At 43.2% G+C, this 121,896-nt stretch overlaps 1 protein-coding gene across 1 annotated transcript; it reads right to left on the bottom strand.

The window, feature by feature from the left end:
• Nucleotides 1–600: 600 nt before the first annotated feature.
• On the bottom strand, nucleotides 601–89,152 carry LOC126291809 (UDP-glucosyltransferase 2-like). The gene is made up of 5 exons (XM_049985505.1): nucleotides 89,085–89,152; nucleotides 79,431–80,265; nucleotides 51,051–51,273; nucleotides 39,372–39,591; nucleotides 601–1,219 (listed from the first exon to the last, which is right to left on the bottom strand). Exons 2-5 carry the CDS (start codon nucleotides 80,262–80,264, stop codon nucleotides 940–942), a joined length of 1,557 nt encoding a protein of 518 aa, XP_049841462.1. The 5' UTR covers nucleotide 80,265; nucleotides 89,085–89,152; the 3' UTR covers nucleotides 601–939.
• Nucleotides 89,153–121,896: the final 32,744 nt, after the last annotated feature.

Below are 121,896 nucleotides of genomic sequence, written 5' to 3'. Positions count from 1 at the left end.
TGTGAAAAATTTATCGAACCATTTCTCTTACTTACGAAGAAAGGTGTACCTATAGCAACAAATGCAGCCATTAGTAAGAAAAAAAATAATGAAATTTCACACGAAAAAAAGTTCTTTTGTCATGTTTTCGAACTTCCTCTGCTATCAGTGTGAATCCCGAATTTTTCCTGGTGTTACTGACAAAGTTTTATGACTTTATTTGTAAAAGTGTAGACACTGGAAATTAAAATGTCCTGTGATGCCTCTCCTGCTCCAAGTCGGCCCGTGTGACGTCCTACCCCCGTTAAGATCCACAAAAGATAAAGGACATCCTCTAGCTACACCAGGTGTGTATAAAATTCCGTGCAGTTGTGGAAAGGATTATATGGGCATAACAAAAAGAAACGTCAATACCCGTTCGGGTGAACATAAAAGGAACTGCTGCCTCGGACATATTGATAAATCGGCTGTAGCGGAACATGTGTTTCAGGAAGGTGATCATGAAATAAAGTTTAGTGACGACCGTCATAGCGAAGACGTCGCATTATTATGCGTGAATGTACAGAGAGGCCATTGAGATTGCCAAACACAGCAATAATTTCAACAGGAAAGATGAAGGCATTAAGCTGGATCAGATATTGATGTGAGCATTGCAGCAACAGCGTGACAATCGATTAATTTCAATTGAGAAAGTTGGCAATATCAGAGGTCATAGCACAGCCGACGTCACGTGATTGACAGCGGCGCCCTCTGGATGGCTTATATATACGGCGCTCACTCGAGCTCTCATTGCAGTTCTCCCATTGTCCTCGGAGGATGTGTTGCACCGTAGAAGGCGAAATGTCAGGGGAGAGTTTTATGTATAGACCACGGCATCTCAGCCCGGAAGTGTTGAGTGATGACTGGGAAGGTTTGTGCTGTCCTGTCAGGGTCGCCAGCTGCCATAGCTGGACTGCTGTTTCACGACTTCTTGAGCTTGCCGCCCTCCTGGAACAGCGCCGAGAGGACCTTCCTGGTGAGGAGGTACAGAGCTGAGGACGCGGCAGCGGCGGCCAGCAGGAGGAAGGCGATGACGTCGAGCAGCCAGCGCTGGAACCAGTGGAGGTCTAGCGAGGCGCAGCGCAGGTGGGGCGCCCCCTGGTGCCTCAGGGCGTACTCCGTCCACCAGACGGCCGTCTCCAGGGCTGTCTGCGGCCTGTCGCGGTAGATGGCCGACAGCCGCTTCATGCGCTGCTCGTAGCTGGGGGCAAAAACAGGTTTGGTTCACAACCGTGCTATCGGCAGTAGTTATTCATAGACATAGACACTATGCAAAGAAGAAAAGTTTAATCGAATTTGCAACAAAGTACGAGGGTCACTCCAAAAGAAATGCACACTATTTTTGTAAAAATACGGTTATCATTCTGCACTTGTAAAGGTTTTACAGTGTGTAGATACATCCTTCGTGTTTGTTTTCAAACTTTGTTCAACCTCTTCCCGTGAGTGCCGCCGTCACAGCATGTCTTCGAGATGGCTGCTACACTTGACGTGCGTCAGAAGCAACGTGCTGTCATAGAATTCCTGTGCTGTGAAAACGAGACAGTGGGAAACATCCACAAGAAGGTAGTAATAATGGCGTGTGACGAGGGCCTCCCGTCGGGTAGACAGCTCGTCTGGTGCCAGTCTTTCGATTTGAAGCCCCTTTTTCGACTTGCGCGTCGATGGGGATGAAACGATGATGATTAGGACAACACCCAGTCCCTGAGCGGAGAAAATCTCTGACCCAGCCGCGAATCGAACCTGGGCCCTTAGAACTGACAGTCTGTCGCGCTGACCACTCACTACCGGGGGCGGACCACAAGTGGTTAAAAAAGATGTATGGGGATGCTGCAGTCGATCGCAGTACAGTTAGTCGGTGGGCAAACAGGTTATGTATGAAAGCAGGACAGCAATATTGAGGATTGTTCTCACATCAGCAGGCCTCATACTGCACGCACTCCAAACAATGTGCAGAGAGTTAACGAACTGGTGACTGCTGATAGACGCATCAGCATCACAGTGAACGGATTGTCACGCTACGTTGGGATAGGGGAAGGATGTGTTTGCAGAATACTGAAAGTGTTGGTGTTAAAAAAGGTTTGTGCCAGGTGGGTTCCCAGGATGTTGACAGTGGCTCACAAAGAATCAAGAAAAACGGTACGCAGCGACCTTTTGGAATAGTATGAGAATGGTGGAGATGAATTTTTTGGAAGAACTGTGACAGGTGATGAAACATGGCTCCATCATTTTTCACCAGAGACAAAGAGGCAATGAATGGAGTGGCAGCATGCAAATTCACCCGAGAAAAAGAATCCAAATCACACCTTCTGCTGGAAAAGTTATGGCTACGGTTTTTTTCGATTCCGAAGGACTCTTGCTTGTAGACATCATGCCAAGTGGAACCATCATAATTCTGATGCATATCTGACGACACTGAAGAAACTTCAAGCTCGACTGAGTCGTGTTTGACCACATCGGCAATAGCAGGATATTTAGCACGACAATGCACGGCCACATGTCAGTCGAAAAACCGTGTAAGCGATCATAAAACGCGGATGGACAACACTCAAACACCCACCTTACATTCCTGACCTGCCTCCATGTGACTACCATGTCTTTGGGAAACTGAAAGACTCTCTTCGTGGAACAAGGTTTGAAGATGATGACTCCCTTGTGCACGCTGCCAAACAATGGCTCCAACAGGTTGGTTCAGAATTTTCCCGTGCCTGTATACGGGTGCTGGTTCCAAGATGGCGTAAGGCAGTTGAGAGGGATGGAAATTATGTTGAGAAATGAACTTATTGGTCCTAAAGAATGTATCTACACACTGTAAAACTTTCAAACATGTAGATAAAAGACGGACTTTTTTAAAAAAATAGTGTGCATTTCTTTTGGAGTGACCCTCGTAATTCAGGTATTAGAAGTGAAGTCTTATTTTACTCCTGTTTTCATCTCATTTCGGAGCAATTAGCAAGTCAGACGCCTGTGGAATTACCTCCCCAACTAGCGTTGGCACCAGAGTATTCCTGCGACGGCACAGGGCTCGAGTGTCTGGTAGTCTGACGAACACAGCAACTCGCTGGGCCTAGGTGTGGCCATGTGCCACTTCAGTGAGCGAGGCACAGCTGAGTGGAGGAAGCGGCATCATATTGGAGCCAGTACTGGAGGCTGCCAGCAGCCACTGACCAGGCTCCTCATATGGCGCCAGACCGTGCTGAACTGGCTGGTTGGATCCATTTGTGTACGAGGATGGCTGGCCAAGGGAGATGACTGTTGATCATGTCCATGTGTAGCTGGAGATCGGAGGGTCGATATTGTCATCAGAGGGACCCAAAGTTGAGACTTTGGGTATTTAGACGGCCGCCAGAAGGCTAGCAGCTTTCTCAGAGGACAACAAGCGGCACGAGGTTGTTTCTGAAGAAAAGCAGCGAGGCAGTTTGGGGGAATCTGCTGTAAGGGCTTGCTGTGGCTCATTATCCACATGGGACATAAATCCCAGTCTGCAGATGCAGGACACTGCTCGACTTAGTGCATCCAGGGGCTGCAACACTGCCGCAAATGAGATGATGTTAGCTCTGGTGTAGGAATTCGGCTACTGTAGTTAACTGTGGTTGTGCCAGTTGTGTTCAGGGGAAGTCTTTGATAGGGAGGTTGAACTATGCAAGAGATCACATTGCAGCTCCACTGAGGCATGTCACCTAGTGTATTAAAGCTTGAGAATGTGTAGATTATTGTTTGCTCCATTCAATAAATTTTCATTTCTCATTTATTGTATTTATGATTATCAGCAGGTAATCTAGGTTCTCTTGATATTTGTTTTTATACTTTTAGGAGTGGGCCAGCCTTTGTTGGCGCATATTTTATGGTAATATATTATGGGCAAGATTTGACTACTGCGTGCCTTTTTCGTCATCGTCTTGATTCAAGTGGCTCAGAGCACTATGGGACTTAACTTCTGAGGTCATCAGTCCCCTGGAACTTAGAACTAAGTAAACCTAACTAACCTAATGACATCACACACATCCTTGAAGGATTCGAACCTGCGACCGTAGCGGTCGCGCGGTTCCAGGCTGTAGCGCCTAGAACCGCTCGGCCACCTCGGCTGGCCGTCATCGTTTTACTTACGTTTTACTTGTTACTTATGGTGGATTGCTTATCTCCTGTTACTCTGTGCTTGAAGAAATTCAAAGAACCGGAACACTTTACCACGTGTCTTACTAATTTCAGCACTGAATACTTTACTTATCTTACCTTGTGCATGTGCTCCGACTTATTGAGTTTACTTAAGCAATATGTTACAAAACCTGTTAATGACTTTGGGCCATACAGCCAGAGACACTTTCTGCTTCTACCGTTACCTGCGCTATGATGATGATGATGAAGTCCCATACTCCGTGACGGAGCGTATGGGAATGATGCGGTAGACCCGCACCGTCATACTAGGCAAGGTACTAGTGGAGGTGGTTTACCATTGCCTTCCTCCGACCGTAATGGGGATGAATGATGATGATGATGATGATACAACAACACCCAGTCATCTTGAGGTAGGAAAAATCCTTGACCCTACCTGCGCTATATTATACACAAAAAAAGGGAAATAATTCTCCAAAGCAAAGATGATACACAAGTTTCCTGGCAAGCCAGTTACTTAAAAACTTGACACAGGGAATCATGCACATTACGCAATTAAAATAATGATATACACTGATCAGGCAGAACATTATGACAACCGACATGTTATTGACATAAACCCGTCCAGGAGATAGCAACGTAACCTGGCGAGCGATGACTGATAGTCAGACACACGCATGGTGCATCTAGCATTAGTGAGCGTGCTGTCCGTTGTAAGGTGTCAGGCAAATCCAACACCGTCCACGAAAACCCTGACATGATAGCAAATCTGGCAGTATGTCACATAGCTCCGAATAAATCCTGACATTAAATTCACCAAAGTAATAGGATCAACGAGTGAGCAAATGGAATACCACAGACTAACACAAAAACGCCTGAATGCATGCTATACCTTCCCACCGTGAAACAGACGCAGTTTCGAGGGGAGAAACGAGAACAGAAGCCGAGAGCAGAGCCGTCTAAGCTAGAAGGCCTTACAATAAGGGACGAACAACCACATCTCCCGCCAACCGCCAAGAAAACCCCTCAGCTCATGTTAAAAGATAGAGCCCTCCAGAAGAACAGTATACATCGTACGAGAACACTAAAAGGGCCACACCCGCTGCAGGTTTTAGCGTGAGCCTGTACGCTTCTCTGTTATGTAGCAAACATTACAAAACATTGCCCCACCATGAAAAGTATAACGTATCTCATTGGATACACAGAATTTTTGTAGGCGGAGCTTAAGGTTAACATTGAGACCCTGATTGGTTAGTTGAAAACACAGCCAGATAACTTTCTTTTTAAACCAACTTCGGTACATTGTAGTAAAGAGAAGTTAGAGAGAGTTGCTGCCGAGACGGCGAGATGTGTGGAGCTGCGCCGCCCGCCGCTCCCTGACGCTGCCTAACCACCAACAAGGTAATGAGCGCACGCGATGCCGCATAAGAGCGCATAAAGCTTCACTCAGAACTGCAGAAGTCTCATTTGTACATCCCCTTTTTGCGTAATACCAGTGTCGATCGTCAATTAAAGCTCATGGTATTCACATTTGGTACTGGAAGTAAAAATCTGAAACGCGATGATTTTTCTGTTATACAGTTATTGAGAACTCATATCAGCCACTATAATTTATGACAAGTAGAATAAGTAATTAAAGATAATTGAAGGTTACTGTAGACCATTTTGGTAGTTTTCTCCTTCATGAAAGTTAATTTAAACTTAGATTATAGATGTGATATGGCATAGGTCATCCTTCGATCCATTGTAGAGCTTGTTGAACGCAGTTGGTTTTTACCATCCTGTATTAAAATATTTCCTTTTATCAATAGTGCAATTTATAAACAATGTTTTGTGAGTAGAATAAAAATTCCAGTGGTAAAGTTAACTGCTTTTTCGACGTTATTCTACCAGCTAACTAAAAATAGGAAAGCCTTGAACCCCTGCCACTAAATTTAGTTAGTATTAAGATTGTTTTAAAGGGGGGTGCAGTGGAGCTGACGCTGAAATCATTAAGTATTTGATTATATCATCGCTAGTCTCACTGAACTCTTCTGAACTCTACATGTCATGTGTGGTCTGGCGTCTCCTTACCAGCAACAGGTCCCAGGTTCAAACTAGTCAATTCCCTAAAAAACACGCTCAGAGGGTCGTTGCGCGAAAGTGGTAGGGAGACACGACTTAGAACAAACAGACACCATGAAGAATGTTAGAGAATGGCGACCCTGCCATGACGGTAAAATACCATGTTTGAAGGTCGTCCACATGCCTAACTAGGTCAGAAAAATATCCTGTTGAAAAATTTGCGTAACGAAAATTTTCTTCTAAAAGGCATAAATAGTCGAAAACAGTAGCTGCAGCGATAGATAGGAAGTATTAATTAGAAAGTGAGACATTCTAGCAGAGACAATAGCATAATTAAATTAGGAATTTTAATATTGTTAGAATTAAGTTTTCTCTCCAATGCAAGCGCACAAGTGGCGGATACATTGTTGACAAGTTGGTTTTGATCCAACAAGTAAGTGAACGAATTGTCAGTCTTAGGTATAATAAGTGTGAAGTCGTGTGAACAAAAAGGCGTGAGATCGTATGAGCGCATGTTAACGCGAAGTAGGGCGTTTGAATTGCTTTTAAAATAGGAAATAAGGGAATCGGAAAGATTAGCAATGGCAGATGGAGACCTTGATCGAATTGAGGTAGACACCCAGCATGAAGACGGACAGAGAGAGGACAGTACAACTGACGATGCAGTACCGCGAGAAATAGGACAGATAACGTACCATAACGAGGATAATGTACACCAAGGCAAGAAAACGTAGGTCGGCATACGACGGATGAGCAGGGAAGTAGAGAGACAGTCGATGAGGTTTCTAACTTGCGTTTTGAATACGTAGAACCCATAGTACAAGTAATCAGAGCTCCCTCACAACAGAGTACAAGGAATTCGAGCAGAAACGTGTCACCGCACAGTTCAATGCAATCGGTTGCAAACCAACATTTGGGCGAAAACACAGAGCGTAGGACGTCGGAAGGAAACGCAACAGGACCAACCAATCTGGCAGAATTATTACAACAAATGACAGAAACCATGAAAAGGCAAAACAAAGAAATTGCGAACCAAATTCAAATTGAGAATGCAGAAACCACGAAACAAATGCGTGAGATTAAAGAACAAAACAAAAAAAAAAAATTCAAGACGAGGCAAAAGAATCCCCAGAAGTGATTGGAAATTTAATAACAGGTCACAATCAATTAAGAACAGACATTGACAAGGTACATGTGGACCTACAAACATTGCTTAATGACACTCAGGACGAGATCAAAACATTACGTGAGAAGTCAAGAAACTAGAGAAACAGATAAACGTAATTACTAGACAATCAGCAGGTACAGCGCGTGAAATTGTTGAAAACAGTGTGTTACCCAAACGTATCACAAAAGCAGTGCAGAAAAGATATGATAATCGCATAGTCAAAATAGAAGCGCAAACGAAGCAACAATTTCAGAAATTGCGAACAGAGTTGTTGCAAACCATTGAAGAGCGTAGTGAACTGGATCGAACAAGCACAGAGTCTGCAACCACATCCGTATTTGTAACAGCACCGGAAAAACAAGCAATTAACGGAGATATCATGCATTTTCGATTCCAATGACAGGCGGAAAGTAACATAAGTGAAATCAGACAGCCTGCACAGCAACAAACACGTTTCGAAATTCTTGATGAACAAACGGCACTACAAACACATGCGGAACCACAAATGTATGTTTCAAGACAGTTTGGATCGTGCAATGAAGCGGCAAGGTTAGCCAGACAAGATACCGAACCAATACGTGACAATGGAAAGCCAGGTCGCGAAGAGTACAGTGCAATGCATTCAGCTACACGTTCACAACTGATGGAAGAAAATTATTGCGTATCACTTCAACGATATAACGCAAGGGCAGGCGAAAGTTACAGTGGAGAATATCCAATGGATCCACCACAATCTGAAAGAACAATGGGAGAAATGATCAGAAACAAAAGTGGCGAAGAATCGCGAATTTCATATGAAACCATGAAGAAGTACGACGACGATCATTTCCTCACAGTCAGAAAATTTCAACACTTGCGAGAAGGAAACTCATTACATCCACAAACTTTTATTGATCAATTCCGAGTAGGATTACCAGAACACTGGACGCTAGCACACAAATTAGACTTGATATGTGCACACATGTCAGGAACAATCGCAGAAACCATGCAGAATGTTGCAGCGACATGCCGATGGTATGAAGATTTCAGAGAGAAGTTTCTCTCACGATATTGGTCCATCGAAGCACAGAACAGAGTGAAGTACGAATTATTACAGAACCCATATTTTGAAAAATCAGGAGAGAAGAGTCCCGTGAAATTTTTCGAAGTAATGGCAAAGAAAAATCAATGCTTAGATGTACCATACAGTGACGGAGAGTTGATTAAATTGTGCGCGATGAAGTTACCTTGAAATACCAGCGATCATTAGCAGGACGCGGAGACAATGACGTCGAAGCATTTAAAGGTATTCTAAGGGAACTACAGTTTATATTTTCGGAAGATAACGCGAGAAAAAGACGAAGCACACGTCAAAACGAAAGCAAAAAGCAGTGGAATCCACAAGACACAGTACGAAGAAATAATAATTACGAACCACGTGATAATTTCGCACCAAGAAACAACAGATTTCAACATAGGAACGGTTATAGATTTAGAAGAGATTATGGTAGTAACTACACTCCTGGAAATTGAAATAAGAACACCGTGAATTCATTGTCCCAGGAAGGGGAAACATTATTGACACATTCCTGGGGTCAGATACATCACATGATCACACTGACAGAACCACAGGCACATAGACACAGGCAACAGAGCATGCACAATGTCGGCACTAGTACAGTGTATATCCACCTTTCGCAGCAATGCAGGCTGCTATTCTCCCATGGAGACGATCGTGGAGATGCTGGATGTAGTCCTGTGGAACGGCTTGCCATGCCATTTCCACCTGGCGCCTCAGTTGGACCAGTGTTCGTGCTGGACGTGCAGACCGCGTGAGACGACGCTTCATCCAGTCCCAAATATGCTCAATGGGGGACAGATCAGGAGATCTTGCTGGCCAGGGTAGTTGACTTACACCTTCTAGAGCACGTTGGGTGGCACGGGATACATGCAGACGTGCATTGTCGTGTTGGAACAGCAAGTTCCCTTGCCGGTCTAGGAATGGTAGAACGATGGGTTCGATGACGGTTTGGATGTACCGTGCACTATTCAGTGTCCCCTCGACGATCACCAGAGGTGTACGGCCAGTGTAGGAGATCGCTCCCCACACCATGATGCCGGGTGTGGGCCATGTGTGCCTCGGTCGTACGCAGTCCTGATTGTGGCGCTCACCTGCACGGCGCCAAACACGCATACGACCATAATTGGCACCAAGGCAGAAGCGACTCTCATCGCTGAAGACGACACGTCTCCATTCGTCCCTCCATTCACGCCTGTCACGACACCACTGGAGGCGGGCTGCACGATGTTGGGGCGTGAGCGGAAGATGGCCTAACGGTGTGTGGGACCGTAGCCCAGCTTCATGGAGACGGTTGCGAATTGTCCTCGCCGATACCCCAGGAGCAACAGTGTCCCTAATTTGCTGGGAAGTGGCGGTGCGGTCCCCTACGGCACTGCGTAGTATCCTACGGTCTTGGCGTGCATCCGTGCGTCGCTGCGGTCCGGTCCCAGGTCGACGGGCACGTGCACCTTCCGCCGACCACTGGCGACAACATCGATGTACTGTGGAGACCTCGCGCCCCACGTGTTGAGCAATTCGGCGGTACGTCCACCCGGCCTCCCGCATGCCCACTATACGCCCTCGCTCAAAGTCCGTCAGCTGCACATACGGTTCACGTCCACGCTGTCGCGGCATGCTACCAGTGTTAAAGACTGCGATGGAGCTCCGTATGCCACGGCAAACTGGCTGACACTGACGGCGGCGGTGCACAAATGCTGCGCAGCTAGCGCCATTCGACGGCCAACACCGCGGTTCCTGGTGTGTTCGCTGTGCCGTGCGTGTGATCATTGCTTGTACAGCCCTCTCGCAGTGTCCGGAGCAAGTATGGTGGGTCTGACACACCGGTGTCAATGTGTTCTTTTTTCCAATTCCAGGAGTGTATAATTCACCCAGGAACTATTACAGAGGGAATAATGACAACCGGAACAGGTATTGGAGAACCAATAGACTGACAAATTATCAACAAAAAAACCACTATCAACAAGCTGAACAAGAAAAGAGAATACAGATAGAAGAGGTGGAGGTAAGACCACCAAACCCCGAAAAACGTTCGAATTGACAGCTAAGCGCCCAAACCAAAGAGAATGACGCACCGACCCAGGATAATTGCAGCACCTTGAACAGAATAGTAAATACCTTATAACGAGAAGAGAAGAAGGAAGAAAGAAAACCGCAGGGACGAGATGAAAACGAAAACAGGAAAATAACAATATCGTGTTGGGATGCAATTAATCTGGAGAACACTGACAAGGAAGATGAATTACCAAAGGCATGCACAACGAATGTAGGAGGAAAGGATGAAGAAATGAGTATTGCAGAGCTACTTGAGATGGAAACCAGGTTCAAATGGCTCTGAGCACTGTGGGACTTAACATCTTAGGTCATCAGTACCCTAGAACTTAGAACCTAACTAACCTAAGGACATCACACACATCCATGCCCGAGGCAGGATTCGAACCTGCGACCGTAGCAGTCGTGCGGGTACGGACTGAGCGCGTAGAACCCCGAGACCACCGTGGCCGGAAACCAGGGAAAGCGAATTCAATGAGGATATTGCACAGTCGACAGAAGTTGAAAATAAGTTACTAGTGGACACACAACCCATCGTATATAAAGAAGGAAATTATGAAGCGATAATTAGAAAATTTAGATGCGATTATGTGGAAGTAGTGACAAAGAAGGAGAAGATAGACGAGGAAGAGGAAAAAGTAGAGGATGTTGAAGAAAGCATAAATGACAGAAGAAATAGGGAAGAGGAAATAAAAGAGAGAGAAGTAGCAGTCGGAGCTTATCCTACAGAAAGCTCGAATTCACAGGGGAAAGTCCTGAAAAGATTCATGTATGATTCAGTGAAGGATTCGTTGATGCAAGAAGAAGAACAGAACCAACCATTTCAAATTCAACCAGTTCTGAAGGCCATGGTAAAACATATCCCAGTCAATATTGCAACTGATAGTGGAAGTGAACTGACCGTGATCTCTGAAAATGTATTCATGCAGTGTAATGCCAATGAGGAATTGCCAGTTCTGAAAACATGTAAGATTAAAGTAAGAGGTCCTATTAGAAACAATGCTGCAGAAGTTACGGGACAAACTAGGTTAACTCTTTCGTGCCAAGGTCAGAAGATCGAAGCCAACTTCGTGATTATACCTAAACTAACTGTAGATTTGATTATAGCTGCATATTTTTTAAATGAGAGACGAGCGATAATAGATATGGAGATAGGTAGCGTAACATTCAGGAATGTCACACTTCTCTTTGAGCAAAAGCTAAAATTAAAAGAAATACTAGTTATGAACAAACAATTAAGAATGATGCGAGATAAAAAGGATGAAGAATTAGAATGGTATGCACAAAATGGGGAATTGCCTCAACTCATGTTAGAAGTCCCTAAAGAAATTGACGAAAAATTTCAAGAAGTTCAAGTAAATAATCAGCACAATATTTAAAGTTCATGTTGCAGATAAGATCGTGAGGAGAAAGAAGAATGAAGAGAGAGGTAGGTGGGAAAATGAAAGTAGTTTTAATAAAAACAAAAACAAAAATAACACCAATAGTAGCATAGCTTATGGTGAAGGGATAAAACATAGATAGTGTAAGAGCATGAATACTAAAATGCTATACACGATGACACTACACAAAAATAAAAAACGAATTTGAGGATTCTTGTAGAAGTTAAGACTCGAATTATCTTAGAATTGTAACATGGAAAGGACGCTGAAATTTGTAAAGCTTTTTAAAAGGTGTAAAACAATGTAGGTACTAGACATATGTTACATGATTATAAGTAAAACTTTTTGTAACAACCATTGTAAAAAAACTCCATCAAAAACCCGATACAACAACCCACAAGTTGCAAGGAGAGAAGTATCAAGAAAAAAAGAACGTAATTAGCAAGACACGATTCATACAAGGCAGAAGCATCAAGAGAAGGGAAACGACAGCGAGACCAACAAAGAGCACTTGTATACAAAGTTGGCAGTAAATGTACTGGTAAAGGAATCCGCTCGTAAGCACCGGGACGCCCAGACTCAGCGGTGCGAACAAAAAAACGGCCCGATGAGTAGACCGCTTAGGCAAACCACCATTGGAAAAAAAATATGTGTAAAAGTCACACTACTGCTATTAAACAGCAGGCTGATGGACGAAATTGAAGAAAACTTCCACAAAGTAGAAATGACACATCTAAACAATTTATCAAACTGTTACTAGGAGGAGAACTTCCAAGCGACTATTTATCAATAAATATTCCCATATCCTGCCCGGAGAAGAACCAAGAATCAAGTAAGACGCAGAGAAAAAGCAGGAAGAACCGAAGTTGAAGGTTCGCATGATTGAGACCAAGAAAGAAGATGGGTGAAGAATAGATGACATACCTTCCCAAATCCCTATCCTATTGTAAACTAGTCGTCTGCGAAGTATTATAACGAACAACGATCGCTTACAGCGACACATAACGATGACTTTCATGCATACAGAGCCAGTAAATCACGAGATACCACACTCACAGCTCCATTCCATTATGGGACCTCCACAACAGCAATACAGCGTTGCAAAGGCAACAAGAAACGACGAACAAAGCTGTACATCAAATACCTGCCCACATCCATCTCGCTCAAGTCCCTCAACTTCGTGCAAAAACATTCTTCAACCTCATTCATAGACATTCACAGAATAATGAAAATATGTGAAATTATGTGATTTAGGAATTGTGCAAAAGACACGTGTGAAAAAGTAAATAAGTAAAGCACACCAGACAGCTAATAAACTACAAAATAACAGTCATTGACTATGGACTTAAGTAAAAATTAGACTATCGATAAAAATAACTCATTACTTCTGAAATGGACAGCGTATAAAGCTCAAAAGTAAGACATAATAAACACTAATACTATATGCTACTTATTTTCTCTTCATAAAAATAAAAGAATAACTATATTTTACTTATTTTCTCCTTATAAAAACATAGAATAAAAAATTATCTTATGGGATGTTTCCCTTTTTTAACATTTGTACCATTTGTTAGGATAATATCTCAATACTTATGTATGTATATTTCTTTGTCAAAGCAATTCTTGGAAATAATTCTTATTTGTTAGTGTAACAATGCTGAAATGAGTGTATAGAAACAAAAACATTTTTCTTGTACATTATATTTAGAAAATGTTTTAGGAATATTTTTTACTTAATTACTACATTTATAAAAAAATATTTCTAAGAAAATCGATGTGAAAGACTCCTCACTTTCTATAGCAAACTTCTTAAAAAAAACTTCACACTTAAATAAATAAAGAAAATAATTAAAAATTAATAATGATAATAGCATAAAAATATTCTTCTCTAGTCAATATAAACATATTTTTGTAAATAATGTGGAAGAAAATGAAAATATAAATTAGTACTGTGAACCAGCATAGAATTAGAATAACATGGCTGAACAGTAGGCAACAAAATTTTGATAAAGGAATAATTTTTGACTGAGTTAGACAAGGATTCTATCATTGCCTAACTTCAGTGCAAAAATTAAGGTCGAAGGGTGGTGATATGTAAGCTGTCAGGCAAATTCGACACCTACCATGAAAACCCTGACATGATAGCAAATCTGGCAGTATGTCACATAGCTACTAATAAATCCTGACATTAAATTAACCAAAGTGATACAATCAACGAATGAGCAAATGGACTACCACAAACTAACACAAGAACGCCTAAATACATGTCATACCTTCCCACCATGAAACAGACGCAGTTCCGCGGAGAGAAACGAGAACAGAAGCCGAGAGCAGACTCATGTAAGCTAGAAGGCCCTACGATAAGGGATGGACACCCACATCCCTCGCCGAACGCCAAGACCACCCCTCAGCCTATGTTAAAAGACGTATTGCACATGGCGGCCACTGAGTGACGCGCGTTTCTTCGGCTCGCGAGTTTTTCCGCTCACTGAAGGTGTTACAGAGAAGTGCGACAGTCCACAACGTGTGCATCTGACTAAACAAGTGTTACTTGCCGTGGTGTATTGTTCTCCGTCGATTACCACAAGTGATAAGTGATAAGTGAGTGAAAAATGGGAAGAGCACGAGTAAGCGGCAGCAGGCGAGGCTACAGGGGCGCAGGCAGCGCGGGCGCCCGGTCTCCGGCGGCAGGTGAGGCCCCGCTTCCCGACATCGGGGAGCTCGTCCGGTCCCAGGTGAGTGCGGCGCTGCACAGCAAAGACACGCTAGACGTAATCGTCCAATCCATCACCGACTCTGTGACTGCCGCGGTCATGGACAAACTGCAAGAGTCTGTCGGGCGCAACAGCACCGAAATCCAGTCTCTTAGAAAGTCCTTGGCCGCACAAGAGAAAAAAGCCGCCGAGCTAGAAGCTAAACTGTCTCTTGCCACCGATGAAATTGAGCAGTATCAGCGAAGGAACAGCTTGCGCTTGTTCGGGGTAGCTGAAAACGATCGCGAAAACACCGACGACCTGGCCATTAGCCTCGTGCGTGAGAAACTTGGCGTGCAGATCGACGTGGCCGATATTGACAGAAGCCATCGTGTTGGGCGCAGGATACCAGGCGCCACGAAACCCAGGCCTATAATAATTAAATTTGTGTCGTACCGGAAAAGAGCTGAAGTGTTTGCTCAGAAAAGAAAACTCGCCAAGAGTGGGGTTACCCTGAGGGAAGATCTGACGCGCGAAAGACTAAAAGTTTTGAACGCTGCGATCACACAGTTCGGCCTTCAAAATGTATGGACCCAGGACGGCAGGATCGTAGTCAAGACGGAAGGAGGGAGGAAAACGGTGACGAACATGTTCGAACTGAAAGACTGAGCAAAATCTCGCGAGACACAAAGTCTCATATTGTAATCTGTCTAATATAAGTTATTTTTTATTCTTTCTTTTCATGTTTTAGCTTAAATATAGCTCCGTTATTTCTATAAGTACCATAAGTACTCTATTTAAAATCAGTCAATTATTTCACATAAATATTGTTTCTTTATTTGTCTATCATAAGTGCTCATGTATACTCATATTGTCAGTTAAATGGGAATTAACATTCTCCATTAACAGGAATCTGCTTACAACCGCCTTTCTATATCTGTTATTTTCATCTTCGCCACTACCACTACTACTACTATTATCTTTTTCGTAACCACTACTGCCACTTTCCATCTTTCTTTTCGCGCCCTTCTCGGATACTTCCAGCGTGTTTTTCACCTTTAGTCCACAGACGCTTGACTCAGTCACGACCTAGGACAGACCTGTAAATATGTCTTCCCCCGCGAAATCCAGCTTTTGTCCCTCTTCCGGCCAGCAGGTAAACGGAGCGCGCTCGGTCCTACAGGCGGCCACAATGGGACGGACCGGTTCCGGCGGCGGGCTCTTTGTGGCCCATGCGAACGCGCAGTCGCTAACGGCTCACTTCGACGAGTTCTGTGACCTGTTCTGCCAATCGCTGTTCCACATTATCCTCGTCTCTGAAACTTGGTTGAAACCAAACATTTCTTCCGACGCTATCCGAATCGCTGGTTACTCTCTCCTAAGGGCAGATCGTGAAACACGACGCGGGGGTGGTGTGGGTGCCTATGTTCGCTCTGATCTGACACCTACTGTACTATGCACATCGGATGCAAAGGGCGAAGGAGAAGCAGAGTTCTTGTTTTTCGAAATAAATACATCAAATCAGAAACTGCTAATTGGAGTAATCTATAAACCTCCAAACGTCGGTGCCATGTCCTCCTTTCAGTCTGCCCTGTCCTCACTCGTGACACAGTATGAACACATAATCATTATGGGCGACACAAACATCGACTTACAGTTAAAATCTCCCTCTGCCGAAAAACTAAGGCGACTGTTCCACTCCAATGATATGAGTTTAACACCGCTGGACCCAACTCACCACACGTCACACAGCCACACACTCATAGATATAATAGCAACAAAGCGACCAGATAAAATAATCCGCGCCAATCAGACATCCGCTCCGGGACTCTCTGCTCATGACGTGATATTCTTAAATTACTCAGTGCATACTACCAAAGGAAAATCTCACCTGGTAACCTACAGAAACTTAAAAAAGGTTAACCATGACGCTCTTCAAAAGGATTGCTCAGACATCCCTTGGCATGATATAAGCAATGAACCGACTTTAGACGGAAAAATTCGGCAATTATGTAGCAAAATTATTGCACTGTATGATAAACATGCTCCTCAACGCACTGTCAAGGTAAAGAGAGCTCCTGCTCCATGGCTCACCACTGCATTACGCCAGTTAATGAATAAACGTGATGCTGCACACAGGGCCTTCAAGCGTAACCCAACTCCCGAGGCGTACGAAGCTTATAGGAAACTCCGAAACAGAACGAAGCAAAGCGTGAGAAATGCCAAAATCAGACATGCCCGCTCTGTCGTATGCGGCATATCAAAACCTGCTGCACCGTGGAAAAAGCTGCGCAGTTTCGGTATAGGGAAGCGAAGATCTGACGCTGTTTATCAAGCGTCTGCAGAAGAATTAAACGATTTCTTCTCAACAGCTGTAATCTGCCACGCAGCGACAAATTACCAGCCCCAAGATATCAATCTCTTGAGAGACAAGTTTTTCCTAAAACATGTCACTACCGGCACAGTACACAAGACAATTATGAGAATCTCTTCCGAGGCAGTAGGAAATGATGGAGTGAGCATTGGCATGATTAAAAACGTCGTAGCCACTATTATTCCAATTATCACAGACATCTTCAACCTGTCTCTTGTCAGTAGTATATATCCTACTGAGTGGAAGCAAAGTTTAATCCAGCCTATACCCAAGACTGACAACCCTAAGTCGCCAGGTGACTACAGGCCGATCAGCATACTACCTGCAATATCTAAAGCCCTAGAATACATCGTCCATGAACAGCTGACGGATTACCTCAAAACTCATAACATCCATGACGAATATCAGTCAGGCTTTCGAAAGCACCATAGTACAGCAACTGCATTAATCAAAGTAACTGATGACATTAAACATGCTATGGACAGACGTGAAGCTACTATCCTAACACTGCTTGACTTTAGCAAGGCTTTTGACACAGTTGACTTCGATATATTACTAATTAAAATGAAACAGCTGAATTTCTCAAACAGCGCAATACACTGGTTCGACAGCTACCTCAAAAACAGAAGTCAACAAGTCATTTGTGGGTCGGAAAAGTCATCATGGAAAAGCGTGCGCTCTGGAGTTCCCCAAGGCTCCGTCCTTGGTCCACTACTCTTCTCACTGTATATTAATGATATTTCTTCAGTGATTCACTCCTGCAGCTACCATCTATATGCTGACGACATCCAACTGTACATAAGTGCAAGCCCCAAAAACATTGCTGGCGCAGTAGCGAGTATGAACGCAGATCTTTGCTCTGTTTCTCGATGGGCACAGAACCTAGGTCTGAAACTAAACCCCAAGAAATCCCAGGTCACACTTCTATCTCATCCAAAGTTAATCAGCCGGTACTTTCGCGAAACGGTCCCTAAAATACTCCTCAATGGTACCCAACTACCATACCAAAAAACAGTAAAAGACCTTGGAATAATCTTGGATGAACACCTAAACTGGGAAGAACAAACAGTCACAGCTTGCCGGAAATCGCTCTCCTCCCTACATGCAATTCAAAAATTTAGAAAAATATTTCCAACCCATGTTAAACAAAAATTAGTCCAAACACTAGTCTTGCCTAATCTTTACTACTGCGATGTAGTTCAACACGGCACGAATAGTGAAAATTCTAGATGCCTCGAGCTAGTGATGAATGCTTGCGTCAGATACGTGTGCAATATTCGGTTGTATGATCATATCAGTCCTTCATACTCCCAGCTAGGTTGGATACGCCCACATAAGGCACGCGATCTCCACACGATGTGCTTACTTCATCGATTTCTTAGCCACTGGTGCCCTCAATACTTATCTTCTCACATTAAACATCTATCATCATTCCACAATCGCAATACCAGATCGGATACGTCTATCATCTTGGCTGTACCTTTACATAACACAAAATCTTTCTCCGTGTCATTCTCCATCTCAGCCATACGACTATGGAACGCACTCCCCTGTGATCTGCGTCTTATCCAGAACTACTCAACATTCAAGAGGGAACTCAAAACTTACATATTAGGGACGGTATAGCCACCATTGTTGTGCCCCTAACATCTCTTTCTTTCTTCTCTCCATCACAGCTTCGAATTTTACCATTCTTTTTCTCTTCCTCAAACCTATCTACCTCTTATATATCTCTTTTACCCCATTCTATCGTCTTATGTCTCTGCTCGATGAGAATAACTCACAAGCTGCAAGAATATAACGAGAAAATTCCCAACTAACTGACATTCACAAAAGAAATGTATGTTTACTTTCATATACTTAGTCACTATTATTATTATTATTATTATTACTATTATCATTATTATTATCATTATTATCGTTGATTGTTATAATTATTTTTATTGTTATAACTATCATTGTACTACTGTTATAATCTCAATTTTTTTTCGTTTGACATCAATACTGCATAATACGTTAAATGTTCTTAATGTTATTTAGTAACTGTAACTCGTTCAATCTGAGTATGCCTGGTTAGTTGTAAGAGAGGGCCTGAAGGCCCTAATCTTGCCAGGTAAAATAAATGCATAAATAAATAAATAAATAAAATAAAAGATAGAGCCCTCCAGAAGAACAGTATAGATCTTACGAGAACACTAAAAGCGCCTCACTAGCTGTAAGTTTTAGCATGAGACTGTACACTTCTCTGTTACATATCGAACATTAAAAAACATTGCCCCACCACGAATAGTATATATCTCAGAGGATGGACAGAATTTTTGTAGGCGGAGCTTAAGGTTAACATTGAGACCCTGACTGGTCACTTGAAAACACAGCCAGATAACTTTCTTTTTAAACCAACTTCGATAAATTGTAGTAAAGAGAAGTTAGAGAGAGTTTCTTCCGAGACAGTGAGGTGTGTGGGGTTGCGCCGCCCGCCGCTTCCTGACGCTGCCTAACCACCAACAAGGTAATGAACGCATGCGATGCTGCATAAAACCGCATAAGACTTCACTCAGAACTGCAGAAGTCTCATCTGTACATACTAGTGTCGATCGTCAATTATAGCTCATGGTATTCACATTTGGTACTGGAAGTAAAAATCTGAAACGCGATGATTTTTCTGTTATATAATTATTGAGAAGCCACATTAGCCACTGTAATTTATGACAAGTAGAATAAGTAATTAAAGATAATTGAGGGTCACTGTAAACCATTTTGATAGCATTCTCTTTCACGGAAGTTAATTTAAACCTAGATTATAGATGTGATATGGCATAGGTCATCCTTCGATCCATTGTAGAGCTTGGAAACGCATTCAGGGAATATTCGTTCGCATTTTTGTTGAACGCAGTTGGTTTTTACCATCCTGTATTAAAATATTTCCTTTTATCAATAGTGCAATTTATAAACTATGTTTTGTGAGTAGAATAAAAATTCCAGTGGTAAAGTTAACTGCTTTTTCGACGTTATTTTACCAGATAACTAAAAATAGGAAAGCCTTGAACCCCTTCCACTAAATTTAGTTAGTATTAAGATTGTTTTACAGGGAGTGCAGTGGAGCTGATGCTGAAATCATTAAGTATTTGATTATATCATCGCTTGTTTCACTGAACTCTTCTGAACTCTACATGTCAAGTGCGGTCTGGCATCTCCTTACCAGCAACAGGTCCCAGGTTCAAACTAGTAAATTCCCTAAAACACACGCTCAGAGCGTAGTTGCGCGAAAGTGGTAGGGAGACACGACTTAGAACAAACAGACACCACACAGAATGTTACACCGTATGTAGAATGGGGACTAATTAACAAGTCCGAGTTTGGCCAAGGGGAGATTGTGATGGCCCTGAGGTTCGACAGAGCGTTTTGGAAAGTGCGCGACTTGTCAGGTATTCGAGGAGTGCTACGGTGAGTGTCTTCAACACGTGGCGAAACCACGTACAGACATCGTGGGCTTGGGTGGCCACCCTTACAACAGGTATCAGACATCGCAGGCTGGACATACTGGTAAAAAAGGACTGACGGCGAACTGCGGCACAACAAATGACTTTAATGATGGGCAGAGTACAATTGTACTCGAACACAAAGTGCACCGAGGACTCCTAACGATCGGCCTGCACAGCTGAAGTCCCGTGCATGTGCCAATGCAAATAACACAACATTGACAGCTACATCTGAAATGAGACATGACCATGGGCACTGGAAGTTGCCGCAGTGGCAACGCAGTGCGCTGTCTGATGAATCCCGATACCTTCTTCATCATGCCGACGGGACGGTGCGAGTCCGTCGTCTTCCAGGGGAAAAGCTCTTTGACATCTGTACTGCTGAGACAAGCTGTGCGGCGGCTACGTGGATCATTCACGTGGGCATCCATGCGTTGAGTGGAGATCGTGCAAGGCACTATGACGGCCAAGGACTATCGTACACTGGTTGCAGACCACGAACAATCCCTTATGACGATCGTGATTCCCGACGGCAGTGGCATTTTTCAGCAAGACAGTGCGCGATGGCACAAGGCGAGAAGTGTGGGGGAGTGGATCGAGGAACCCAGTGGCGAGTTTCTATTGATGCGCTGGCCTCACAACTCGCCAGATCTCAATCTGATCGAAAACATTTGGGATGTGGTTGAATACGGCGCCAGAGGTCATGGTCCCCACCCCGGAATTAACGGGAATTAGGTGACTCGTGTGTGCAGATGTGGCGCCTCCAGCGACCCATCCAGGTCTCATTGCTTCCATGCCGCGATGCGTCGCCGCTCTCAGCCGTGCCAGAGCTGAACATACTGGCCATTACGTTGAAACGTCCCTTTAGAAAAAGTAGTGAATTACTGTACTGGTAAACCCCTTACGTTATTTGATTTTCAAACAGCTGAGCAAAACGGAACGTACTCAGACATTTCTGCAACGCATTCTGACTTTCAATAATCCCTACAAGAGAATGGCCCTGACTATACGTTTCACAAATCACTTACCTCACAAAAACCTTCGTTACTCGAACTATTGCAATACAGCGAGCGCTACTACTTCCAGCTAAATGAAAGATTCAAACTACTGAAGGCACTAACTACTGATACACATAGCTAGCAAGTGAAAGATTTCGATAGAGAACAAACTATGTATTTACCTTAATAGTGTTCCAAAGTCATAATATATATCTATCAGCCCATGATATCCAATATTACAAATTTAATCTTTTTGATGGACACACGTCCAGATCGTCCGCTCTCAAAATTGCACCATCTCTATCCCCACATCCACCACTGCTGGCGGCTCACCTCCAACTGCGCAACGCTACGCGCTGTTAACAGCCAACTGCCCAACACTACAATAGCATATACTCCAACAATGCTAACCAACCACAGCCTTCACACAGTACAGTCAGTGATTTTCATATAGAGCGCTACCTGGCGTTACCAACATAAAAACCTAAACAGCCTACTTACAACGTAGGTGGTCATAATGTTCTGGCTGATCAGTGTCAGAAGCAAACAGCACTTTGTGGTGTGCGTACTGTAAGACCTTCGGTACACACACCATCAGATTATTTCACTTGTCCCTCTAACGAAGTAGGCGAGTGTGAGCAAAATGTCTCATGGTCTTATCGTGGCGTGTTTGTCTTCTGCCGTTAGGTCAGACAATAGAAATATCACTTGCACGCTTAGAGTAGCAGATTGACGGTGACCAACTTTAAACAGAACTTGATTAATTTTCACATACATTTATTAAAATAATACAAATCATAGACATAATGTAACTGGATTCTGGACGCTGTTTACAATTCACAATCTGAAGTTCCTTTGGTCTTTGTACGTTAATCTTATTCTCACATATCTCTGATGCTTGACAAAGTGTCTATACATTTCTCTTCATGGCTATGTGCAGGAAAATGATAATCTTATTAGGCGCAGACTGAAACTTGACTATAGACTGGTGCAGACTAATGCAGACTGACTAATCGGAGGTCTGTACACTCGTTATAATACCTCACGCGTTCAGGTATCACTGCGCGAGTGTGATCCGCAAGGAGAAAAGGTTATGCGTTAGCAGCAATCTCATTGGCTGCGTTACATATTAATATGCGCATCGGCAGAAGCAGAATTTGGTCCGTCTCTAAGACAGCGCCATCTCGTAGTGCGGAGATGGACGAGTGCTGCACCTGCGCTGTTGTGCTTAGCGGAGCGCTCTCTATTGGGAAAGTTGTGTATGCGCTGACTATGCGGAACTATGCACACAACAAAAATGGTTCAAATTACTCTGAGCACTATCGGACTCAACGTCTGAGGTCATTAGTCCCCTAGAACTTAGAACTAGTTAAATCTAACTAACCTAAGGACATCACACACATCCATGCCCGAGGCAGGATTCGAACCTGCAACCGTAGCGGTATCGCGGTTCCAGACTGCAGCGCCTAGAACCGCACAGCTACTTCAGCCAGCACTTATACACATTTCAGCACTCTTATTCAACCTCGTTCATGAGGAGAAGACATCAAAGACGTTAACTAGTGTGGCTCTTTTGAAATAGAGTGTAACAGAAACGGTGATCAGCAATTATTTTCGGTGTGTTGCCAAGAGCTGAGTTGCAAGTAAATCATAAGAAACTATCGCGATATTTATCACACAGAAATCCAACTTTCCGTACTCGTCAGACGAGTGGACTAAACATAAATTCAGATGGAACATAACTTCAGATCGCAAGACATACATCTAAAGCGTTGCAGCTTACAGTTCTTAATCCACGATTTGACAAGAGGCACTAGTAGAGAAAATGAACACTAGCTCCGGACGAGCAAGGGAAGGCCAACGAAGAAGAACCTTAAGAGGTTGTCAATTAATGTGACGCTGTTAGGAGAAGCGACCTGTTATGGTAATACAGGGGCACGAAATCGAACCTAACCAGAGGCATCGAACACAAAGTGGCCGCGATGAATCGACATATCCCGAGACAGTCCAGCAATGAGTTCCGATTTAAAACTGTTTGGCATCTATCTTGAACTCTCACGTGGTATAATGTCCGCCCCCGGTAGCAGAATGGTCAGCGTGACGGATTCTCAATCCTCTGGGCCCGGGGCTCGATTCCCGCCTGGGTCGGAGAATTTTCTCCGCCCAGGGACTGGGTATTGTGCTGTCCTCATCATCATCGTACCATCCTCGCCGACTGAAGGTCGCCCAAGTGGCGTCAAATCGAAAGACCGTCACCCGGTGAACGGTCTGCATACATTTACAGTATGACTTTATGCATTTGGTCGTTTACTAGTCGATAGTTATGAATATTATATTATTTGTGATAATAAAAATTAGTAGACTGCCAAATAACATTGTAAATTTAATAAAAGTTCATCCGATTACACTTATTTTTCCCATTATAAGCCGGCTAGTGTGGCCGAGCGGTTCTAGGCGCTTCAGTCTGGAACCGCGCTGCTGCTACGGTCGCAGGTTCGAATCCTGCCTCGGGCATGGATGTGTGTGATGTCCTTAGGTTAGTTAGGTTTAAGTAGTTTCTAAGTCTAGGGGATTGATAACCTCAGATGTTAAGTCCCATAGTGCTTAGAGCCATTTGAACCATTTTTTTGAACCCATTATATCAACTATAATATAAATAGTAAAAAAAATGACTGTGTTGAAATAAAAAAAAAAACTGACGAACTCGATCCAGCGATCCAGCGGCTTGAACGCCAACCACTTAAAAAAAAAAAAGTTCTATATTGTTCGCTGAATTTGTTCAGAGCTGACGTCCCATGACACCCGTTCAATTTGTTCGTTGATCCGTTCGCTCAGTTTCTTTATTGTAAAGGAAGCTAACGCTCTGGCCGAACACGCTTTTTTGTTTGTTTTTGTAAATCTCATTTTGTTCGCTTCATCCGCTCGGGGCGGGCGTCGTGAGACATCGGTTTAAGTTCGTTATTGATCGATTAACTCAGTTTTTTTTTTTATTGCAGAGGGCAGCTAACCGTCTGACCGAACAAGCAGAGCTACCGTGCCGGCACCACCTGGCTGCAGCTGCTTCATGGTATAAATGGCCACGCACGTATATATATATTCGACGACTGAAATTATCTTGTGATTTTCTCAATAACGTTTGAGAAGTACGCGCTGCTGCTTACACATTTTGTTGTCCTCATGAAGTACTACGATTGTACGAAGTTTGCAGTAAATCCGCACACCTGTGGTTCATCACACAAGGAAAGCATCCCGAAATCAGACAACTGTTGCTATAACAAGCTCTAAGGAAGACATATCTGCAGCGTTGTACAGACAAAAGGAGTCACCATAAAGGCACATCCTCAGCCTGTGGCACATCTGTACTAAGACCGGGTCACTTTTATCCGACAAACAAATATCAGAGTACTAAAAACTTAAGTAGCAATTAACATCGAAATTGCAACCAAAACACATTCTACATCATACGAGAGGAAAGAAAATCCTGTAGAAGCATTAGACAGCACTCAGAGATCACTCAGTGGAGAGGTCCCATCTTCTAATCGACCCGACGGAGTGTACCCCACAACCACCACTCCCCATGCAGCGGCGGCTCCTTTTGGTGCGTTGGGCAGGCAAGTTCTTTGCAGCTCCGATTTCGCCAGCGTACGCTACTGTGCTCGTCTGCCTCTGGAACGTCTTTTCTGTTAGGAATCCGTGTGAAACGCGTTCTGGTGTCACTCAAAAGTGGTTCAAATGGCTCTGAGCACTATGGGACTCAACTGCTGTGGTCATCAGTCCCCTAGAACTTAGAACTACTTAAACCTAACTAACCTAAGGACATCACACAGCCATGCCCGAGGCAGGATTCGAACCTGCGACCGTAGCAGTCTCACGGTTCCGGACTGCGCGCCTAGAACCGCGAGACCACCGCGGCCGGCTGGTGTCACTCGATGCGGAGCAAGTAGAACCGCAAATCCAAGGTATTAACCGTCTGCCGCCCTGGTTACCGCTGAGACCCAGAGTGATTTTAGATTTGGCGCGGTACAGGGGGGATTACACTCCGTTTTCAGTTTTTAATCCGACATTTTCTGACGTTTTGTCTGACCGCCACAACTGTTTGTTTTGTTTACGGGTTGGTGCACAACCGGGGGCCACAGTCGGTTGCTCTGATATTTTCCGATCCTCTCCTCAAGATGCGATTGCCTCAACACTTTAATGTTATGGACACAGAATTATATGCGATCTCGCGGGCACTGGAGCAGATGAGACGTTCTTCCGGCGCTAGCTCTCCAGTCTGTTCTGATTCTCTGAATGACCTTCACTCTACAACGTTTGTACCCAACAGACAAAGTAGTCCAGAATATCGATGTGCAGAACTGTAGACCTATATCTCTAACGTCGATCAGATGTAGAATTTTGGAACACGTGTTATGTTTGAGTATAAAGACTTTTCTGGAGACTAGAAATCTACTCTGTAGGAATCAGCATGGGTTTCGAAAAAGACGGTCGTGTGAAACCCAGCTAACGCTATTTGTCCACGAGACTCAGAGGACCAAAGACACGGGTTCCCAGGTACATGCCGTGTTTCATGACTTCCGCAATTCGTTAGATACAGTTCCCCACAGTCGTTTAATGAACAAAGTAAGAGCATATGGACTATCAGACCATTTGTGTGATTGGATTGAAGAGTTCCTAGATAACAGAACGCAGCATGTCATTCTCAATGGAGAGAAGTCTTCCGATAAAATGCGCCGACAAATGAGCCTGCTAAAATCAGATGAAGGCACACAACAAGAAGCTGTCCGAGGCTGGAGGACCGCAGCATTGGCCGCGGCATCTGCAGCTTCGTTCCCAGGGATACCGACATGGCCAGGAACCCACATAAAGGTTTATCAAAACTAGACATGAGTGTCTTATTTGGGAGTTCCGCGATCGTTCGTTAAATAAAATATGGCGTTTCAGTCTTCGATTGCTATTCTTTATTTTCAATCAATTACCGGTTTCGGGCTAGCTGCCCATCTTCAGATCAGTTAGACAAAGTTAAAAATGTAATTAGTAAGAGAGATACAGTCAGTGATAGAAATATCTTAGTTTACAAAAAGAAATTTTGGAACGTATTAAATGCCAACATACCATATGTTGTCGTTACAGAGTAACCTGTCCGTGCTGAACACACGGTTAACTGTCATAAGTAAAGTAAATTTCAATCTGTTAAAACATTATATCGCAGTTTTTTTTAAGACTAACCTGATTGGTAACAGTAAAATTGTCCTCTACCTATAACAATTATGCATCTGTTATTATTTCACCGTATATATTACTGGCAAATATTCTTTTTAATAAAACAATTTTTCAGGTAATAACATGAATAATCTTTTTGAGTGGACCATGAAACATTAATTTAAATTTTCTTTATAAATAAATATATAATTAAAATGTAGATATTCTTCCGAAAACGTCCGTTTCCTCTTCTTTGTTTTGATTGGTCGTGGAGTGGATTCCCCTACGTCAGAACGTATACAACGCCACGGCGAGTCGTCTTCCGTCGCGCCCAATTCACCTCGCCGCCAGCGCGCTGACGGCCGTTCCGCTAAAAAGGTAACCGGAGAACCGACGTCCACCAGCTGCTGAAGAGAGCGTTGGATCCGGTGCACGAAAGGGTGAACCGGATACGGATCACTGAGGCTCTCGATGGCGCTCAGGGAATGATAGCAGATGACATAAGCACAATGTAAAGAACAGCCTGATAGAGGGCAAATAGCTCAGCTGTGAAGACCGAACAATGGCCATGGAGCGGGTATTTGAAACTGTGTGGTCTGACAATAAAAGAACACCCGACATCGTCATTGGTCTTAGAGCCATCTGTATAAATGAAGACCGTATTAATGAACTTCGAACGAAGTTCGACAAACCGCGAGCGGTATACCGAAGTTGTGGTGACAACCTCCTTTGGGAGCGAGCTGAGGTCAAGGTGAACACGAACCTCAGCCTGGATCCAAGGTGGCGTCTGGCTCTCGCCCACTCTAAAGGCTTCTGTGAGTGAAAAATCAAGGTGCAGAAGGAGGCGACGAAGGCGAGCTCCAGGGGGTAGCAGGGCAGATACATACGACCCGTATTGACAGTCGAGAGAGTCATCAAAAAAGGAACGGGTGGTCGGACGGTATTTCGCGCCGGCAGGTTAATGGCAATTCACCGACTTCAGCATGAAGACTCTTGACGGCACTAGTATAGAAAGGTCCGATCGCAAGACGTAACCCCCGATACAGTGTAGAAATATAGGACGACCAGAAAAGTCCGGTCATTGGTGCAGGAAAGGGCAGTTTATGCTGTACGTCAGTTAATGTAACGCACTGCGCGCAAAGAGGCGGAGAGAATCTTCACTATTTACATAAATCGCTGGAAATAGTACGAACCGTAAATTACATAGGAGAAACCATCCGTTATATCTAAAGTGGAGTGGCCACCTGAAATCATTTACAGGAAATGCTGTCACGCTGGAATTCCCTCAGAGTCTTAAATAAAATGAAATTCATCCACGAAACAAATAACTTTGAAAACTCTTGTTTAGCCGGCTGTCTAGCATTATTCATCAACGTTTGAGCCTTACCAGGTTGTCTTAACAAAGAAAAAAAAAAAAAAAAGGTTCAAATGGCTCTGAGCACTATGGGACTTAATATCTATGGCCATCAGTCCCCTAGAACTTAAAACTACTTAAACCTAACTAACCTAAGGACAACACACAACGCCCAGCCATCACGAGGCAGAGAAAATCGAACCCGGGAACCCGGGCGCGGGAAGCGAGAACGCTACCGCACGACCACGAGATGCGGGCTTGTCTTAGCAGTAGCGACAAAGAAGATACAACTAAAATCGGCGCGTTTCATGACGGGGTCGTATGGTACGAGCCATGGCGTTGTGGAGATGTTGAACAGTCTACAGTTGCAGAAGCTACAAATGGAGCGTACATTTCAAAAAGACTCGGACAGTCAGTTAGATCCTCCCATATACATCTACGGAAGTGATAACGATGAGAAAATGTAGAGAAATGTGAGTTCGAGCGGAGACTTAACGCAGTTCGTTCTAGAGACGTGACAGTCACGAAGGGGATAGGGGAGAGAGATGGGGGCGATAGTAATACCAGATGTACCCATTGCCACACATCTTACTGTGGCGCACTCTGCGAGTTACCGGCACAAGTAAATGGGAGCAAGTATTCGATACTTTTGTTTAGAACACGGAGCACTTTAATAATCGAATCATTCTTTCGATACTTACTCCGTGACGAAAGAAACGTTCTTGTATCAACATTTGTTACACTATCCAAATTAAACCAATGATTTATTGTTTTTCATCAGAACCTAATACTAACACACCAGTTTCATCAGCTATCACAGAATGCAATGAGGGTTTATTGAGAGACGAAGAAAAGGTATGGGTTAAACGGCCTGCCCTTCTGTAAAGTATCAAACTTCTTCTTCTGCCTCTTAGAGGACACTTCTGCACCAAGTTCTATAGATCTAAATGTTAACCTATTGTAATATTATTGGGATTTCCGTAGTATGAAAGCTGTGAGTACCCTTGGAAAGGCGTTCACCTATCTTTATATTAAATGATCAACTTATGAGATGAGACCTATTCTTTGAAAGACATCTGTTTTATATAATTTACGTAACTGTAAAGATGCGCATCTAGCGCGGACGCTAATACATCGACTGCGCAGTTAAATAAACATTGTAACAGAAGCTGAACTGACGTTCCCCTTCGATCTACATAAAAGATGACAGAAACAAACTTTTGTAAATCTTCAGATTTTAATGTACTTCTGCTTGTAATTTGAAAACATAAAGTAGGTCGACTTTAAGCTATAAAAGTGAGCGGTCTTGCCAGCGTGCAGACAACATTATTAATTAATAAAATTCGAGTAATTTATGTTCGATACTGTAAACTGGCGAGTTATTGTTATGATGGTGTTGAACGGTGCAAGAATTGTCTTTAACGAAGGAGAAAAGTAATGACTGTAATTTGTGACAAAAACGTGAACCAAGGAGACAGCACAGGGCAGGCTGAAATATGAGAGCACCATACAGTTAGAAAAGTACTTATGTAAGTTATATTGTTTATAAATAAGCCCTAATTTGCTAGTGAGAATTGTTTGAATATATTTAGTGTTTACCAGATTTCGTATTCTGTTCTTTTCCCTTTTTTAACCTCCACGCCATATTATTTTTATAAATGTCAAACAGCCTTTACTACAGCAGAGAATACTGTGGTATCCTGGTCGTGTACGGAAGGCCGTCCCTTGTCTTCTATACAACTCATAGCTGCCCCATTTATTAATGATTTCATTTGCAAATGCAATTTCTATTTACCGTTCATTGTTAAAGGTCCCTTAGGTAATTATAAAATTCATACTGATTATGTAAAGAAATCCGGGTTGTTCTTTTCCAAATAATAGAAGTCTTTGCGTAATCAAAAACCAGCCTACTTCTGACAACAATCAGGAGCCGACCAGAAGACGGACGTCTTCGACCGCTTTCGTGTCTCCTGTGGCAAAGCTGTGCCAAACTGGGAACACGACATTCTAGTATGAAACACAGATTTAAATTGAAAAAAAATTCAAATATATTTAACCTAATAATAATAATAATAATTTTTTTGTATTATACTAAACTATCCACCTTATTCCAATCACAAAGCTGCATTGCATTACTAATCAATAAATGGAGATTTAACACATGACTGCTAGTTACCGCCAGGCCTCGACATGTTTGATGAAACCGCTCCTGTAGCTTTGAATGAAACAGTCTTCTCACCTTCAGAAACTTTGGAACTGTCCCGGTGTCACGACAACGCAGCAGGCGTCGTACTATAAGATGTTCGCCACGGAGAGGCGTCTAATCATAACACGAAGATGACCACACGTTATGATTGAGTATGGGTTAACTGAATTAAATGACCTCGCAGCCATTGCTACTCTGTAAGATACAAGGTTTAACAACCTCCATTTTCAAGATCCAGCAACATCCAGGAGGGGGGGGGGGGGGGGGGGGGAGGCGGCGTACAGTGACTCAAATGTGTATTATGTGAGCAACAAAGTAGCCTAAATAAATGGGAGGAAGATTTATTAAATTTAATACGGCAGTTTTCAGCTCACGTTTATTATTCTTTGCAGTGAAATATTTCAGTAAATCTTTCGTTCACTGTGCTTAATTTCGTATACTGTTGCAGTGATCGGTTGAATTTTCGGTTTTAGATAAGAAATTGTGAGAAGCTTTTGCGGTATTGGTTATAGTTGTGGTTTAGTAGTACTAACAAAAGTATTTGCTTTCTCAGTAGAGAGCGCAATTCAAGATCACTATTGTTAGTTCTTCATATAGTTCTACATCTACATCTGCATCCATACTCCGTAAGCCACCTGACGGTGTGTCGCGGAGGGTACCCTGAGTACCTCTATCGGTTCTCCCTTCTATTCCAGTCTCGTATTGTTCGTGGAAAGAAGGATTGTCGGTCTGCTTTTGTGTGGGCTCTAATCTCTCTGATTTTATCCTCATGGTCTCTTCGCGAGATATACGTAGGAGCGAGGAATATACTGCTTGACTCTTCGGTGAAGGTATGTTCTCGAAGCTTTAACAAAAGCCCCTACCGAGCTACTGAGCGACTCTCCTGCAGAGTCTTCCACAGGAGTTTATCTATTATCTCCCTAACGCTTTCGCGGTTAGTGAATGATCCTGTAACGAAGCGTGCTGCTCTCCGTTGGATCTTCTCTATCTCTTCTATCAACCCTATCTGATACGGATCCCACACTGCTGAGCAGTATTCAAGTAGTGGGTGAACAAGCATACTGTAACCTACTTCCTTTGTTTTCGGATTGTATTTCCTTAGGACTCTTCCAATGAATCTCAGTCTGGCATCTGCTTTACCGACCATCAACTTTACATGATCATTCCATTTTAAATCACTCCTAATGTGTGCGACCAGATAATTTATGGAATTAGCTGCTTCCAGTTGCTGACCTGCTATTTTGTAGCTAATTGGTAAGGGATCTATCTTTCTATGTATTCGCAGCACATTACACTTGTCTAGATTGAGATTTAATTGCCATTCCCTGCACCATGTGTCAATTCGCTGCAGATCCTCCTGCAAAGTACAGCTGTGAGATCCTCTCCTGGAAATGCAATTTGTAGCAGAAATTAGATGACAGAGGAGCAGAAACGTAAGATCTGTGGCCTTCAGGTGCAGTTACAAGACGCAAAGGAGGAAGCAGATAGGTTGAGAAGGGCGAAGGGCGCTGGAGAATGGGAAAAGGCAGTTGTTAAGAAGACAGCTAGGAGGAGGAGATATTCAGACAGTAGTACTTTGCTTATAACCAATAGATTTGACCAAATGTCAGAGTTGAGTGCCGAGGAGCCTCTTGCAGCAGTAGGTGTAGGAAACGTGTAGCAGTTCTCAGCAGTTAGGGAGCCTAGGTCAGCTGCAAATTGTAACAGAATGAGTAAGGCTCTGCTGCTAGGTAGTTCTCACGGCAGAGGTGTAGGCCAGCAGTTGCAGGAAGTGTTGGTAGTGAGTACCAGGTCACCAGCATTGTGAAGCCTAGAGCAGGGTTGACTCAAGTGACTGTTAACATAGGAGAGCTATGCAGGAATTTTACGAAAGATGATCAGGTGGTGATTGTGGGTGGAGCTGGAAATACTCTTGATAGGGACGGGGAGTATGATGTAGATGGCGAACTGGTAAAGATAGCTATTCAAACTGGTGGCATTAAAGTGCATTTCTGGCAGCTGTTTCAGCGTGATGATCGACCTTATTTTAATGTTGCTTTTAAAGCGTGTTAACATGGGACTGGAGAAGGCGCTGATGGCGGAGGGCATCTCTGACATTACAGTGGTGCCAGTTAAGTCTATCAATAGATCCGGTTTCACTGGGTATGGCAGATACAAACGATCTGAAGCACTAGGAATATTCTGTTTTAACGGTGTCAGGTATTCAATGTTTTAATAATGGTTAGTCATCGTTACAGCTTGGTACAAGTTAAAGCAACGTTTAAATATCGATATTCCGAATTAACGATGCCAGTAACTAGTTTTGTTATCCAGGTTAATTATGGTTGACGTGCTTTTCAGAACTGTGAGGAGTGGGTTTTATGAATTCATTACTGAAAACAGAGTTTAATTATACACTACATTACACGTATATAGAAAAGATATGAAGAAATAGACAGAAAAAACCACTCAAATTAAAGGTAATATAGATGGAAAAATTATCAGTTCCAAAACTTCTGTTTTAAAGAAATTGAAATAATAAGTTTTTGGCATGTTCTGCTGTTAATGTACGTCTTAGAGCAGAGATCACTTCACAATATTTTTAAAACAGTCTTTCTGCAACGTGTCAGATCGTAACCGTTCAAGAAGTGGTATTCGTAAATGTCCTGAAAATTCTGGAGAAATTTGTTAAGTGTCTACAATTATTATTACTATTATTATTATTATTATAAAAGTCCAAAGTTCTAATATTTGTGCCAGTTCCGCGGTGGTCTCGCGGTTCTAGGCGCGCAGTCCGGAACCGCGCGACTGCTACGGTCGCAGGTTCGAATCCTGCCTCGGGGATGGATGTGTGTGATGTCCTTAGGTTAGTTAGGTTTAAGTAGTTCTAAGTTCTAGGGGGATGATGACCACAGATGTTAAGTCCCATAGTGCTCAGAGCCATTTGAACCATTTGTGCCAGTTGCACATTCGAGTGAGAGGATGCTACGAAAATAGACAGTTGGCAACTTTTTCTAAGAACTTCAAAGTAAATAACTGCAAATTTCGCTCTTATGGTATAAATACATTGAGACGACAAAAGTCATGTGGTACATACTAATAAAGTGACGACCCTCCTTTAGCCCGGCGTAATGCAGCAACTGACGTCGCACGTGCTCAACAAAACTGTTGGAAGTCTGCTGCAGAAATATTGAGCCATACTTCTACAGCCGTCCGTAACTGTGAAAATTTTGCTGGCGCAGGATGTCGTACGCGAACTAATCTTTCGGTTGAGTCCCATAAATATTAGATGGGATTCATGTCGGGTGATATGGATGGCCAAATCCTTCTCTCGAATTTTCCCGAATGTCCTTCAAACCAGTCACGATCACATGTTGCCTAGTGACATGGCGCTTTCTCATCCATAAGAATTCCATCGTTGTTTCGGAACATGAAGCCCGTGAATGGTTGCAAATGGTCTTAGTTGGTTCAGTTGGACCAGACGACCCTTTCCATTCCATGTAAACAGAGCCCAAACCATTATGGGGCGATCACCAGCTTGCACGGAGTCTTCTTGACGACATGGGTCTCTCGGATTTCTGGGATATGGGCTACACCCGAACCTTACCATCAGCTCTTACCAACTGAAATCGGGACTCATCTGACCAGGACAGAGTCATGGAGCAGGAAACCAGAAACCTATCCAGGCAGATGGACTGATTGTTTAAAAGATTGTGAGAGGCCAACCCCGCCCCACTGCATTCTTACAACTGTTGGGATGCAATTATTAAGGAAGCACTTCAGATTGAATTAGCAAGTGTCCTTATAAAACGAGGAAGTTTTTGCTTAAATTCTCCTTAGAGTCCTTCTCTGCCACTCGTCAAACAACTTAGGGACGGAGTTGATGCGCCGGCCCGGCTGACCCGAGCGGTTCTAGGCGCTACAGCTCGACCCGCGCGACTGCTACGGTCGCAGGTTCGAATTCTGCCTCGGGCATGGATGTGTGTGGTATCCTTAGGTTAGTTAGGTTTAAGTAGTTCTAAGTTCTAGGCGACTGATGACCTCAGAAGTTAAGTCACATAGTGCTCAGAGGCATTTGAATCAAGTTAAGTCCCATAGTGTTCAGAGCCATTTGAGCCATTTAGAGTTGATGCTACCAAACCCCGAAGGCCTTTTTGAACTTAGGAAGTCATTAACGTCAAAACAGTCCTCTTTACAAAGAGAAAACTATTTTATCTCCATGCTCTCTCTACGAGGTGCATTCAAGGTCTAAGGCCTCCGATTTTTTTTCTCCGGACTGGAAAGAGATAGAAACATGCGCATTGTTTTAAAATGAGGCCGCGTTCATTGTCAATACGTCCCAGAGATGGCAGCACCATACGGCAGATGGAATTTTACCGCCAGCGGCGAGAATGAGAACTGTTTTAAATACTTAAAATGGCGACGTTTTCCTTACTTGAACAGCGTGCAATCATTCGTTTCCTGAATTTGCGTGGTATGAAACCAATTGAAATTCGTCGACAGTTGAAGGAGACATGTGTTGATGGAGTAATGGATGTGTCGAAAGTACGTTCGTGGGTGCGACAATTTAACGAAGGCAGAACATCGTGTGACAACAAACCGAAACAACCTCAGCCTCGCACAAGCCGGTCTGACGACATGATCGAGAAAGTGGAGAGAATTGTTTTGGGGGATCGCCGAATGACTGTTGAACAGATCGCCTCCAGAGTGGGCATTTCTGTGGGTTCTGTGCACACAATCCTGCGTGACGACCTGAAAATGTGAAAAGTGTCAGCCAGGTGGGTGCCACGAATGCTGACGGACGACCACACGGCTGCCCGTGTGGCATGTTGCCAAGCAATGTTGACGCGCAACGACAGCATGAATGGGACTTTCTGACAATGGATGAGACGTGGATGTCATTTTTCAATCCAGAAACAAAGCGCCAGTCAGCTCAATGGAAGCACACAGATTCACCGCCACGAAAAAAACTTCGGGTAACCGCCAGTGCTGAAAAAATAATGGTGTCCATGTTCTGGGACAGCGCGGGCATAATCCTTACCCATTGCATCCCAAAGGGCACTACGGTAACAGATGCATCCTACGTTAATGTTTTGAAGAACGAATTCCTTCCTGCACTGCAACAAAAACGTCCGGGAAGGGCTGCGCTTGTGCTGTTTCACCAAGACAACGCACCCGCATATCGAGCTAACGTTACACAACAGTTTCTTCGTGATAACAACTTTGACCCCCCCATGAACCATGGACCTTGCCGTTGGTGGGGAGGCTTGCGTGCCTCAGTGATACAGATGGCCGTACCGTAGGTGCAACCACAACGGAGGGGTATCTGTTGAGAGGCCAGACAAACGTGTGGTTCCTGAAGAGGGGCAGCAGCCTTGTCAGTAGTTGCAGGGGCAACAGTCTGGATGATTGACTGATCTGGCCTTGCAACATTAACCAAAACGGCCTTGCTGTGCTGGTACTGCGAACGGCTGAAAGCAAGGGGAAACTATAGCCGTAATTTTTCCCGAGGATATGCAGCTTTACTGTATGATTAAATGATGATGGCATCCTCTTGGGTAAAATATTCCGGAGGTAAAATAGTCCCCCATTCGGATCTCCGGGCGGGGACTACTCAGGAGGATGTCGTTATCAGGAGGAAGAAAACTGGCGTTCTACGGATCGGAGCGTGGAATGTCAGATCCCTTAATCGGACAGGTAGGTTAGAAAATTTATTAAAAGGGAAATAGATAGGTTAAAGTTAGATATAGTGGGAATTAGTGAAGTTCGGTGGCAGGAGGAACAAGACTTATGGTCAGGTGACTACAGGGTTATAAACACAAAATCAAATAGGGGTAATGCAGGAGTAGGTTTAATAATGAATAGGACAATAGGAATGCGGGTAAGCTGCTACAAACAGCATAGTGAACGCATTATTGTGGCCAAGATAGATACGAAGCCCACAGCTACTACAGTAGTACAAGTTTATATGCCAACTAGCTCTGCAGATGAAGAAGAAATTGAAGAAATGTACGATGAAATAAAAGAAATTGTTCAGATAGTGAAGGGAGACGAAAATTTAATAGTAATGGGTGACTGGAATTCGAGTGTAGGAAAAGGGAGAGAAGGAAACATAGTAGGTGAATATGGATTGCGGCTAAGAAATGAAAGAGGAAGCCGCCTAGTAGAATTTTGCACAGAGCACAACATAATCATAGCCAACACTTGGTTTAAGAATCATGAAAGAAGGTTGTATACGTGGAAGAACCATGGAGATACTAAAAGGTATCAAATAGATTATATAATGGTAAGACAGAGATTTAGGAACCAGGTTTTAAGTTGTAAGACATTTCCAGGGGCAGATGTGGACTCTGACCACAATCTATTGGTTATGACCTGTAGATTAAAACTGAAGAAACTGCAAAAATGTGGGAAATTAAGGAGGTGGGACCTGGATAAACTGAAAGAACCAGAGGTTGTACAGAGTTTCAGGGAGACCATAAGGGGACAATTGACAGGAATAGGGGAAAGAAATACAGTAGAAGAAGAATGGGTAGCTCTGAGGGATGAAGTAGTGAAGGCAGCAGAGGATAAAGTAGGTAAAAAGACGAGGGCTGCTAGAAATCCTTGGGTAACAGAAGAAATATTGAATTTAGTTGATGAAAGGAGAGAATATAAAAATGCAGTAAATGAAGCAGGCAAAAAGGAATACAGACGTCTCAAAAATGAGATCGACAGGAAGTGCAAAATGGCTAAACAGGGATGGCTAGAGGACAAATGTAAGGATGTAGCAGCTTATCTCACTAGGGGTAAGATAGATACTGCCTACAGGAAAATTAAAGAGACCTTTGGAGAGAAGAGAACCATGTGTATGAATATCAAGAGCTCAGATGGCAACCCAGTCCTAAGCAAAGAAGGGAAGGCAGAAAGGTGGAAGCAGTATATAGAAGGTTTATACAAGGGTGATGTACTTGAGGACAATATTATGGAAATGGAAGAGGATGTAGATGAAGACGAAATGGGAGATACGATACTGCGTGAAGAGTTTGACAGAGCACTGAAAGACCTGAGTCGAAACAAGGCCCCCGGAGTAGACAACATTCCATTAGAACTACTGACAGCCTTGGGAGAGCCAGTCATGACACAACTCTACCAGCTGGTGAGCAAGATGTATGAGATAGGCGAAATACCCTCAGACTTCAAGAAGAATATTATAATTCCAATCCCAAAGAAAGCAGGTGCTGACAGATGTGAAAATTACCGAACTATCAGTTTAATAAGTCACAGCTGCAAAATACTAACCCGAATTCTTTACAGACGAATGGAAAAACTGGTAGATGCGGACCTCGGGGAGGATCAGTTTGGATTCCGTCGAAATGTTGGAACACGTGAGGCAATACTGACCTTACGACTTATCTTAGAAGAAAGATTAAGAAAAGGCAAACCTACGTTTCTAGCATTCGTAGATTTAGAGAAAGCTTTTGACAATGTTGACTGGAATACTCTTTTTCAAATTCTAAAGGTGGCAGGGGTAAAATACAGGGAGCGAAAGGCTATTTACAATTTGTACAGAAACCAGACGGCAGACATAAAGGTCGAGGGGCATGAAAGGGAAGCAGTGGTTGGGAAAGGAGTGAGACAGGGTTGTAGCCTCTCCCCGATGTTATTCAATCTGTATATTGAGCAAGCAGTAAAGGAAACAAAAGAAAAATTTGGAGTAGGTATTAAAATTCATGGAGACGAAGTAAAAACTTTGAGGTTCGCCGATGACATTGTAATTCTGTCAGAGACGGCAAAGGACTTGGAAGAGCAGTTGAACGGAATGGACAGTGTCTTGAAAGGAGGATATAAGATGAACATCAACAAAAGCAAAACGAGGATAATGGAATGTAGTCAAATTAAATCGGGTGATGCTGAGGGAATTAGATTAGGAAATGAGACACTTAAAGTAGTAAAGGAGTTTTGCTATTTAGGAAGTAAAATAACTGATGATGGTCGAAGTAGAGAGGATATAAAATGTAGACTGGCAATGGCAAGGAAAGCGTTTCTGAAGAAGAGAAATTTGTTAACATCGAATATAGATTTATGTATCAGGAAGTCGTTTCTGAAAGTATTTGTTTGGAGTGTAGCCATGTATGGAAGTGAAACATGGACGATAACTAGTTTGGACAAGAAGAGAATAGAAGCTTTCGAAATGTGGTGCTACAGAAGAATACTGAAGATAAGGTGGATAGATCACGTAACTAATGAGGAGGTATTGAATAGGATTGGGGAGAAGAGAAGTTTGTGGCACAACTTGACTAGAAGAAGGGATCGGTTGGTAGGACATGTTTTGAGGCATCAAGGGATCACAAATTTAGCGTTGGAGGGCAGCGTGGAGGGTAAAAATCGTAGAGGGAGACCGAGAGATGAGTACACTAAGCAGATTCAGAAGGATGTAGGTTGCAGTAGGTACTGGGAGATGAAGCAGCTTGCACAGGATAGAGTAGCATGGAGAGCTGCATCAAACCAGTCTCAGGACTGAAGACAACAACAACAACAACAACAACTTTGAAGTGATTCCTCATGCTCCCTACTCACCTGACCTGGCTCCTAGTGACTTTTGGCATTTCCAACAATGAAAGACACTCTCCGTGGCCGCACATTCACCAGCTGTGCTGCTATTGTCTCAGCGATTTTCTTCCAGTTGTCGAAAGATACTCCTAAAGAATCCTTCGCCGCTGCCATGGAATCATGGCGTCAGCGTTGCAAAAAAATGTGTACGTCTGCAGGGCGATTACGTCGAGTAGTAACGCCAGTGTCATTGATTTCGGGTGAGTATTTAATTAGAAAAAAAATCGGAGGCCTTGAATGCACCTCGTACTGGCATCATCCTCATATACGGCGCAAATGTTCCTGATTGCCTCCGCTGCTGTCATCTCTCTATTGAACTCAAACAAAAGAATATGTCGGAAATGTTCCGAATTTTCCACTTGGCGCTCGGTCTTCTAGCGTCCACAATTCAACTCACTATCTCCAAATGACAAAAGGACAAAACGCAAACTCAAATAGCAACAGTGAAATGACAGTCTATAAATAAACCCATAGAAACTGGAATATCAACATGCAGTGAACTTATGCACAAGCCTAATACTTGAGCATTGCGCTATACCATAGGATAGAGTTATAGATTTATATGCGATTTTTAAAGAAATTGCAGGCAGAAGTGACACCATGGCATGATCTTCGTATGAGGTGGTATATGTTTTGAGACCGATACCTGGGGTCGTTGAGAACTTTGTTGAGCGCCTCCAAGACAGACTCCTTGGTCAACTTCGGTGTGTCCAGTTCGACAGCTGTACCCCTGGCCACGTTTCTGCGCAAGTTTGGGTACTGGTCCGCCATGAATGGGACACCAACTACGGGGACGCCATGGTACACCGCCTCCATGGTACTCAGCATCCCCCCATGGCTTATGAACACCTTCACATTGGGGTGCGCTGAAAATGAGAAACAGTTTAACATTGGCTTACATCGGGACATTCCAGTGGAACGACTGAGTTGGCTGGAAAGGATGCCGGAAAAAGATTTCAAATACGCTGACAAAAAAAGTCGCAACACCAAAAAAATAGATAATTTAATGAAATTCCTGAAATACATTCGTCTAGGTAACATAGTTAAGAGACTAGCATGTTAATGTAAGCGCGAGATAAGCCATTGAGAAAGTGAAATGCTGGTACAGTAATATTCAGCGTAATGAGTACTGCCGATAAGGGATCTCAGCTCGATTCCATATTCCTAGACTTCCAGAAGGCTTTTGATACCGTTCCTCACAAGCGACTGTTAATCAAATTGCGTGCATATGGAGTATCGTCTCAGTTGTGTGACTGGATTCGTGATTCTCTCTCAGAGAGGTCACAGTTCGTAGTGATAGAGAGTAAATAATCGAGCAGAACAGAAGTGATATCTGGCGTTCCTCGTGGTAGTGTCATAGGCCCTCTGCTGTTCCTGATTTACATAAACGATCTAGGTGATAATCTGAGCAGCCCTCTTAGATTGTTTGCAGATGACGCTGTAATTTACCGTCTAGTAAAATCATCAGACGATCAGTTCCAATTACAAAATGACCTAGAGAGTATTTCTATGTGGTACGAAAAATGGCAGTTGGCACTAAACAAGGAAAAGTCGAGGTCATCCACATGGGTACCAAAGGAAATCCGATAAATTGTGGGTATACGATAAATCGCACAAATATAAGGGCTGCCAATTCGACTAAATACCTAGGAATTACAATTACGAGCAGCTTAAACTGGAAAGACCACGTACGAAACAAAGACTGCGCTTTCTCGGCAGTACACTTAGAAGATGTGACAAGCCCACTAAAGAGACAGTCTACATTATACTTGTCCGTCCTCTTCTGAAATATTGCTGCGCGGTGTGGGATCCTTACCAGGTATGGTTGACAGAGGACATCCAAAAAGTGCAAAGAAGGGCAGCTCGTTTCGTGTTAACGGGCAATAGGGGTGAGAGTGTCACTGATATGATAGGCGGGTTGGGGTAGCAGTCACTGAAACAAAGGCGGTTTTCTTTGCGGCGAGATCTGTTTACGAAATTTCAACCACCAACTTTCTATAATTGCCTAGGCTTCTGCGGCCAGAGTCAGTTGACATAAAAGTTTTCCCGGTTTAGTACCACGTCATAATGTAATGGAGAAAAACCAACTTTTCGGCCATGGTTGCAGCCGCCTTCTTCTGGGTCACCATTTGACTCAGAAGAAGGCCGCTACAACCGTGGCCAAAACGTTGGTTTTTCTCCAGCAGCAGTAGTTTTTACCTTATGACGCGGTACCAAACCCAGAAAACTTATGTCCACCAACTTTCTTTTCCGAATGCGAAAATATTTTGTTGACACCCACCTACGTAGGGAGAAATGATCATAAAAATAAAATAAGAGAAATCAGAGCTCGAACGGAAAGATTTAGGTGTTCCTTTTTACCACGCGCCATTCGAGAGTGGAATGGTAGAGAGGTAGTATGAAAACGGTTCGATGAACCCTCTGCCAGGCACGTCAGTGTGAATTGCAGAGTAAGCATGTAGATGTAGATGTAGAACTGCCAGAATGTCGAACGCAAGCATGGAAGCATGTAAACCTACATACACTGAGCTGTAGAGGTGCCAGATGTCAGTTGGTGGCATGGAGGTGCATGCTTCTTGCATTTGCGGGGTTGTCGTCCGATGATGTGCTCGATTGGAGACAGACCACGTGATGCAGCGGGCCAAGGCAACATGTCTACTCTCTGTAGAGCATGTTGGGTTTCAACTGCGGACCTAGACATCCAGCTGTAGCCCTCAGTGGTCCACAACCCCACAACAGGCCACAGCAGACCACCCACGCCAACGGTGCCCCACACTGAACCCAGGCGCAGGGTTATTGTGCGGTTCGGCCCCCAGTGGACCTCCCGTGAACGTCTCGTACCAGACGAGTCTAACCCCAAATGTTTCCGTGGTAGAGCAATTATGGTGTACGTGTGCGTGAAGACAGTGTTTGTGCAGCAATCGCCAACACAGTGTAGCTGAGGCTGAATAAGGGGAACCAGCCCGCATTCGACGAGGCAGATGGAAAACCGCCTTAAAAACCATCCACAAGCAGGCCAGCACACCAGACCTCGACTCTGATCCGCCAGGTGGATTCGTGCCGGTGATCGGCACGCCTTCCCGTTCGGGAAGCAGCGCGTTAAACCACGTGGCTTGCTGGATGGGCAAATCACGTTAAGATCATACAGACTGTCAACAGATATCCATACGATCGTGTTCTGCAGGGAAGATAACATTGAGGTCAACGGACAGTCATGCCAACGATGACGTCAGGGCACATATCAACAGCATAGTGTTTGCCAGGAAGTCCCACATCCACAGTCAGTGTGTAGACAGACGGTGCAGTATGGCACAGAGAAGATACCTACCAGACTCTCTGCAATGGAGGGCCATAGGAAGAATGGAATCAGGGCAGTTGCAAACTGATGTGGCCTGATGGCTTCATGTGAATCGTTCTGTTGTTTCTTGGATGTAGCCAAAAGTTTGTAGAGACTGAAACTGTACTGCACAGCAGCTGCCTTCTGACCTGGCAGCATCCAATGGACGTGTTGCATCGAGGCCAACGATGAATAGAAGGCTTCAGCAGAGCGACCTTTATTGTCAGGGACCTGCCGTATGTGTACATCTGACGTGTCTTCAGATAAGGGAACGTCTGGAGTGGAGCCGTCAACATGCCACCTGGACGATCGAACAGTGGGCCAATGTTCTTTTCACAGATGAGACCCGATTTGGTCTGGAGAATGATTCTCAATGGATTCGTATCTGGTTGGAATGTGGAACACGATTTCAGGACCCAAACATTGTGGAAAGAGACCGATATTGAGGAGGATCCCTAATAGTGTGGGCAGGGATTTTGTTCACCACTCGATCACCTCTTTACGAAATAGTACGGGTGAATCGGCAAGGTTTAACTGCTGTCAGGTATCGTGACGAGATTTGGGCACCTCATGGGCGGTCGTTGCGAGGTGGTGCAGGCACACACTTCGCATCGATGGACGATAATGTTCGATCTCATACAGTACAGGTGGTTGATGTTTTCTTTAAAACTGGAGATGTTGCACGCGTGGCGTAGCCTGCTAGCTCTCCCAATTTGAACCACATAGAGCATGTCTGGGATGCACTATGAGATGGGTTCCATTACGTCATCATCCGTCGACCCCTCTCCAAGACATGTGAGGAGCTCTGCAAGAAGAATGGGTGTCATTGCCTCAATATGAGATTAATGACATCATCACAGCTGCCCCATCGTTATTAGGACTGTATTGCTGCCAGAGGTGGTCACATCCAATACTGAGCACATTAAGCAGTCGTCGGAATGTGTATGCAGATCCGTTAAAGTGAAAAAAAAGAAGGAACATTTTGGTCTACAGTTACGCATGTTGCAGTTTTTTACGTTCTGTAGTATTTATATTGTTGATACCTTACTAATTGTACTGTTTCGTGGCAAAATAAATGCAACCTTACAGAATTTCAGTTTTTTGTTTAATTTTGGACGCCAGTGTATATCATGCACTGTGATCAAGATAACATAGTGCAAACATTCCAGCAATTGGTAGGAACTGTAATTCACACTCGCCTCCAAAAGTTGGAAAAGAGACAGGACTAAAATTTTATAATGTGATGACACTGCCACTTCTGATGTATGGCTCAGGGGCTCTAACCGCCAGTCGAAGAAGGAGTATTGAGGCATCAAAGGTGAGGTTCCCAATGTCTCTGGCTGGTTCCAGATTCTAACATCGAATAACAAATTGTGAAATAAGTTTTTGAGTCGTGGTAAAATTAGCTGTTTTGAAGAGTGTGCCGCAGCTAGTAGTGTAAAGCAGTCGCCCTAAGTTTCTGGCGGTGGCGCCGCTGTGCCGATCGCAGCTTTGGTGTCTCCCTCTAGTGGGAAAGGGGAAAGGTTGCCTGTTCACGTGCATTCAAGGGGCGCTATAAGCTCGCCAGTAGGTCAGTCTGTCACCTTCGAGAAAGCCCCTATTCCTTCCTGACTGTCCTCGGCCATATCTATAATGTCATCCTCTCTACTGGCTTCTACCCTGACCTGTGGAAGACCTCCCGCTTCCTCTTATTCCTCAAACCCAACAAACCCCCTTCTGCTGTCTCTTCCTATCGTCCCATCTGCCTCACCTCCGTCTTCAGTAAGGTCTTTGAATCCATCCTCTCCCACCGTATCCATCAGCACCTTGGTCAACACCACCTCCTCCCCCTTACCCAGTGTGGCTTCCGACCCTCGTTCTCTGCTGAAGACCAACTCCTCAACCTCATTCACCTTCTGTCCCTCCAGCTCAACTCCTGTCGCTCTGCCATTTTTGTCTCCCTTGACCTCCAAAATGCCTATGACCGTTTATGGCATCCCGGCCTCCTCTTTAAACTCGAAACCTACGCCCTGCCTATCAATTTCGTCCGTATGGTCGCTTCCTTCCTCTCGCACCATCCTTCCTATGTCACCCTCCACAACACCAACTCCCATATCTTTTATCCCACGGCTGGCGTCCCCCAGGGTTCTCTCTCCTCTATCTCTTGTATATGGCTGATATGCCCAAGCCACCCCCACTAGTCCACCTTCTCCAGTATGCTGATGACACCGCCTTCCTGGATCTCTATTCTACCCTTCAACGGTCCCAATGTACCCTCCAAACCCACCTTAACTAGTTCACCACTTGGTGTAACCAATGGTTCCTCTGCCTCAACCCCTCCAAAACCCAGGCAATCATCATAGGCCACACCAGTCGCTCCTTTCGCCTCCATTATTTCTACCTCACCCCTTTATGGTTGTCCCATCCAGTTCACCCCAATCCTGAAATACCTTGGCCTCACCCTCGACCGACACCTCACCTGGACCCCTCATCTCCAGCCTGTCCAGCACAAAGAGCATACCCATCTCTGCCTTCTGAAACTCCTGTCTGGCCGGACATGGGGATTGCGTCCTTCTACCATCCTCCACACCTACAAATCCCTCATCCGTCCTATCCTCTGTTATGCCAGCGTTGCCTGGATCTCTGCCCCACCCACTTTTACAAGGCCCTCCAAGTCTTTGAAAGCCAAGCAGTCCGCCTTGCCTTCCGTATCTGCTTTCCTTCCCCCACACGGCTCCTGTATGAACTGATCGCCTTCCCCCACCTCCTCCTGTTCCTCCAACATCTCCGCATCCTTTACATTGTCTGCAGGCTTGATCTCCCCACCCTCTGGTTTACTCCTTCCTCTCCACCCCCCGCCCGTTGCCGCGCCTCTATCGCTGTATCCCTCCCTCTCTCCACCTCCACACACTCCATCTCCTTCATCAGGGCAATAACACCTCCCCCTCCCGGATGACGAACTTCGCCATGACATCTACCCTTCCTTACAACTATAGCCTGGCCTTGTTCCCCCCCCCCCCTCCCCAGGGCCCCCTTTTTCCTCTCCCCTCCTTCTCCCAGATCGGATTTTCCTCCTCCCCCCCCCCCCTGAGACCCTGCACCCCATACTTGCCTCTTTCCTTCCCACATCTCTCCCTACCTGTCCCTCTTCAGCGCGCCCCCCACTCATCTCCCCCCTCTCTTCCCCTCCCTCCATCCCTTCTTCCGGTCTCCCTCATCTCCTTGCTCCTGGCAGATCCTCCATTTTGACCATCGTCCATGTGCCACATCAGTGTTGTGATTAGTGCTGTTTCTCCTGTGCATCAATAGGTGTGATTTTAATTATGTACTGCCTTGAGGTTCGTCGTCAGTGATTGTTCTGTGCTACGCCATCTGTCGATACCTTTTATGCTCCTTGTGTTCTTTTAATTATCGCAGTGTGTGGCTTTTTGTGTGTGCTACTTTTAAACAGTTTCTTATCTCCATTTTACAGTCACTCCGTTTTTTGGTCTACTGCCTTCCATGATGTTCCTCCTTTTTTCATATCTATGTTCACCATATTCTCTCCTTTGTTATTTTTAAATGTCTTTTATTGTTTGTTCTATGTCTTTCGGCTGAAGAGCAGCGCATCTGCTGCTGCCAGCCCGCCCCGATGGGGAATTGAAATACAATAAAGAAAAAAAAATCAGTCTGGGCGAGTCTGGTCGGTTGGTCAGCCAAGTTAGTCTGGGTCTGTCTCTCGTCCGCATTGGTGAGGCGGTTAGTGTCTGTCTGTCGTCCGGAGTGCTGGTATGTGTTAGGCCGCCAGTCTGCTCGGGTTTGCTCTGGCAATGGGCATTGGCGGTTGGATCGATCGGTTGGTCGGTCGCGCACTCGGACACAAGATGACTTGTCCGCCATGAGCGTCGGCGCATGTGAGGTCGCCACGTGAGTCCAGTGGGCCGCGCCCTATAGCGAGGGGCAGTGGCTTCGCGGCCGACACGAGACCAACAGGAGGCAACCTACGACATCGGTCTGCCCGGTGCGAGCTGTGACGCAGTGATCCGGGAGATCGGCGCGCCTCCCTGCGTCCATTGAAACGGCTGGCAGCGGACGGTTCGGGAGAGCGTTTTGGGGGTGCTGCGCCAGGTCGTCGCCAGACATAGCAGTTTATTAGAATTTGAGTGATTGCTGATATGTTGTTTCAGTTACTTGTTAACTTCTACGTGTTTCTCGGTCAGTCACTCGTCCCCAGCTTGTTCGTCTGTCTCTCGTCCGCATTTGTTAGGCAGTTAGTGTCTGTCTGTCTGTCGGTCTGCCGTACGTTAATAACCGCCTCTGTCATGTTTGTCGGATTCTGTGTTAACGAATTTATTACTTAAAGGCCGAATTCTTGAAATATGTTTTTATCTTGCCTATCATCTTGCGAGGTGGTATATGTTTCATGTAGAGCATGTTGTACATTTTATATAAGTCTGCATTTTATGGGTTTTATTTAAATAGTCATATTAGGTTATAAGGTAGCCACCCTTAAACCGTAAGAGTCATTTAAAAAAGAAAACAAATTGCACTTTCGGTGGCAAATAATTTGAGTGTTGTACCATTTCCATCCCTCTTACGGGGTGCATAGTTTACGTGTTTTTGTGAGTTGTTAAATTTTTTTTTTAGTTTAATGTAATCTGGTGTGTTGCAGATTTGTACCAGTGTACTTTTTAGGCGGCCGGAGTGGCTGTGCGGTTCTAGGAGCTACAGTCTAGAACCGCGTGACCGCTACGGTCGCAGGTTCGAATACTACCTCGGGCATGGATGTGTGCTATGCCATTGGGTTAGTTAGGTTTAAGTAGTTCTACATTTTAGGGGACTGATGACCACAGCAGTTATGTCCCATAGTCCTCAGAGCCATTTGAACCATTTGTACTCTTTCAGAGGGTGTTGTGAGCAGTCATGACTACGGCCATGTTGAAAGGGAGCAGGCAAGCTTCTCAGCCCGAAGTCTCATACTGTTAATATTGTTCTTTCTGCCTCTAAATAAAAATGTAACTTGATGTTTCGAGGGTGCTTTTCTGCTTATAATTTTAAATCTGTTTTGAAAAAGCTTTTAGGAAAAAAAATCACGTTTGTTAAAACTAATTTCATGGTTTCCATTAGTTACTTCCTGGCAACTACTTCCACGCTCACCTAGTGTGATTAAATGTGTTAATGTTCTTGATGAATCGCTAGTAAATAAAGTAAATTCTTTAAGAAAAAAAATTGAAAGTAAATTTTCGGTTCAGTTTTGAACTGTGTGTGAAAAGCATACTTCAGAAAACAGACGCGTAAAGAAGAAATGACGATTACCTAAATTAATATACAGGTGTATGTCTCAATGGACAAGGAGTATTGAGCGCCCTAAGAAGAGATCGGAAAACCAGCCACATGCTACTTGAAACTGGAACAGGTAAGGATCCCTCAACCAAAACCGAATATAATGATAACGACTTGTGGTTCAGTTATGTCTATCTGAGATATTATTTTGAAGTTAATTATTTCAACAAATATACCAATAGTGACTACTAACACTGCTAACAGTAGTAAGAACAATGATGATGATAGTAGTAGTTGCAGTAATTGATGATCTCGATAGAAAAGACCGAATTGACTATGAATGACAAATATGGACCGAAATTCCTGAAAGAAGAGGTAGGCTAGATTAAAAAATAGCTCTAAACATTGTGAGACTTAACATCTGAGGTCATCAGTCCCCTAGACTTAGAACTACTTAAACTTAACATAAGGACATCACACACACCCATGCCCGAGGCAGGATTCGAACCTGCGACCGTAGGGGTCACCTAGAACCGCTCGGTCATATCAGCCGGTTGCTTCCATCCTCTACCACCTGAATCATTGATGTCTTGTTAAACACTGTGCTACTGACATAAAATGCGATACCATTTGACTGCGTGCACACTATGCACAACTATTCCAACCGATAATATCAGTTTTCCTACAGATGTGATATACTGATTTCCACTACCGTATAAAAGAAAAGAGTACACATCATAACATTCTAGATGTCTCCCTTGCAATATTGCCTGAAAGTAAACCACATACTCGTTCACAGAGCTAGTATTGAACTGTAGCTTCACAAAGTGGGCTTGGCGGAAAGTCTACATCACACGTTTAATTATTTTTCAGACACTTCGGTGGCGATTCCATCATTGAAACTTTGGGAACATGGTGTCGATGACTTCTACCAATAAATAGAGAATAAATTGAAAATCGACATTTTCGGCCAATTTCATGAACGTCTACTCTTAAGTATCCTTTAGCATCTGTTGTATTCTTTTCTCATAACTTCGCCCATTTCACTTAACGTAGCTTCAAGATATTCTTCAAATATAGATAAAACCTATTTCACCTCCATTTCTCACTACCTCTATAATTTTGCCATATGTAATTTCTTAACTTATCCCACACAGATACAGTATATGCGTTGGGTAGCAGTGTTGCCAGAAGTCGGCTAAGTACCCCAATGTGCAGATACCAGACTGAGCAGCTAGAAGTCAAGGAAAGTCTGTTCAATTTCAAAATACGTCAAGCGTGGCGGTTAAAAGTTACTGCTGGATGCAGCGTATGACCCAAGTAGTATATAGTGGTATAGTGCGGGATTTCCTAAAGGAAGAGGAATCAGAGATCAAATTGCCAACATGCGGTGGAATATGGGAAAGGCATGAAACTTCCAGAAAAGTGTGTATCTCTGCTTCATTCATTATGCCAAAGTCTTTGACTGTGGCGATCGCAATAAATTATGGGAAGTACTAAACAAATATGGGAATAGCAGTATAAACTGTCACCAAGAAGCCACGATGAGAATTATACATGGAACAAGTAAATGGATCAAGATTCACAGAGGAGTACGGCAAGGTTGCATATTATCACCTTACTCATTGAATCGGTATGCAGAACAAATTATGACGAATGCCAGGCTAGATGTAGAAGAAACAGGGATGAAAGTAGCATGAATAAATATAAACAACCTTAGGTACGCAGATGGTACTATACTGTTGGCAGAAATTGAAGAAGAATTAAGGACTTTTGCTGAAGGCGAAAGAAAAAAGTCAAAAAGCTGGTCTTAGGCTGAACGTTACGGAATCGAAAATTATAGCAACTACACGTATAATTTCATGAGAAATAGAATGAGAAACAATGGAAGTAGTGTCTACGTTTAATTTTCTCGGTTCCCAGATTTCTGCTGATGGTGGCTGCAGCCACTTGCTGCTTGGTAGAAATGCAACTTCAAATCTTGGCAAGGTTTTAGAGAGTAGAGATATAACGTTAGCAACAAAGATCCGTATTGTAAGGGGTATAGTCTTTCCATTTGTGATGTATGGATGTGAGACCTCGACCATTAGAATGGCAGATCGGTGAAGAATGGACGCCTTTGAATTGTGTTGCTGGAGGAAACTTCTTAGAGTCCCATGGACTGCAAAGAGAACGAAAAGGTCAATATTAGAGCAAAAAGTGGAGGACAGAAGGAATTGGAGAGCTTCAGGTGGTCACGGATAGTCGGAACCAACTAAACGATCAGTTGTAGAATTTTGGAACACGTATTATGTTCGAATATAATGACTTTTCTGGAGACTAGAAATCTGCTCTGTAGGAATCAGCATGGATTTCGAAAAAGACGGTCGTGTGAAACCTAGCTAGCGCTATTCGTCCACGATACTCAGAGGGCCATAGACACGGGTTCACAGGTATATGCCGTGTTTCTTGACTTCCGCAAGGCGTTTGATACAGTTCCCCACAGTCGTTTAATGAACAAAGTAAGAGCATATGGACTATCAGACCAATTGTGTGATTGGATTGAAGAGTTCCTAGATAACAGAACGCAGCATGTCATTCTCAATGGAGAGAAGTCTTCCGAAGTAAGAGTGATTGCAGGTGTGCCACAGGGGAGTGTCATGGGACCGTTGCTGTTCACAACATACATAAATGACCTGGTGGTTGACATCGGAAGTTCACTGAGGCTTTTTGCAGATAATGCTGTGGTGTATCGAGAGGTTGTAACAATGGAAAATTGTACTGAAATGCAGGAGGATCTGCAGCGAGTTGACGCATGGTGCAGGGATTGGCAATTCAATCTCAATGTAGAGAAGTGTAATGTGCTGCGAATACATAGAAAGATAGATCCCTTACCAATTAGCTACAAAATAGCAGGTCAGCAACTGGAAACAGTTAATTCCAGAAATTATCTGAGAGTACGCATTAGGAGTGATTTAATATGGAATGATCATATAAAGTTGATCGTCGGTAAAGCAGATGCCAGACTGAGATTCATTGGAAGAATCCTAAGGAAATACAATCCGAAAACAAAGGAAGTAGGTTACAGTACGCTTGTTCGCCCACTGCTTGAATACTGTTCAGCAGTGTGGGATCCGTACCAAATAGGGTTGATAGAAGAGATAGAGAAGATCTAACGGAGAGCAGCGCGCTTCGTTACAGGATCATTTAGTAATCGCGAAAGCGTTACGGAGATGATATATAAACTCCAGTGGAAGACACTGCAGGAGAGACGCTCAGTAGCTCGGTAGGGGCTTTTGTTAAAGTTTCGAGAACATACCTTCACCGAAGAGTCAAGCAGTATATTGCTCCCTCCTACGTATATCTCGCGAAGAGACGAGGATAAAATCAGAGAGATTAGAGCCTACACAGAAGCATACCGACAATCCTTCTTTCCATTAACAATACGAAACTGGAATAGAACCGACTCTGAACAGGGTAGAGAATAGCTGCACAATACATGGGTCACAGGGTATCAAGACTAGACAAGTAGTAGAGTACCGAGATGAAAAGTGTCTCGGGTGACTCTTCATTGCGGCAGAGACAATGTTTATGCTCGTCGAAATCGTAGCGCTAGACGACGCATGCGTTTGATGAGCTTATATCATATCGCCTCCAAAGGGTCATATGGGACGTCTGTCTTCTTTGTGTCAGATAGCTGCTGGTCTAATAGACGTGTCCTGATAGAGTAAGTATAGACAGTGGTGTATGAAGATGAAGTGTACGTACCCAAAATGTCGTTTTGAGGAGCCCACTTGATGATCTTGACGTTGGACGGCTGACCAGGCAGAGAGTCTGACTCCCATTTCCAGAGCACCTTCTGGGGCAGCTCCCGGAAGACCTCCAGGAAGGCCCGCCTGCTGGCTTCGCCAAGCTTATCGCTGCGGATGTTGCTGCCCAGGCTCATGAAGACAGCCCCTTCGTTTGCAGAGTCGAGAAAATCCTTCAGGTCCTACAATAAAAGGAAGGCAACCGTCTGACGATGTTGGTGGTTCAGCAGCTTTAAAAACGATAGTGATGTCTTTATCTCCAAGATATGTTAGAAACTCATTGACTGGTGTCCGAGGAGAATGGAATAATAAGGCGTGGTCGATTAACCCCTTGGTTTAGCTCAACACTCGAAGTGCTCCATGGTACGGACGGACGTCTGCTGTAGTCGTTTTCAGAAACACGCTTATTTTGTCATTTAGCCGTGGTGGGACACAAGGTCAATTTCACTGGAGCGCTACTGGAAGACTCTACATCTACATCTACATATCAACATATATACTCCGCTAGCCATCAAACGGTGTGTGGCAGAGGGCACAATTCACGCCTAATTCCCCCTGCCCTTTCTTTGACTTTCGGATCGCGCGAGAGAAAAACGAGTGTCTGAACGCCTCAGTACGAGCTCTTATTTCCCTTATCTTTGAATGATGATCATTACGCGATTTCAAAGTTGGTGGTAATAATGTATGCTCTATATCCTCGGTGAAGATTGTTTAGCGCGTCGTCTATCTGCAAGTATGTCTCACTTCAAACTTTCTATGAGATTTGTAACGCTCTCGCTATAGCTAAATGTACCAGTCACGAATCTTGCAGCTCTTCTTTCGACCTTCTCAATCTCTTGAATCAGACCTAACTTGTAAGGGTACCATACAGACGAACAGTACTCTAAGACTGGACGAACTAATGTACTGTAAGCTATTTCCTTCGTTGAAGGACTGCATCACTTCAGGATTCTGCCAATAAACTGCAATCTAGAGTTCGCCATATCCGTTACTTGTGTAATCTGATCATTCCATCTGAGATCATTTCGAATAGTCACACCCAGATGTTACAGCTTCCAAAGACTGATAATTTATTTTGTACTCATACATTAATGGGGATTTTCGCCTTGTTATATGCAGTAGGTTACACTTACTAATATTGAGAGATAACTGCCAGTCATTATACCATGCATTTATCTTCTGCAAATCCTCATTGATTTCTTCACAACTTTGGAGTGATACTGCTTTCCTATAGACTACAACACCATTGGCAAACAGTCTAAGGCCGCTGTCAATACCACCAACCAGATCGTTTATATAAATCGTAAAAAGCAGAGGACCTATTACGCTGTCCTGGGTCACACCTGAAGTTACTTTTGTTTCTGTTGAAGTTACCCCGTTCAGGATGATATACTGCTCCCTGTCTGTTAGAAAACTTTCTATCCAACCGCATATATCATTGCATAGGCCGTAAGCGCGAACTCTCAACAGACTTTATAACTTGCAGTACCAGTGGTTTATCAGGTGCAAGTTTCTTAAGTTTAATGAACATTTTGCAGCTTTTCCTCTTCAGCAAACAAATAACTCAGCCGTAGCCTCCCATGTAGCCTCCCATTTACTTCGACTTGCACACGCTGTTGATAGGTAACTGATCTAGCCTTTAACTCCCTCGATGTGGTCTCTGAGAACGCTCTAAACTTTCGAACTCACTCCACGATGTCAGCTGTGGCGGAATGATTCTATACTATTGACACACAGTCAACACGGATTTAGAAAGCATCGTTCTTGTGAAACACAATTAGCTCTTTACTCTCGCGAAGTGTTGAGTGCTGTCGGCATGGGATTTCAAATTGCTTCCGTATTTATGGTTCTCTGGAAGGCTTTTGACACTGAACCACACAAGCGGTTTGTAGTGAAATTTCGTGCTTATGGAATATCGACTCAGTTATTTGACTGGATTTGTGATGTCCCTATCTCGTGGTCTATCGGTCGCGTTGACGATTCCCGAGCACGGGACCCCGGGTTCGATTCCCGGCTTATGGTATATCGACTCAGTTATGTGACTGGATTCGTGATGTCCGCATCTCGTGGTCTGTCGGTCGCGTTCACGATTCCCGAGCACGGGATCTCGGGTTCGATTCCCGGCGGGGTCTGGGATTTTCATCAGCCTTAAGATGACTGGGTGTTTGTGTTGTCCTCATCATTATTTCATCATCATTCATGAACGTGCACTGCTCAAAGATTGGGAATCCGTACGTGCGCTGATAACCTCGTAGTTGAGCGCCCCACAAACCAAACGTCATCGTCATCAGGATACGTGATTTCCTGTCAGAGAGGTCACAGTTCGTAATAATTGACTGGAAGTCACGGAGTAAAACATAGATGATTTCTGGCGTTCCCCAAGGTAGTGTTATAGACCCTTGCTATATAAACGATTTGGGAGACGATCTGAGCAGCCGTCTTAGGTTGGTGCGCAAACTTGTAATTGGTAACCGATCCTAAATAACGAAAAGTGTGAGGCCAGCCACATGAGTGCTAAAAGGAATCTGTTAAACTTAGGTTTCACGTTAAATCAGTCAAAGGCCATAAATTCAACTAAATAGCTAGGAATTACAATTACAAACAACTTACATTGGAAGGAACACACAGGAACTGTTGGTGGGAAGGCTAACCAAAGACTGCGTTTTATTGGAAGGACAGGAAATGTATTAGATCTATTAAGGAGACTGCCTATACTACGCTTGTCCGTACTCTTTTACAGTAGAGTTGTGCGGTGTGGGATCCTTACCAGATAGGATTGACGGAGTAGAGAGAAAAAGTTCAAAGAAGGGCAGGACGTTTTGTACTATCGCGGAATATGGTAGGGAGTGTCACTGCATTGACACAGGATTTGGGGTGGACATCATTAAAAGAAAGGCGTTTTCCGTCGCAGAGGGATCTTCTAGCGAAATTCCAATAGCCAGAATAATCCTCCGAATGCGAAAATATTTTGTTGACGCCGACCTCCATAGGGAGAAACCATCACCATGATGAAACAAGCGTTCCGCACGCTGTACGACATTGCAATAATAGAGAATTGGGAAGGTGGTTCGATAAACCCTGTGCCAGGCACTTAAATGTGATTTTCAGGGTATCCATGTAATGCAGATGTAGATGTACTCTCCCTAGCCTCCTTAAATTGCCCACCCTAAAATGTCTTGTTGTCGGTTCGGTTATCGCCTTCTTTGTTTGTTGTTTACACGTGTTATTGACAGGTCTTCTAGACAGCGCCTCGTGAACTACGTACCTTTTCCATTCAGTACTGTACCGTGTAGTACAAAATGTGTTCGCTTGAACAAGGTATCAGTTTTAACTTTCACGAGCTTGACGATATTGTAAGTTTCTGTGTGGAGCAAGGTGTCAGCGATAGAGCAAGAAACAGACGAATAGGGTGATGATTTTACAACAGACTGTGATTACGGTTCTGCTATCGAACAAGAGCGTCATCCACAAGCAGAATTTCGGAACAGCTATGATGTGGAAACGTCTTTTTCTCCAATAAAATACAAAAATTTTATTGTATATGAAAATGTTCTCTGAGTGGTCATAAGAAAAATGTGCATCCCAGCAATGGCTTTCGCAGACTCTCTTTTTGTAATTATCGAGTGGAATATTTATGTGCAAATTTGAATCTTGGAATTAAGTTTCATGTGGAAAATTACGTGCTATAGAGATAGCATAACTTTTTCAGAATGAAAATTCAGTTATCTAACAATTCATTTATATGTACTGTTACAACCCCTCGAGGGCAGGGGTTGTAATATGTCAGATCGATCGAGAGGTATGGTTTGGGAGAGATGGCTGACTCACGCCAGAGCGTGCAGAGAAACAAAGGAAAGTGTGTCATTGACTTTATTACATCGAAGCCGACGTTGCGCTGAACAGAGGCGATTGTGCAGTGCAGCGGTTGGCCAGCCTTGAGGACGCAGCGATCAGGGGTCCGAATCTTAACGAAATACACACATCAAAAAAGTTTTGCATCACCCCGGTTCCGAGAACTCCTGAAGATAGACGTTAGTGGATATTGTATCACAGACACAGTCTATTTGATTGTTCAGAGATGTCACTAAACCCACCCAAAGCTGTAAACAACCATGCATGAGCATCGCCTATTAGACGGAAGGGACCCGACAGCCGATCAGTTCCACTAATTCCACCAGGAAGGAAGTATACGGCTCGTATTATATGTGGTTCAACCATGCCTAGACAGTCAATACCGCGGTTCGATAGCGTCCGCATTGTTACTTTGTGCCAGGAAGGGCTCTCAATAAGGGACGTGTCAAGACGTCTCGGAGTGAGCCAGAGTGATGTTGTTGGGACATGGAGGAGAAACAGAGAGGCAGGAACTGTCGAGAACATGCCTAGCTCATGCCGCGCAAGAGCTGATCAGTAGATGACCGCTACCTACGGATTATGTCTCGGAGGAATCCTGACAGCAACGCCACCATACTGAATAGTGGTTATCGTGCAGCCACAGGACGTCGTGCTACGACTCAAATTGTGCGCAATAGGCTGCATGATGTACACCTTCACTCCCGACGTCCATGGCGAGGTCCACCTTTGTATCCCCGACACCATGTAGCGCGGTACAGATGGGCCCAACAACATGCCGAATGGACCGCTGAGGACTGGCATCACGTTCTCTTCACCCATGAGTGTCGCGTATGCCTTCAACCAGATAATCGTCGGAGACGTGTTTGGAGGCAATCCGGTCAGGCAGAACGCCTTAGACACACTGTTCAGCGAGTGCAGCAAGGTAGAGGTTCCCTGCTGTTTTGGGGTGACATTATGTGGGGCCGACGTACGCCGGTGGCGGTCATGGAAGGCGCCGTAACGTGTGTACGATACGCGAATGCCTCCTCCGATCGACAGTGCAACCACATCGGCAGCATATTGGCTTGGCATTCATGGACGACAATTCACGCCCCCATCGTGCACAATTTTGAGAATGACTTCCTTCAGGATAACGATATCGCTCGACTGGAGTGGGTAGAATGTTCTTCAGACATGAACTCCATCCAACATGCCTGGCATTGATTGAAAAGTGCTGTTTGCGGTCGACGTGACCTACCAACCACTCTGAGGGATCTAAGCCGACTCGCCGTTGAGGGGTGGGACCATCTGGACCAACAGTGCTTTGACGAACTTGTGGATAGTCTACCACGACGAGTACAGGCATGCATCAATGCAAGATGACGTGCTCCTGGGTATTAGAGGCACCGATGTGTACAGAAATCTGGACCACCACCTCTCAAGGTTTCACTGTATGGTGGTACAATACGCAATATGTGGTTTTCATCAGCAAAAAAGATGGGTGGAAATGATGTTTATGTTGATCTCTGTTCCAATTTTCTGTACAGGTTCCTGATCTCTCGGAACGGAGGTAATGCAAAACATTACATATAAAATTAATCGTCGGTAAAGGAGATGCTGTGATTCATTGGAAGAATCCTAAGCCAATGCAGTCCGAAAACAAAGGAAGTAGGTTACAGTACACTTGTTCTCCCACTGCTTGAGTACTGCTCACCGGTGTTGGATCCGTACCAGATCGGGTTGATAGGAGAGATAGATCCAACGGAGAGCAGCGCGCTTCGTTACAGGATCATTTCGTAACCGCGAAAGCGTTACGAAGATGACAGATAAACCCCAGTGGAAGACTCTGCAAGAGAGACGGTCAGTAGCTCAGTAAGGGTTTTTGTTGAAGTTTCGAGAACATACCTTCACCGAGGAGTCAAGCAGTATATTGCTCCTCCCTACGTATATCTCGCGAAGAGACCATGAGGACAAAATCAGAGAGATTAGAGCCCACACAGGTGCATACCGACAATCCTTCTTTCCACGAACTATACGAGACTGGAATAGAGGGGAGAATCGATAGAGGTACCGAAGGTACCCTCCGCCACACACCGTCAGGTGGCTTGTGGAGTATGGATGTAGATATATACGAGGCTCGCTCAATAGGTAATGTCCCACGTTCTATTTCTCAGAACATATTTACAGTTAAGAGTCAGAATTTGGTGACAATACACATCAACATTTCTTCTCAATGTCCTATATTTCTACACAGTCTCCACCACGTTCTATGGCCGTACGCCAGCATTGTGGAAGAGCGTGAATTCCCTGCTGGTTAAAGCTCTTGTACTGTAGACGTAGCCATGTTTTCACTACATTTTGGTGTTCCCCACAGTGAATCTTTAAGCGGCCCAAAGGAGAAGGAAGTCCGAGGATGTCAGGTCTGGACTGGAGGGTGGATGAGGCAATGATGTCCAACCCAATTTGGCGATGTGTTCCCGAGTTCTCAGACCTATGTGTGGGGCCGTGCGTTGTCGTGTCGGAGCAAGATTTCTGCTGCATTCTTGTCCGATCGAACACGTCGCAAATGGTTCTGGAGTTTATTCAGGGTCTTCACGTATGCCTCTGAATTGATGGTTGACCCTGTGGCATCGCATCCACGAGAATGACGCCATCACAATCCTAGAAGACTCTCACCATGATTTTTCCAGCAGGGGCGGGGGGGGGGGGTCTTGAATTTCTTCTTGTGTGGTAAATGAGGATGATGTCAGCCCATTGTCTGCCTTTCTGTCTCCGACGCAAAGTGGTGCACCCAGCTTTCGTCCCCCGTAACGATCCGTGACAGAAAGGCCTCTCCGTCGGTCTCAAAATGCTCCAACAATTCAGATGGAATGGTCGTTCTTTGTATCTTGTGGTCGGCTGTCAGCATTCGTGGTATCCAACGTGAGTACCTCTCTGAATATCCAGGAGTGTCGATCATTGTAGACGCACTTGCAAAGCTGATCGACAACTGTAGAGCCAATTATCGAGTTGTGATGCGCCAGTGGGCACGAATCATGGCATCAGGACGATTCAACATGTCTGGAGCTGTGGCTGTGACAGGACGTCCCGAGCATGGCTGATCATGGAGCTCTGTTTCTGCATTTTCTGAGGCTATAACTTTCTTTACCTATTTCACAACTGTACTCCAATCAACTGCACATCGCCATACACTGCACACAAACGTTTACGGATGTTCACCACAGTTTCTTTTTCTGCAAACAAGAATTCAATAACAGCAGCCTGCTTGTAATATGACGCCATTTTAACACTGTACTGCTGGTCTACCATCTGCCAGAACGGTTCGAAACTTCACCTGCGTACAGAATAAACATCAAATGTGAACCCCCAAAAAGGACGTTTGCGTATGTATATGAATGACTTTAAAAAATGTGAGGCTTTACTTATTGAATGATCTTCGGGACATAAAGTAAAAATATCAAATAATTTGTGTCGTAAGTCTCGTTTTAAACGTAGGAGTCCGAGAGACCCCACATCGTTTTACACGTTACAGATCCTACGTATATAAATCGAAAGTCGAAAACTGGACGTTATACACCACATATTTACCTAAAATACAGGGAGAAAATTCACCGAATTTCTCAGTACTTTCAAGAAGCTTTGGCTTTAAGTATCCCACCCGTTGCAAGCTCTTATGCTATTATCTCCTGCTTCTTCTGAATCATCTCGTCACAAAAGTTCACTGCAAAAACTCCCTGTATTTCTTTTCATTATGAGTTACGTAATTTCTGTAAAAAAAAAAAAGAGTAATTTCTGTTCACAATCGACATAGGCAACAATTGCAGCTGACATCAGTAGTTCTTTGTTTTCAATAGTTCTTTACTTTCAGCCCCTTCACCCTTCCATTTACAAAATAAAACCACATATTTCCTAAATTTAACCACTGACATCAGTAAACAAACGCATTGTTTCAAAATTTAAAGAAAAACTATATTACAAGCTCGTAATGCCTTTTTGTTTGCAATAGTCACACACAAACATGCAGCTTTGCACTTAGCGTCTCTTATTCGTACCCAAGTTTAACGAAGAATTTGATCTAGAGAAATTTATTGCTATGAATTCTGACTCGACTGGTCAGATCGTACAGAAGAAACTAAAGGTGGAAAATGATTCCCAACTCCCCCCCCCCCCCCCTTATATGCACCCCCTGCTATTCCAATAGTTGCAGGAAGTGGTGTACAATTTCATGCATAACACATGTGCCGAAAAGTGTAGCCAAAAGCCGGCCGCTGTGGCCGAGTGGTTCTAGGCGCTTCAGACCGGAACCGCCCTGCTGCTACGGTCGCAGGTTCGAATCCTGTCTCGGGCATGGAAGTGTGTGCTGTCCTTAGGTTAATTACGTGTAAATAGTTCTAAGTCTAGGGGACTCATGACCTCAGACATTAAATCCCATAGTCCTTAGAGCCATTTGGATGTCTTTTTGTAGCCAAAGCACAGAAACCCTGCAACTATAGGAGATTCTACTACGTGAGAAACAACACAGCCCTGTGTATTTTCAATAGTAAAGATATAACCCAATTACGAGCCACAGTGGCGTACACAAAATTACTTGTCCTTGTTGTGACAAGTTTCACTTTGGTGATGTAGACAAAGATAAAACAGCTAGGTTGGATAAATACGGACGTAACTGGAAAACGCAGAATATTGATACCATTTGTCCATTTAATATTAAATCAGGATTGTGGCCCATAAGTTCGTTGCTTTCCACTACTCCCACACTTCTTCACTTCTGTTTGCTAAGCAGAGGACATGTGACTGTCGTTGGTAGCAGTGCCCATCAGTCAGCTCATGCTCAGCAAAACTGTGATGTCATAAAATTATAAACGTTTCGATTATATGTATCTGGACTTATGATTTGTGATACAGCTAAAGACATACAGTTACGCAGATTAGGCTACAGTCAAAAAATTGATGAGACTTTGACGAATTCATAACATAAAACGTATTCACACACGAATGTTTTCTCTGTCTTCAAGAATTTCACAAATGACCATCCGAAACTGGTCCTCGAATCGCTAAGCTTGTGCTTTGTTCTGTAAGCCGCAGTGCGTGAATAACCGAAAGAAAATTGCCATAAACCTCGGTGCCACTTTGTGAAAGCCCATTGATTTCATGGACGAAAAGAGCGAGATGATTTCCACATTATCATTTCGGAGTCCCTGATTCTATAGAACAGACTTTAGTTTCCCTGAACGATTATAACAGTAGTTAAAAAAAAAACTGTTTCGTTATTCTGCACAGGCGCTATTGTGTGTACTGGTATAGCCTGTGGTCGAAATTCGACCAATGCTGTTTATAAAGTAATGTTCACATTATTCCTAATACCTTCTTTACCGAAAAATAGTGTTGTCCTCCTGTTTGTCTTTCAGTCCGAACCTTCAGTGTTCTTCTTTGAGGTATAGCCTAGAACAAAAATAATTTCCGTGTAATAATGGAAGCCGTAGCTGCTCTAAATGAAGAAATAGCGAATTAAAAACTTTGTGGTAACGGCGGCAGATGGACACGAAGTAAGTTCAATTTACTCTTAGGTAAAAGTAAGCGAAACGACAACCCCAACAATCAACATTTAGTACAATTTGTGTTGCGCCTGAAGGATTTGTTGCTGCTACTACGATGTTTTGTTTTCCACTGCTGACAACATCGACAACGGCGTAGCAATTGTGGCATTGTAGCTGTCCGGTACGCGTGTGTTAATGCAAATTTGCCATCTGCATCATTTAAACATAAACGTCCATCGAATGCGATTTCACGTGAAGTTGTTAGTTTCGTGTGTCACCTGCATCATAGCACGTGAGCGGGACGCGGGATAGGTTGATAACAGTGCGAGAGACAGACGAAAACTTTTCTCGTGTATGTCTACTTCTTTTTACCTCTCTTAACCGCTATGAATACACATATTTTTTTGTGCACATCTAATGCAAAGTACATTTCGGATCATATATCTATTTAAAACAGCTGATAAAAATGCTCTTAACGCCTTTTTACGAGACTGTCTTCACTCCTTCCGATCTGATCATGTAAGTGTAGAAAAGTTGTGGAATGTTTTCAAGCAGATAGTGTCGACTGAAATTGAGAGATATATACCATATAAATTAATAAGTGATGGTACTGATGCTCCATGGTACATAAAACGGGGCAGATCGTTATTGCAGAAGCAAAGAAAAATGCATGCCAAATTTAAATGAACGCAAAAGGCGCAAGATCGGCAAAGTTTTACAGAAGTTGGAAATATAGCGCGTACTTCAGTGCGAGATGCTTTTAATGATTTCCACAACGAAATTCTGCCTCGAAATCTGGCAGAAAACACAAAGAGGTTCTGGTCATACATAAAGCACACCAGTGGCAAGACGCAATCAATACCTTCACTGCGTGATAACAACGGTGAAGTCATTGATGACAGTGACACTAAAGCAGAGTCACTAAACACGATTTTCAGAAACTCCTTCACCAAAGAAGACGCAGTAAATATTCCTGAATTCCAATAATGAACAACTGTCAAGATGAGAAACATAGAAGTAGATATCATCGGTGTAACAAAGGAGCTTAAATCACTCAATAAAGACAAGGCCTCCGGTCCAGATTGTATACCAGTCAGGTTCCTCTCAGAGTATGCTGATAAAATAGCTCCAATATATCTTCAGGCAGTGAAGGGAGACGAAAATATAATAGTAATGGGTGACTGGAATTCGTCAGTAGGACAAGGGAGAGAAGGAAACATAGTAGGTGATTATGGATTGGGGCTAAGAAATGAAAGAGGAAGCCGTCTGGTAGAATTTTGCACAGAGCATAACTTAATCATAGCTAACACTGGGTTCAAGAATCATAAAAGAAGGTTGTATACATGGAAGAATCCTGGAGATACTAAAAGGTATCAGATAGATTATATAATGGTAAGACAGAGATTTAGGAATCAGGTTTTAAATTGTAGGACATTTCCAGGGGCAGATGTGGACTCTGACCACAATCTATTGGTTATGACCTGTAGGTTAAAACTGAAGAAACTGCAAAAAGGTGAGAATTTATGGACATGGGATCTGGATAAGCTGAAAGAACCAGAGGTTATAGATAGTTTCAGGGAGAGCATAAGGGAACAATTGGCAGCAATGGGGGAAAGAAACACAGTTGAAGAAGAAAGGGTAGCTCTGAGGGATGAAGTAGTGAAGGCAGCAGAGGATAAAGTAGGTAAAGAGACGAGGGTTGCTAGAAATCCTTGGGTAACAGAAGAAATATTGAATTTAATTGATGAAAGGAGAAAATATAAATATGCAGTAAAGGAAGCAGGAAAAAAGGAATACAAACGTCTCAAAAATGAGATCGACAGGAAGTGCAAAATGGCTAAGCAGGGATGGCTGCAGGACAAATGTAAGGACGTAGAAGCTTATCTCACTAGGGGTAAGATAGATACTGCCTACAGGAAAATTAAAGAGACCTTTGGAGAGAAGAGAACCACGTGTATGAATATTAAGAGCTGAGATGGCAACCCAGTTCTAAGCAAAGAAGGGAAGGCAGAAAGGTGGAAGGAGTATATAGAAGGTTTATACAAGGGCGATGTACTTGAGGACAATATTATGGAAATGGAAGAGGATGTAGATGAAGACGAAATGGGAGGTAAGATACTGCGTGAAGAGTTTGACAGAGCACTGAAAGACCTGAGTCGAAACAAGGCCCCCGGAGTAGACAACATTCCATTGGAACTACTGACGGCCTTGGGAGAGCCAGTCATGACAAAACTCTACCAGCTGGTGAGCAAGATGTATGAGACAGGTGAAATACCCTCAGACTTCAAGAAGAATATAAAAATTCCAATCCCAAAGAAAGCAGGTGCTGACAGATGTGAAAATTACCGAACTATCAGATTAATAAGTCACAGCTGCAAAATACTAACGCGAATTCTTTACAGACGAATGGAGAAACTGGTAGATGCGGACCTCGGGGAGGATCAGTTTCGATTCCGTAGGAATGTTGAAACACGTGAGGCAATACTGACCTTACGACCTATCTTAGAAGAAAGATTAAGAAAAGGCAAACCTACGTTTCTAGCATTTGTAGACTTAGAGAAAGCTTTTGACAATGTTGACTGGAATACTCTCTTTCAAATTCTGAAGGTGGCAGGGGTAAAATAAAGGGAGCGAAACGCTATTTACAATTTGTACAGAAACCAGATGGCAGTCATAAGAGTCGAGGGGCATGAAAGGGAAGCAGTGGTTGGGAAAGGAGTGAGACGTAGCCTCTCCCCGATGTTATTCAATCTGTATATTTAGCAAGCAGTAAAGGAAACAAAAGAAAAATTTGGAGTAGGTATTAAAATTCATGGAGAAGAAATAAAAACTTTGAAGTTTGCCGATGACATTGTAATTCTGTCAGAGACGGCAAAGGACTTGGAAGAGCAGTTGAACGGAATGGACAGTGTCCTGAAAAGAGGATATAACATGAACATCAACAAAAGCAAAACGAGGATAATGGAATGTAGTCAAATTAAATCGGGTGATGCTGAGGGAATTAGATTAGGAAATGAGACACTTAAAGTAGTAAAGGAGTTTTGCTATTTAGGAAGTAAAATAACTGATGATGGTCGAAGTAGAGAGGATATAAAATGTAGACTGGCAATGGCAAGGAAAGCGTTTCTCAAGAAGAGAAATTTGTTAACATCGAATATAGATTTATGTATCAGGAAGTCGTTTATGAAAGTATTTGTTTGGAGTGTAGCCATGTATGGAAGTGAAACATGGAGGATAACTAGTTTGGACAAGAAGAGAATAGAAGCTTTCGAAATGTGGTGCTACAGAAGAATGCTGAAGATTAGATGGGTAGATCACGTAACTAATGAGGAGGTATTGAATAGGATTGGGGAGAAGAGAAGTTTGTGGCACAACTTGACTAGAAGAAGGGATCGGTTGGTAGGAGATGTTTTGAGGCATCAAGGGATCACAAATTTAGCATTGGAGGGCAGCGTGGAGGGTAAAAATCGTAGAGGGAGACCAAGAGATGAATACACTAAGCAGATTCAGAAGGATGTAGGTTGCTGTAGGTACTGGGAGATGAAACAGCTTGCACAGGATAGAGTAGCATGGAGAGCTGCATCAAACCAGTCTCAGGACTGAAGACAACAACAACAACAATCTAGCAATTATGTACAGTCAGTTGCACACAGAAAGATCCGTACCTAAAGACTGAAAAATTGCTCAAGTCACACCAATACCCATAAATGGAAGTAGGAGTAATCCGCTGAATTACAGGCCTATATCACTAACGTCGATCTGTAGTAGGGTTTTGGAACATATACTGTATTCGAACATTATAAAGTACCTTGAAGAAAACTATTCATTGACAGCACGGATTCAGAAAATATCTTTCTTGTGAAACACAACTAGCTCTTTATACTCATGAAGAAATGAGTGCTATAGACAGGGGATGTCAAATTGACTCCATATTTTTAGATTTCCAGAAGGCTTTCGACACCGTCACTCACAAGCGTCTTCCAACCAAACTGTTTGCCTACGGAGTTTCGCCTCAGTTGTGCGACTGGATTCGTGATTTCCTGACAGAAAGGTCACAGTTCGTAATAATAGAGGGAAGGTCATCGAGTAAAACAGAAGTAATATCCGGCGTACCCCAAGGAAGTGTTATAGGCCCTTTACTGTTCCTTATCTATATTAACGACATAGGAGACAATCTGAGTAGCCGTCTTAGATTGTTTGCAGATGATGCTGTCATTTACCGCCTTCTAAAGTCGTCAGATGATCACAACGACTTGCAAAATAATTTAGATAATATATCTGTATGGTGCGAAAAGTGGCAATTGACCCTGAATAAAGAAAAGTGTGAAGTTATTCACATGAATACTAAAAGAAATCAGCTAAATTTCGATTACGCTATAAGTCACACAAATCTGAACGCTGTAAATTCAGCTAAATACTTAGGGATTACAATCACAAATAATCTAAACTGGAACGATCACATAGATAATATTGTGGGAAGAGCAAACCAAAGACTGTGATTCATTGGCGGAACACTTAGAAGGTGCAATAGGTGTAATAAAGAGACTGCTTACACCACGCTTGTCCACCTTATTCTGGAGTATCGCTGTGCGGTGTGGGATCCGCATCAGGTCGGACTGACGGATGACATCGAAAAAGTACAAAAAAGGGCAGCTCGTTTTGTATTATCGCGAAATAGGGGAGATAGTGTCACAGACATGATACGTGAATTTGAATTGCAATCATTAAAAGAGAGGCTTTTTTTTGCGACGAGATGTTCTCATGAAATTTCAATCACGGGTTTTCTCCCCCGATTCCGAAAACATTCTGTTGGTACCCACCTACATAAGGAGAAATGATTATCACGATAAAATAAGAGAAATCAGAGTTCACACAGAGTGGAATGGCAGAGAGACAGTTCGAAGGTGGTTAACTGAACCCTCTACCAGACACTTTATTGTGAATAGCAGAGGAATCACGTAGATGTAGATGTATATGTAAGTTCCGTTGGCCTTCTCGTATAACTAATATTAAAAATCGGTGCTTCAGATTTCGATATACTCGTCTTGATAATACGACCTGTCTGACGATAGTTGTTGATAACGGAGGTGTCTTGTTCCTTTTCTCGGTCGCATGGTAGCGTGCGTTCTCTGCTGCAGTGATCTACTATGAAATGAAAATCACTAGAGAAATGCCTTAGTTGAACAAAGGATACTAGTAAGTATTCAGCAATGGAAAGAGTCTTCGAAGAGAATTTACATAAGTGCAGCTCGATCATATAGTAACAGCAGAACCGCAAAACAGTGTTCCACCGTCAGGAGAAAAGGTCCCAGGAACACCTGTCGTACTGAACCAAACGCAAGATCCGAGACGAGATTGAAGTACGGTTCGCGTGTTTACCTGTGCTCTTAAAGGCCCCCTGTCTGTGCTCTACTGCTGGAGCGAGAAGACTTGCCCATGACGCGATTCAAACCTGTGTAACGCATGCAACAGTCGGAAAACTGAGTCTTCTGTCAAGCCACGATTAGGTCTTATGTCCTGTTCCAGCCTAACCATTTCTTCTTGGACGTTCCCACACTACTTCCTCCAAAGGATCTGTCTTGCATTGCTTGTCCTGGGTTCTCTGGGATGACATACACAATAATGCTGTTTCCAGACTTGCTTTTGTTGGATAACTTTCTCAGCTAATAGCTGTATCCTCATTCTTCTGTGATTTCATATTTTTTCTTCCCCTTTTGGGGAGATTTAAAGATGTAAGGAACTTCATAGCTGACGTTTCTAGTTGTCTTAGGTCATGTGACCTTAATGTCCAACTGTTTTGCTCCATATAGTAGTGTTGGTAGTGCCGTGACTTTATGAAATTTAATTTGGGTTTATCTTCTCGTTTTTCACTTCAATGTTCTTATCGAGCCACAGATATGTAGGCAGGCGTTACTTTTCTTATTTATATCTTCATCTTATTTGAAAGCTGTGCCAAATCCTAAATGCTAGAAATGGAACAAGTGATCGAGTTACTGATGACTATCTTACAAGGGGACCCTCCATACTGTAAATTTTCATGCTCTTCAAATACACTACTAGCCATTAAAATTGCCACACCACGAAGATGACGTCCTACAGACGCTAAATTTAATCGACAGGAAGAAGATGCTGTGATATGCAAATGATTAGCTTTTCAGAGCATTGACACAAGTTTGGCGCCGGTGGCGACACCCACAAAGTTTACAACCGATTTCTCATACACAAACAGCAGTTGACCGGCGTTGCCTGGTGAAACGTTGTTGTGATGCCTCGTGTAAAGACGCGAACGCCGTGCTGCATCCAACGGCCTCTTATCACTAGCAGTCGAGATGACAGGCATCTTATCCGCATGGCTGTAACGGATCGTGTAGCCACGTCTCGATCCCTGAGTCAACAGATGGGGACGTTTGCAAAACAACAACCATCTGCAAGAACAGTTCGACGACGTTTGCAGCAGCACGGACTATCAGCAATGCAGAAATGCAGATGACAAACGGGTATTCATTGGACAAATATATTATACTAGAACTGACATGTGATTACATTTTCGCGCAATTTGAGTACATACATCCTGAGACATCAGTACCCAGAACAACCACCTCTGGCCATAATAAAGGCCTTAATACGCCTGGGCATTGAGTCAAACAGGGCTTGGATGGTGTGTACAGTTACAGCTGCCCATGCAGCTTCAACACGATACAACAGTTCATCAAGAGTAGTGACTGGCGTATTGTGACGAGCCAGTTACGAGCCAGTTACTCGGGCACCATTGACCAGACGTTTTCAATTGGTGAGAGATCTGTTCTGGCCAGGGCACCAGTCGAATATTTTTGTATCCAGAAAGGCCCGTACAGGACCTGCAACATGCGGTCCTGCATTATCCTGCTGAAATGTAGGCTTTCGCAGGCGATCGAATGAAGGGTAGAGCTACGGGTTGTAACACATCTCAAATGTAACGTCCACTGTTCAAAGTGCCGTCAATGCGAACAAGAGGTGACCGAGACGTGTAACCAATGGCATCCCATACCATCATGCCGGGTGATACGCCAGTATGGCGATGACGAATACAAGCTTCCAATGTGCGTTCACCACGGTGTCGCCAAACACGGATGCGCCCATTATGATGCCGTAAACAAAACCTGGATTCATTCGAAAAAATGACGTTTTGCCATTCGTGCACCCACGTTCGTCGTTGAGTTCACCATCGCAGGCGCTCCTGTCTGTGATGCATCGTCAAGAGTAACCACAGCCACAGTATCCGAGCTCATAGTCCAAGCTGCTGCAAACGTCGTCAAACTGTTCTTGCAGATGGTTGTTGTCTTGCAAACGTCCCCGTCTGTTGAATCAGGGATCGAGATGTGGCTGCACGATACGTTACAGCCATGAGGATAAGATGACTGTCATCTCGACTGCTAGTGATACGAGGCAGTTGGGACCCAGCACGGTGTTCCGTGTTACCCTCCTGAACCCACCGATTCCATATTCTGCTATTGGATCTGGACCAACGCGAGCAGCAATGTCGCGATACGATAAACCGCAATCGCGATAGGCTACAATCCGACCTTTATCAAAGTTGGAAACGCGATGGTACGCATTTCTCCTCCTTACACGAGGCATCACAACAACGTTTCACCAGGCAACGCCGGACAACTTCTGTTGTGTATGAGAAATCGGTTGGAAGCTTTCCTCATGTCATCACGATGTAGGTGTCGCCACCGGCGCCACCCTTACGTGAATGCTCTGAAAAGCTAATCATTTACATATCACAGCATTTTCTTCCTGTCGGTTAAAATTTCGCGTCTGTAACACATCATCTTCGTGGTGTAGCAATTTTAATGGCCAGTAGTGTTATTAAAACTAATATTTCTTAATCTGTGTAGCGCTATTTGCATCTGGTCTTCACTGTGCTGTATGAGGACTTGGTCGCCAGGAAAAAGCATCAGCTATATATCTAAAGAAATGAAACCATATGGCGCCAGAAACGTTTTCAGGCTCAAACATCTAAGGTGTATACAGGGTGAGTCACCTAACGTTACCGCTGGATATATTTCGTAAACCACATCAAATACTGACGTACCGATTCCACAGACCGAACGCGAGGAGAGGGGCTAGTGTACTTGTTTAATACAAACCATTCAAAAATGCACGGAAGTATGTTTTCTAACACAAACCTACGTTTTTTAAAAAATGGAACCACGTTAGTTTTGTTAGCTCATCTGAACATATAAACAAATACGTAATCAGTGCCGTTTGTTGCATTGTAAAATGTTAATCACATCCGGAGATATTGTAACCTAAAGTTGACGCTTGAGTACCACTCCTCCGCTGTTCGATCGTGTGTATCGGAGAGCACCAAATTACGTAGGGATCGAAAGGGAACGGTGATGGACCTTAGGTACAGAAGAGACTGGAACAGCACAGTACTTTCACATGCTAACACCTTTTTGTTGGTCTTTTTCACTGACGCACATGTACATTACCATGAGGGGTGAGGTACACGTACATACGTGGTTTCCGTTTTAAATTTCGGAGTGAAATAGAGTGTGTCCCGACATGTCAGGCCAATAGATATTCAATTGCTGCACGCAATTGCAATCTCTGGCGTAATGAATGTCGTACACGCCGCAGTACACCTGGTGTAATGTCGTCACAGGCTGCCACAATTCGTAGTTTCATACCCTCTAGGATTGTAGGCATATCACGGTACACATTACACTTTAACGTACCCCACAGAAAGATGTCCAGAGGTGTAAGATCAGGAGAACGGGCTGGCCAATTTATGCGTCCTCCACGTCCTATGAAACGTCCGTCGAATATCCTGTCAAGGGTCAGCCTAGTGTTAATTGCGGAATGTGCGACATTTTCGAGCAACGTTGGCAGATCATTCTGTGGAAACGCGATATATGTTGCAGTGCTCTCCGATACACACGATCGAACAGCTTAGGAGTGGTACTCAAGTCTCAATTTTAGGTTACAATGTTTCCGGATGTAATTAACATTTTACAGCGCAACAAACGGCACTGATTACGTATTTGTTTATATGTTCAGATGTGCTAACAAAACTAACGTGGTTCCATTTTTTAAAAAACGTAGGTTTGTGTTAGAAAACATACTTCCGTGCATTTTTGTATGGTTTGTATTAAACAATTACACTAGCCCCTCTCCTCACTTTCTGTCTGTGGAATCGGTCCGTCAGTATTTGATGTGGTTTACGAAATACACTCCTGGAAATTGAAATAAGAACACCGGGAATTCATTGTCCCAGGAAGGGGAAACTTTATTGACACATTCCTGGGGTCAGATACATCACATGATCACACTGACGGAACCACAGGCACATAGACACAGGCAACAGAGCATGCACAATGTCGGCACTAGTACAGCGTATATCCACCTTTCGCTGCAATGCAGGCTGCTATTCTCCCATGGAGACGATCGTAGAGATGCTGGATGTAGTCCTGTGGAACGGCTTGCCATGCCATTTCCATCTGGCGCCTCAGTTGGACCAGCGTTCGTGCTGGACGTGCAGACCGCCTGAGACGACGCTTCATCCAGTCCCAAACATGCTCAATGGGGGACAGATCCGGAGATCTTGCTGGCCAGGGTAGTTGACTTACACCTTCTAGAGCACGTTGGGTGGCACGAGATACATGCGGACGTGCATTGTCCTGTTGAAACAGCAAGTTCCCTTGCCGGTCTAGGAATGGTAGAACGATGGGTTAGATGACGGTTTGGATGTACCGTGCACTATTCAGTATCCCCTCGACGATCACCAGAGGTGTACGGCCAGTGTAGGAGATCGCTCCCCACACCATGATGCCGGGTGTTGGCCCTGTGTGCCTCGGTCGTACGCAGTCCTGATTGTGGCGCTCACCTGCACGGCGCCAAACACGCATACGACCATCATTGGCACCAAGGCAGAAGCGACTCTCATCGCTGAAGACGACACGTCTCCATTCGTCCCTCTATTCACGCCTGTCGCGACACCACTGGAGGCGGGCTACACGATGTTGGGGCGTGAGCGGAAGACGGCCTAACGGTGTGCTGGACCGTTGCCCAGCTTCATGGAGACGGTTGCGAATGGTCCTCGCCGATACCCCAGGAGCAACAGTGTCCCTAATTTGCTGGGAAGTGGCGGTACGGTCCCCTACGGCACTGCGTAGGATCCTACGGTCTTGGCGTGCATCCGTGCGTCGCTGCGGTCCGGTCCCAGGCCGACGGGCACGTGCACCTTCCGCCGACCACTGGCGACAACATCGATGTACTGTGGAGACCTCACGCCCCACGTGTTGAGCAGTTCGGCTGTACGACCACCCGGCCTCCCGCATGCCCACTATACGCCCTCGCTCAAAGTCCGTCAACTGCACATACGGTTCACGTCCACGCTGTCGCGGCGTGCTACCAGTGTTAAAGACTGCGCTGGAGCTCCGTATGCCACGGCAAACTCAAACTGGCTGACACTGACGGCGGCGGTGCACAAATGCGCCATTCGACGGCCAACACCGCGGTTCCTGGTGTGTCCGCTGTGCTGTGCGTGTGATCATTGCTTGTACAGCCCTCTCGCAGTGTCCGGAGCAAGTATGGTGGGTCTGACACACCGGTGTCAATGTGTTCTTTTTTCCATTTCCAGGAGTGTATATCCAGCGGTAACGTTAGGTGACTCACCCTGTATATGCAGACTGAAGAGACGAATGTAAATTTGTAGCAGGGCCAGGATTGGAACGCGTGTCACCTGCTCTCTAGGCAGTTGCACTTACCACTACATCACCCTAGTACAATGGATTTGCTCAAGTGTGAGAGCCTCCGCAATGCCGTTTGAGTGCGCGGAGGCGTGAATTCGGATTTGGATTGAGAGGGGAGGCATGCTAGGGTAGTACGTCGAATTGTCCAAAGCCACTGTGACAGGGTGGCGTAGTGCATCTGCGTAGTGAACACGGGGCCTGAGTTCGAATCTCAGCACTAGTACAAGCTTTTATCCGTCGCTTCTGTCTGTATACATACGCGATACACCCACTAAATCTGCAGGGCAGAACAGGTGATTAGGATTGTGGAAAGGGCCAAATAAGGTGTCGGTCAGGTTCACTCAAAATTGTAATTTACTGTAATTTAATAACACCTTTAAACCAAAACGGCACATATCCGAACCTTTACAACTACGAGTTTCCAAAAGGCAATTATTTTACGACTGAAGGCCTCCAAACAAGAAATCTTAAAAATCAACAAAATAAAAATGCAGTTAAAATAGGAAATAAAATAATTAAAACATACATGGTATCACATCCAGGCTGGAAAGTCTTAAGGCAAAGACAGATACAACAAACATATGCAAGGTGCAATACAAGCGGCTGAGGGCCACAATTAAATTTGAAATTTTCAAAATATATTACCATAAACTTTTAAGGCAGAAGGCTGCAATGTTTTTGCTTAAAGGGTAATTTCAAGAATAAGGTTTTAAGCGGCTTAAGGCAAACTACTGATTTTCCAAAATTCAAAAAATACATGAAGTCCAGTAAAAACAAGACATTTTAAATCTTTATCTATGATAGATTATAAACAGGCAATTAAACACCAGTGAGAAGGACAATAAAGAAAACGGCACTCAGAAGCCTCCAGGGAAGTCGGTCTGCACTTGATCCGTCGGAACCCTAACGGCCACAAGTCAGAAAATTTCGCTGGTGCACTCGAATTGCAGTCAACCAACATAGTTAATTGCACCGCGGGCCGGCTATATTTCAGCAATAGAAACAGTGTTGCTCACAGGAAAACCTCGACAACAGCGAACAACCGAAACGAACCACACGAATAGACGTGGCTTGGTCAGTGGAAATCCCTATTCAACGTTGACGTCGTGGGTCGGTGAAGCACGAAACTCGTAGCCATTTGACAGCTCCACACATGCTCCGACACCGCGCAGGGACCGCCAGCAGACCCAGCCGACTGCACCGCGTGGAGGTAACTCCCCTGGTCCGCAGCAACCGACCGACTCCCCTCAGAATGCCGACAATATCTAAAACAAGTCGTCCCTGGAAATAACCGCAACTACACACACACACTACCTGACAAACACTTGCACGACAACGTGGACGATACCCAACAGTAACTAAAGGCGCACGAAGACAAATCGGGAGTCGATGCACACACACACACAAACACACACACACACACACACACACACACACACACACGGCCGACACATGAACGATCAGCGAGCCAAATCGCGTCGTCCGGTAGGACGACCGACCGACGATCCACCAAGACCGTGGCCCGGCTCAAGTGAAGCGCGGCGGCAATGATCGGGCGAGCCATGTCGACGCAGACTTCACTACTGCTCCAACCCGACTGCACTAGTGTCGCGTTGCAACTCCCCGACTGGCAGGTCCGGACTGCGCTCCAGACGCGTTCCAGCTGACTGGCAGACCTGAACTCGAGACCCGAACTTGCGACCTGAACTGGCTTACGACCCACAACGTCCGGAAAGTAATGGCAGTCCAGCAAAGATACTACGAGAGGGTATATATCGATACGCGCTGCTAGTGCCGGTCACGGTCAGGCAAAGCAGAAAATCAGTGACAGTAGCAATTTGAACTAGCGTAGTGAGGTGGAAGTACGTTGCGCGGTGTAAAATACGTGATGGAGGGAACACGAGCCACGCACGGCTCAATACGTCCATACGTGATCGATGTTTGAGACTTTAAAAGATCTCTTGGAACGTATAGTTTCATTTGATCAAAGCACCTGTGCCTGGCTTTCTGGCAGGATACCCTACTTCGTTCGATGCTGACGTGCTATTCCAATACAGTTGGGGAGCCTCTGCAATGATGTACGAGTTTAGGGGGAATACCAAGTGGGCTGGCGCATCAATGAGGCTCCGATTGGGGGGGGGGGGGGAGGGGGGGGGGAAGTGTGCAAGGGTCTGCAGCTCGTGGTCGAGCGGTAGCGTTCTCGCTTCCCACGCCCGGGTTCCCGGGTTCCATTCCCGGCGGGGTCAGGGATTTTCTCTGCCTCGTGATGACTGGCTGTTGTGTGAGGTCTTTAGGTTAGTTATATTTATTTAAGTAGTTCTAAGTTCTATGGGACTGAAAATGAAATGTCGGTTAGACCGCTGGCCTGGTCTGAGGACCATAGATGTTAAGTCCCATAGTGCTCAGAGCCATTTGAAGGATTCTGAAGTGTGCTAGGATAGTCTGCGCAGCTGTGCAAAGCCATTGTGCCATGGTGGCGTAATGGTTGAGGCATCTGCGTAGTGAGCAGGAGACTCGGTTTCGAATCCCAGCTTTAGTTGCAAATTTTCATTCGTTGTTTCAGTGTGTATACAGACATTATAGATATTTATCTGTCCCTGTCGTTATACATTGAGGTGTACTGTCCTCCATTCATTCCCTGACAAATTTGCTGATGCAGACGTTGGACACTGTTGGTGACATACTACAGCCCTGCCGAACTCCGTAGCTTATCTTTATTTCCAGTGTCAATTCTTTCACTGTATAAATTCTTATTTCTGTATTTTTTATATATACCTGGGAAAACTGCTTTTTTCTATTATTGCGCCAGATATATTTTGTGGAAAAATGTTTCAAATGGCTCTGAGCACTATGCGATTTAACTACTGAGGTCGTCAGTCGCTTAGAACTAATTAAACCTAACTAACCTAAGGACATCACACACATCCATGCCCGAGGCAGGATTCGAACCTGCGAGCGTAGAGGTCGCTCGGCTCCAGACTGTAGCGCCTAGAACCGCATGGCCACTCTGGCCGGCTTTTCTGGAAACGATGAAAGTGTTTATTTATTTATTGTTCCGTGAGACCACATTAAGGAGAAGTCTCCATGGTCATGGAACGAGTCAATACATGAAATTATAACACGATTGTAGAAGCAGATAAAATGAAATATAAGAAATATATTCAGTTGTAGATTGTAGAAACAGATAAAAGAAATATAAGAAACATATTCAGGCGACAAGTCGTTTGTTTAAATAAAGAAAATCAAGAATGTAACACTGGAATTTGCTTAATTTTGTAGCTCTTCCAGGAGCTCCTCGACAGAATAGAAGGAGTGAGCCATGAGGAAACTCTTCAGTTTGGACTTAAAAGTGTTTGGGCTACTGCTAAGATTTTTGAGTTCTTGTGGTAACTTATGGAAAATGGATGCAGCACAATACTGCACTCCTTTCTGCACAAGAGCCAAGGAAGTGCATTCCACATGCAGATTTGATTTCTGCCTAGTATTATCTGAGTGAAAGCTGCTAACTCTTGGGAATAGGCTAATATTGCTAACAACAAACGATATTAAAGAAAATATATACTGTGAGGGCAATGTCAGAATTCCCAGACTATTGAATAGGGGTCGACAAGAGGTTCTCGAACTTACACCACATATAGCTCGAACAGCCCGTTTTTGAGCCAAAAATGCCCTTTTTGAATCAGAAGAATTACTCCAAAAAATAATACCATATGACATAAGCGTATGAAAATATGCGGTCTACTTTTCGTGTTGAAACGTCACTTATTTCAGATAGTGTTCTAATGGTAAATAAAGCGGCATTTAGTTTCTGAACAAGATCCTGAACATGGGCTTTCCACAACAGCTTACTATCTATCCGATCGCCTAGGAACTTGAACTGTTCCGTCTCGCTTATAATATGCCCATCCTGTCTGATTAAAATATAAGTTCTTGTTGAGTTGTGAGTTAGAAACTGTAAAAACTGAGTCTTACTGTGATTTAACATCAAATTATTTTCCACAACCCACGAACTTATTTCATGAACTACATTATTTGATAATGTTTCAATATTACACACAACATCCTTCACTACCAAGCTGGTGTCATCAGCAAACCGAAATATTTTTGAATCACCTGTAATACTAGAAGGCATATCATTTTTATAAATAAGAAACAGCAGTGGCCCCAGCACCGACCCTTGGGGAACGCCCCATTTAACAGTGCCCATTAGGACTGAACATCACTACCACTCTCAATATTGCGGAGAACTACCATCTGCTTTCTGTTCTTAAAGTAAGAGGCGAACCAATTGTAAGCTACTCCACTTACTCCATAATGGTCCAACTTCTGCAGTAATATTTTGTGGTCAACACAGTCAAAAACCTTCGTTAAATCAAAGAAAACACCTAACGTTCGCAACCTTTTATTTAATCCGTCCAAAACCTCACAGAGAAAAGAGACTGTAGCATTTTCAGTTGTTAAGCCATTTCTAAAACCAAACTGTACATTTGACAGCAAATTAGTGAATTTAAATGCACCAGGAACCTTGTATATACAACCCACTCGATAACTTTAGCATAGAAATAGGTCTATAATTGTCAACATTATTCCTGTCTCTCTTTTTATAAAGTGGCTTCACTACCGAGTACTTTAATCGGTCAGGAAACCGACTACTCCTAAAGGAAAAGTTACAGATATGGCTAAGTACTGGGCTAACATACATGGAACAATACTTCAGTATTCTGCTAGATACTACGCTCCTGGAAATGGAAAAAAGAACACATCGACACCGGTGTGTCAGACCCACCATACTTACTCCGGACACTGCGAGATGGCTGTACAAGCAATGATCACGCGCACGGCACAGCGGACACACCAGGAACCGCGGTGTTGGCTGTCGAATGGCGCTAGCTGCGCAGCATTTGTGCACAGCCGCCGTCAGTGTCAGCCAGTTTGCCGTGGCATACGGAGCTCCATCGCAGTCTTTAACACTGGTATCATGCCGCGACAGCGTGGACGTGAACCGTATGTGCAGTTGACGGACTTTGAGCGAGGGCGTATAGTGGGCATGCGGGAGGCCGGGTGGACGTACCGCCGAATTGCTCAACACGTGGGGCGTGAGGTCTCCACAGTACATCGATGTTGTCGCCAGTGGTCGGCGGAAGGTGCACGTGCTCGTCGACATGGGACCGGACCGCAGCGACGCACGGATGCACGCCAAGACCGTACGATCCTACGCAGTGCCGTAGGGGACCACACCGCCACTTCCCAGCAAATTAGGGACACTGTTGCTCCTGGGGTATCGGCGAGGACCATTCGCAACCGTCTCCATGAAGCTGGGCTACGGTCCCGCACACCGTTAGGCCTTCTTCCGCTAACGCCCCAACATCGTGCAGCCCGCCTCCAGTGGTGTCGCGACAGGCGTGAATGGAGGGACGAATGGAGACGTGTCGTCCTCAGCGATGAGAGTCGCTTCTGCCTTGGTGCCAATGATGGTCGTATGCGTGTTTGGCGCCGTGCAGGTGAGCGCCACAATCAGGACTGCATACGACCGAGGCACACAGGGCCAACACCCGGCATCATGGTGTGGGGAGCGATCTCCTACACTGGCCGTACACTTCTGGTGATCGTCCAGGGGACACTGAATAGTGCATGGTACATCCAAACCGTCATCGAACCCATCGTTCTACCATTCCTAGACCGGCAAGCGAGCTTGCTGTTCCAACAGGACAATGCACGTCCGCATGTATCTCGTGCCACCCAACGTGCTCTAGAAGGTGTAAGTCAACTACCCTGGCCAGCAAGATCTCCGGATCTGTCCCCCATTGAGCATGTTTGGGACTGGATGAAGCGTCGTCTCACGCGGTCTGCACGTCCAGGACGAACGCTGGTCCAACTGAGGCGCCAGGTGGAAATGGCATGGCAAGCCGTTCCACAGGACTACATCCAGCATCTCTACGATCGTCTCCATGGGAGAATAGCAGCCTGCATTGCTGCGAAAGGTGGATATACACTGTACTAGTGCCGACATTGTGCATGCTCTGTTGCCTGTGTCTATGTGCCTGTGGTTCTGTCAGTGTGATCATGTGATGTATCTGACCCCAGGAATGTGTCAATAAAGTTTCCCCTTCCTGGGACAATGAATTCACGGTGTTCTTATTTCAATTTCCAGGAGTGTAGATGTTAGATGCTATTAATTCAGTCCCCTTCTTGTCAGTATCATGGAGGAGCATTTGAGGCAAAAGTCTCGGTACACTTTTCTCTTCGAGCGTAATATGATTCCCTGTTGGGACTAGGTTTCTATTTAGTTCATCTGCTATATTCAGAAAGTGATTATTAAGTAGTGTACATATATGCGACTTATCAGTATCACAGACATTCCCACTACGCACTGATTCTATATCCTCGACCTGTCTCTACAGACCAGCCAATTCCTTTACGACTGACCATATGATTTCAATTTTATCCTGAGACTTAGATATTCTACAAGATATTCCTAGCCCTTTAGTCAGCCACCCAGGCTGCCTGTTTGTGCAACTACCCTGTTTTGAACGTTCTAACGGAAAGCAACTTTCAAAGCGCACGATCTTGCCACTCTTGTCCCTTGATAAGGTTTACAAAAGCCTCTACGGCAACTAGATCAGATTTCCTAAAAAGTTGGTAACTATATTTAACATGTATTGCAGCACAAAAATCTTTTAGACTTAAAATTTGTGCATCATGATCTGAAAGGCTATTCACCTTTTTGCTAACTGAATGCCGTTCTAGTAATGAGGAATGAACAAAAATATTTATGGTTGTTCTACTGTTCCCTTGCACTCTCGTTGGAAAGAATACGGTTTGCATAAGATTATATGAATTAAGGAGGTCTATCATCATCCTTTTCCTTGCACAATCATTTATACAATTAATATTGAAGTCATCACATGTAACTAACTTTTTGTATTTCCTATAAAGTGAACCAAGAACGTCCTCAAGCTTTAGCAAAAATGTTGTGAAATCGGAGTCTGGGGATCTATAAATAACAACACTTAGAAGTTTACCTCCGTTAAATTTAACCACACCTGCACAACATTCTAACACCTTTTCAATGCAGTACCTTGAAATATCAATTGACTCAAATGGGATGCCGATTTTCACATACATGGCTACTCCCCCACACCGCAAAGAGCTCCTCGAAAAGCTGCCAGCCAACCTGTATCCTGGTAAAGGAAGCCTCTGATTATCTCCTTATTTAAGAAGTGTTCAGATATATCAATAATTTCAGAGTCAACATCTATAAGCAGTTCACTAACTTTATCTCTAATACCTTGTATATTTTGATGAAATATGCTAATTCCCTCATTAATCGGATACCTAAGCTTTGTCGAAAGTGGTTTCCTTGTTAGAGAGACTTACCTTAAGCAGAAATACGTATCAGCTGACTTCAATCCAAAAAAGGTACAGCTCTAACACCCACAACTACCTGAATTTTCCCATGAGTGATCCCACCACCCCTACCTATGCTGTCACCTATAAGCTTTGCCAACCTCCCCTTTCCATACCTGTTGAGGTGCAGGCCGTGTCTAGTGAAACCCGTCCTGCTGATAGACTCCACCGACACCACTGAAATGTGACTCATGCCTTCTGTCATCAGCGCACCCCCAAGTCTCTTGTTATTACGCCTGACGGCTGTTTTGAGATGATGCCGATCGTGACGCTGAAACAGTCCCACGAAATGCACATTCGTGTTGCCAGTCTGAGTGGCTATCTTTTCCAGGTGACCATCTATGTCATACTCCCCATCCCTATCAATACTATTACCAGCCCCACACGCAATCACTACCTGATCCTTTTTAGTAAAATCCCTACATAACCCTCCTATGTTAACAGTCACCTGAGACAATCCTGCATACATGATATATACCAATAATATTTTTGAGTTGTATTTAGCCACACTGTTAGAGCAGGAATGGAGTTGTGTGCGTTGAAAGTATCCTGTCCATGCCAAGATGCAGTTTGCAGATAACGCATAAAAAGTTTCATGTTGCGATTATGTTGACATGATAGGTAGGTCAACTGTGATTATAGCTATTAGACCGAATGTGAGCTGAGGCACCAATGATGTAGACTTAGCGTTACTTGTAAGGCCGCAACAATCGTAACTAAGCATATGAGGGACTGACATTGTCAAAAAGACGGATGTTACAGATGTAACATATACAAGCATTCATAAATTGGAGAAGTAAACTGTGACAAGGTTCAGCTTACCTTGGGTAGCGGCTGTGGAGGTTTCGCTTGCAGCCCGCCGATCTCTATGATGGCTGGCACCAGCGGCTTGGGGTAGTCCGTGCTGAAGTGGGTGTTGACCATCACGAAGCTGACGTTCTTCTCGACCTCGCTGGGCAGCGGCGTAGAGTCACCGAAAAACTTCCTGCTGAGCTCATCCTGCTTCGGCATGTACAAAAACCGGCGGTAGAGAGACGCATAGTTATCGAGCAGAAAGTTTTGCATCCTCTGCGTGAATGTCATGTGGTCGGTCAAAGGCAAAATGTAAGTGTTCACATAGGACGGGTTCTGGAAGTTCCCCACCACCTCATTTGCCCATGGAGGACTGGGGTAGGCTGCGATTCCGATCACTGGAGGGTTGCCGAATTTGCTGATGAATCCCAGCAGGCATTCCTGTAGGCCGTATTCGTTGATGACGAGGTCGAAAGCTTCTTTCTTCGCCAGTTCTAGCAGGTGTCGGGCACCTTTCGACTTTAAGGTGTGACGGCAAGTGGTTACACCCCAGCCGAAAATTTCGCCAACCATGTCCATCTCACTCATTTCAGCGAAGGTCTCGTAGTCGAAATCTTCATGTGCAGCCTCGTATGCCCCTTCTACGAGGATCTCCCGGAGGTTGGGAACGGGTTTCTTCTCCCGGTCTGGAGCGAACACAGTCACCTGGTGACCGCGTTTGGCGAGCTCGAGCGTGAGGGCCCGGTTGAAGATGTGGTGGCTGTGGGAGACGGTGCTCATCAGGCAGAGAATCCTGGCCGACTCACAGAGGCCCGCCAGGCACAGGACCAGTACTGCCGATGCCCACACTGTAGCCCTCCTCATCCTGAAACAGTAGGACATCATCAACTGATAGATGTATGGTAGCATTTAGGGATGATTACGAAGTACATGTTCACAGAGGCCCGTCAGTCAAGGAATTAGATTGTCAAGCTTTCGAAATGCACTCACCAGCATTCTGAAACAATAGAGCATCATCAAGTACTAAAAAAATCTCATGGCTGTGAGAAGTACACTCATGCTCATAAATTAAGGATAATTGCAGAATGTGGTGCCACACAACGTGGTACTACAGAAAACTGGCGCTAATAGCATAGGCATAGCATTGGGAACATACACGACACAGATCTGTAAGTCCGTTGTATTGGTGATAAGTTGAGAAAACCGTCCCGAAACTCATGTGCTACAAAACGTCACTGTTTCCTGCGCATGTACCCCGACATCAAACAGGATATGATCACCATGCACACGTACACAGGCAGCACAACGGGTTGGCATACTCTGGATCAGGTGTTCGACCAGCTACTGGGGTATCAGCCTACCATTCTTGAACCAGTGCCTGTCGGAGCTCCTGAAGTGTCCTAGGGGTTTGAAGACTTGCAGTGATACGTCGACCGAGAGCATCCCAGATGTGACGGATGGGGTTTAGGTCTGGAGAACAGGCAGGCCACTCTGTTCGCCTGATATCTTGTTTCAAAGTACTCCTCCACGATGGCAGCTCAGTGGCGCCGTGCGTTATCATCCATCAGGAGGTAGGTGGGAGCCGCTTCACCACTGAAAAGGCAGAATACTGGTGCAAAATGACATCCCGATACACCTAACCGGTTATTGTTCCTCCATCAAAGACAGGCGGATGTATACGTGCACCAATCATAATCCCACCCCACACCATCAAACCACGACCTTCATACAGGCCTCTTTCAAGGACATTAAGGGATTGGCATCTGGTTCCAGGTCAAGCCAGATGAAAACGAGGCGAGAATCACTGTTCAGACTATACCTGCATTCGTCGTTGAACATAACCTGGGACCACTGTTCCAATGACCATGTACTGTGTTCCTGACACCAGGCTTTTCGGGCTCTCCTGTGACTAGGGGTCAGTGGAATGCACCCCAGGCGAATAAACCATGTCTGTTCAGCCGTCTGTAGACTGTGTGTCTGAAGACAACTGTTCCAGTGGCTACAGTAAGGCTACCTGCAGTGCTCCATGGCCGTCTGCGGGCACTGATGGTGAAATATCGGTCTTCTTTTGGTGTTGTACAGTGTGGACGTCCCGTACTGTAGTGACTGGACACGTTTCCTGTCTGCTGGAATCGTTGCCATAATCTTGAGGTCACACTTTGTGACACACGGAGGTCCCATGCTACGACCTGCTGTGCTTGACCAGCTTCCAGAAGTCCTAGTATTCTGCTCCTCATAACGTCATCAATATGTGTTCTTTGAGCCATTTCCATCACACAGTCATCATAGCACGTCTGAAAAAGTCTGCACACTTATTGGCTACACCATACTCTTACATGCACCAACACACCTCTGCATATGTGGACTGCTGCCAACGCCACCGTGCGACGACCCCATGGTCATACCCTGAGGTGATTTATACCTGTAAACCGCCCACCAGAGCGTTGTTTCACAATGTATCAGCATTATTCTTAGTTTATGAGCATGACTGTAGTTCTCATAAACCAGCTGAGTTTATTGGGCTCACAGAGTCCCATCATAATTGTTATTACTGTTGGAACCTGGATTCTCCTATACTACATCAGGAAATAGAAGAGCATTGCAGATGCATGAATATGGGGTGATTATATACTCTTCACATCTAGTTTCTTGGAGGTCTTACAGTGATGCAGCCGACAAAGGAACGAGACTGTATACTTTCACCTTGCGAAACAGTAGGACGTTAGTGGCTGCGAGATGTGGTGCTCATTATACGTACTTTCTTTTTAGACACACAGAGCCCCACTAAAAAGTGGGCCAGTATGGGCAAAGCTCAGATTTAGTCTTCCACTTCCTGAAAGGTATTATGAATGGATGCAGATATAGTGTCTGCAAAAAATGGTGTTCACTAGGCACAGGAAATTGGCAGACTCACATGTTCCTACTAGACAGAGGAGCAAGCTCATACTGTTGGCTTCCACATCGTGAAACAGTAGGATGTTATCGATGGATATAGCTGTGGTACCTGCAAGAGATGATGATGATGAGTCACAGAATGTAACCAGTCAGAGAGCAGCAAAGCTGTTGCCCAGAAGGTATCCATGGTAAATGTGACGGAAATTATCAACAGGTACAGATGTGAAACGTGTAAAACAAAGTACCAGAATGTTTGACAATGGTAGCTTCACGCTTGACTACACTGCATTGTCAGTAAGCAGTCTGTGATATGCCACACCCAGAACACCAAGATACGATGTTCTCTTCCTGCTGGAACATTCATAGGTGTAATCTCTCTGGACACATCACAAGTACTTTTCTTTGTGAAAGGATTCCGTAGAATACAATAATTACTACTAATTTCTACATGCCTTACAGTATCACGAGAGGATTGTTGATATTTTTCAAAATATCTGTAATCCGATATACCGATATTTTACAAAAATATCATTATCCATCCTCGATGTACCGAACAAATTTATATTTACATCGATATATCGTCGAAAAAAATATAGACGTACTGGACAAATACATTGTAAATATACTGCCAGTTTTAGAGCTGTTTATTTACGTATTAATTTATTATTAGATATTCTGTACATCAACAAGCTAGCAGCGTGTCAACTGTAAATGGCACAACAAAAGGTGTCCGATGGGTCAGTCATTCGGGTTCGTCACATATCGAACTTGTCTGGAACACTTCATGTCGACTTCCCTGTTTTTTCATTTCCGCCAACGCCAGCGACGTAGCAGTTGTAGTGTAAAAATTAGGGGGGGGGGGGGGAGGCTCCCGGCCAACAACGCCATACGATCATTTCATTTCTTTGCGTGGTTAAGTTAAGCGTTGCGGTTTCTGTCGGTAGAGCAGAGCGCCGATTACGTCAGCATTTCCCCTCACACGTCTCCACCCACCACAAAGACCGATCTTGTCATTTAGATTTTTCATCATTATTTTCAGCAACAGTTTTTGAAGAATGCAGATGTAAAGAAATACCACACAAGTTGCGTTAGAAACTATTTTTTAAGGCAACTGCTGTGCTAATTCTTCTTATTGGATATCTTGTTATTGAATTCATATCGCCCCCCCCCCCCCCCCCCCCCCCCCGCCACCACCAGTTGCAAACGGACTTCTCCCTTGTGCCATCTTTGTTCTTTGTTTCACACAGTCAAAGACAAAGACAGCAAGTGGTGAAATCTAAAAAGTAGTAAGACTCCTTTACACAGTGAAACTAAGATTATGTTCTACTACAAAAGAACGACTTCAGATACTTATCGAAAATTGCGATTAAATATAATATAAAATAAAAGTATCCGCACTCGATATTGCCATTTCAATACTGACATATCGGTATATCTTTGAAGAAAATATCACCAGTATATATCGACACCTTTTCTTAGAAAACATCGATGTAACGACATTTTGTCAACAGCCCTAATCACAACCTTTAGACACTCGCAATGAAACTCTTCACAGATGATCCAGTACTGCATTATTTTCTTGTTTGACAGCTTGCTAGTCATGTTCAATATCTGCATCACGACACACACGTAACAAAGTACTTCAGATGTGGTGAGAAGCAGTAATTATCTCAGAAGCATTTATTTATTTATGTCTTTGATTGTTTCACTTTAATTGTTGACAGCATACTAGGCTGTGATTGGCTGTTGGAAATCCCCACCACTGTGAGGTCGCTGATTTCGCCAGGCTGGATTGACCTGTCCCAGCAAATAGGCAACCAGAATGTGAGACGTCATTTGTTTCAGGTTAATGAGCTGCACGTGACTTCGCAAATGTAAGTAAAAATGGCTCTGAGCACTATGGGACTCAACTGCTGTGGTCATCAGTCCCCTAGAACTTAGAACTACTTAAACCTAACTAACCTAAGGACATCACACACAACCATGCCCGAGGCAGGATTCGAAACTGCGACCGTAGCAGTCGCACGGTTCCGTACTGCGTGCCTAGAACCGCGAGACCACCGCGGCCGGCCAAATGTAAGTAAAGTGGGCTGTTGACGCCGTAGGCATACAACTGATAATGGGAAATAATTCTAAGTAATCACAAAATTTTGTTGTTTGTTGTTGTGGTCTTCAGTCCTGAGACTGGTTTGATGCAGCTCTCCATGCTACTCTATCCTGTACAAGCTTCTTCATCTCCCAGTACCTACTGCAACCTACATCCTTCTGAATCTGCTTAGTGTATTCATCTCTTGGTCTTCCTCTACGATTTTCACCCTCCACGCTGCCCTCCAATACGAAATTGCTGATCCCTTGATGCCTCAGAACATGTCCTACCAACCGATCCCTTCTTCTGGTCAAGTTGTGCCACAAACTTCTCTTCTCAGCAATCCGATTCAATACTTCCTCATTAGTTATGTGATCTACCCATCTAATCTTCAGCATTCTTCTTTCGAAAGCTTCTATTCTCTTCTTGTCCAAACTATTTATCATCCATGATTCACTTCCATACATGGCTACACTCCATACAAAATACTTTCAGAAATGACTTCCTGACACTTAAATCTATACTCGATGTTAACAAATTTCTCTTCTTGAGAAACGCTTTCCTTGCCATTGCCAGTCTACATTTTATATCCTCCCTACTTTGGCCATCATCACTTATTTTGCTCCCCAAATAGCAAAACTCCTTTACTACTTTAAGTGTCTCATTTCCTAATCTAATTCCCTCAGCATCACCAGAGTTAATTCGACTACATTCCATTATCCTCGTTTTGCTTTTGTTGATGATCATCTTATATCCTCCTTTCAAGTAACACTATCCATTCCGTTCAACTGCTCTTCCAAGTCCTTTACTGTCTCTGACAGGATTACAATGTCATCGGCGGACCTCAAAGTTTTTATTTCTTCTCCATGGACCTTAATACCTACTCCTAATTTTTCCTTTGTTTCCTTCACTGCTTGCTCAGTATACAGATTGAATAACATCGGGGAGAGACTACAAACCTGTCTCACTCCCTTCCCAACCACTGCTTCCCTTTCATGTCCCTCGAGTCTTATAACTTCCATCTGGTTTCTGTACAAATTGTAAATAGCCTTTCGCTCCCTGTATTTTACCCCTGCCACCTTCATAATTTGCAAAAGATTATTCCAGTCAACATTGTCAAAAGCTTTCTCTAAGTCTACAAATGCTAGAAACATAGGTTTGCCCTTCCTTAATATAGCTTCTAAGGTAAGTCGTATGGTCAGTATTGCCTCATGTGTTCCAACATTTCTACGGAATCCAAACTGATCTTCCCCAAGGTCGGCTTCTACTAGTTTTTCCATTCGTCTGTAAAGAATTCGCGTTAGTATTTTTCAGCTGTGACTTATTAAATTGATACTTCGGTAATTTTCACATCTGTCAACACCTGCTTTCTTTGGGATTGTAATTATTATATTCTTCTTGAAGTCTGAGGGCACTTCGCCTGTCCCATACATCTTGCTCACCAGATGGTAGAGTTTTGTCAGGAATGGCTCTCCCAAGGCCGTCAGTAGTTCCAATGGAATGTTGTCTACTCCTGGGCCTTGTTTCGACTCAGGTCTTTTAGTGCTCTGTCAAACTCTTCAAGCAGTATCGTATCTCCCGTTTCATTTTCATCTACATCCTCTTCCATTTCCATAATATTGTCCTCAAGTACATCGCGCTTGTATAGACCCTCTATATACTCCTTCCACCTTTCTGCTTTCCCTTCTTTGCTTAGAACTGGGTTTCCATCTGAGCTCTTAATATTCATACAAGTGGTCCTCTTTTCTCCAAATGTCTCTTTAATTTTCCTGTAGGCCGTATCTATCTTACCCCTAGTGAGATAAGCCTCTACAACCTTACATTTGTCCTCTAGCCATCCCTGCATTTTGCACATCCTGTCGATCTCATTTTTGAGTCGTTTGTATTGCTTTTTGCCTGCTTCATTTACTGCATTTTTATTTTTTCTCCTTTTATCAATTAAATTCAATATTTCTTCTGTTACCCAAGGATTTCTACTATCCCTCGTCTTTTTACCTACTTGACCCTCTGCTGCCTTCACTACTTCATCCCTCAAAGTTACTCATTCTTCTTCTATTGTCTTTCTTTCCCCCATTGCTGCGAATTGCTCCCTTATGCTCTCGTTGTAACTCTATACAACCTCTGGTTCTTTTAGTTTATCCAGGTCCCATCTCCTTAAATTCCCACCTTTTTGCAGTTTCTTCATTTTTAATCTACCAATAGATTGTGGTCAGAGTCCACATCTGCCCCTGGAAATGTCTTACAATTTAAAACCTGGTTCCTAAATTTCTGTCGTATCATTATATAATCTATCTGAAACCTGTCAGTATCTCCAGGCTTCTTCCATGTATACAACCTTCTTTTATGGTTCTTGAACCAAGTGTTAGTTATGATTAAGTTGTGCTCGGTGCAAAATTCTACCGGGCGGCTTCCTCTTTCATTTCTTTGCACCAGTCCGTATACACCTACTACGTTTCCTTCTCTCCCATTTCCTACTACCGAATTCCAGTGACCCATGACTATTAAATTTTCGTCACACTTCACTATCTGAATAATTTCTTTTATTTGATCATACATTTCTTCAATTTCTTTACAAAATAGTGCAGCGAATTATGTTTGTACAACAAAATTATGTTTATAGGTAAAGTGGTTTGTTAGCTTGCCTACCAAACTCCTGGTAAAATTAATTAATTGCCGGAGACATGTTATCAAACTGCTATAATGTGCAGACGGTACTACTGAACCCAAAAATGTAAACAAAAAAGTTAATGACAACAACAAACGATAACGGTTTTTTGAGCGAATTGCTTGCATAATTATTACTTAAAACATGTTTACATTTTACAGAACTAAATAAAGAATACTCACTGTATAATGTGCAAGCAGTAAAGGAAACAAAAGAAAAATTCGGAGTAGGTATTAAAATCCATGGAGAAGAAATAAAAACTATGAGGTTCGCCGATGACATTGTAATTCTATCAGAGACAGTAAAGGACTTGGAAGAACAGTTGAACGGAATGGACAGTGTCTTGAAAGGAGGATATAAGATGAACATCAACAAAAGCAAAACGAGGATAATGGAATGTGGTCGAATTAAGTCGGGTGATGCAGAGGGAATTAGATTAGGAAATGAGACACTTAAAGTAGTAAAGGGGTTTTGCTATTTGGGGAGCAAAATAACTAATGATTGTCGAAGTAGAGAGGATATAAAATATAGACTGGCAATGGCAAGGAAAGCGTTTCTGAAGAAGAGAAATTTGTTAACACCGAGTATAGATTTAACTGTCAGGAAGTAGTTTCTAAAAGTATTTGTATGGAGTGTAGCCATGTATGGAAGTGAAACTTGGATGATAAATAGTTTGGACAAGAAGAGAATAGAAGCTTTCGAAATGTGGTACTACAGAAGAATGCTGAAGATTAGATGGGTAGATCACATAACTAATGAGGAAGTACTGAATCGGATTGCGGAGAAGAGAAGTTTGTGGCACAACTTGACCAGAAGAAGGGATCGGTTGGTAGGACATGTTCTGAGGCATCAAGGGATCAGCAATTTCGTATTGGAGGGTAGTGTGGAGGGTAAAATCGTAGAGGGTGACCAAGAGATGAATACACTAAGCAGATTCAGAAGGATGTTGGTTGCAGTAAGTACTGGAATATGAAGAAGCTTGCACAGGATAGAGTAGCGTGGAGAGCTGCATCAAACCAGTCTCAGGACTGAAGACAACAACAACTGACCATGGCACAAAGATGTTAAATATGTTTTGTTTATATAAAACACATATGTTTGCGTAACTCACAGACTTGATATGTAGTACAATAACTTATTTCACAGCACCAAAATTAGTTTTACACGTCGTCCACGCTACCTGAAACTAATTCAGCAAATAAGTAACTGACATGGACAGTGAGAACTCAAATGGTTCTGAGCACTATGGGACTTAACATCTATGGTCATCAGTCCCCTAGAACTTAAACTACTTAAACCTAACCAACCTAAGGACATCACATAACACCCAGTCATCAGGAGGCAGAGAAAATCCCTGACTCCGCCGGGAATGGAACCCGGGAACCCGGGCGTGGGAAGCAAGAACGCTACCGCACGACCACGAGCTGCGGACACAGTGGGAACAGCAGGGAAAAATTAGGCAGACTGATGATGTAAGAAATGTAGACATAGTGTTCAAATCGGCGAACAACGAATTAGGTGATAATACTAACAAGACGAAGGTGTATTGTGATATGAAAACTCTGCGTGTGTGTGAAATCTTATGGGACTTAACTGCTAAGGTCATCAGTCCCTAAGCTTACCCACTACTTAACCTAAACTATCGTAAGGATAAACACAAACACCCATGCCCGGTGGAGCACTCGAACCTCCGCCGGGATCAGCTGCACAGTCCATAACTGCAGTGATATGACAACTGACATGCGGCAATGCATGTGGGAGTTTTCTTTGCATGGCCTTAGGTGGATTCAATAGGTGTTGAAATCTCTAGAGAATTCAGCTAAGAGATAGTTGATGCAAAAGTGTGTAATAGCTACCCTGGGATGAAATGGGACAAGAGGGTAAGTCGTGATGGAAGACATGAAACCAATCAGAAGACTGATAGTGTAATGAAAAAGAAACAGGTGAGAGTAGTAGGCTAAAGAAAGCCCAGTGTAGGCGCTGCTGTAAATGAAAACAGTAGCGCCACGCCTGCCACCATAAGAGTAACGAGCGGTACCTTGTTAGCTGCTGAGAGTTGGCTGCAGTCCCTCGTCTCGTCGTTGCCGTTGGTGTGGCCAGACTGCGCCGCCATCACCGCCTCCGCCTCCGCCGTCCGAATAGGGACAAGTGGTCTGACCTTGTCAGGGCATTAACGGAACGAGCCGCCGATGCTGGGGGCAGAGAGGGGCTCACTGCTCATGGCGAGAGGGTCACCACAGGCCCGAGGCAGACGTTCTGCTGTGGTCGGGATGACGGTAATCGCTGAAACAAGCGGTTTCGGTTACATCGTCTGGTTTTATCTGACTGTTGAAACCGTTCAAGTTTACAGGTTTTCGAAATACCCGATTATCCGTTTTTCTACCGCTCATTAAACGTAGACGTCGCACAAACGTTCAAATCTCTTACCACTTCCTCTGACTTACATGTTTCAAGATACACTATTGGCCATTAAAACTGCCACACCAAGAAGAAATGCAGATGATAAACGGGTATTCATTGGACAAATATATTATACTAGAACTGACATGTGACTACATTTTCACGCAATTTGGGTGCATAGATCCTGAGAAGTCAGTACCGAGAACAACCACTTCTGGCCGTAATAACGGCCTTGATACGCCTGGGCATTGGGTCAACAGAGCTTGGATGGTGTGTACAGATACAGCTGCCCATGCAGCTTCAACCTGATACCGCAATTCATCTAGAGCAGTGACTGGCGTATTGTGACGAGCCAGTTGCTCGGCCACCATTGTTGTTGCTGTTGTTGTGGTCTTCAGTCCTGAGACTGGTTTGATGCAGCTCTCCATGCCACTCTATCCTGTGCAAGCTTCTTCATCTCCCAATACCTACTGCAACCTACATCCTTCTGAATCTGCTTAGTGTATTCATCTCTTGGTCTCCCTCTACGATTTTTACCCTCCACGCTGCCCTCCAATACGAAATTGCTGATCCCTTGATGCCTCAGAACATGTCCTACCAACCGATCCCTTCTTCTGGTCAAGGTGTGCCACAAACTTCTCTCCTCCCCGATCGTATCCAATACTTCCTCATTAGTTATGTGATCTACCCATCTAATCTTCAGCATTCTTATGTAGCACCACATTACGAAAGCTTCTATTCTCTTCTTGTCCAAACTATTCATCGTCCACGTTTCACTTCCATACATGGCTACACTCCATACAAATACTTTCAGAAATGACTTCCTGACACTTAAATCTATACTCGATGTTAACAAATTTCTCTTCTTGAGAAACGCTTTCCTTGCCATTGCCAGTCTACATTTTATATCCTCTCTACTTCGACCATCATCAGTTATCTTGCTCTCCAAATAACAAAACTCCTTTACTACTTTAAGTGTCTCATTTCCTAATCTAATTCCCTCAGCATCACCAGAGTTAATTCGACTACATTCCATTATCCTCGTTTTGCTTTTGTTGATGTTCATCTTATATACTCCTCTCAAGACACTGTCCATTCCATTCAATGCTCTTCCAAGTCCTTTGCTGTCTTTGACAGAACTACAATGTCATCGGCGAACCTCAAGGTTTTTATTTCTTCTCCATGGATTTTAATACCTACTCCGAATTTTTCTTTTGTTTCCTTTACTGCTTGCTCAATATACAGATTGAATAACATCGGGGAGAGGCTACAACCCTGTCTTACTCCCTTCCCAACCACTGCTTCCCTTTCATGTCCCTCGCCTCTTATAACTGCCATCTGGTTTCTGTACAAATTGTAAATAGCCTTTGTGGTTTTACCTCACATTTTCAAAATTCTACAGACGTGCGGGCCATTTGGGGAAGGATACCTTACAAAGTGCTCCAGATATCGATAGCATGGTTAGATCGTCTGCACCTCTCATTGCTGCGGCTCTGGGACTCTACCTGCAATTCAGCTATTTTGGGGAGGACACACACTGGGATACGTCATCTTCTACTATTCTCTGCTGTCCTCTTTTGTACCCATCACAACATTGGATTTCTCTGCAACCAGTATCCAGTGCGGTAGTCAGTCAGTCGTGATAGGGCCGTCAGGCACCATCTCGATCGTATCCCCTGACAACACAGTGATTGCACTGCCAATGCCTGAGCTGTATGTCCCCATGTATGCCAAGCAGTAGATGCCTATCTTCGTGGGGAATCAAGACTCCCAGCAACGGAAATCGCGCCAGGTGGCCTTTGCTCTGGCTGGATGGCGCCGATGGAGAGCCCCTGACTGGAGTGGGTGACATCAGGGCGGATGACCTGCAATGAAGCGGACCAAGTCTTCCCCTGCATCAGCAGTATGCAGGAAGGGCAAAGTAGATTACAGTGCTGACTGGTATTACCCTAAATCGTTCCCCTACCTAACTGCGCCATAGTGGGAATGTAGGACCATGGAAAAAGAGAGAGCCTTATATGTGGAGGTACTTAGTCTGGAGAAGAACCGATAGGGTCTACTATCTGGCTACAATGCCTCTATTTTTTGTGGAAAACCTAGGAAGACAAGTTTGGGGAAGCAGCTGCGCTGTCAAAGATGAGAAATGGGACAGTCCTCATTCAGATTGCATCCCTTGCCCAGTCCCAGGCATTGCTCGCCTCTCACCAGCTGGGTGATATTCCTCTTTCCGTCGACCCCCCTCCCCCCATAATCCAGGGGATTATTTTCCATCGCAGACTTCTCTTGCAGTTTGACGAGGAGCTCAGGTCCAATTTAGAATGGCCGGGTGTTCACATTATCCAGCGTGTCCATAGGGACCAAAGACAATAGGGTTGCCACCAGAGCCTTCATCTTGGACTTTTAGGGTGATTCATTGCCTGAAAGGTCAAGTTGATGGTATACAAATGTGACATAAAATCATACATCCCCCTACTTACATTGTGCTTTAAGTGCTAACACATGTCTTCCCATTCAATTCCAGCGCCACATGTCTAGACTGCGGACGTCTGATGCATCTGAATACTCTATGTGCACCAAATCCCTCCTGTGCCAGCTGTGGACAGCACCACTCCTTCTGCTCGCCAGACTGCACAATACTCCAAAAAGAGCGAAAAATTATGGAGTGCGAGACCCTGGACTAACTGACTTCCCACAAGGCTAAACAGAAATATGAACGGTTGCACCCCATCCATTTGACATCTACGTATGCTGCAGCTGTGTTGACATCATCTGTACTGGCGATGGTAGCTTCTTCACTTCTGCTTTGTACAGTGGGCCTCAGGACCGCCCTATTACATTCCCCTGCCCCTTGGTGGTTTGGGGAGTGCCTCTTCAAATGCCAGGGAAGTCGGTCCTCACACCCTAGTCGGCGAAACAACAGCCTCCTCCTTCCGCATGGAAGGGGCCCTTGGGACTCTCTCTTCCTAGGTCTCCACCAATAAGAAGTGACTGAAAGAGTCACAAGCTGCTGGACGAAGGGCTTCATGATTGTGCTCTGTGCCTGAAGCTACTTTCAAGAAGTCCTCCCAGCAGGCCCCTAAAGAGAAGCGAGAGAGCAAGCAGACGAAGAAGTTTGCTAAGGAACAGGAGACACCAGTGGCCTCAACACCACCACTACCTTACAGTTTAGCATCTGAGGACAAGGTGGGGGCTCCAGCACCACCAGTCCCCCATGGGTCTGAGCACATGGAGGTTCTGATGACCCCTGAGGACCTAGAGATCGCCGGCGCCTCGGATGCAATGGTACTGGATGCGAACACTCAGCTGGTGATACTGAGGCGTAATTTGCCTCCTCGGTCCCTTCAGGCCTTCCCAGATGACAGAAAGCGTCATTCTTCAGTGGTTCAGTGGAACTGCAGCGGTGTTTCCTCTCACGTGACTGAGTTACATCAACTTTTGAGCGTTACAGCTGCTTTTTTTCATTCTCCTTCAGGAAACTTGGTTTCCTGAAATGCAGAGCCCTGCTCTCCATGGCTATTGGGGGTACTACAAAATCCGTACTGACTGTGACAGACGGTCAGGTGAAGTTTGTACCTATGTCCTTACCTCTGTCTGTAGCAAATCTGTGCCCCCTTCAAACAACTTTAAATGTTGTGGCTGTCAGGGTGAGGACAACATAGCAAATTATCGTCTGTAACATCGACATATTCTCCAGATGGTAATGTGCTGCACCTTATACAGGATGGTCCATTGATCGTGACCGGGGCAAATATCTCACAAAATAAGCGTCAAACGAAGAAACTACAAAGAACGAAACTTGTCTAGCATGAAGGGGGAAACCAGATGGCGCTGTGGCTGGCCCACTAGATGGCGCTACTATAGGTCAAACGGATATCAACAACGTTTTTTTTTAAATATGATCCCCGATTTTTTATTACGTATTCGTGTAGTGCGTAAAGAAATATGAACGTTTTAGCTGGACTACTTTATTCGCTTTGTGATAGATGGCTCTGTAATAGTCACAATCATATGGCTCACAATTTTAGACGAACAGTTGGTAAGAGGTTGGTTTCTTAAATTAAAATACAGAACGTAGGTACGTTGGAACAATTTATTTCGGTTGTTCCAAAATGATACATGTACCTTTGTGAACTTATCATTTCCGAGAACGCATGCTGTTACAGCGTGATTGCCTGTAAATACCACATTAATGCAATAAATGCTCAAAACGATTTCCGTCAACCTCTATGCGTTTAACGACATTCCTCTCAATAGCGGGTAGTTCGCCTTCTGTAATGTTGGCACATGCATTGACAATGCGCTGACGCATGTTTTCAGGCGTTGTCGGTGGATCACGATAGCAAATATCCTTCAACTTTCCCCACAGAGACACATCCGGGGACGTCAGATCCGGTGAACGTGCGGGACATGCTACGGTCATTGGACGACCAATCCACCTGTCATGAAATGTGCTATTCAATACCGCTACAATCGCACGCGAGCTATGTGCCGGACATCCATCATGTTGGAAGTACATCGCCATTCTGTCATGCTGTGAAACATCTTGTAGTAACATCAGTAGAACATTACGTAGGACATCAGCATACATTGCACCATTCCGATTGCCATCGATAAAATGGGGGCCAATTATCCTTCCTCCCATAATGCCGCACCATATACATTGTGTTACAAAAAAGTACGGCCAAACTTTCAGGAAACATTCCTCACACAGAAATAAAGAAAAGATGTTATGTGGACATGTGTCCGGAAACGCTTAATTTCCATGTAAGAGCTCATTTTAGTTTCGTCAGTATGTACTGTACTTCCTCCATTCACCTCCAGTTGGCCCAATTGAAGGAAGGTAATGGTGACTTCGGTGATTGTGTTGACATGCGACTCATTGCTCTACAGTACTAGTATCAAGCACATCAGTACGTAGCATCAACAGGTTAGTGTTCATCACGAACGTGGTTTTGCATTCAGTGCAATGTTTACAAATGCGGAGTTGGCAGATGTCCATTTGATGTATGGATTAGCAGGAGGCAATAGCCGTGGCGCGGTACGTTTGTATCGAGACAGATTTCCAGAACGAAGGTGTCCCGACGGGAAGACGTTCGAAGCAAATGATCGGCATCTTAGGGAGCACGGAACATTCCAGCCTATGACTCGCGAGTGGGGAAGACCTAGAACGACGAGGACACCTGCAATGGACGAGGCAATTCGTCGTGCAGTTGACGATAACCCTAATGTCAGCGCCAGAGAAGTTGCTGCTGTACAAGGTAACGTTGACCACGTCACTGTATGGAGAGTGCTACGGAAGAACCAGTTGTTTCCGTGCCATGTGCAGCGTGTGCACGCACTATCAGCAACTGACTGGCCGCCACGGGTACACTTCTGCGAATGGTTCATCCAACAATGTGTCAATCCTCATTTGAGTGCAAATGTTCTCTTTACGGATGAGGCTTCATTCCAACGTGATGAAATTTTTTTCACAATCGACATGTGTGGGCTGACGAGAATCCGCACGCAATTGTGCAATCACGTCATCAACACAGATTTTCTGTGAACGTTTGTGCAGGCATTGTTGGTGATGTCTTGATTGGGCACCATGTTCTTCCACCTACGCTCAATGGAGCACGTTATCATGATTTCATACGGGATACTCTACCTATGCTGCTAGAACATGTGCCTTTACAAGTACGACACAACATGTGGTTCATGCACGATGGAGCTCCTGCACATTTCAGTTAGAAGTGTTCGTACGCTTCTGAACAACAGATTCGGTGACCGATGGATTGGTAGAGGCGGACCAATTCCATGGCCTCCACGCTCTCCTGACCTCAACCCTCTTGACTTTCATTTATGGGGGGCATTTGAAAGCTCTTGTCTACGCAACCCCGGTGCCAAATGTAGAGACTCTTCGAGCTCGTATTGTGGACGGCTGTGATACAATACGCCATTCTCCAAGACTGCATCAGCGCATCAGGGATTCGATGCGACGGAGGGTGGATGCATGTATCCTCGTTAACGGAGGACATTTTGAACATTTCCTATAACAAAGTGTTTGAAGTCACGCTGGTACGTTCTCTTGCTGTGTGTTTCCATTCCATGATTAATGTGATTTGAAGAGAAGTAAGAAAATGAACACTAACATGGAAAGTAAGCGTTTCCGGACACATGTCCACATAACATATTTTCTTTCTTTGTGTGTGAGGAATGTTTCCTGAAAGTTTGGCCGTACCTTTTTGTAACACCCTGTATTAACCTGCCCCGGTCGCATATGTTCCACTTGTCGCAGCCATCGTGGATTTTCCGTTGTCCAACAGTGCATATTATGCCGGTTTACGTTACCGCTGTTTGTTAATGACGCTTCGTCGTTAAATAGAACGCGTGCAAAAAATCTGTCATCGCCCCGTAATTTCTCTTGTGCCCAGTGGCAGAACTGTACACGACGTTCAAAGTCGTCGCCATGGAATTCCTGATGCATAGAAATATGGTACAGGTGCAATCGATGTTGATGTAGCATTCTCAACACCTACTTTGTGCGATTCTCGCGCAATTTGTCTGATACTGATGTGCGGATTAGCCGCGACATCAGCTAAAATACCTACTTGGGCATCATCATTTGTTGCTGGTCGGGTTGACGTTTCACACGTGGCTGAACACTTCCTGTTTCCTTAAATAACGTAACTATCCGGCGAACGGCCCGGACACTTGAATGATGTCGTCCAGGATACCGAGCAGCATACATAGCACACAGCCGTTGGGCATTTTGATCACACATCAACACAATATCGACCTTTTCCGCAATTGGTAAACGGTCCATTTTAACACGGAACCATGGACCTTGCCGTTGGTGGGGAGGCTTGCGTGCCTCAGCGATACAGATGGCCGTACTGTAGGTGCAACCACAACGGAGGGGTATCTGTTGAGAGGCCAGACAAACGTGTGGTTCCTGAAGAGGGGCAGCAGCCTTTTCAGTAGTTGCAGGGGCAACAGTCTGGATGATTGACTGATCTGGCCTTGCAACATTAACCAAAACGGCCTTGCTGTGCTGGTACTGCGAATGGCTGAAATCAAGGGGAAACTACAGCCGTAATTTTTCCCGAGGACATGCAGCTTTACTGTATGATTAAATGATGATGGCATCCTCTTGGGTAAAATATTCCGGAGGTAAAATAGTCCCCCATTCGGATCTCCGGGCTGGGACTACTCAGGAGGATGTCGTTATCAGGAGAAAGAAAACTGGCGTTCTACGGATCGGAGTGTGGAATGTCAGATCCCTTAATCGGGCAGGTAGGTTAGAAAATTTAAAAAGGGAAATGGATAAGTTAAAGTTAGATATAGTGGGAATTAGTGAAGTTCGGTGGCAGGAGGAACAAGACGTCTGGTCAGGTGACTACAGGGTTATAAACACAAAATCAAATAGGGGTAATGCAGGAGTAGGTTTAATAATGAATAGGAAAATAGGAATGCGGGTAAGCTACTACAAACAGCATAGTGAACGGATTATTGTGGCCAAGATAGATACGAAGCCCACACCTACTACAGTAGTACAAGTTTATATGCCAACTAGCTCTGCAGATGATGAAGAAATTGAAGAAATGTACGATGAAATAAAAGAAATTATTCAGATAGTCAAGGGAGACGAAAATTTAATAGTAATGGGTGACTGGAATTCGAGTGTAGGAAAAGGGAGAGAAGGAAACATAGTAGGTGAATATGGATTGGGGCTAAGAAATGAAAGAGGAAGCCGCCTAGTAGAATTTTGCACAGAGCACAACTTAATCATAGCTAACACTTGGTTTAAGAATCATGAAAGAAGGTTGTATACGTGGAAGAACCCTGGAGATACTAAAAGGTATCAGATAGATTATATAATGGTAAGACAGAGATTTAGGAACCAGGTTTTAAGTTGTAAGACATTTCCAGGGGCAGATGTGGACTCTGACCACAATCTATTGGTTATGACCTGTAGATTAAAACTGAAGAAACTGCAAAAATGTGGGAAATTAAGGAGATGGGACCTGGATAAACTGAAAGAACCAGAGGTTGTACAGAGTTTCAGGGAGAGCATAAGGGAACAATTGACAGGAATAGGGGAAAGAAATACAGTAGAAGAAGAATGGGTAGCTCTGAGGGATGTAGTAGTGAAGGCAGCAGAGGATAAAGTAGGTACAAAGACGAGGGCTGCTAGAAATCCTTGGGTAACAGAAGAAATATTGAATTTACTTGATGAAAGGAGAAAATATAAAAATGCAGTAAATGAAGCAGGCAAAAAGGAATACAAACGTCTCAAAAATGAGATCGACAGGAAATGCAAAATGGCTAAACAGGGATGGCTAGGGGACAAATGTAAGGATGTAGAAGGTTATCTCACTAGGGGTAAGACAGATACTGCCTACAGGAAAATTAAAGAGACCTTTGGAGAGAAGAGAACCACGGGTATGAATATCAAGAGCTCAGGTGGCTGCCCAGTTCTAAGCAAAGAAGGGAAGGCAGAAAGGTGGAAGGAGTATATAGAAGGTTTATACAAGGGTGATGTACTTGAGGACAATATTATGGAAATGGAAGAGGATGTAGATGAAGACGAAATGGGAGATACGATACTGCGTGAAGAGTTTCACAGAGCACTGAAAGACCTGAGTCGAAACAAGGCCCCCGGAGTATACAACATTCCATTAGAACTACTGACGGCCTTGGGACAACCAGTCCTGACAAAAATCTACCAGCTGGTGAGCAAGATGTATGAGACAGGCGAAATACCCTCAGACTTCAAGAAGAATATAATAATTCCAATCCCAAAGAAAGCAGGTGCTGACAGATGTGAAAATTTCCGAACTATCAGTTCAATAAGCCACGGCTGCAAAATACTGACGCGAATTATTTACAGACGAATGGAAAAACTGGTAGATGCAGACCTCGGGGAAGATCAGTTTGGATTCCGTCGAAATGTTGGAACACATGAGGCAATACTGACCTTACGACTTATCTTAGAAGAAAGATTAAGAAAAGGCAAACCTACGTTTCTAGCATTTGTAGACTTAGAGAAAGCTTTTGACAATGTTGACTGGAATACTCTTTTTCAAATTCTAAAGGTGGCAGGGGTAAAATACAGGGAGCGAAAGGCTATTTATAATTTGTACAGAAACCAGGTGGCAGTCATAAGAGTCGAGGGGCATGAAAGGGAAGTAGTGGTTGGGAAAGGAGTGAGACAGGGTTGTAGCCTCTCCCCGATGTTATTCAATCTGTATATGGAGCAAGCAGTAAAGGAAACAAAAGAAAAATTTGGAGTAGGTATTAAAATTCATGGAGACGAAGTAAAAACTTTGAGGTTCGCCGATGACATTGTAATTCTGTCAGAGACGGCAAAGGACTTGGAAGAGCAGTTGAACGGAATGGGCAGTGTTTTGAAAGGAGGATATAAGATGAACATTAACAAAAGCAAAACGAGGATAATGGAAAGTAGTCAAATTAAATCGGGTGATGCTGAGGGAATTAGATTAGGAAATGAGACACTTAAAGTAGTAAAGGAGTTTTGCTATTTAGGAAGTAAAATAACTGATGATGGTCGAAGTAGAGAGGATATAAAATGTAGACTGGCAATGGCAAGGAAAGCGTTTCTGAAGAAGAGAAATTTGTTAACATCGAATATAGATTTATGTATCAGGAAGTCGTTTCTGAAAGTATTTGTTTGGAGTGTAGCCATGTATGAAACATGGACGATAACTTGTTTGGACAAGAAGAGAATAGAAGGTTTCGAAATGTGGTGGTACAGAAGAATACTGGAGATAAGGTGGATAGCGCACGTAACTAATGAGGAGGTATTGAATAGGATTGGGGAGAAGAGAAGTTTGTGGCACAACTTGACTAGAAGAAGGGATCGGTTGGTAGGACATGTTTTGAGGCATCAAGGGATCACAAATTTAGCATTGGAGGGCAGCGTGGAGGGTAAAAATCGTAGAGGGAGACCGAGAGATGAGTACACTAAGCAGATTCAGAAGGATGTAGGTTGCAGTAGGTGCTGGGAGATGAAGCAGCTTGCACAGGATAGAGTAGTATGGAGAGCTGCATCAAACCAGTCTCAGGACTGAAGACAACAACAACAACAACATGTACCATGAGGGCAAATACCGTCCGCACTGGCGTAATGTTACGTGATACCACTTACTTACACGTTTGTGACTATTACAGCGCATCTATCACAAAGTGAAAAAAGTCGTCCAACTAAATCATTCATATTTCTTTACGTACTACACGAATACGTAATAAAAATGGGGTTCCTATTACAAAAAGGCAGTTGATATCCATTTGACCTACGGCAGGGCCATCCTGCGCGACAACCATAGCGCTGTCTGGTTTCCCCCGTTCAAGTTAGACGAGTTTCGTTCCTTGTAGTTTTTTAGTTTGATGCTTATTTCGTGAGATATTTGGTTCGGTCACTTTCAAGGACCCCTCTGTGTAGGCTGCTCTGATTTCCGAACTCTCTCCACCATTTCTACTTCTGTGTGACTTTTACATCCATAAGTCCTCGTGGGGTGGAACCAAGATTACTGGCAATTGTAAAGATGTCGAAGATCTAGTAACACAACTCGATCTTTGCCTCCTAAGTACAGGTGCTCTCACAGATTTCGGTGTGAAACATGTCATATACTTGGCCTTTGTTCTCTGGGTTTGATGTTCTGGCCTTCTCCCGCGCATCCTTTGGAGAGCTCACGTCGACCTGTGTGGTAGTGACCACATTCCATTATTCCTGTCGCTTCCTCAGCGAGACTCACTTGGTTGGTTACCCAGATGCGATCTTACTAAGGCTGACTGGTGCGGTTACACTTCTGCTAGCACTATTGAATCTTCCTGTGTTGCACGGCAACATCGATGAAGTTATACAGACCGGCACTACTACCACTCTTGCCGCAGCTGAATCGGCAATACGTTGTTCCTCAGATTACACCCAGTGGAAGACAGTGCCTTGGTGGTCGCCGGAAAACTCTGCAGCCATTACCATGCGCAGGACCTCCAAAGTCATAAGCGCCACCCATCCCTGGAGCATCTCATTGCCTTTCAATGGCTTTGTGCTTTGGCGTGTCAGCTCATCAGACAACGGAAGCAGGAGTGTTGGGAACGATACGTCTCCAACGTTAGCGCACGAACCTCTCCTTCCCAGGTTTGGAACAAGCTCAGATGTATTTATGGGCACCAGACCTCAGCAGACATACCTGGAATTACCCCGCTTGAAGATGTATGTGATGATCCGGATGTAATCGCAGAATGTCTTGCCGAGCATTATGCTCGCACCGCTGGATCTAAGAATTACCGCCCTTGCTGATAGTCCTGACACAACTACGTGACTGGACTGCCGCCATTCCCAAATGATTAAACACCTGACAGTGGATTATCAGCGCCACCATCTTCAACCGAATCTGGGGCCATGGCGCATCCCCCTAGCATTGTTGCAATATCAAGGCCTGGTAATAACACGCTAGATGTGGATAGCTATCGTCCTATAAATACCGTAAAATATTGGTTATTTCGAATTAAAATGCCGGTATCCATTTCATCCGGTCGGTTTTTCGTTTCGTTACGTTGTGGTCGCTAAGACGAGCTACTTGTTCCGACACGTATGGAGCAGAATTAGGGAGCAGAACGAAATTGCTACTGGGACAGACGGTGGTACCTTTTGTTTTTATTGACTCTTGTTGGTTTATTGTTTTTATTATGAGAAATTATGTTCACGAATATCAATTTCAGAGAAATATTTTTTACAAAATAGTTTCTCATTGTAAATTTTACCACAGATTTGAAAAAGTAAAACTAGTGAGGGGGAGAGAGGAGGTGAGTGGAAGATTGTATAGTTGAAGAAGTGAGTTCGGGCACCTAAAAGTTTAGAAGTTAAGTACTGGCTCTGACCTTTACAAGCATTCACATGTCTCCAGTCGACGTCTACATCTAACCGCAATCCAACTTATGGTGTGTGGCAGAGAGTACAGTGTCTAACACTGTTGTTTTTCTCTTTTCCTGTTCCAGTGGCGAATGGTTCGTGGGAAGAACGATTGCTAGTAAGCCTCTGTGTGGGTTCGAATCCCTTTAATTTTGTCATGATGGTGATTTCGTGATATATATATATATATATATATATATATATATATATATATATATATATATATATATATATATATATATATATATATACTCCTGGAAATGGAAAAAAGAACACATTGACACCGGTGTGTCAGACCCACCATACTTGCTCCGGACACTGCGAGAGGGCTGTACAAGCAATGATCACACGCACGGCACAGCGGACACACCAGGAACCGCGGTGTTGGCCGTCGAATGGCGCTAGCTGCGCAGCATTTGTGCAAGGCTGCCGTCAGTGTCAGCCAGTTTGCCGTGGCATACGGAGCTCCATCGCAGTCTTTAACACTTGTAGCATGCCGCGACAGCGTGGACGTGAACCGTATGTGCAGTTGAGCGAGGGCGTATAGTGAGCATGCGGGAGGCCGGGTGGACGTACCGCCGAATTGCTCAACACGTGGGGCGTGAGATCTCCACAGTACATCGATGTTGTCGCCAGTGGTCGGCGGAAGGTGCACGTGCTCGTCGACCTGGGACCGGACCGCAGCGACGCACGGATGCACGCGAAGACCGTAGGATCCTACGCAGTGCCGTAGGGGACCGCACCGCCACTTCCCAGCAAATTAGGGACACTGTTGCTCCTGGGGTATCGGCGAGGACCATTCGCAACCGTTTCCATGAAGCTGGGCTACGGTCCCGCACACCGTTAGGCCGTCTTCCGCTCACGCCCCAACATCGTGCAGACCGCCTCCAGTGGTGTCGCAACAGGCGTGAATGGAGGGACGAATGGAGACGTGTCGTCTTCAGCGATGAGAGTCGCTTCTGTCTTGGTGCCAATGATGGTCGTATGCGTGTTTGGCGCCGTGCAGGTGAGCGCCACAATCAGGACTGCATACGACCGAGGCACACAGGGCCAACACCCGGCATCATGGTGTGGGGAGCGATCTCCCACACTGGCCGTACACCTCTGGTGATCGTCGAGGGGACACTGAATAGTGCCCGGTACATCCAAACCGTCATCGAACCCATCGTTCTACCATTCCTAGACCGGCAAGGGAACTTGTTGTTCCAACAGGACAATGCACGTCCGCATGTATCCCGTGCCACCCAACGTGCTCTAGAAGGTGTAAGTCAACTACCCTGGCCAGCAAGATCTCCGGATCTGTCCCCCATTGAGCATGTTTGGGACTGGATGAAGCGTCGTCTCACGCGGTCTGCACGTCCAGCACGAACGCTGGTACAACTGAGGCGCCAGGTGGAAATGGCATGGCAAGCCGTTCCAAAGGACTACATCCAGCATCTCTACGATCGTCTCCATGGAAGAATAGCAGCCTGCATTGCTGCGAAAGGTGGATATACACTGTCCTAGTGCCGACATTGTGCATGCTCTGTTGCCTGTGTCTATGTGCCTGTGGTTCTGTCAGTGTGATCATGTGATGTATCTGACCCCAGTAATGTGTCAATAAAGTTTCCCCTTCCTGGGACAATGAATTCACGGTGTTCTTATTTCAATTTCCAGGAGTGTATATATTGCGGGACGCTGTTTATTGCTGCACTCTTCTAACACTGTAACGCTCTCAGTTCCTTAGCAGTAAACCACACCGTGATAGAGAACGACACTCTTGTAGCATCTGCCATTTCAATTGGCTGAGCATCACCGCGATGCTTTCGTGCTTACCAAACGAATCTGTGACGAAACGCACTACTCATTTGCTCGAACTGTCCACAATGTTCCCTGTTTCCGTTTCCAGTCCTACCTACTCCGGATCCCAAGCTAGAGAGCAATATTGTAGTGGTAACGCCCTTACCCCTCCAAACAGGTAGACCACGTTTAGAGGTTGCCACAGAAAGATGATTTTTAATATTGAATTTTGAGGATTCACCAAGTGACTAACAACAGAACTGCAGTAAAACAATGACATTTGTTGTTTTGGTGAATAGCTATTCATGCACCTATATCTTTACCAAGGTGAGAAAGACCATGGGATATCGTGTTGAACCAACTTTCGCCCAATGTAATGCAGCAGCCAGACAAATCGACTGAAGTCTCCTGCAGAAATATTGAGCCATTTTGCTTCTATAGCCGTCCGTAATAGCGAAAGTGTTGCCAGTGTAAGATTTTATGCACAAACTGACCTGTCGATTATGTCCCATAAATGTCCGATGGAATTCATGTCAGGTGATCTGGCCAGCCACATCGTTTACTCGAACTGTCCACAATGTTCTTTAAACCAATCGGGAACAATTGTGCCCCAGTGACATGGTGCAGTGTCATACATAGAAATTCCATTGTTTTTCTGGGATCATGAAGCCCATGAATGGCTGCAATGGTATCAAATTAGCCGAACATCCAGATCTAATCTGTTCCATGTAAAAGCAGCCCATAGCACAGAGCTGGTTTAGCAGTGATACTGAAATTGATAATCAAGCTGAGAGCATCAAAGGATCGATGTAATGAGACTTTTTTTGACGTGATAAGTGGTTGACAAATCGTCGAGAACAATGGTTTCGAACTCGAGTAATTGGGTAATGTGCATTTAAATTAAGGAAAACTTTGTAAAATTTCGAAAATTTATTGAAAATACATGAAATTGAGGATACTCATATGTTCATCTGAGTGTATGAAAATTATTCCATTCGTCTACTAGCGCAATGTCGCATGTACAAGCTCTATGGGTTTAAGTAATGCAAAATACCCATTGTTCGATATGTGCCTGTAAGCCACAGATATTTGGGTAAATGCAATGAATTTATGGAAATGCTTGTAAAATTCCTGAAAATGGTGGGAAATACGTAAAGTTGAAAAAAATGAGACAAAAATGAGGGTACTTACATGCCAACCTGGCTGCATGAAAATCATTCCATTCCTCCATTAGTGAAATTCACAACTGGTGGAACATACTACCCATGCTCTATATGTTTAAGTCCTGCAGAATACACCCTATTCCACATATGGTTACATATTGTAATCCCTAAAATAATGAATGACTTGTTGTCCAAAGATGTGGCGGTCAAGATGCCCAACACTTAGGAGATGAAAACAGTGATCATGTACCTAGGTGCAATATGAGGAATCAGTGCTCTTGGTGTCTTTGGAAACGAAATGCTGAGAAATCTGCACCCCGTCATTGTAGAATTTAAGATTAAATGTAGAGATCATATCTTTGGATGCTGGAAACTCTTCCAGTTTCCATATGTTGCGATGTCTTCCACATTTTTGTGAATAAGAAATATTACCTCTGTCTTTTATTTTCACCACCCTGTGTGTGTTGTGGGAGCAGCACAACACAGCAACTGTCTATGAGAGCCAATGAATTAAAATGTATTCAAAAATGGCTCTGAGCACTATGGGACTCAACTGCTGTGGTCATTAGTCCCCTAGAACTTAGAACTACTTAAACCTAACTAACCTAAGGACACCATACACATCCATGCCCGAGGCAGGATTTGAACCTGCGATCGTACCGGTAGCGCGGTTCCAGACTGTAGCGCCTAGAACCGCTCGGCCACTCTGGCAGGCGAAATGTATTGATGTTGTTTAGCACCTGACATATAACTCAATGTCATGGTATGAAAAGAGAACATATGTTGGTCTAAAAAACTGTAGTCTTACACTGCTTCGATGCATTACAGCGGAAAACAAAGTCTCAGACTAATTATGAAACTACAACTCAGGAACCCTCTATTCTGACTGGTATTCTGTGGGGTATGGTCTTTTTCCTGTAGAGGTCTGTGGAAGAGAATTCGATCACTGGCCACATATGTTCGATGTCATCATATTTGTTTCTGATATATTGGAAGAAAGAGCCAGGGTAAAAATCCTATTGAATTCTGTAAGAGGTGACGTTAGTGGGGGTTGTTGTAGTTTGTAATTTTATTCTGTCAGATCTTACAAAATAATGAGGGGAGAGAAAGAGAGGGAGAGAGAGAGAAAGATACGAATGTAGTATATTGTTGAGCATAAAAATGACTATGGTTTTTTTCCCAACATGTAAATGGATAAAATGAAAGATATTATTCTGTATCGATATTTCAAGCATCTGAAAACCATGTAATATCCACGTTCTCGACAATTTATTTGCAAGAGTTCCACACACAGCAATTTTGAATGCGAGGAATGCTCTCAACTTTGCCAATTTGTTCATCTAACTGAAAGAAATAGGTTTTATGAGTTCTTCCGGAAAAACATCTGCTTTATTATCATTGCAAAAGTGTGTGCTTTTTACTTAATAGCTGAGCGCTTGTAAGAGAGAATCTGACATTAGATTCAGCTGTTCCGCTGAAATTTTCGGTCACAAACACACCTTATGAAGTAGATGTTTCGGGAGATTGAATGTTTTTGGAAATTAGAATTCTTTTACTCAAATGAATGTTCTACAATAACAAGGTGAAAGCTGCTGTTCTGTCTTGATATTTGTCCATGTGAAATGCTGTAATATCCAAATGCGTGACATTGTATTTACATGACTTTTACAGACACCAATGTTGAGCGCCTGGAAGCTGGGAGAGCACACGGGATGTGGGAGGCTGCTGGGTACAGCTGGCATCTGCCGGGGTGGTGGCGCTGGTAAATTGAATATCGACTGCCTGCAGCGACCGCAACAGCAACTGGTTATGTCGCCCACCCTCTGGTGAGTGCAGCCCTGGAGCTGCCTCTTTCCATCACAAGACACAGCTGAGGACTATTCTTCTTCTTGAAAATTCCCCATGATGAACAATCAAATATTTCACTATTGATCCAGGGATCGGCATTTCCTAGAAATATGTTCAATTTCTGCAAACCTCAAATCGTATATCATTGTCAACACAACGCCAACCAAATCAGAGCATTACCAGCAAATGGGTCTCTTTGAGTACCATCAGCGAGAGGTTAGAACAGGACTAGAAAAGCAGAACCACTACCTATGGAAGGCTCCAGCTCCCGACCAGAAGGAGTACAACATTGGCAACCTAACACTGAGCAAAACAGAGCGCCTGCAGTGGACTGAAATCCTTATGTACCATCAGTGACAGATTAGAACAGACCTAGAAAACTAGCAGTCCTAGCTTTACAGGAAGGAGAAGGGGAGGCAGGAGGGGAGCTAAGACTGGTTCTAAGTTGCATACACTGTATCCACACATCGAGATGAAGATACATGCAACTGCCGCCACTCTCTTGTGGCGAGATATTTTGACGTCGGTTTATGGAGCAGTACTCAACTGCTGTTACTATAATGATGTTTTTTTTGCCAGTGTGTGTGTGTGTGTGTGTGTTCCATTATGATCCATTGTTTACGAGAGGTATTTTTTTCACGACAATTTCGATTTGTAATCAGATCAGTGAAGCATTTTACATCGTTTGTGGTGGCGAGTATCGGCCTTCCTACACTTCAGTGGTGATTTGCTGCCCCATTCCTTTTTCCCATGTACGTATCTGTGTGTGCACATGTCTTTAGCTGCTGTTCACCTTTACATCGGTAGGAGGCAACTTTTCCTACACTTAAGTGATAATTTGCTGTCCTATCTCTTTTCACCATGTATCTGTGTACAAGTTCCTTAGCAGCTATTCGCTTGTAGTTCAGTAGAAGGCAATTTTTTTGGCAGCGCCTGTAGGAGAGTTTCCCATCAGTATCGAATGGTATCGTAGACTAGTGCGCACAGCAAGGTGAACAGATACACACACACGACCGAAAAGAAGAATAATACCCGTTTCACGCGTCCTGTACACCAAGACAAACACTTCTGGTTCATTTAGTGGGGTAGTGGAGCGGTATAAATTTATCTCCTGCACTGTGGACTGATCGCCCATTTGAAAAAAAACACAAACAGCTCCAGCATAAGCAGTAGCCTCTATGGGTTGCAAAATGCATGCTGTTTCATCACCATTTTTTACTGAAAAGTATTTACCCTATACTTATTAATTATCACCTCGTTCCATTCCTCCTGTAGGAGGTTGTAGCTGCAGTCCTCAGTTGAACGCTAATAGGTACTACATTTATTAAACTCTTCTCTGTTCAGCACCAAACTCTCGTCAGTTGAACACATTTCCCGCCAAAAAAGAGCCAGCACCTTTCTTTCCACCGCTTTTCTCACTAATTCACAACTGGAAGAGGGGAGACAGCCCTCTGTGGCAACCCAGCACAAACTAAGTCCTTTCCCCACCAGTTCACAAGTGGTGGAGCAGAGCAGTTACGTTTATTTGAATTTCAAGCAGCAAGGCTGTAAGATAACTGTTCGGTTTTCCTGCCAAAATTTAGGAAATTTTTCCAGCAGGATAATACACATATAAATAAATGAACACAGTTCCAAAGATAATACATAATGTCCTTCCTCTCCAGCACCTCAACACAGAGTATTTTCCTTCAATTCACAACTGGTGAAATGGAGAGGAGGAGCTCTGTCTCCTGAAAACTGGTTAAATAAAGAATATATAAATTGAATTTTATATATTATGTACATGACAATGTAACTGACACAGATGGAGAGGGAGGCTGGAGGTGTGGGTAGGGGACGAAGTTTGCAGGATTACAAAAAAGGGGATGTAGCTCAGAAATGAACAAAGAAGGATATGACAAAAATCTCCCAAATCGGCAACCATTTTTCCAGTAGGGTGCAGGAGATGAAGGTGGTCAGGAGCGGTGGGGTTAATGAGAAGGATGAATTACCCCAGGGTGTCATGAAACAACCTCCAGAGGCATCATAAATCAGTATAGCAATAGATTAAGGAGAGGGGATAACTTTCCCCAAATGTATGCTCGCCCATGAATGTATGTGACCCTTACAAACAAAATGTGCTCATAGGTCACTTATCCCACTACTTGCATCCATACATCTCATACTGAGTCACCCATATGTTCAATAGAAGGTGAGATAATTTTTGGGAATTTGTGGTAAGTTCTATGGGACCAACTGCTGCGGTCATCAGTCCCTAAGCTTATACACTACTTAATCTACCTTTAAGTAACTTATACTATTGACAACACACACATCCATGTCCGAGGGAGGAGTTGAAGCTCTGATAGGGAGGGGGGGGGGGGTGGGGAGCCCTGTGAACCTTGACAAGGCGCCTTAGATTGCATAGCTACCCAACGTGGCGAATGTGAGATAGATAGATCATTTCTGTATTATTTAATTCTTTGATGTCCAGTATTTAGCAACAATTTTAAGACATTCTATCATTTTACAGTTGCAAACTGTAACAAAATGGCTCTGAGCACTATGGGACTACTTAAACATAACTAACCTATGGACAACACGAACATCCAAGCCTGAGGCAGGATTCGAGCCTGCGACCTTAGCAGTCACATGATTCCAGACTGTAGCGCCTAGTACCGCTAGTATAGTCCAGCCGGCTGGAAGCTGTAACAGAATACAACAATAATTGTTCTGTTAAATCTGTTCAGTTAAGTATCAAGCTTGATGAAGTTGAAAAATGGGATGTATAAATCTCACAATAGCTCCAATAATAAACGTGCTTGCATCAGAAACCTTTGGGCTCCATACTAGAGTTGCTTTGCTCATACACAGGAGGGGGGGGGGGGGACAAAAAGATGATAGCATCAAAGTTACAACACATGACTGTGCACTGAGTGGGCGTTACTTTACTCCCCTGCAGATTCAGATGCTAGAATAGGCCTGAGGCATCCCTGCCCATCATAAGAGGCGACTAAAAGGAGTCTCAAACGTTTCAGCCTTTCTGTGATGGTCCCCTGTTCGGTTTGATCTACATTCTTCAAAATTTTTCCAAGGAGCGATCCAATTGGAGAGGGCATTTTATGTGGTGCATTGTGTCCATCATGTGCTGAGATCTTTAGCATCTTTTATCGCTTTCTTGGGTGCATTTCCTCCGTCTACTGTGCGGTGTCGTTTTCTTCACCGACGATAATCATGCCCACCAGACTACAGGATTTACCAGGAAGAAAGGAAAATCATGGAATACAAGACTCTGGACCGACTGACCAACACTACAGCTAAAAGGAAATTTGAGAGGCTACTCACTGTGTGTATGACATCATCCGATGCCACAGCTACAATAATAGTTACAGCCCCATCAGTTCTGCCATTTATAGTTGACACTCAGAGCCATAAGGCTTCACCTGCATCCTTGAGGGTGGGTATCACTCATTGTTAAGTAAAGATTTCAAATTAAGTGGTGTAATAAAAACATATACCAGAAAAACAATTTTTTTTATTTTGTGAAGCAATTTTACACATAATAGATGAGGTGTTATAACTAATGAATTTCTAGCCTGGCATACAACAATAAATTCTATGTTTAGGTACATTAATAGATTGTTGTATTTTTGAAAGGATAATATATTGTATGATTATAATGATACAAAAAAATTATTTTGAGCTGGTGCAGCTAATTTATTTTTATTTGGTACTGATTGCAATATACCATCACCATACATTAAAACATACATTGCAAAAACTAGAAAATTTTACTTTTTCCTAGTGAAAATTGCTTCTATATAAATGGAAACTATCCAATACACAGTGTTTAAATATTGTAAAGCTAAGGAGTCAACTGTAATTTTACTTCACAGAAATATGAAGCAGATGGTTATAGGAAAATGTTTAGACAAAGTATAAATGAATATCATATCAAAGTGTACAACACTATCCAGTTCCTTGTGTGTGTGAGGGGGGGGGGTGGAGAAAATGTTTCTACATACTGTTATAAAAATCAGTTACAAGAAAGTTGAAGTGAACATTCAAAGGTATTGTTGTCAATGAAAAATGCTGAACAACAAAATGAGGGTAAAAATGTGTTGATTGACTAGAAATTAAAGTTTTAGATTACTTATGCTCAAATTCATCATGGAAAAACTAACATACAAGTGGTGTAAGAAATCTAAAATTAAAGTCCTGGCTGTGACTTTTGTAAAATTCCTTAATAATTTTTTTGTATTAAATAAGAGACTAAACTGGAGCAACTGATAATTACCCAAATTTGTGATTGTTGTATAAGAACTAGTATAACTAATCACAACAAATTACATGATGATGAATTAATTAATATAATTATATCACTTTAATTATCTATTCCTACAAAGAGTCTCAATACTAATACAGCAGCTGAACTTAAAATGGGGGGCTAAAATCTTGATATCAAAGGATACATGAAATTGAGGAAATCAGAATTAATTAATTTAATTATTTTACTAGATTTTTCTTTTCATCGAGAATAATCCCAAAAGACTACAACAAGACCAAAATGTGTACCTAATATTGATTATTTTTATAGATTTGACGATGATGTCTTTGAAAACCTTGAGTGCCAAGAAGAAAAGAAACAGTCAGGCTAAGTCAAATACAGTAGTAAACGATCTGAGCAAAAATAAAAAGTACAAACTGTCAGAAAATAATTTATATGAGGTTAAAGAAATAAAATCTAAATGTAATGAAAAATGTAAAGCTCAGTTTGATGACCATAAATCTGTCTTTATCGATGGTAATATTAATGAACTCGATACCACTACTGAGAAAACAGATCATATAGAGAAAGCACTCAGTTCTGTGGTAGAAGTGTTGAAAAAGAGAACTAATTTTAAGAAAGGAGATATGTTGAATATAACATCAAATCCTAAAATGTTTTGTTCAATTTCTACAAAATTATAAAGCACTAAATAATACTAAACAATATGTTAAAGTTTTAGGCTATAAAATCAGAGATTTATTAACATCTGACACGTCTGCTGGTATAGCAAGTACTATATTTGACATTCAATTCCAAGAGGTGGCAAAGGTAACAAGATTATAAATTTAGGAGATGATAAGATTATTAAAAGATGCATTACTAGAATTAATAATAGTGATAACCTGTGTTTCCTAGAGCAATAACAATTGCTTTAACATATAACACAGATTTTGCCTTTTTTCAATTAACTACTGGTGAAATTAAGAAAATTAGTGAAGTACATAAAACAAATTACAGAAAGACTTAACCAGTATATTATGTAATCAGTTAGGTGCATACAACAAAGGAGGATTAACTCTAGACAACATAAAAAATGTGGAGCAGTTATTGGATATTCAAATAAATGTGCTATATGCTGAAAATTTCAATTCATTTATCTAGCATGACCCTGAGAAAACAATAAAAATGTATCTGTATAAAAGTCCTATCTATTTAGATGTAATTAACAGTGTGTCAACATTCTTACACTCATCATCTGTCTGTGATAAGTGTAACAAAAGGTATAACAACAAGAATGAACATAATAGCAAGCTATAAAATAAAATATGTATGTTATGCAATGATACAGAACATGGTACTGTGGAAAATAAGATATACTGTGAAAAATGTAACAAATACTGTTGTAACAAAGAATCCTTAAACAATCACCAATAAGTTTGTATTATAGTTTACAAATGTCAACATTGGGAAAGGATTTGTTCGAGAGCTAAAGAACATGTATGTGACTATTAAACAGAGAAACTGTAATCTAGAATTAGAAATTAAATATAAAAAAATGTTCTTGCGATACAGAACACAGAAAGGCGGTTTATGTGAAAGAAAATTCATCGAAGAATATATACTGAAAGGTTGCCAAAAATGTGGTAAAACTGGTTGTTATTTTAATGGAAAATTAAAAAGCATTGTATTTCAGAATGTTTGAAGTGCAAAAATACAGTTACAGGAAAACAGTTTAAGTGTTCTAGAAAGCACTTACAAAGGGAATTTCTTGTAATTATATTGAAAAATACATGCAGTTTGATTATGAAGCTTAACAAGAAACAGGAATACATATTCCAAATATCTAATAGTCCATAATTTTAGTGGTGATACTGTTTATAAATTTAAAACAAATGATGAATTTTACAGTCAGATAATATGAAATAAACATAATGGTTATACATTTATAGCTCATAATGCTGAAGGATATCATTCACAATTTATTGTATTGTGTTGAAAACATAAGAAAGCCATGTACCACCTACTTAGGAACTAAATTAATGTTACTGGAGATAAAACAGCTAGGTTTCAAAATTACAGATATCAGTAATTTTGTACAAGAATTACTTAGTAGATTTCCAAGAACATTTGATTTGAAAGAGCTAAAGAAACGACATTTCCCACATTTGTTCAAAACATAACAATATGAAAACTATGGAGGTCCAATTCCTGATAATGCATATTATTGTGTTGATGCTATAAAAATGAAAGATAAGGAAATATTTCTCAAGTGACAGTAAAAAGGTAAAAAAATGCGTGTCCAAGGTGAGGATAGAAATTAATGGAAATTGTAATTCCGATGTATGTATGTTGAGAAGATGTTGTTTAGAATTAAGAAAACTATTAATGGAAATAACTAACATAGATCCATTACGTTATTTAACAATCTCTGGAGTTTGTAAAAACATTTACTTAATAGAAGAATCGCTGTATTGGATAAATAACAAAAGGGAAATTATAGTAACAAACCTATAGGCTGGCTAATTAGTTCAAACAATACTAAGCTCTCAATGGTAATAACGTTAATATAGCTGGAGTTACAGTAGATGACTTTGATAAAGGAACCAATACTATTTATCAACAATACTATAGCTGTTTTGGCATAGTTCTAAAAAACGTTTCGAAACTAAAACGATTAGCAACAAAAAGTCGAGAAGCAATGGTTGATTTATAAGAAAATATATTTACGAGAAAGGACAGAAAGACGAAATTAGTCATGTAATTTAGCAGAGATGTGGGGATGTAATTTGATTAACTCAGCAGTGTATAAAAAACTTATTTAAACGGTTACCTGAAGTTGTTGAACCACTGAATCTAAGACATGCTTTTTGTGGTGGTTGTACAAATACAATGAAATTAAGTGGTAAATCAGAAGGTATAAACACAAAAATAAAATATTTCTATGTATGTAGTTTTTATCCAACTGTTCAACGTTATGATTATTATCCTGTAGGCAATCCAGAAAAAAATATATATGTGGTCTAATAAAACGTAAAATAGTGGCACCTAAAACATCTTATCATCCAGTTTTAACAGTGCAAATACAGACTGATAAAAATGAAAAACTATTGTTTCTGTTATGTCTGTGTAAACCAATTATGTTGGCCACTGTTATCTCATATGTATGGATCTTGATAACCCCTTCAGCATCAACTAATTCCAGAAGATGGTAGACTGAAGCGCCAAAACTGGTATCTACACAATAAATAACATCATAAGAATCGCTGTAGGTGTTACATTTTCTTACAGTGGTGAACAGCCATTGTCTGCCAGACCTCAAGTCACAAGGATGGGTATATACAAAAATAATATCTGGATATCAGATGAAATAAATAAATGTATAGAATAGGTTATAAAATTTTAGATTTGTAAGAAGTGTGAAATTATCGAAATAAGAGCAAAATGTTATTTAAAAATGATTTGAAATACTTTAAAAAAATAAAATTAGGAACCAGCCCCCATTATTTTTAAACTAATGAGATGTATATCAAAGAAGTTAAAGAAAAGTAGAATAGGGACTAACATCTTGATAAGATAAAAGAATATTCAGGGAAAAGAGCTATTCCTGAGATATATCTAACTTAATTATGGTGAAATTTTGGACTAGAACGGAATATGAGTAAAACAATTGTATGAGATTTTATTGGATGATCGATTAGATTGTTTAGATACAGATTTTGGTAAAGAGCATATGGTACAGAAAACATACAATTTCAAGAAATATTTTGTGGAAAATAACTGAGCTACAAATACCTTATAGCACCATTCACTATATGAACTTCAAGGCTTAGATTTTTGATATCTTAGATAAACTAGAAGAACCTGTTAGGTATTTTAATATGGACAGTGCAGTATATATCATTGATGTTAAAAATACTGTAAATAAAGATATATGTTGGGTGAATGGACAGATGAATTACAGGATATGGTTTACAAATTGGGCTTCAACCGAACCAAAAAGTTATAATTTTGAGAAAAGTTCAAAGGCTGCACTTTAAATTACAAGAATATTCAAAAGTTGAATAGCGAGTGTACGATGAGTTTCTTTAACTATGAAGTGAAAGAAAAGATACAATTAGAGTACAGTCAAATAACTAGAGATGTAAAACTAAATATTTCATTGACTTACAAGTTAAGGAGAAATTCTCATTTCAACATGAGAAAGGAATAGTTCTAGAAAAGTATGATACAGTCCTACACAGATGTTAAATTTTGTTAATAAATTTTTATTCTATATAAATGAAAGCCTTACTGAAGAATCTCAACAACACTAGCAATACTAGTCTGTTTAAAACATTAGGGAGCTACAAGTAAATTTTTGTACAATGTTGCCTGTTGCAAATATCTGAATACTAGATTTGGATATAATAAATTTTGGAACTGAATTATGAATTTAAAATTATTTTGCCAGACAAATATTAGAAATTAGATAGTGATTAGGCTTTTCAATTTTCTGAAGGAGGCAATATTTAGCACAGATGTAAAGGAATTAAGAAGCAGAAAAATAATAATAATGAATTTCATTGTGTAGAATTTTTGTTATGAGTTTTTCACAGTATTTTTGCTGGAGATAGCCAGCCATCAAAGAATTTGATGAACCATAATGTATAACATTTAAAATATTAATGGTAACTAATTTACTATATTTTATTAAATTTGATTTATTTTTTACAATTAATATTTAATTGTAAAATTAATTTGTATTATTTTTATATCACAATAATCTCATGTTACATGGCCCTGAAACATTGAATTTAATGTATGACAATTAGAAATCTTAATGTTTTTAATGTTTAATGTTATTAAATTGACAACATTAATTGATATCAAATTTCTTATTTAATATTTCATTTTACTTAAATATATATAATTTAAAAAATATGATTACTTTATGTGTATCAATCATTTTATTTATAATACTTCAGTTATGGATGGTCTAGATTTAATTCTCCAAAATAATTTGAAAAAAATTAATTGTAATGCACTCAAAATTGCCATTATTTACACTTATATATAGTAGTAAGTGGATACATTCCATGCACTAGGGGTGTGTGCACTAGGCATGTTTTTTATGCAAACCTTTTTTATGAATTAATTAAATTAATTAAATGTTACAAATTAATGAAATTATCTAATTACACTATATTTTATTATTTTCTATTTATAAAGATTTTTATACAAAAAATCCTTAAAATATAATACAATATCATTAATTTAATTTGTATGATATAATATAGTTAATTTAATTAATTCATAAAAAAGGTTTGTAATGAAGAATGCCTAGTGCTTTCATTGTAACTATTTACTAATCATAGTGTAGTCCTGCAAGAGAAATACATATTAATTAAAGATTCAAGTGCTAAATGGCTGTTAATGATGGAGTTACTAGACATTGTTAAATTTGTGAGTTGTGTTTCTAGCCAGTTAATGAAGCTGCTGCCTGTGGTGCTACATGTTTCCCTGATCTATGTAATTTTTGTGAACTTTCTCTTGGGGCTAGTCCGCTTAGCTGATGGTTAAATCCTCTGCTGAAACTAGTTCCTCTTCCTGCCCTGTTCCTGGCTGTTAACGTGACAACCCAATATCACATTACCTTCCTATCAGCGCTTGAAATATAAAGTTTGCTTCAGATTTCCCACCAGTTTGCATTAGGTGTTAAAAACATGAAGACCATATTTCTGGTTGAAAACACTGCTATACAGTCGATGTATTATTTTAATTTTTACTTCATTAGGACATATTTCCTGTTGAATGCAAGCATTGTATCCACTGTCTGAAATACTTTTTTGCACTACCAAAATTGTACACATTGTACTGATTGCCTGCATTGTTTTCTTATGTTGGATTAAGCTCTTTTTTACATGTCTCTAATACTCAATTCAGTACATGCTTAGTGTTTCTGTTCACCGTATCGTTTTTCAACACAAAGGTGACAGTATTGTGCCATATTAGGTTTTATAGTTTCTGCATGGCATTTAGTTTTGCTTTAATATAAAATATCAGCACATCATTTGCTGCTACTACAACTATGTTAATTAATGTTTATAAGTTACTTCCTCATTGTTCCTTCCTGTTTGAATGACTAGCACAATCCTACCTCAGAACTTACCAGCTCATGTACTACACAGTACTTTACTTCTTCAAATAACATATGATGGAAATGTAGTTTACCTATTCAAAAATTTCTTGTTATCATGGGAATGACTTCCTGGTCGCCTACTGACTAAATTCCTTTTAGTAAAAAGTGGGCCACTACGCATCACCTACATTGTTCAGTTTTCTCTTACATCCTTACATCTCCTTTAACCATCTGAGCTGCCTGCAGAAGCTGATTTATAATCAGAAACTACCTTTCTTAACTTTATGACCACAGATATCGATTTGCGTTTCCAACATTATTCACCTGACTTTTACTGTTACTTTTAATCATCACCCCTATCATGTGTATTTTTGTACGCTCACGACACTTTGGTGTACGTTATATGTGCAGAGTGCAATAATGAATTCTTAGTTATTGTCTATTTGACAGTGTTGTAAAACCCACTGTACGTTTTTGTGTCATATTTTTTCCTTCCACATCTTCCTAGTGTGTCTCAACTTTTTTTTTGATACAGAAAAGTTTGCCACACTATTCAAAAGATTGACAGAGTAATAGAATACTCCATGGTGATACTTAAAGCAATTAGAACAGTTATCAGTAAATCAGGACCTTGAAATTTTCTAGTACATACTTTGTCTAATGGCCAAGCCTGTGCTGTTTTATTGTTTACTACTTCCTATGTATTATGTTCGAATTCTCTCAGGTTGCCGATAAGTGACTTATTCACTGCCATGTTGGCTTTAACAAAATATACATTCTCATCATGATATCTTCCTAGTAATACAATTTCCTGTTCCTCTTCTTTCGCAATATGTTCATCTTCTAACTGAAACCTAACTTTCTGAATTACTTCACAAAGTCAGTTGATACTGTGATCTGCAGGTGTTATGTCACCACAATTCTCATAACTATCGACTTACCTTGTTTTCCTTGTTAGTCTTTTATTCTTGACTTAATGTCCTCTTTCCATTCATATTTATTGCTTTCTAACATATCAGTATTTAGGGACTCATCATATTTTATACTTAACCATAATTTATGAAGACAGTCACATTCTGTGCAAGCCACTGAAACGTTACTCCTGTCATAATATAAGTTTCCACTTAACGTTTATCTCCTCAGCAGATTCAATCACTTCAGCTACTTTATTTGTACATACCTTCTCCATCTTCTCCATGTATATCCTGTTGACCTTGGCTTAGGGGTTGTAACCACGATTCTCATCTTTTGAATATTTTCCCTCTTCATGTATCTGACCAAAGATTACCATCTTCAGACTTCAAGGGACTCAAGATATGTAGGGTCCCTTTTATACACTCCTGGAAATTGAAATAAGAACACCGTGAATTCATTGTCCCAGGAAGGGGAAACTTTATTGACACATTCCTGGGGTCAGATACATCACATGATCACACTGACAGAACCACAGTCACATAGACACAGGAAACAGAGCATGCACAATGTCGGCACTAGTACAGTGTATATCCACCATCCGCAGCAATGCAGGCTGCTATTCTCCCATGGAGAAGATCATAGAGATGCTGGATGTACTCCTGTGGAACGGCCTGCAATGCCATTTCCACCTGGCGCCTCAGTTGGACCAGCGTTCGTGCTGGACGTGCAGACCGCGTGAGATGACGCTTCATCCAGTCCCAAACATGCTCAATGGGGGACAGATCCGGAGATCTTGCTGGCCAGGGCAGTTGACTTACACCTTCTAGAGCACGTTGGGTGGCACGGGATACATGAGGACGTGCATTATCCTGTTGGAACAGCAAGTTCCCTTGCCGGTCTAGGAATGGTAGATCGATGGGTTCGATGACGGTTTGGATGTACCGTGCACTATTCAGTGTCCCCTCGACGATCACTAGAGATGTACGGCCAGTGTAGGACATCGCTCCCCACACCATGATGCCAGGTGTTGGACCTGTGTGCCTCGGTCGTATACAGTCCTGATTGTGGCGCTCACCTGCTTGGCGCCAAACACGCATACGACCATCATTGGCACCAAGGCAGAAGCGACTCTCATCGCTGAAGGCGACACGTCTCCATTCGTCCCTCCATTCACGCCTGTCGCGACACCACTGGAGGTGGGCTGCACGATGTTGGGGCGTGAGCGGAAGATGGCCTAACGGTGTGTGGGACCGTAGCCCACCTGCATGGAGACGGTTGCGAATGGTCCTCGTCGATACCCCAGGAGCAACAGTGTCCCTAATTTGCTGGGAAGTGGCGGTGCGGTCCCCTACGGCACTGCGTAGGATCCTACGGCCTTGGCGTGCCACCGTGCGTCGCTGCGGTCAGGTCCCAGGTCGACGGGCACGTGCACCTTCCGCCGACCACTGGCGACAACATCGATGTACTGTGGAGACCTCACGCCCCACGTGTTGCAATTCGGCGGTACGTCCACCCGGCCTCCCGCATGCCCACTATACGCCCTCGCTCAAAGTCCGTCAACTGCATATACGGTTTACGTCGACGCTGTCGCGGCATGCTACCAGTGCTAAAGACTGCGATGGAGTTCCGTATGCCACGGCAACCTGGCTGACACTGACGGCGGCGGTGCACAAATGCTGCGCAGCTAGCGCCATTCGACGGCCAACACCGCTGTTCCTGGTGTGTCCGCTGTGCCGTGCGTGTGATCATTGCTTGTACAGCCCTCTCGCAGTGTCCAGAGCAAGTATGGTGGGTCTGACACACGGGTGTCAATGTGTTCTTTTTTCCATTTCCAGGAGTGTATTTATCATCAATCGTCACATAGTTGGTTACGAATTCCATATATATTTTTAACGATTCCTTTAGTGAAATTATGTGGAACGAGTCAGTTTAGAGGATGTGTATTGTAGTGTTAACATAACATTTACGTTTTGTCATATAACTAGACTTAGAACATTTTTTGTGTGTACAGACTGTCTGATTTTAAATAGATATTCGTCTATTAAATTGTGATGAATTATTTATGACGAATTTCAGTACTTGAATATGCATATTGTGATGGTGTTGTTAAAATGGCTAATTGATTGCAGGGAGATCTGTGGGTGAACACCGCATATTATCTTACTGCTCTCATTCCTGCAATCAAAAATTTCTTTCTATGTGGTGGATTACTCCAGAAAATTATTTCGTAATAAATTATTGAATGGAATAATCAAAATATATCAGGAGATTACTGTGTTTGTTTCCAACTTTATCAGTTCTACGAAGAGCAGAAGAAGCTGAACTTAATTGTTTGAGAAGCTCAATAACATACTTCTTCCAGTTCAAATTTACATCTATATAAAATTTGTAGTATCCTGCCCTACTTACTTATTTATACTCATGTACTACATCGATTGTTGGTATGAGTCTATCTCTTACAGAGTACTGAGTATAGTCTGCCTTTTTCTTGTTATTCAAAATTTAAAGAGAGACCGTTTTCTGACAATCATTTTCCTTGGAAAACATCTTTTATAATGTGAGACTTTAGTTTCTCCTGTCGTGTACAATGTTCAAATAACTTAAGAGACAGCAGTAAGGTGACATCTGCACCTGCCGATATTTTGACAGGGACATATCCAGCCATTTTCAAGGCAAAACTCCAGTTCCGCCCTGAAAATGGCAGGGTGTGTCCCTGTCAAAATATTGGTGGTTGTAGACGACGTTATCTGGCTACATTCCTTTAAATTATTTGAACATAATTTACAATCTGTTGCATTCCATCTTATTGGAATTACCATTAGACTAGTATCGTTTGCAAAAAGTACCAATTCTCCTTGTTGAGTGTTAAGGTCATTCAGATATATAAAGAATTGGCATGGACAAGAAATTTAATCATGTGGGATTCCCATTCTGAGTCCTCCCCAATCAATAATTTTTCTATCTGCTCAACACACTTTGAATTATTCAGCAGGACAGCCTGCATTCTGTTTGTTAAGCACGTTCCAAATTCGCTGTATATAAAACCATAAATTCCATAAAACTTAAACTTTTCCAACAGAGTAACATGAGCTGTAGACTCAGGTGCCTTGGAAGGATCACAAAAAATCCAGCTGGGAATATTTTAGCATTTGAAGCTTGTACTGTTTGGTGAGAGGGTATATAAATAACATTATCGGCCGAGCAATCCTTCTGGAATCCCAACTGTGGTATTCCAGGTAAATTGTTTCAACTTAAGTGTGAGACTACTACTTGAGCAAATTATTTTTACGAATACTTTGGCAAAAGATGACAGTAGGGAAATTGGATGAAAATTGCTTAAGTCTTCCTTGTCACATTTCTTATGAAAAGATTTAACAATTGCATATTTTGATGTGTCTGGAAAAATTTCCTATGTCAATAATGCATTACACATATCAATAAGGACATTAATTATTAAGTTGGAACAACTTTTGAGAATTCTGTTTGATATTCCGTCAACTCTACATGAGCTTTTGTTTCATAAAAATCTTGTAATGCTATTAATTTCATTGAACATGTCGGCGCTATTTCTAGTTACTTTAAGTTTTGTGGAATGGAATTTCAATACATTCTCTTGCTTCTCCATCTAAACCATTGAATCCAGTTCTTGCTGCTACATTTAGGAAGTGATTGTTAATAGTTGTCTTAACTTGTGACTTACCAACCAGAACATTTTCATATAGTTTAACTGTTACACTGGCAATGGCCTTGCCGCTGTGGTAACTCTGGTTCCCCTCAGTGTTGTCGGGCTGGGCTAGCACTTCTCTGGTGGGCTGTCTAGTCTGCCAAGCACTGTTGGCAGTTGGTGTGCACTCAGACCTTGTGAGATCAATTGAGGTGATACTTGATTTGGATGTAGCAGCTCTGGTCGCAGAAACTGACAACAGCCTGGAGAGCGCAGCGCTGACCATGTACTCCTCCATATCTCCAACCAGAGACTCCTGTGGGCTGAGGATGACACTATGGTCGTAGGTACCATTGAGTCTTCAAGGCCTGCCATGACGGAGTTTAGTTTCTAATTGTTATGCTGACTGGATGTCCTGTCTCCTGCTTGACAATATCTCATGTATTTTAATCTTAGTATTCACATTATTAATTTATGTCAGACTGTACATACTGCCTGACAGTCTAATGACATTTTTTCAGACATTACAGCACCTTTTGTAGTATTCAAATAATGTGAGAGCTTGACTTACTCTGCTCTTTTTACAGAGTTGGTCAGATAGAATCTGAAAAGCATGTAAGGGCGTTGCAGGAAGGGCTGTGCTGAGAAATAATTGTTAAGAAAAAATTCTATACCTTGTTCCAAGTCCGAGTTATTTACCGTTGAAGCTGGCCAACGGTGTTGTTTCGAGACCAAATTAAAGCACTTGGAAGCGCTAAAATGCGATAATGCACAAATATCCATGGGTCTGTGAGTTA

This window comes from Schistocerca gregaria, chromosome 9 (genome assembly GCF_023897955.1).
Source record: "Schistocerca gregaria isolate iqSchGreg1 chromosome 9, iqSchGreg1.2, whole genome shotgun sequence".
NCBI classification, from domain to species: Eukaryota; Metazoa; Arthropoda; class Insecta; order Orthoptera; family Acrididae; genus Schistocerca; species Schistocerca gregaria.
The sequence above is the reverse complement of the archived record's forward strand: the minus strand, read 5'-3'. Positions and strand labels throughout refer to the sequence as shown.

Coding starts and splice junctions, on each gene's coding strand:
- LOC126291809 (XM_049985505.1), bottom strand. CDS start 80,264: ATGAGGAGGGCTACAGTGTGGGCATCGGCAGTACTGGTCCTGTGCCTG. Junction 39,592..51,050: donor TCCTCAAAACGACATTTTGG/GTACGTACACTT, acceptor TCTCATTTTCAG/CGCACCCCAATGTGAAGGTG. Junction 1,220..39,371: donor AAAGTTCTCAACGACCCCAG/GTATCGGTCTCA, acceptor TTTTGCCCCCAG/CTACGAGCAGCGCATGAAGC.